Consider the following 142,053-nt stretch of genomic DNA (forward strand, 5'->3'; position numbering starts at 1 on the left):
CTTTCAGCATCAGAGAAGCCCCAGATACCAGGGCAGCATGAAACCGAGCAGGACCAGGGAGGGACACGGGGATTGCTGCGTTGCTTAAGGTGACGAGGTGGCTGGGGCAGAGGTCTCCCTGTCCTTCTTTCCCTGGGCTGGGGCCCTGCATGGCATGCTGAGAGGGGCCCGCTTCTTCATGCCACCAGGTGCACAGTCCCCTGTGGCTCCTATTTGGTCCTCTCCACCTCTGGAACCCCAGGAAGGTCATGTGACATCACACCTGTCCCCATGTGATCCCTAGTCACACGTAGACTCCACACCTGAGGATGTCACTAATGGACCCCAAATGTTAACACTAACTCATTAATAGAGCCAGGCCTGATGTGTCTTAGCAACCACGCCTTAAGTGATATGGAAGCATGAAGGCAAATGGGACCCCACCACCTCAGGTGCTCACGTGGCCTCTCTAAAGCTGGCCCTACAGGCACCAGAGGAGCTGGACACTCAGGATCAAAGCAGTAAGGAGCTGTGAAATACACAACCCTGGAAACAACAGGAGACAGAGGCCAGGGGAAGCCTGGGGTTTGAAGGCACTTTCTGACCTCTGAGATGAAGAGATAAGTGAGGCATGGGCTAGCAAGGTCCTCACAGGTCTTGGGAGAAACACCGTTTTTTATCATCATGCAGCAGGGTGGAGTGGAAATAGGGTGTTATCTGAGGCCATTGATTCAGATAGGACTGCTAGGCCGCTGTCCCTGCTTAATCTATGTTCTTGTTAACATAGGCTGGATGCTCCCTGGGGGCCATGGGAGGGCCCAGGCTTACAATGACTCCCAAGAATGTCTGGCTGACGTGATGGTGACGTCCTGTTCCTGAGAAATCTGCATTTCCAAGAAGCTCCTGTGTTCCCAGATCCTGAGATGCATAGGCCACGGTGAATGCTAGCTTGGCCCTCTGGCTAGTGTTCCTAGAACCTGGGCCTCTCAAGGTCTGACTTTGCCTAGAGACCCAGGGAAAGGGAACTTGGAGAACCCAGCTTCAGGATCAAACTAGGTGGGGGCAGTATTAAAGATGGCCAGAGGTCCTTTGTGAGGCCTTTGTTGCTCTGAGGGCAAAAGGAGAGATTTGGTCAGGATGAGGGCTGGCTGCAAAGATAGGATGGTCTTTTGGAAGAAGAAGGAACAGGCAGACCTGAACCCAGGGAACAACCAATCAGTCCAGGCCTTTGGGGCATACACACACACACACACACACACACACACACACACACACACACACACACACACACACCCCATAGGGGTGGTAGAGTGGACTATTTCCATGGTGACCTCAGAGAGGATGCATATATATTTGGGGATCTTTGGGAAGAGAGTTTTTTACTCATGAAGTCTAGTGGAGAAGAATTTTGAGGAGTCCCAAACTCATCTGGGAGGAAGAGTATATGCTGAGGGCTCCTGATCCGTCTGTACCCCATGGTGGCTGAGGGGTCTGAATAAGAGGTGTGGGCACTAGGGTGGGCTATGACACTTCAGCCAGCCCTGGCCCAGCAAGGCAGAAGATGTATGCATTAGTCGGCTTTCTATTGCTGTGATAAATACCATGACCAAAAACCATTTGGGGAGGAAAGGGTTTATTCAGCTTATACATCCAGGTCACAGTCCATCGGTGAGGACAGTCAGAGCAGGAACTCAAGCAGGAGCAGAGGCAGGAATCATGGAGCTTAATGAACTGACTTGCCCCTAGCCTCATGCTTAGCTAGCTTTTTATTTAGCCCAGGCCCACTTGTCTACGGGTGGTACTGCTCACAGTGGGCTGAGCCCTCCCACATCTACTAGCAATCAAGAAAATGCCCACAGGCCAACCTGATCAAAACATTTCCCTGAGACTCCCTCAGATAACTCTGGACTGCATCAAGCTGAAAGCTGAAGCTAGCTTAGAGAGTAGTGGAGGGTCTGGCCCATGTTCAGGGTTGTCTCAAGCAGACACAGACCACTGTGAGCCTCAGGGTCTTACTGTACTGTGGAAGGGCCTTCCAGCATCACTGACAGGGCTCTGAGCTAATACACAGTTGGACGGACACCTGCAAGGCTGGCTTGGACATCCCCCTGGGGAGAAGTGGGTGTCCAGAGTCCGAAAGTTGGACTTGTGGACAGGCTACTTCCCTTCATGCTCTCGATTCCTCAGCAGGAAGTTGAGCATCCTGTCCTGGAGGCGGACAGACAGCCACACTAGCTCCTAAGCACCAGTGTGGAGGAGGGAAGGCCCTCATGGAGGATGGAAGGGACTCCCCTGGAAGAGGAGGACCAGCTTTCCCCAACCCCCAAGCTCCTAGACTTGCCAGAGAATCGGAAGTTGAGGCATCCTGCCACAGGATGCATCCCAATGCAAACTGAGTGGGGTGGGGTGGGAGAGTTGTCAATTCCAGGATGCTAGGCAGGGATCTGCTGTCCTTGTCCAGACTCAGGTAGAAGTTTAATCATGACAGAGACCAAATATCCCTCAATCTGTAGGCCTGATCCAAATCAGAATTACACCCACATAGATCTCAAAGAAGGCCAGCACATCTTGGGTGTGGACCTGGAGTGCTGATGATAAAATAAAGCCCTTTGGGACTTGCTGGACACAACTCCACTGTGTATGTGTAGGTCAACTGACTGTATTCCATGAGGGAGTAGAAATGTAAGGGTAGAATTAGTGCAGTGACACACGGGTGGTGGCAAGCCCTGGTTCTCAACCACCTGTGCCTGGATAGGTGGGCTCCAGGCAGGAGCTCAGCCATCTGCTATGGGGTGCAGCCAGATGACTTCTTCAGAGGAACCCTGCTAGATAGATCCTGTCCAGGACAGAGGGGGAGGCAGGAGCTGTGTGGATGCTGAAGCTCTGGGCTCCATCCTGCTAGGCAGAGGTGCTTTGGGTATGGGCGGAGCTGAGAGAGGCCTTGCTGCGCATGCGGAGATTGAGACGCAGGTGTTGGGTGAGGTTTGCAACATCCAGTGCTCTCTCTTCTACACACCTCCCTCTGCTTTGTTTTCTGCGATGGGTCCCCTATAGCTTAAGGTGACCTTGAACTCTGTATTTATTATATGCATTCCTGTGTGTGTGTGTGTGTGTGTGTGTGTGTGTGTGTGTGTGTGTGTGTGTGGTGTGTACCACATGCATGCTTTGACTGCAAAAGCCAAGAGAGGGAGACAGATACCCTGACACTAGAGTTACAGATGTAGCTCAGGCAGGACTTGGTTTACAACCCCCCTGCCATAGCCTGCCAGGCAACTGTGCCAGCTCTGCTCTTGGTCCCTGACAGAAGCCAGGCAGGCTTTGCTCTCTGGCTGTGTTATGGGGTCAGAGGGCACCTTCTGCTATAGTGCAGCCACTGAGGACTCCCAAGTCACTTATTCTCCCATACCTAACCCAGTGTCCGATTTCAGTGTCGTTTATTCCACACTAAAGGGGGGAGTGTGGAACACAGAGAAAATCACCTCACTCTATAGCTAGGAGGATGCTGATAGTGGGGGACAGTTGCCTGCCCCCTCTCCTTGCTGTAGCTGTTGGGGAAGGGTAGCTGTAGAAACAGCTGTCATGAGTGGTTCTGGAGCCCTTGCCTAATAGGCACAATCCTAGACCCTCTGCAGAAACATCACTCTGTTTGCCCCTTCCCAGCATCCTCCCAGGGGACACACGACTGGGTCATCAGCAAAGATGTTCCTCCAGGGTCTTACTGATAGAGCTCTGATCCTGGCTCTTAGCTATATCAGGCAGTTCCCCTGGCCCCCCATGGGCTGGAGCTACAGTTGTGACCCACTGGGCTTTAGACAGTCATGTCCACAAGTCCCCCTTGGGAGGCCTCCCTCCCAGCTCCCAGCTCTGCCTCATCCCCAAGCGCCCGCTGGAGCACCAGCCGGAGGGGTTCCTGCAGCCTCTGGCCAGGTGTGCTGCCCAAGAAAAAGTAGATAGCGGGCTTGGCCGCACTGTGCACGCTGGCCATGAAAAAGCTGAAGTGGTAGAAGTAGAGGGGTGTGTGCCAGGACAGGTTCTTGGATAGCCAGAAAATGCCAAAGGGCAGCCCACAGAAGAGGAAAAGGAGGATGGCCAGCAAGACCAGGGTGGGGAAGCCCCGGGGCTGGTGCCTCTCTGGACCACGCTCCACCCGCAGCAACAGGAGTAGGCTGGTCACACACATGGCGCAACACAAGGCAGCTAGGAGAACTGCTGCCACCAGCCACAGCACCCCACACAGGTGGTAGCTGGGTGATCCAAAGAACTGGGTGCAGGCCCCGCTCAGCAGCAAGTCCAACAGCAGGCAGAGCACCCAGATGAGCGCGCACACACAGGTGGTCAGGTACCGTGGGCGGCGGCACAGGTACCAGGCGGGGAAGAGAGAGGCCAGGCACTGCTCCGTGCTGATGGCCGCCAGGAGGCTCAGCCCCACAATGTAGCAGAAGAATCGCAGCATGACCAGGCTGATATGTACGAAGCCTGGGAAGCTCAGCTGGTCCGGCAGCAGCTCAGGGATGATGGCTACCATGTGGCAGCAAAGGAAGATGAGGTCAGCACAGGCCACATCCAAGAGATAGATGGAGAAGGGGTTCCGGTAGACGTTCTGGTTGAGCAGCCAGAGGGCCACCCCATTGCCCAGCAGCCCACCCAGGCTTAGGAGCTCGGTGAGGGACAGGATGGTCAGGTTGAATGCCATGTCTTCCTGGGTTCTGGGAGACTGCGGGTACACTCTCAGTGACATTGTGGGCTGAAGGTGAAGGCAGCAGAAGCTGCAGAAGTCTGCCTTGGTTTTCTCTCTCCGGACACCCCTGCAACCATAACGACACCAGCTCAGGGGCCTGAGCCTGCCCCTGCCCACTCCGGAGGACTCGGGTAGCAGTAGGTGACAGAAATGGTGACTGCCATTGGGGGAGGTGCCCACCTTCCATTTCCATCTCATCACGGGACCTAACTCTCCCTCTCTGTCTGAAGCACGAGGTGAGAATGTTTCTGTCAGTCTTTCAAAGAGCCTCATCCCAGAAGCCTAATACTGCTCGCTCTGTACTTCCCTTGGAGAGGCTGGATGGTCTGGAACACAGGGAGAGGAAGAGAGGCCCAGACCTGATGGCTCCCTTTGTACAGAGAGAAGGGGACCTGGAGGCCCCCTTGTGTTTGTCATTAGCATAAAAAGCTCTCAAGTCTTCTAGACCTTTCTGGAGCATTCTGTGAGGGTGTGTCGCCAAAAGGCTCTGGACCCTCTAGCTGCCATCCATACCTTGTAGGCAAAGAAGACCCAGCAACTGTCCCTCTCTGCTTAGCCATGTGCCCACAGCCTGTGACAGTAACCCAGCCCTTTAGGGACTAGGGAGGACCCTCCTTTTCACATGCCACTCACTCATCCCTCTCCTTCCCTGTTTGAAGGTGATGCTAGGCAGGGTCCTTACCTGCCTTCCTCTGAGACTGGCTCACTGAATGCCAGAGGGCGGGGCTGGAGAGGCAGCACAACCCTGACCCAACATAGCTGGGGCTGTGACACGGAGGCAACTAAATTCCAGACCTCAGCAACCCTCCACATCCTATCAGCATGGTTCCTATCACTGCAGTTTCCTGTCCCATCCCTCTACCTGTGGCCCTCTGTCCCATCCCTCTACCTGTAGCCCTCTGTCCCATCCCTCTACCTGTGGTCCTCTGTCCCATCCCTCTACCTGTGGTCCTCTGTCCCATCCCTCTACCTGTGGTCCTCTGTCCCATCCCTCTACCTGTGGCCCTCTGTCCCATCCCTCTACCTGTGGCCCTCTGTCCCATCCCTCTACCTGTGGTCCTCTGTCCCATCCCTCTACCTGTGGTCCTCTGTCCCATCCCTCTACCTGTGGTCTTCTGTCCCATCCCTCTACCTGTGGCCCTCTGTCCCATCCCTCTACCTGTGGCCCTCTGTCCCATCCCTCTACCTGTGGCCCTCTGTCCCATCCCTCTACCTGTGGCCCTCAGTCCCATCCCTTTACTTGTGGTCCTCTGTCCCATCACTATCTTCCTTTGCTTTGGAGAGCTAGGGCAGGGCCTTGCCTCTCCCCAGAGACTGCCTGGAGTCTTCTTCCTGCCTTGGTGTGGCTGGCCCTCTACTCTCCTTTGGGGAGGGGGTGTCAACCCTGGGTGGAGATTTACATCTCCATTTCTGGCTATGTGTTCCACCTTAGTTCCCAAGACATTGGGGTGCCTGAGGAGCAATAGGAAAGGAATATGGGGGGATCCTGTGGGGTGGGTAGAGTCTAGATGGTGAAGCTGGGTTCTCTGAAGTACTATCATCCCATGGCAACCAGCTGGGTGGCCCCTGAGCCCACACTCCACAAGGAAAACACTGTGCAAGACCCTGGGCATCCCTGCTCTTACTGATGGGGTGAACTAGTATTGCCACACCTAGGAAGCCTGGACAGGTTGCCATGGTCAAGGGGAAACATTCAGAGGTGAGATCCCTGACACAAGACCCCTCTCAACTACTTAGTTCTACATAGACATGCACTGAGGGAGCCCCCAGGACCCCAGGGAGGCTCTGGCTTTGAAGGAGTGGGTGGTCTTCTTCAGCCTTGAGCTTCTCACACATGGCTTCGCAAACCCCCTCCTCTCCTTTTCTGGGCTGCCTTCCTCACTTACTTCTGGGCCTGAAGGGGCCTGTCTGTACCAAGGGCCTCAGCACCAGCTACAGACAGGGGCTAGGGAGGACACAGCCCTACAGACCCCAGGGAAAGCCTGGAAAGGAGGGAAGAGGAGAGAGCACACGGTAAGTGAGGTGGTGGGGAGGGGAGGGGAGGGGGGGAGAGGTAAACTGAGAATGAAAGCTATCACACCAGGAGAGTGATAACAACAGAAATGATTTCGGGGCGACAGACAGGGCAAGGCTTAGCCAGCTGGCCAGTGCCCCTCCCCCACTAGAACTCTGTGTGGGGGCTTTGTGTGGGGTCATCTGCGGGCCTCAGGGTTGGGTAGCAGGAAGAACTAGATTGCATGCTCTAGGTGGAAAGGAGATGGAGAGGGAGGGAGGACAATGGAGGAGAAATGGGGAGGTTCCCCTGGAAACACAGAAGGCTGGGATAGGACATAGGCGTGGCTCTGCCTTCTATAGCTTGGCATCGGGCACTCCCTGCCCTGGCTCTGCTCTTGCTGGGGAAGTCAGGATTGAGGAACAGTACCCACGTGACTGTCCCCTAAATCTCCTGTACTCTCCATGGAGTAAGACCCATCTTCGTCTCCCTCAAGGGACACAATAGCACACACGAGGGACCTGATGGGACAGGAGCCTCACCACAGGTTGGGGAAGTGCTGCCCTTCTGGAGTGGCCCAGGGCTGCCTTGCAAGACAGATGGCCCAGCCCAAGTCCGAGGATGGAGGACAGGCCAGCCAGCCTCATGTAGCCGCCCCTCCCCCACCCTCCCAGCCGCCGCCCCCCACCGCCCAGAAGACACCGGGCTACTGGACTGCCCCAGAGCTCCTCCTTGACCAGTGTCCCCTGGCTGCTCACCGTTCTGGTTCTCCCTGCTCCACCCCGGGCCTTGGAGGGAACTGTCGTGACCAGACCAAGCCTCTAGCGGCTGCAGGAGCTACCAAGCTGCAGGCAGACTGGCGCTCAGACTTAGCGTCAGCCGGCTGGCTCTTCAGTGTCACATGGTAATGGAGGGGATAGGGCCAGTCAGGAAAGAGCCTCTCTGGGGACCTTGTTCCTAAGCTGGACTCAGTTATTGCCCAGGTAGAGACAGCAAGAGAAAGCCTCCCTGCCGCCTTCCTGGCAAGCTTGGCACTCACGAGGAAATCGGGATAGCTCAGGGAAGCCTGCTGAGCATCAATATGCCCAGCAATGACCTCACAGGCTCTCCAGTCTAGACTCAGACACCCAGGGGTCTTTTAGAGACCACTTCTCCCCTACTGATGACTCAGAGGGGCTGCCATGTGTCAGGCAAGGTCTAATAAACTGTCTCTAGCAAACAGAGCATGGAGGCTACTAGCCCTGGCAACTCCAGGCATCAGGGCTGTGGGAGCCCAGGTTGTGGCAGAGGCAGAGGTGTTGAGCTAGTAGTGTACAGTCTCCAGCAGAGAGGAAACCAGAGACAGCCTCATAAGGGCGGGACCTTACTAATTCAGGGTTCTTGATTATCTTAAAACCACAGGTCACGGATACAGCTGGTGTTCAATGCAGAAGGGCAAGTGCATGTTTTAGTTCCAGGACCTCTGAGCGACTCTCTTCCCCACCTTAGTATTGGGGGAAAGCCTTGGACTTACGGGGGAGAGGCTCAAGAGGAACCCCAAATTCACCAAGTGTAAACAGTTCCTGTGGCATTGGCACCTGTGGCCCTATCCTTCATGGAGCCAAGCTGGACCAAGTTTCTGTCTGTGACAGTGTCCCTTCAGAAACCTGGCCTGCACACCTGAAGCCTTAGCATCACCCTTCATGACCACAGGGTGACAGACACATTTAGGAAATCATGGTGTCTGATGACTGCTGGAGTCTGAGTCCCAAGGGCACCACCTGTCGGGATGTCTCCAGGCTCCATTCCCACCTGCTTGTCTGGTGCTGGGATGTTTTACCACATCTCTGCCAGCTGCCCTCTGGCTTTGCTGGACAGTCGCTGGGAGGCCATGCCAGCAGGGGGTGCTAGAGAGGTCCAGGGCAGGTCCTACTCAGTGATCTTTTGCTTGTTTCGAAGTCTCAGACCTGGAATCTCTGGTCCTTGTGACTCCATCTCCTAAGTGCTGAAATTACAAACCAAGGTTAGAGGTATATGCCATCACACCCCGCTTATGTGGGTCTGGGGGTGGAACCAGGGCTTTGGTCATGCCAGGCTAATCCGCTGCCACCTGAGCTCCATCCCAGCCCACCTCACATTTTGACCCTCTCTTGCTTTTGCTTCTGGATACAGTCCACACTGCTCACCAATTTTCCCAGCCTGGTGGTAGCAGTTGATTTCAGTTTGTGGTCTTTGTAAAACTTGAAAAACCCACTCCTTGAGAGACACCAGCCACTAGCTGGCTGCTGGCCCTCCTCAAAAGTCTGAGGAGGCTTTGAATAAATGTTAGCAATGGCACCTCCTTTGGGTTCCCAGGCCTGGGTGTATATGTGTGGAAGGTTCTAGCAGCTGCTGCCTCCCACGGTAACTTCCTGCAGTTCCTACTTCTTAGGGCTCCTTCTCCAGGGTTGTGTTCTTTAGTGGCATGCAGCTCTTGCCTCCCGACTGTTTCTGCTTGTGTTGGAATTGTTCCAGGAGTCCCTTTCAAACATGCCATTTGGCTGGGTCTGGCAGTGTTGTTGGCAGTGGTTAAGAGGAACATTAGCAGCCGAGGGTATGTATGGCCTCAGGGTTAATCAGAGGAGTACTTGTGATGGGCGGTGGATGATGCAATGGGCACTAGGTGTGGGAGTGCCCTAGGGCAGCCATGAGTATTGCAAAGACCACAGCATGGGGTGACGTCTTCTGAGGGCCTGGAACCAGTGGTGGCTTCCACTCCCAGTTATAAAGGAAGAATACCAGCTGGAATCGCTACCCCATCATAAAAACCAGAAACTCAATAGTGCTTTGAAGGACTTGGGCACCAGGCAGCACAGGGCAGAGCTCCCCAAGAGAATGCATCGGGATGAGGCATGCCCTTTGCTCACTGTGACTGTCTGGAAGAGGTCTCGAGCTGTGGCCTTTGAGGAGGCACCACAGGGGCTCCCCAGGGGAACCCCAGTAAGGAAACTTCAGGAAATTGTGAAGACAGAAAGGCAACTTAAAATCCCAGAAAATGGACCAGAAATTTTAAAAAATCAGTAAAATAAAAAACATTATAAAAGATTGATAAACTTCTAGCTTGGCATGGTGGTGCATGCCTTTAATTCCAGCGCTCAGGAAGCAAAGGCAGGTGGATCTCTGTGAGTTCAAGGTCAGCCCGGTCTACAAAGCAAGTTCCAGACAGCCAGGGCAGTTACACAGAGAAATCCTGTCTTCAAAAACAAAACAAGACAAAGATGGATAGAATTGAAGAACTTTATGTAGACTAACTTAGAAAACAAACAATACAAATTATTAAGATGGGGTGCCTCTCAGGTTTCTCTTTGAAACAGACTTGGAATCCAGTCGTGGCACTTGCTATGTAGTTAATGCTGGCATTGAAGACAAAGTGATCCTCCTGCCTCAGCCTCCCAGTCAGTCCTGGTATTTTGGAAGGGCTTCACCATGTCCAGCTCTAACAGTGTTGGGGCTGGACCCTGGGCCTTGTACTTCTCTACCACTCAACCATATGCCCCACCCTTCCCCATCACCTGTGATGGCCAAGAGGCAGCACCCACAGAGCCCAGATACTCAGAGGGTGTGGGGGACACCCAACACAAGTTGTGTGCAGACACATGTGACAGGGTTGAGGACATGGTATAACTCCTTAAAGGAAGCAAATAAAAACATGAAGAGCTCTTGAACCCAGAGATGTGCCTGACTCTGATTCCCAAGTGCTGGAATTAAAGGTGTGTGCTATCACCATCCAGCTAGAAATTAAGATTCTAATTGACCACTTCTTCCTCAAATAATTCTCCATTCCAATGGTACAGCTGGTAAGTCTATGGGTCCTTAAGGCTGTTAAGAAATGAGTCATTCTGGGTTGGGGAGATATCTCTGTCTGTAAGTGCTGCTGTGCAGGTCTGAGGCCCTGAGTTTGTTGTCTGTAACCCCATTTGCGGGGGGAGGAGGAGCACACAGAGGCAGGTCCTGGGGCTGGCTGGCTGGCCAGTCCAGACAATTGTTGAGCTCTGTCTCAAAAAATAAGATGGAAAGCAACCATGGAAGACACTTAACGTTAGACTTTTGTTCTCCACACTTGCACCTACATGGATACGTGTACACATTTGTACACACACACACATATGTGCACAGACACACAGAAAGATAAGGAGGGAACCATTTAAACCTTACAAAACTCTTTAGAAAATAGTGGAAGGAAACATTTCCATCCATTTTTAGAGGCAGTAGTGTTCTGATATCTAAGCTGGTAACATACATTATGAACACAGAAAACTTTGGACCCACATCCTCTTTGTATGCACCCTGACTACTGCTGCCTATCAGCTTCTCTGGGGCTGGCCCTGTGGCACTGGCGGTTTGGACACTGAGACCATGGTCAGATTGGCAGGGAGTTAGGCTATAAAAGATACAACCCTGGAAACAAGGGCTGGGGTTTGGCTGTACTTTTCCAACCAGTGAGGTAAGGGAGCATTTGAGGAGTAAGCAAGGCCTCCCCAGGAGAGGTCTCAGGAGAGGCACAGTTTTCACACAGGCATGGAGCCAGGTGGAACAGGCAGTGGAGGTGTCAGTCCAGCCAACACAGGATGGGCTCTACAGTGCTGTCTGTAGGCCCTGGGCGGCACCAGGATTACAGCATCCCTGGAATGCTGGTTGTTCCAGCTGTGATGTTCTGGTGTGATGTTCCTGTTCCTGAGAAGTCCGTGTTGCCAGAATAGCCCATGATCTCAGGTCCTAAGTGGACAGACCAGGGTGGATACATCCTCCTGGGATCTGAGTTTTCACAGGTCTGGCTTTGCCTGAAGGACTGAGAAGTTGGCCTCACGGACACATAGGGAAGGGTTGCCACCAAGGCTGGCTGGAGGGTTGGGGGGGGTTTGGAGATTTGGAGTGTGGCAGGGAGAGGTGTGGGCATGGGAGTCGGGGCCGGACATGGAGAGCACTATAGACATACAATATGGTCACGGTGTACAAGCCTAGCCCAGTGCAGGCCTGTCTTAGATGGGACCAGAGACTGGAGTGGAGGTCCTTGCAGACTTTTCAGGGGCCCCAGGAAACAGGATGAGCTTGTTCAAGGAAGATGGAGGGAGAGCGTAGCCCATCACACTCAGGAGGGGACATGGCGGAGAGGACAAGTGTAGAAGGTTGGAGGTCTGTGTACAGTAGGGGGCGCTCTGCTGGGGAGGTGCCTCTGCTCTCAAGCCTGGATACTGAAGAGACTTTGTGGGAGTGAGTGAGCATCCCAAGGCACTGTGGAGGGTCAGCGCACCTTTGGGCCTTAAAGAATGGGTGACTGGAGCCCATGAATAAAGATTTCTAATTATCCTCTGGTGGACGGTTCAGAGGCTCCTCAGAAGGTTCAATTTCCCACTGCAGAGACTGACTGAGCAACTCTTTCTTGTATGGTCAACTTAGTTTGATCCTCCTGGTCCTTCAGTTCTGCATCCTGGGATGGCCTTCCAGGCAACCACTACCTCTCAAATCCTTGTTTCAATCTGCTTCCAGGAGGTGGTGCCTGGACTGCATTCCACCACATGGTTGGTTTGGGGGTGGGTAGTGGAGACCCCTAAGAGGCTCGACATGGCAGGTTTCCTGGGGGCCCTTGTGCCCCCACCCCCGCCCCATGGATGCAGCGTCTATGGAATTCTGGGTATGGCTTGCTTTGGTTTCCTCTCATCTCTCAGCCCTATTTTGTTTCAGCATGCCAAAGACAATGGGAGGTACATCTTGGCTCGTGGCTGTGACCTAAGATGGCATGTGCCTCTGGTCTGCCAAAAACAAGGGGTTAGAACTTGCTGCAGATAGTTCATGAGGGATGTTTCGCAATGCCAGGGTGGCCTTGTCTGTACACTCCTGGATGATAGTGTACTACATATGTTGGGACAGATCCACCTCTAAGATACCAGAAAATTCTTGGTACAAACATCACATGTCTTTTGACTTGGCGATGTTCCCTGCAACATGGGAGAAATCCCAAGAAATCCATGGCCCCAGGGGTGGTTGCTCCAAGAGCTCTGGATGTGAGCACAGAACCTCATCGTGAAGCTGGGACTGTGGCTGGCTTCCCAAAGTGCAGAGCCTTTGTGTGTTGGTGCAGGAAGTGGCACTGAGATGCCTCTTCCCCAGGGTGCTCAATCACACAGAAGACTGGGTTTTAAATTTTTTTTAAAAAGTATGTATAGGTATACCACCTGCCTTCATGCAATGCCCTTGGAGACTAGAAGAGGACATTGGCTCTCCTGGGACTAAAGTTACAGATGGTTATGACCTATCATGTGGGTGCTGGGAATTGAACCCTGATCCTCTGGGAGAGCAGTCAGTACATTTAAGCACTGAACCATCTTTCAAGCCCCTGATTTTGCTGGTGGCCTTGTCAGAGGGGCAGCAGGTGGCAATTGAAGTTCAAGATGTCAGCCTACCTTGGAGGCTCCCTGATGGGTGAATCTCAGATAGGGAAGGTCCCGAGACCACAGACCCCAGACCCCAGACTGTCATTTGCTTCTGCTGTGTCTTCACATGTTTGCTGCTGCCATCTTTCTCTGGTGTCTGGCATGGTGTGAATGGTGTGGGGAGATCCCCACTGCCTGTAATGTAGTGTGTTTATCTCATGGAAACATCCCGTTCTACTGGGCATTTTTACCTGGGGATTATTATGAAGATGATTTCTTCCTAAGCTGTACTATCTAATTGATAATAATAATGTTAGCTTATATAGAGTTTTGATGACTAAAAATAAATACAAGGAAATGTTACACAGCTAGAACAAGTGAGTTTCTACTGAGGAGCCATATAGACTGTGGCTCAGGTTAATGATTAAGAAAAACGATTGATTCCCAGTAGCCCAGCTAGCTTAAATTCTTTTAAGCTTGATGTTGGGAGATATGTTGGGAGGTTTTGGAGTGCATGATAGCTGAAACAAAGCTTTGAAAATAAAGTTGGACTAAGATATTTTCATCAAATAGCTTTGAGGTTAAAAAACCCAAGACGACAATCTAAAGTTTTAGAAAGGCACATAGTTGAGTGAAGAACTCTTTAAGGTCAGGGAACAAGAACAAAGCAGCCCAATTATCACTAGCTGACGTGCTTTTCTTGCTAGGATTAGTTAGCTGATGACCAAAGGTGATGATTAATTCCTTATACCCATTTTTGCCCTCAATGTCTCTGTCTGTCTGTCTGTCTTTCTCTTTTGGTTTTTTCGAGACAGGGTTTCTCTGTGTAACAGTCCTGGCTGTCCTAGAACTTGCTTTGTAGACCAGGCTGGCCTCGAACTCACAGAGAGCTGCCTGCCTCTGCCTCCCAAGTGCTGGAATAAAAAAAGGCATGCATCACCATCACCCGGCTAAGATATTTTCATCAAATAGCTTTGAGGTTAAAAAACCCAAGACGACAATCTTACATATATAAACTATTGATGAGTGGGTACGTACCCTAAAGATTTAAAGTAGAGCTGACTGATTCTTTTCCATATATAAAAGTTTAGGTTTGTGATTCCTTTAAAATTCCTTATAAAGATAACCTTTCAAGATAAGTAATAAAGAAATTGGCCCTTTCTTTGTAACTGCAAAGTGCAGCCTGCCAGTAAAAGAGCTGACTGAGAAGGATATCTTGCTTGCCTACATGGTTAATCTGTAACAAGCTGCTTGGGTATGAATGCACATGGGTTCTTGGGATAATTTGTTTTTCACCTGTAAAACATAGAATGTTTAATTGTGTAAGGGATATGGAAAACAAGTTTTTTACTTGTATTCATTATAACCATTCACTTGAAAACCAGAATGTAACCACATTGTAATTTTTATATTGCCTGAAAGATTTTTCTGAGGTACATAAACTGTAAGGGAAAGAACGGAGTTAAAATGAGTTAGAAGGAAAACATGAAGAATGAGAGAATTAGGAGAACATCAAGAGCGTTTGAAGAAGGAGAACATCAAGAGAGAGACAAGGAACATTTCTGGAGAGAGATAAGAAAAGAGAATATAGAATACAGAAGAGTAAAGAAGGAAACCATCAAGAGACAGTGTGTCTTTTCCCCTATTCCCAAGATAAAAAATCCTAATACATGCCAACTCCAGGGGTTGGGGATTTAGCTCAGTGGTAGAGTGCTTGCCTAGCAAGCAAAAGGCCCAGGGTTTGATCCTCAGCTCCACAAGAAAACAAACAAAAAACCATGCTGACTCCATGGATTCACTTTGAGCCCTGTGCTGCTGGGGATGAACCTGCAGGCAGCAAAATGATCACTTTTTTTTTTTTTTTTTTACATTTATTTATTTGTGTGTGGGGGCAGGCTTGTGCCATGGTGTGCACCTGGAGATCAGGGGACAATTCTTGGCAGTTAGTTCTCTTTTTCTACCATACAGAATCCAAATATGGAATTCAGGTGGCTATGCTTGATGGCAGAACTTTTACCAGATTTTTTAAAATATAGAAATACAAAAATATTTTTTAAAAAATCACATGTAAGCCAAGTGGTGGTGTGCACACCTTTAATCCTAGCACTTGGGAGGTAAGGGCAAGCAGATCTCTGAGTTTGAGGCCAGCCTGGTCTACAGAGTGAGTTCCAGGAAAGCCTGGGCTACACAGACAAACCCTGTTTTGAAAACCAAAACAAATAAATAAATTACATGTATGCCTGTGTATTTGTGTTAAGTGTGTGCACATGAGTGCAGCTGCCCACAGAGGCCTGAAGAGGGCGCTAGATCACATAGAGTTGGACTTGGCAGGTGACCGTGAGCTGCTTGACATAAGTAATAAGGAACTGAATGTAGATCCTCTGCAAGAATAGTATATGCTCTTAATCACTGAACCAATCCTTGAGCCCCAAAATATTTTTGTTTTATTTATTTATTCATTCATTTATTTATTTTTGTTTTGTTTTTCGAGACAGGGTTTCTCTGTGTAGCTTTGTGCCTTTCCTGGAACTTGCTTTGGAGACCAGGCTGGCCTCGAACTCAAAGATCTGCCTGCCTCTGCCTCCTGAGTGCTGGGATTAAAGGCGTGCGCCACCACTGCCTGGCTCTGGATGACCTGGAACTAACTCAGTATGTAGATCAGGCTAGCCTCAAACTCACAAAGATCACCTGCTTCTGCCTCTCAAGTTCTGGGATTAAAGGTGTATCACCATGCCAAGCAATTTAAAAATAAAATATTTCAGTCAGGCAGTGGTGGCGCACGCCTTTAATCCCAGCACTCAGGAGGCAGAGGCAGGCAGAAAAACAAACAAACAAACAAAAAATGAACTGCTGAGCCTTCTCTCCAGCCCCCAGGGCTTGGTTTTTCACTCTCACATGTGTCAGGACAGCCCTAGCTGAGCCTTGGGGCAACTCTATCTGTAGTGTTGGTCTTCCCCCTCCACCCCTGGCCAGAGAAAACACTTGACAGTGTTCAATATGGAGAGCCACACTGGCGCCACTCCAGGTATCCAGCTTTTAAATTTGTCTTTATGACAAGTGACCCTCTCCCTGCAGGACCCCACTGCACTCAGGCTGCTTCCCTGGGTATCATGAAGAGCACAGTTGGGTTTATCACACACATGGCCCCATGTTTTACCTTGCCTGGCCCAGTGTGCATCACTGCCTAGACATCTAGATGCTGCTGGGAATAACCCTTGCCTCTAACCCTGTACTCTGACCTTCCATCTCCTCCCCTACTGTCCTTTCAGAAGCATGTGAGACTTGAAGTGATGGGTAGGATTCAGGCCACTGGCTGGTGCACACATCAAACATCTGAAAAAGTGTAAACAAATCAAGAAATTAGAGGAAAACTTAGCCTGCCATACAAGTCTATGTAAAAGTCCACTATGAATGGAAACCACCTGGCGGGAGTGGGGGGCGGGGCGCGGTGAAGGTGAGAAATGATTCACGGGCCTCAGAAGAGGTCGCAGGACCCCAAGCAGAGTGGACACAGCTGGACTGACTCAACCTTCTTCATGCGATCCCATGTGCGTGTCCCCCGCCAAGACCTGCCACAAGAGGGCGCTGCTTCCGCAGAGCAGCTCAGGACAGCTCAGGGACTAGTGGCTGACAATGAACATCTGTCTGATAAAGGATCTAGAAGTGGGGCTGGGCCCCAAGCCCACGAGGAGCAGAGCACATGCCACACATACGGAGTCAAGGTGTCAGAGCAAGACTCCCTTAGCCTCTGCACTGGAAGTCGGACTCCAAGTGGACATAGCTGGGTTCAGTCTCACCCTCAGCTTCCCATCTCACTCCATATCCGTCCCCTAAAGACCTCCAAGCCTCACTTGCCCTCTCCTGCTTCCCCCAGAGGGATAGATGTATCTAACTGCCCAGGCTGAGGATTTAAGCCTCCATCCTAGCAGGAAATCTATGCCATATTCCTGCCTGGCTCCTCCATCCTGGTTAGTGAGGTCTGCCTGAGAAATAAAGGCAAGGTCCCGAGTCTAGTTAAGGGCTCAGTTCCTCTCCAGCCTTCTCTTCTGCCCTCCATGTTCCCACAGCTGAGGACCGTAGTAACATGTCCCCTCTGAAGGAAACTTCTCCCTGTCTGCAAAGGGAGTCTGTGACTCCCCAGGGTTCTTCCATCGGAGTAATCAGAGCACAGCTGCCGGCCGCCATGCAGGACTCAGAACACTGGCCGCTGGTGAATAAAAAGTCACACTAGGGAGGTGCAGAAATGAATCAGCAATTAAGCATTTACTGCTCTTACAGAGGACCTGAGTTCAATTCCCAACACCCACATCAGTCTGCTCACAACTGCATGCAACCCTGGCTTCAGGAGTTCCTTCACCCTCTTCTGATCTCCACAGCCACATGTGCGTGCACAGGCGCACGCGCGCGCGTGTGCACACACACACACACACACACACACACACACACGTGCACACACACACACCAAACAAAAACAACCCCCCACACCCAACCCCTCCCCAAAACAGACCAAAAATACCCCCCCAACTTAAATTAAAAAAAAAAGCCCCACTAAGGCCCTCTGGACGGCTCTCAAGCTAGTCCTCCAGTCCTGCCGCCCCCCCCCCCCCCCCCCCCCCCCCCCCCCCCGCTCTGTGGCGCTTTCCTCTCTGTGGAACCTGGAGAGAAGCCCATTAAAGTTGTCTCCACCATCCTCCAAAAATCCAGCTGCTGTAATGGTGACTGACCTGTCACCTGATCACCCAGTGTGTGCCCATCAGGGACAGACAGGCAGGTAACTCCCGACTCCCCCAGGGGCCTCAGCTTGGCTTGTTCCCCACCCCCACCGCATGCAGCCTGCTTGAATTGCCGCCCATCTGTCCCTCACTCTGTGGGGACCTGCTGCCCACCTGCTGGTTCTTTTGCCTAGACCCTAGCCTGCCCTTTCACCTGGAGTGGCTGCCACAGCGTCCCCAGCTTCTGGTTTGTCATCTTATCGATAGAGGCTCCTGCGTCTTCTACTCTTTTTCCAGTTTTGACTTCTCACGCCTCTTTGGAACTCCTGTCAACCCTTTGTGGTTGCTCACTACGTGATGTGGTGCGTGTATTCTGATAGTATCAGTTATTAAGATTAGCTTGAAAGAAATTGTGTTTGCTTGGCCAGGTTATCAAGGAAAGTGGGATTATTTGGCACATTGTTGCCACTAAAAAAGCTGTATCTTATGACTTTTTTATTTAATGAATTCTGACATTGTGGAAAGGCAAATGTGTTCTGACATATCGAGCGGCCACTACCCTACACTTGGACAGCCAGCCAGAGCACTGCCTGGCAAGAAGGAGGCAAGCCCATGAGCCAGGCAGAAGACGCTGCTGCCCTTGGGCAGAGGCACATGCAGGGGAGAGGGGTGCCCTGAAGGGCCCTCTAGTCAGAGAAAGGGGCCAGATGACACCCCACACCAGCCCTGTTCTCAGACCATGCAGGTCCCCACAGGACAAGGTACAGAGGGCTGGCTCTCAGACTCCATATGAGCAAATGTGACAGAACCACCCATGATCCCACTAGAAGCCAGGACGGGGGGTGGGGGGGTGGGGGTGGTGGTGGTGGTGGTGGTGGTGGTGGTGGTGGTGGTGGCTTCTTCAGGTGTGGGTGGGAGGGGGAGGGCTTCTCATGTGTTTCCTGCTCTAGATGCCCCTCCTTGGTCAGAAGCCACATCAGGGTTCTGCCTAGACAGGCCCATCCCCACATGAGGGCATCCTCTAATCCATAATGGCCATATCCACAGTGGAAAGCACTATGACTGAGCATGTCCGAGCACACTTGATGCTCAGTGGGTACAATGCTTGTTACCTTCAGAGGACTGGAATTCAGTTCCCAAGTACTCACACCAGGTGGCTCACAATGGCCTGTTTTGCAGCTCCAGATTATCTGATGCCCTCTTTTGGCCTCTGTGAGCACTCATGCACACACACATAGACACATGTTTGTACACATAAATAAATTTTTTTGTCTTTAGAATTTTATGTGTATGACTTTTTTTTTTTAAATTGGCATGCATGTCTGTGAACCACATAGGCTGCTCTCAGAGAGGACCTAGGTCAAATTCCCAGCCAGCACCCCATGGTGGCTCACAATCATTTGTAACTCAAATCCCAATGGACCTGATGCTCTTTCTGGCCTCTATGAGCATTAGGCATGCCTGTGATATACAGACATACATGTAGGTCAGAGGCCATAAATATAAAATAAAATACATTTTTAAAAGAGCATTTTTGTTTATTTCTTATGGCATTAAAATGAACATCTCTCTCTTCCTTGAAAGGTAAACAAAACCTGGAGGGTGGTAGTGGGCAGGGCCTCTAGTCCTGACCACCGGTGCTTTGAGATCATGCTAGGGATCCCCAGGGAGGAGATGCTTCCATACAGGTGATGGCTCTTCCAACATCCAGTCTTCTAGGCTCTGCTGTTCCCTCCTCTCGAGCTGTAGAACCTGGAGAGAAGCCCAAGAGCTGTCTCCATCACCCTTCAAAGAACCAGCTGCCAAAACCACCGGCCGTGGAAGTTATGGGTCACCCAGGGACAGAGTGCAGAGGGTTACGGGAAAGGCTTAGTGCGGGAGTCCCTGGTGGCCACTGTGGATGGTGAGATTCTGGGTGCTTCTATTTCTGCCCACTGTGAGGCCACACAGCTTCAAAATCCCTTGCTGATCTGTCGGAACTGCTGTCAAGCGGGTCTTGGTGGGAGGTAGGGTGGCCGAACCCTTATTCCCACTGAAGAAGCCAGAGCTTGGTGCTGGAGAGATAACTTAGTGGGGGAGAGCACTTGCTGCTCTTCCAGGGGACCCGAGTTCAGTTCCCAGGGATGATGTCAAGCGGATCACAACTTTTCCTAACTCCAGCTCCAGGGGGTTCAATGTCTCGAGCCTCCACGGGCACTTCACTCACATGCACATATCCATACACGCAGATTCATACATAGTTACGAAGAACAACAATAAATTAAACATCAGAGCTGATGCAGCTCCTACCCTCTGCCCTTGGTGGCTAGACTGTTCCATTCCTGTGACTCAGGGACAGCAGGATTCGGGGATAAAGCATGTGGGTATCAGCTACACAGGGTGCAGGCTCTGCGTAGACAGTGAGAACACAGGACAATGGTATCCTGACCCACGTCTCAGCTTCCGAGTGGCCACCACCTGCTTCCCAGTGGCAACTCTACCTCCCACTGTCCCACTGACTTCCACTGAGTCTTCTGAGTTACTGGGGGTGGGGTGGGGGTGGTTCCCAAAGTCAGTTGGATACAGAGGCACTTCTTTGCAAGGGGAAGCTCATAGGGTTTTCCAGCCCCACGCCAGCTTTCTTTGGCCCTGGCACCACTACTGATCAAAGGGACCAGATGACTCTCAAGGGCAGGGGACCACCTGGCAGCATCCCTGCCTTCCTTCTGCATGTCAGAAGCCCTGACTCCAGCATCAGGATGACCCTGTTGGGCACCTAACAGCATGGAGGTGGCAAGTATATCTTGCACCCTCAAAGTGCACGCTAGCTGCTCAGGGTCCTTGCCATAGCCGAGGTTCCTGACAGTTCTTCTGGTCCCTTGGGTTCTGCAGCTCAGCAGAGCACTGTCCACGGTTTTCCAGCTTTAATTGTTGTCCCTGTGCTGAGCAGCTGGCCCTCTCTTCAGTGGAGCAGAGCCTCGCTGAGAAGGAGCTGTGTCTAACTTGCCATCTGTGGGTGTTCTCTACTGTGGTCTTCAGAAAGGACAGAGGTGGGGGTAGGGGAGCTAAGTTTGCTTTAGTCAAAGATGTGGTACCTTCAACCCCAGCACTCCAGAGGCAGAGGCGGGAGGGTCTCTGTGAGTTTGAGGCCAGCCTGGTCTACACTGCAAGTTCTACAAGGCTACAGAGAGAACCTGTCTCAATATATATATATATATAAATTAAGCCTGTGGTGATGCACACCTTTAATCCCAGCACTCAGGAGGCAGATACAGGTAGATGTTTGTGAGTTCAAGGCCCTCCCGGTCTAGATAGTGAGTTCCAGGACAGCCAGGGCTGTTACACAGAGAAACCTTTGGTCTTGAAAAACCAAACTGAATGTGTGTGTAAACAATCCCATTGCTGAAGCAAGGACAGTAGCATGCCATGTCATTTTCCACATGAAAAAGTTTCTTCTCAAGGGAAGCCCCTCGTATATCCTCCCAGGCATGATGCACCAAGCTCTCTCGGGTAGGGCTCACCTGGTTATCGATGCAGTGGAACTGCCAGGGCCACATCGTGTTGTACAGAAAGGGCCTCAGGTCAAACCTGTTGTCGTCAGGACTGTAGCTTTCAGCATGATACGCTGGCGTGAGGGTTGTCATCTTGTGCCTGTTCATGGAGTACTTTGAGAAAAACCGCTTCACCTTCTCAGCCACCTGGTGGGCGAGAGACCAGTGGGCTTCAAGTCAGAAAGGCAGGAAAGACTCAAGGCTAAGAGGTCTGCTTTTGGGAGATGTAAACGGCCAGCAGGTGCCAGCCCTGGCCCTGCCTTTTCCTGACAGCAACATGGAGACCTATCAGCTTGGCTGACACTGGCTGAGCTGCAAAACTGTAGAGTCCTGGTTCTGACAGCCCAGTGCTGTGCTCCTGGAGGCCTCCAGGTGGGTCTATGGGCCCAGTGATGTTGTAGAATAGTAGTTTAAGGTGTGTTACATTCGCTTATGCTGTGGAACATTTGTTTAATGATGCAAAGATGAGCTGCATTATTTTATGTTGCATTTGTTTAACTCTGTGAAGCTGTGCTACTCTGCCTGTCTAAAACACCTGATTGGTCTAATAAAGAGCTAAATGGCCAATAGCAAGACAGAAAAGAGAAATAGGCGGGGCTGGCAGGCAGAGAGAATAAATAGGAGAAGAACATTAAAAAAGAGGATCAAGGAACAAGAGAACAGGAGAAGAGGATAACAGGGGCCAGCCACACAGCCACACAGCCACACAGCCACACAGCCACAGAGCCACAGAGCTGGCCATGGAGTAAGAGTGAAAGTAGGATACACTGAAGTAAGAAAAGGAAAAAGTCCAGAGGCAAAAGGTAGATGGGATAATTTAAGTTAAAGAAAGCTGGCTAGGTTGGGGATTTAGCTCAGTGGTAGAACGCTCGCCTAGCAAGCGCAAGGCCCGGGGTTCGATCCTCAAAAGAAAGAAAGCTGGCTAGAAATAAGCCAAGCTAAGGTCGGACATTTGTAAGTGATAATAAGCCTCCGGGTGTGATTAATTTGGGAGCTGGGTGGCGGGCCCCCAAAAGAGCAAAAACAACCAGGTACACAGTACGTCCTCTGGCAAGTGGAGTCTTGAGGCATTCTGAAGCCTCTGTACCACACCAGCACACCCGCATGGCTGGCCCAAACTTTGGGCAGCCAGGAATCCCAAGCTGGTGAAGATGACAGTGCACAATGTTACTGTGTATGAAATGAGTTTATCAGTTTGGGGGTCACCCATAGGTGGTTCAACCTGATGTCATACATGGCTTTACCTGTCTTGGTGTCCAGCTGTCTTTCCACATGTTGAGCAGTTTGCAGAACATGCTGTAGGGCCCTGCCTTGGCAACCTTCCGAAGCCTGCCGAAGACGGAGAGTTCCGAGTATGTCATCCCCATGTCTTCCTGTGGGGGCAGAAGTGTGTTTAAAGCACAGTGGGGTGCTGCTGGGAGGGACCTCAGAGCCTCTTGCAGTTGAGGACTAAATGTCCAGGTGAGGCTCAACAAGGGTTCTCAGAACTCACTGGGTGCCAGGGGATGTAGGTTTGGAAAAATAACCAAGACCCTGCCTGCATGGGAGGTGAATGACTCTACTCCAAGGCTGCTCTGAGGGAGGGAACCTGCTGTGAGCAACCTGGTTTCCTAGCTCGTCATCCTCACTCTGCCTCTGACCCACCCTGTCATCCCCTTCTTCAGCCCTAACCACAACGAGAAAGCTAAGGCAGAGTGTCTGGGGTCAGTGATTCCATTGGCCAGAGTGAGCCGGAGTCCCATGGCAGAAAGGTTTCCTTTGGGCAGAAGGAGGCTGTGGAGGGAGGGACCCAGTGAGAAGGGGAGACACATCCGCTATGACAAAGCCACCGTCATTACCTCATCTGTCTGAGACACCTGCCCGTTGGCTAAGGGCTCCAGCTCTGCAGTGGCCGGCGCTGACAGGATGCTGTAGTTAAGACACACTGAGTCAGTCACCAGGGCTGCTGACATGCTCGTGAGCTCTGGCAGGACATCTCTAGACAGACTGCAGTCGGGCTGGCCATGCCTGGCAGGGTCATGCCTGGGCTCATGATCCTGAGGCTTCAGGACCCAAAGGACAGTGGATCAAAGTTGGTAAGGAGGTGCAGAGCACAGGGCAAGGGCCCTCCACTGCAGGAATGTTAGTAGCTGTGGTCAGGAGACTGGACCGAGAGGGTATGGTGGGGTAGCTGGACATACCGCAGGACACTGGGGAGGACCCCCAGCCTATGCCTATGAGCTGCCAGGAACGAACTCTTTGTGACAACCAAAGGGACCTCCACATATTGTTAGAGGTCCCTTGTAGACATGACTGAATGCAAGGACAGCAAGGATAACACTCACATCTGCAGAGCAGGAAGCTGGAAACGCTCGGCGCAGAACTGGACAAAAGCTCTCAGGTCTGTTTTGCTGATGCCGCCTATGGGGTTGATGTCCGCACTGGAGCAGTCATACTTGGTCAAGTAGCCGAGGAGACTGCCAGGGAGAAAGGATAGTGTCCCCATGGTTTCTGGCATATTGCTGGCTATGAGGTCCACCAGCGCTGGCCAAGGGCTCCCTTCTTCCAGGGTCCCAGAAGTCAGAAGCCCAGCATAACCCAGGCCCTGGAGGAGGCCAGCAGGTTGACATTAGACACACTGTGTAGACACCTATCTTGGCTCAGAATGCTTGGGTACCACCATCTGCTCACTGGGAACCACTTGTCTAGAAGGCCAGAGACCGCTAGGTGGAGCTGAGGGACAGAGGCCTCAGAAGGGGAGATGGGACCTTGCACAAGTGCACACTTAGCCTGACAGAACACTCTGATCTGGAGCTTTGGCTCAGTGACCTCACATAGTAAAAAGGGCCCTGAAGATGTATTGAGGACTCCAGGCAGAGATGGACCAGGATTACAGGCTGGGTTTGAGAAACAGTTCCAGGTCTCCTCACAGGGAATAAGAATTAGAGTCATGGCCAAAGGGGCCATCAAGATGCCGAAGGTGTGAGGATAAAGGGAGGGTTGGGTTGGCGGTGGGTGTAGGGCAAGCCTCCAGAGGCCTGGGGGAGGACCAACGGCCTCAGCACTTTGCCAGCTTGGAGCAGTTGCCCTGCAGTGACCGTGAGAACAAACAACTCAGAGCTCACACACCTCCTAACCCCGCCCACCTGCCATAGCTCTGCCACAGGCCACTGTGTTCCCTGGTGAGACCACCCACTCCTGGCCACAGGAGGGTTTCTGCTGACCCAATGGCTCCAAGCTAAACTGGCAAATAGTGACGCATCTACTAGCCTCGGTTAAGTGTCTTCAGGTAGAACAGAGGGATGATGAAATGGCGGTGGAGCTCAGATGGCCACCAGAGACATCAGAGGTGCTCACAGAACATCCTGCTCTCCTTCTTCTTTCATGGGACAGACCACTCTCCATGGCCTCATGGACCCTGGCAGGACTCTGGCCTTCCTTCCTCTACCTCCTGCTAGCTGACATCAACCATCAGCCATGGTTGCCTATAGTGTGCTCCTGTCCATTGTTCTGGATTTACTTTGATCTTCTGTTGGCAAGAACGCTCCCCACCCCAATGCACCCTCACTCATCTGTGTGTCACCCACAGGCCTGGGACAACAGCCCTCCTTCAGAAGGCATCCACCAAGTAGCTTGCCTAATGTTGGGAACCCAAGCTTCTAGCTCCCCTGTCCCTCCCTGACAGAGGTCCCTGGGCCTAAGCTGTGTGTACAAATGACATGGTTGGCACTGAAATCCTGCATTCCTCCCGGGAGGTGGGGTTTCCGGCAGGTGTCAACAGAAGGTGCCTGCCAGCCTGGGCTCACCTGTACCCCAAATACTGAATGACCAGCTGCCCAGGAGGTGGCCCTTTATACCAGCTGTCAGCAGGATGTGGAACTGGATGTATCCCTTGTACCATCATTGGGAGCAGGCCTGGCAAACTGTGCCAGGCTGCTCTTCCTTACCCACCCTCACTGCCAATCTGTTTACAGCGGAGGCCACAGCTCCAGTACAACTCTACACCAAGTTCCAAGTCCTCCTAGCAAGTCATCAAACACTCTCGTGTAACTCACTGGGCCCAAAATGTCACAGGCCCCCATCCATCGTCCTTACGGCTCATCATCTCTCCTCAAGCTCTTCACTCACTGCCTCTCTTGGCACCAGCTGCTTTAGCCGGTACTGCATGAGCGGCAGCAGCTAGGTGCTGCGGCAGAGGGATGGCAACCCCACTGTGCTCCTGTCTCATCCTCTCGACCCCACCCCCCACTGGTGATTCCTCTCCCTCAGGCACAGGGGGATGGCCCTGAGGTTAAAGAATTTCCTCCACAAGGATGAGTGCTGTGGGATATTTGTACACTGTGTGAAGATGCATTGCTGTGATTGGTTTAATAAAGAGCTGAATAGCCAATAGCTAGGCAGGAGTCTAGGCAGGACTTCAGGGCAGAGAGAGGAAGTAGGAGGAGATAATCGAGGCACCAGGGAGATACCAAGGAGACACGGCGGGAGTTGGACATACTGAATGAAAGGAAGGAAAAAGGCCACATGGTAAAATGAAGACGAGTAGAGGCAGGTTAATTGAAGTTATCAGAGCTAGTGGGGCAAGCCTGAGCTAAGGCCGAGCTTTCATAATTAATAAGGATTAATCTTTAATAATTAAATCATGTCATTATTTGGGAGCTGGCTGGCAGGACAGAAAAGCTCGTTCAGATCCCAGTACCCACATAAATCTGGACACAGCAGACCATCTGTGATCCTGGCACTCCTATGGAGAGATGGAGAGAGAATCCCAGAACCTCGCAGGACAGCTAGCCTGGAGTCTACAGCCGTGAACAATAACAGCCTGCTTCAAACGGGTAGAAGGTGAGCACCGACACTACATTGTCCTCTGACCTCCGCACAGGCCATGGCACATGCTGGCTGCACGCATGCACGCGCACGATGCTGGCTGCACGCATGCACGCGCACGATGCTGGATGGATGGGTGGGTGGGTGGGTGGATGGATGGATGGGTGGGTGGGTGGTAGTGTATGTATATATGTTGGGTGGATGAATGGATGGGTGGAGTGAATGTATGTATGTGTGGGTGGATGGATGGATAGATGGTTGGGGGGTGTGTACATATGTATAGGTGGGTAGGTGGATGGATGGATGGATGGATGGATGAATACACTGGTGGATATACAGATGTGTGGGAGGGGTACAGATGTGTGAGTAGATGGATAGGTGGGTGGATGTATGTATGGGTGGGTGAATGGATGGATGGATTGGCAGGTGGATGGGTAGATGGGTGGTCAGAGTAACGGATGGACAGATGGGTAGACAGACTGGTGAAATGACAATTGATGAATACACGATGTTTTAAAATCCCTCAGCTAATGAGGAGCACGTGAGAACAGTTAGGAGGTGAAGTGGCTCACCTAAGGGGAGCAGGGAAACCAAGCCTGGGAAGGGGACCTACCAGTCTCCACTGCTGGGTCTGAGGTCGGGTGGATTTTATCTGGAAACAAGAGGGCCACTGGATGTTTGGGGTTTTTTGTTTGTTTGTTTTGTTTTTAAGATTTATTTATTATTATGTATACAGTGTTCTACACACCAGAAGAGGGCACCAGATCTCATTATAGATGGTCTTGAGCCACCATGTGGCTGCTGGGAATTGAACTCCGAACCTCTGGAGAGCAGCCAGTGCTCTTAACCTCTGAGCCATCTCTGCAGCCCCTACTGGATGTTTTTTAAGCAAGAGAAAGAGGCATTTGTCTTCAATTCACACAGAAAAGCACCTGTCTTGTTTGGAGTGGAAAACTGTTTGCAATGAAATGACCTATGATGCATGGGACAGGAAAGGAGGAGGCGGTGGGAGCCCCAGTGTGGCTGACAGGAGCGGAGGCAGGTCAGAAATGGAAGCAGCCTGCGCTGGATGAGAGTGGGCTGGGCTCGGAGCAGATAGCGGTTTCTTGGTCTGCAGTCTCTGGATATCCAGATATTACAGGGAGACTGTGTCTTGAAAGGACCAAACTTCCACCAGCCACACCCACCTCTCATCCACATTGGCAGATCCGAGCACAAGAAGGCCCCCTCGAGCGCCCCGGGACCAGAGGCTCAGCTGAGCAAACAGGTAGGCGAGGACCATCCTTATCCGAGCCTGGATGAGGGAAGAAGGCAGTTACCCTGTGCCAGGACCCAGGAAGCAGCTGTACTATGATGCAATCCTAGTGCAGGAGCAACCAAGTCAGAACACAACACAAGATGAATCAATCTGTCCTGTGCCGGGGTGATGGGGGTGGTGGTAGGGAGCCTCCCATGCTCCTCCTGCACCAGTCCACAGCAGGGTCATAGTACAGCAGGGTCACAGCAGGAGGCAGGCACTGAGTAGTGGTAGCCAGGAAGATGCCCTCCATACTATTTACCATTTGAGAGGTGGCCATGCACACATGGGACAAACAGAGCTGGCATTACCCAACAGACAAGGCCTGGGACCTTTCCTCTCCCTTTTGACACAGGGCATGTAGGCTAACCAAGGTAGCCCAGGGGTGGGGTAGGGCCAGCCAGACCAGGACTGGATGAAATGCACAGGTAGGTCCCCACATACACCTGTGTGTGGTCATGTTCCAGCGCACAGCCTCACCAAGGCTCAGATGGGCACACACTCGGCACACACTTTCCCATGTGCTCACACTCACAGACCTGCAACCCAAAGCATGGCTGTGTGGCCATCGTCTCTAGTGAGGCTTACAGGCGGTTACCCCAGCATTGCCCATCACATCACCAGGCTCCCTGTCTTCTGACTTCCCTTCCACACCTTTGTGAGGATCAGGGCCAGGCTCCAACACTTACCTGCACATTCTGCAAAGCCAGGTTCTCCCTGCTGCTCCCTCCGTGTGCTGAAAACCGAGGGAACTTCCGGGTCACCAGGCTGAAGATGCCCAAGACAGCCTTCACGGCAGTGTCAATGCTCAGACTGATGTGGTAGCTGGAAGGGCAGGGGTCAGAGGGGTCAGCACAGGTGTGCTAAGACATGCTCTTAACTACCTTTGAAAATTATTTCTTTGGCCTGGGTAGAGTGGTGCACGCCTTTAATCCCAGCACTTGGGAGATAGAGGCAGGTGGATTTCTATGAGCTCCAGGTCAGCCAGAGCTACAGAGTGAGACCTATCTCAAAAAGAAAAAAAAATTCACTTGGATCTGGAAAGATGGCTCAGCAACCTCATGGTGGCTCACAACCACGAGTAACTCCAGTTCTAGGGGATTCAATGCACTCTTCTGGCACTCATATGCACATGCCCACACTACATAGATAATTAAAAATAAACATTGTCTTATCACATGTATGGGGGCGGGGCACGTATTCCACGGCAGGTGTGTGGATATCAGTGAATGACTTCTGGGAGTCAGTCTCTCCTTCCAGCATGTGGGTGCAAGGGACTGAATTCAGGTCAACAGACTTGGTGGCAAGCACCTTTACCTACTGAGCCTTCTTGCTGGCCCTCAATTATCATCCTAGAGCATGTGACTCAACCATAGTCAGCCCAGTCATGACACTATAAAACCATGACTACCCTTCATCAAGTTCCAGAATTCACCATGCCAGAAAGAAATCCTGCCTAGCAACCATCATTCCCTGCTCCCATCCGCCCCAGCTTGACTATCGCCAGTCCACTGTCTGGACTGATAAATCCACTATGGATATGCCAGGCTGGGCAATTCACAGCAATAGAACTGTGCACGTTATGGCCTTTGATACCTGGCATTTTTCACTCAGCATGACAATTCCAAGGGTCACATATGCTTTAGAGGCATGCCACACCTTTTGCCATCAGAGTAGTACAAAGCTAACAACCAGGGGCGTCCTGTAGATGTAACTTGTAACTCCTTTGGGCATAAGCCCAGGTACAGAACTGCTGGTAGGGAGGCCTTTGGCTGTACCCATCAATGTGACAGGCAGTTTCTTGGTTTTCTGAAGAGCCAGAATAAAAGAATATTCTAGATGAGGTAAAATCACACCTCCTGGAAAAGTCTCCCTGATCCTCCCCACACGGCCTGTGAGCTGCGTCCAAAGACTGCTGGACCAGCTCGATGGTATCCCGTGCACAGGAATAGGTGACCTGCAACTGCACCTAGAGGCAGGGCTGGGTGACGGATGTTTATGTGTGTACATGTGAACTGTACAGTCTAGGCTCAAACCCACGGCAGCCTTTCACTCAGCTGCCAGGTGCACACAAAGACACTGCAGCCACAGGCTTGTCACAAGCTCTGACCTTTGCCATGGTGCCAGCCTGAGCTCGGCACAGGATGGAGTCCTACCTTCCAATCTGCTGAGCCAGTTCTGTGGCCCTGCTGTGGGTCTCCTCGGAGGAGTTCTCACTGGCCATGTAGCAAGTGGTGAGCAGGCGTCCACAGAGCTCCTGGGGATCTTGTGGGGTGTAGCCGTTCTCGTCCACCAGGCTTTGGATATCTGTCAGCACTTGCTGATCTGGAGCCACCGTGGCAGGATGAGAACTACTGTGCACGAAGTCCTGACCTCCTTCCCAAGTGCCCAGGCAGCCAGCCCACATCTTCCAAGTGTCAGCCTCCACCCACCCCCCTGGGGCCCACGTAGGTACCAGGTCCCCCTGGTCTGATCTTGAGCTCCCATTCATTGGCCCCAGTCCATCCCTGAAGTCCACTTAGTTATCCCCCAGTCTGTTCAGTTTCCACAATCCATCTCCCATGTTCCCTTGCATCTAACTCCTATTGATCACCCCAGAGACCACCAATCTAGCCTGGCAGCAAGTCCCTCTCTCAGGTGCTTGCACACTGGTCCCTGTGCTCACAGGGCTAGTTGTGCTAACACACTGATCTGTGTGTTAACACACACTAGATAGACCAACCTATGGCCTGTGCTGGGCTAACTCTCTGCCACTGCACTGCACTAACCCACTGCTCTGCACTAACTGAGGTCTGTGTAGGGCTAGCCTGTGTTCTGTCCTGGGTTAACCCACTACTCTGCACTGTACTAACCCACTGCTCTGTGCTATACTAACCTAATCCATGGACCTGCACTGCACTAACCCACTGCTCTGCACTAACTGAGGTCTGTGTAGGGCTAGCCTGTGTTCTGTCCTGGGTTAACCCACTACTCTGCACTGTACTAACCCACTGCTCTGTGCTATACTAACCTAATCCATGGATCTGCACTGCACTAACCCATTGCTCTACACTAACTGAGGTCTGGGTGGGGCTAGCCTGTGTTCTGTCCTGGGCTAACCCACTGCTCTGTGCTGTACTAACCCATTCCACAGCTCTGCACTGCACTAACCCACTGCTCTGCACTAACTGAGGTCTGTGTAGGGCTAGCCTGTGTTCTGTTCTGGGCTAGCCCTCTGCTCCTGCACTGCTCAGGCTATTCTTAGTGCCACTGCACCCGTGGTGAGATACGGACTTGACCTAGGTTGCCAGACCCCAAAGCCTATGTGTGTGCCCCCCCCCCCCAACCAGGGCTGTACTGCTGACAGACAGTGGCAGGCAGACAAGGCCACATCTGCTAACTTCCCAGGAAAGGCTGTTACTCGCCTGAGTTCTGGGACTTGAATAGGACAGACAACATCTATGGCCAGCCATGAAGCCTCCCTCACCCACAGTACTCATGACCTGGGTTTGTCCTTCACTCCGACTGGTTCCCAACCTGAACTCTCTCCTCAGAGCAGTGGACATCATGTCACCTACTTCCGCTTTGCACAGCCTCGCAGACCAGGCAGCACATGGAGTAGACGATGCAGGCGCTGGCTGCACTATCCACACCGCCACTCAGGGGCAGGAAAAACCCAGCCTGGAAGGGGCCGACCATGTACAGTGTGAACGGAGCTGCGGATAGGCTGTGCCCCACCCAATCTCCAGCCTAGCACTACCCGGTGAGCCCCAGACTTCTACAGAACACAGGGCTCAGCATCATCCCTGGGCAAACGACCCACTTGTATGACAGGTTCCCTAAAGGGCAGGAGATGCCACTCAGGATCCCAGGCTGTCTTTCTGGCCCTAGAGGTGCACATGTTGGGAGACGTGGAAGTTCCTCTGCCTTTCAACAGCTCCACAGACCACCACATGGCTTCAAAGTGGGCTTCAGCCATCTGGCCTCTGGCCAGTTCAGATACACTCCCCAAAGAAAAACATCACTAACCCGCCCTAGACTCACACACCAACCAGGAGAGCCCATGGGGGTGGGTAGGAACTAAGCACCCTACCTGTTTGCTCCGTCGAAGGAAGTCCCAGAGCCAGCAGGCAGGTCCGAGGCTGCAGGAGATAAGCGTTGAGTCTGGAGGCACAAGCCTGGCTCACTGCACCTGTACAGTGGTCCTGCATGGGGCCCCCAAAGGCAGCGCAGAGACACAACCCTGAGCCTGGGCTCTTGCTAGGCCATCTGCTATCATAAGCACTTCATGTCAATCTGGGCAGTCTAACAAGTCTAGGGGAAACCCTAGAGATATCCCACATGAAATGGGCACACTGAGGCCTGGCTTAAGGACACAGTACAGGCAGACTACCCTAGGCAGAACCAGGAAGCCTGGCCTCATCAGCCACAGTGACTCTTTTTTGGACAGGGTCTCACTATGCAACTCTAGCTGTCTTACAGCTCATTATGTAGCAACCACTACATCTTAACTCCAGTGAAGCAGAGGGTCCACCCCGGGCAGATTTTGGGAATCCCTGCAGCCCTCACACCTGGCAAACGTTGGCGGCCACTGGGATGGTGGTGGCCATAAAGCAACAGGATCCAGACCCAAGGGGCACCTACCTTATCTCCTCCTCAGGGCTGTGGTATGTCCACTCCACAGGTTCTGACACCAGTTCCAACAAGTCTTCACTGTCCGAGAGGGCAAAATCCACATTCACCCGGGGGTATGGGCTCACCCTGCTTGCCTGTTGCGGGAGGACGTGAGGACACAGTGGCAGCTGCAGTTTGGAGCCTTCATGGGTGAGGAACAGGGCTCTAGCAGCCATGGGAGACACAGACAGGCCCACAGGGAAACAGGACGGACTCATCAAAGTTGACAGGTACTGACAAGGGCTTGCAAGGGCAGAGAAGTTACAGACTTTTCCCAGTACTGTGGGAATGGGAGGGGGAACAGCCACTTGGGTAAGCAGTCTGATAGCTCTTCAGCAGCCTGGACATGAGGGCCCCATGTGAGCTGGAGGACTTATTCCTGGACAGATACACCCAGGAGAAAGGAACCCATGCTCACTCAAAACTCTGGAGGAGGGGTGAGCACCCAGTGGTATGGCTACTGGGTGGAGTATTACTGTACCCCAAAAAAGAGCAGAATCCCATTATGCTTCCCCACGGTGGACCCCAAAGATGCTATACTTAGTGAGAGGAGCCGGGCACACAACAGCAGCCACAGTTCAGCACCATCTCTGGCCCCATAGCTTTGGTCAAGCCCACAGCATACTAGGCTACTAGCAAGGCCTGGCTGAACACTCAGGTTGGTGTTTCCCAGGGCACTTACCTCCAGGTTCCGAGATGAGATCTCTGCCCTGTAGCTCCGGACGTCCTCCAGGTCCAGGGTGGCAGTGAGGACCTCCTGGATGTGGAAACGAAGAGAAAGCACAGGACTGCTGCCCCACATGAATGGGTCAGACGTTTATGGCAGGAGCTGGGCATCTGCTGCCCCTAGCAGGGTGAATGGCACCACTACCCTCTCGAACATTTTCTCCTCTTAAAAAAAGTATTCTAAATTATGAGTATGTGTGTGTCCTGAGTGCTATGTGCATGTGAGTGCAGTTTCTGTAGAGGCCAGAAGAGGGCACTGTTGTTCTAGTGCTGGAATGAAAGGCGGTTGGAAGCTGCCTGACATCAATGCTTTAACCTGAACTATCTCTCCAGCTGCATCTCTGTCTGGTTGACACCAGAACCTCAACTACATTTAGACATTTCCCAGGGACACACTAGTTACAGCAGGGGACACAATTCTGTCAGTAACAGGGACAGGGAGAAGTTTCAGGAAATACTCTTTTTTACCTAAAAGACACACAGAAACAATGACTCCTTTTCCAGTTCTGAACACAGTGACTTATAGATGGGATGGCTGAAGCCACTGGAGCCATTATGTGACCAGAAAATTAAGCCAACACAGAGGAAGGCTGAGGAGGAGAACAACATGGGGAGTAACATGGCAGTCCACACCCACATCTTCTAGTGTGCAGCTCCCCAGGCCCTCTGAGGACTGTATGGCTCCTAAGGTGGATCAGTACATTTGTGCAGGGCTGTCCTCTGCCTTCCTGTCTCTTCTCTGTATCCTCACACCCCTCTGCCAAAGGATTGTGATGACACTTCCACCCTGTCCCTCGCCTGGCTGGCCTCATAAAGCCCCTCCCCATGAGAAGTAAGGGGTTTCCTCTGTGCTTCCCATCACTCAGGGCCCAAGTGGGATGTGATGGTTAACACTGATTGTCAGCTCGATGCAATCTAGAATTACCAAGGAAACAAATCTCTGGGTATGTTTGTGAGGGAGTGTCTGATTGGGCTTACTGACGTAGACACACTCTGAATGTGGGTGGCACCAGCCTGTGGACTGGGGTCCCAGATTGAATACAAAGTAGAAAGTGCTGAGCTCTTCATCTCTATGCTTCTGACTGTGGATGTGATGTGACTGGCTGGCTCACATTCCTGCTGCCGCACCTTCCCACCATGATGGCCTGTGAGCCTCAAACTGTGAGTCAAAGTAAACCCTTCCTCCCTAAAGAACTCCTGTCAGGTACTGACATTAGAGAGAAAAGTTATTAATGCAGGTATCCCCTCCCAACACGTGCAGTCCAAGCCATGGGGGAGCTGACAGGTCTTGGACAGGCCAGATGCCCCTGAGGATAACATCCCCAGTTAAGTCTGATGGTCACCATCTCTTATGACAGGACCGGGCCTAGTGTCTGCTCATCCCTGATTGGGGGGTTTCATCCTGTCAGCCTCCAAAATGAGTCCAACATGCTCAAGAGCCCTGTGTCCCGACACTATGGTATCTGCCCCAATGTGCTCACTTCAGCCCCGGGTTCTCCTCCATAGCTCATGCCCAGCAGGGACATTTTCCTCTGCTCTCTTCAGCCAAAACCTGCCCTAAGGGGATCCCTCCTCACGGCTAGGGAGGGGGAACTATACAGATGAGCAGTCAACTGACTGGGCAGTGTAAAGGCCGCTCCCCATCCCCATGCTTGGCTTGTTACCACATCATCCAATGAGAACTGAGTGCCCTGGGCAAAGATGCTCCCATTCATGGCAATCATGGCGCAGCCATCATAGTAGAGACGGTCACCGTCACAGCCCTTCTGGTTGGCTAGCAGGTAGATGCCACCATTCTAGAAGAAGCAGAGCTATCAGTGCTTTATATAACCTGTGACTGCCACTAGAGCTGAACAGGACACCTAGATGCCCCAGTCTGCCATTCTCCACCCAGTCCCAAGTTGCCATCGCCATCCGGACTCTGACAGATACAGTAGGTACAGGTGGGGACACAAAGCCCCACGCCTCCAGTTCATGTGGCCTTGCCAGGTGTTGTGCTACAATTGCCTTGAAATTGAAACATCAGGAAGTCAATAATGTACAAGTCTCAGGAAGTTCCTGAAACTTAGCAGATGCACAAGGCCCCTCCTCTCCAAGGTCCCATAAGCAGTAAGGACTGCTGAGAGGCCCTCAGACCAGCCAAGCTGCCTGGAGGAGACTCTCTGGTCTGTCAAACTGCCTATAAATTGTGAAGAGTGCTCCAAGGTTCCAACTTTTTTGAGTTGTCCATGGGACTTTGGTGATGCAGCTGCCTCTAATTCATCCCTACTCCTGTCTGTAACCCCTCACCTATTGCTGAGTAATTCCAATAAACTCATTGGTTTGCCATGTTGAACTTTGATTACTTTGGTCTATCACTGGTTCCCTATCTGGGGTGAGTAGACCTGTTGAGTCTTCTTGAAATAATGTCACATGACACCAGGTGTCGGGCATCCCACAGAACTTTTACTTTCCCTCAGCTCACAGTGCAGTACTGCTGTCCCTATATGACGGGGCCACTGCAGCTAGGGCAGTGTGATGGGGCAGCATTGAGCTTCAGGGCCACCAGAAGCACTGATGACTGTGGGTGACCTCTGTGAGGGATAGATGTTATCCCCTATCTCTGCCCATCTTCAACTGGGGGCCAATCTATCTGCACCAAGGACTAACAGTACTGCGCCACTGTGTCCAAGGTCAGTGGCAGGTACATGCAAGTTCGTATGTGTCTCCATGACAATTATGGACAGGAACACATCCTGGTTCTCTGTCATAGCAGTGTCAATCTGCTTTGAATGATGGCAGTTAGGGCCTGGTGATACCAGGAAGAGAAACCTGGGAGGAACCAAGCATGGCTATGGAATGCAGCCTCAAACCACACCGGAAGTGTGGTATGCACTGGAGGTGGTTGAGCCCTGCCCCAGGTGCCGTTGCTCTTGGGGATTCCTCTGATGAAGCCTTAACTTGTGACACTGCTCTATCCACCCTGCCCAATGCCCACCTTGGAAGTGGCCATGGTCACCAGATCCACCCTGGCGTGGGCTTTGCGTAGCACGTGGTGGCTGCCTGAGGCATTGGTGATGATCTCCACACCATCCAGGCCCATGTCGATGTGGGGGCTGTTGAAAGAGGCAGGTGGAATGACTGCTGGGCTCCGGTGACCCCTCAGCTCTCTAGGGGGACCTCCATGGTTAAGGCCATGACCTCAAGAGGCTGCAAAGCCTGAGTCTTCCCACTGGTCAGCCCAGGATGGGGAGTGGGTGGCGTAGAGAGCTGGCTGACCTGCGCGGTGTCCAGAGCTCCTCACAGACCTCGCTCCCAACACAGGTGTCCCGGGTGGCCAGTACCACATCTCCGAAGGGCACAGTCTCCTGCAGTGGAAAGAAAAGACCAGTTTTGATCCTAGGGCTGCTTACTGGGCTACACACTGGCCTCCAACATCTTGAAGGCTACTATACTGTTCCAGGCCCTTGCTAAGGCTTTCCTCACCTTGGGTGTGCCAGCCCCAGCATATTCGACTTCTGCTGACCCCGGGCTCTCCCACTTCCCTACTCAATGACCATGAGACACACAGTTCTACTATGGCTGCAGCAGGTCCTTTCCTCCACTCCATCTCCTGTCACCAACAATGTCACCATTTACCAAGGAGGCAAGCAGAGTGAGGACCCCAGGTCCACAGCACAATGAGAGGGATGAAGCTCAGAGATGTGCCCACCACCGGCTGACTGTGATCTCCTAGAACGGGCCCAGATCACAGAATACCTCTGCCGAGGGCTGGCTGGCTCCTGTGGCCTGGCTTGCAATCAGCCGTCCTGGTGTCACCACGGAAGGTCAGCCCTGGGCTTCCCATCTACCCAGCTACGCTTTGACTCCACCCAGGAGCTCCTCCTGTGCCCGCCCGCAGCCTGCACTGGTAGGAAACCCTGGGAAGGATGCACCTGCTTTGTCAGGTCCTGTAACATCCGAGGGAGGACATATTCCTCAGTTTGCCTGAAAGGAAAGAATCAAAGCATGGCAAAGCTGAGGGGCAGTCCTGGGAAACAGGAAGCATGGCTCAGGCGTGGGCTCAGTCTAACCATGTCATGCTCCCGAGTGTTGTGTCCTCAGAGACCTATGCCAGACACTGCAGAACTCATGCATACTGGGGTGTCTCTGCCTCTCAGTGTTTTCTGTGGGACTGGGGGAGGGGTGACTAGAATCAGGTCGCTGTTCCAAGGGAGAAATCAGGGTTTCTCCTCACCCTGGAAAAGTCCTGTGACGTTCACCCACAGACACAACCACACCTACCTTACGAATGAGACAATAGGATTACAGTCTACAGCCTTTGACGGGCAAAGTATTTACCACACACAGCTTTGGTCTAGGGAGTCTCAAAGATCTACTCCAGTGGACTTAATTATATTTAAAAAAAAAAAAAACACCTATAAAATAAAAAGCTAACATTTGGGGGCTGGAGAGATGGCTCAGAGGTTAAGAGCACTGACTGCTCTTCCAGAGGTCCTGAGTTCAATTCCCAGCAACCACATGGTGGCTCAGAACCATCTGTAATGAGACCTGGCACCCTATTCTGTATATATAATAAATAAATCTTTTTTTTTTAAAAAGCTAACATTTCTGACTTCAAACAAGCCAATGCAAGGCACGCTGCTCAGACACCAAACGCAGACTGTTCTATTCACTTTAGAATTTGTGGTGTATGGGCATAATGCCAGTGGTTCTTCTACTGAAGCACAGTGCCAGAGTCATAGAGCTGTGTGGACAGGCCTCTCCCACCTCCTCCCCCATCAACAGAGGGAACAGAATCAAGATTCCCACAGACCCTCTCATGGCCACACCATCCTAGCGAAGTCCTCTGACCCCATCTGTAGGTCAGGAAGCAGCAATGTCCCTAAACCAAAATGTTGGTGAGCCACCAGTACATTGGTCCTCACCCTTATCAACTCATGCAAAGATCACTGAGTACTGACCTGCTACCCTAGCACTGTACTATAGTATAAGATCCTACGTCAATAAACCACAAAACAAAACAATAACAAAATACCCTTATTATTATATAAAATAAAAAGTTACTGGGTGAATGGCCTCTCTGCCCCATATATGGGTCATCTAAGGATGGACCAAACAGGAAGGGCAGGAAGATGCTAGGAAGCCATTTCTTTTTATTTTATTCTTATATTAATTTATTCATTGTATGTATAAGCATATGGATGTGCACATGCCATGGTGCTTGTGTAGAGGTTAGAAGGCAACTTTCAGGAGCCAGCTTCTTCTGGAAAGGCCATTACTTAAGATATTTTTAAAATTTGTATTTATGTGTACACATGTGTCTGTGTGTAGGAATGTGTATATGAGGACAGGTGCTCACAGAGGCCAGAAGAGGGCATCAGATCCCCTGGAACTGAAGTTACAGACAGTTGTGAGCTGCTTGTGGATGATGGAAACTGAACCCAGGTCCTCTGGAAGAACAACCAGTGAGTGCTCTTAACCCCTAAGCCATCTCTCCAGCTCCTCATTCTTAACTTGATTATTATTTTTTAAGATAGAGTCTCACTGTGTAGCCTTGGCTGGTCCGGAACTATGCAGACAAGCTTGGCCTTGAATACACAGAGCTCAGCCTGTCCCTGCCTCCTGTATGTTGGGATTGAAGGTGTGTGTCACCTATTCTTGTGTGGAGGGAAATTTTAACCATATTGTAATTGGATAATATAGCACTCTCGGAACACATCCAGAACACAGAAAAAAAAAAAAAAAAAAAAAAAAACAACTTCATAATATCATAATATTAAGACCAAAACATAACACAAGAGATACACCACTCCCCAACAAAACAAAACAAAACAAAACAAAAAACCTCTAACACTGCACTGGCATACAATTCTAGAAAGTAAGCCAATTTCTGAATAAACCTTAACAAACTCAATCTAACTCTTTTGCTTGTTTATTGGGTTTTTTTTTGTTTTTTTTTTGTTTGTTTGTTTTTGAAACAAGGTTTCACGGTGTAGCCCTGGGTGTCCTAGAACTCTCTCTGTAGATCACGCTGACCTCAAACTCAGAGATCCACTTGCCTTTGCCTCCTGAATGCTGGGATTAAAGACACCACCTGGCTGAATCCAAGTTTAATGTCCCACATTCACTTGGAATTTAAGCAAGGGCACAAAGGTTTACTCTCTCTATTCACCTGACATATTTGAACTTCAAACTGGACTTCAACATTTATTCTCTGTTGAAGAGAATGACTCAGCAGTCAAGAACTGAGTTCCTGGGTTGGGGATTTAGCTCAGTGGTAGAGTGCTTGCCTGGCAAGCACAAGGCCCTGGGTCTGGTCCTCAGCTCCTCCCCCCCCCCCCCAAAAAAAGGACTGAGTTCCGTCCCAGCAGCTGTGAATGGCAGTTAACAACTGGCTGTAACTCCAGCTCCAGAGGAGCCATGGCCTTCTTCTGGCATCTGTAGGCTCTGCATTTATGTGCACATACCCCCACACAGACACAAACACATAAATAAAAATAAAATGTTTTTTTAAAATTCACAGTAAAAACAAAGGGTGGTGGAGAAATAAGTCTGAAGCCAAATGAAGAAACTCAAGGAGATTTCTAGTTAGTTAGAAGGAAGGCAAAAATCCAAGCCTTCTGTTGTAGGGATAATCTAAAATGTTGTAGAAATGCTGCCTGGCAAAAGTGAAGAAGATGGACTGAGAAATGTAAATACGGAAAGAAATCACATCAGGTGCACATTATGCAAGAGTTCTACTTGACGGAAAGGAAGGAAACACAATTACAAGACAGCGCCAGAATTCACAAGCCCCTCAAATACACAGCAACCCTCAGAATCCAATCCTTTTCCTAGGTCAGCTGTCAACCACATGATAATGATAAAGACCCCATTCACAGGGGCAACAGCCAATTATAAATGGGGTAACTGTGGTGGTTTGAATAAGAACAGCTCCCATAGGTTCATATATTTGGATGCTTAGGGAGTGGCACTATTTGAAAGGATCAGGAGGTGTGGCCTTGTGGAGGAAGTGCATCACTGAGGGTGGGCTTTGGGATTACAAAAGCCCAAGCCAAGCCCAGTGGCTCTCCTCTCTTCTTGATGCCTGTGGATCCGGATGTAGAACTCTCAACTACTTCCCCAGCACCATGTCTGCCTGCATGGCACCATGTTCCCTGCCATGATGATAATGGACTAAATCTCTGAAACTATAGGCAAGCCCCAATGGACTGTTTTCTTTCATATGAATTACCATGGTCATGGTGTCTCCTCATAGCAACAGAACACTGACTAAGACAGTGACCTAAAACACAGAGCAGGACTTCCCAACTCGGGGCATTTTGCCCCCTAGAAAACATTTTTCAAAGTCTGGGACAATAAGTTTTTGCTCTGTGGCAGGATCTTGAGTTCCCCAGGCTGACCTGGAGCTCACTATGTAGCCAAAGGTGTCTTTGAAGTCCTGATTTTTCAGCCTTCACCTCCAAGTGCCAGGATGATGGGGGTATACCACCATGCCTACCTAGCTTAGGGGTAATTTTGGTTAATAAACTCTACTCAGAGGTTGGGATGACTCTGACCAACATATACTACACAGGACAGGCCCTCTACCCTCAAAGAACGAACTGTCCCCAAAGGTCAAGTGGGCTACGCTGGGAGTCCTTGCTATACAGGACAATTTGAGACACAGTGTCCCTCCACTTAAGAGCAACCAGGGCCCACTGACTGACGGCTGAGGTCTCATGATGTCTTGAACTCAGACTTGAACTGACGGCGTGGAACTGGCCATGTCTGAATGGCAGGGAAAGTCCTCCTAACCTCCACAGTGTTCTGTGCCTCACCTCCCAACTGAGGCTGCATGTGCTGAGGACATTTAGTGAACACTTGGTGTGTGATCCCAACACACTGCAACCAAAGCACCTGCCACTCACCGGCTCCTGGACCAGGGGGTGAACCAGCGCAGTTCCCGGTAGTTGCCTTCGTTGGCCAAGGCCATCTTGGGCCTGATGAGCAGGATCTTCCTACAGGAGGTGAAAGGACTACTCACACCAACCTCTTGGGACAAGCAGGCCTCTGCCATGAAACTTGCCCCATAGGATAAGGTGAGGCCGCCGAACTGGTTCAAGACCAGGGCCCTGAGCAAATCTGTTTTGTTTTGTTTCTCTCTAGGCTTGAGCTTTCCACTTGGGTGCACTTTGCTGGAAGCTTGTGTGTGTGTGTGTGTGTGTGTGTGTGTTGGGGGAGGGGTGGCCAGAAGACTTTCCTCACCTTTATTGTCCAGGTGACAAGGATAAAAACCCCCCAAACCCAACCTTGGCTTTCCTCCTCTTGTCTGAGTGAGACGGCTGAGGCCCAGAGAAGGAGATTCACAGGAGTTGCTGGGATGCTGCACTCGCTAAGGGCACCCCTCAGGCTAGCCCCCACCAGAGCCCGGCACAGGCATGCCAGCCCACCTCGTCCCACCTCACTTACCGGTTGAGAAAGATGACTCTACAGTTGTAGCGAACATTCCGGTGCATCACAGGCCTGCAAGCAGGAGGGAGGACGTGTCACTTGAGCACAGTGAGCCCAGGTGGTGGCTCTAACTACAGAGTCATATGGTCCTTCGTTGTGTATAGACAGGAGTGTTCCCACACATGCACAGCTGGACACCAGAGGTCAACATCAGAAGTCCTCCTGAGCCAGCTCCACCTTATATTTTTTAGGATTAACCTTTACTTTTGATTTTGTGCATGGACGTTCATGCACACATGTGTCTAGGTGCACATGTATTTATACACATATCTACATACACGCATCTGTGTGCATATGTGTATGTATGCACGCATGCGCTTGTGCATGTGGGTACACACGAGTGAGGTAAGAGGTGTCAGATCTCCTGGAGCTGAAGTTACAGGTGGTTGGGACATAAGTACTCGGAACTGAACTTGGAGTGTATGCAGCATGTGCTCTTAACCATTAAGCCATCTCTTAAGCCTCTCCACTTTATTTCTTGACACAGCGTTTCTCATTTAACTTGGGGCTCACAGATCCAGCCCCAGGGACCCTTCCATCCTACCTCCCAGCACTGGGGTTTCAAAGGCATCATGATGTATATGGCTTTTACATGGATACTGGAGATCCAACTCGGGTGAGCAGTCCCCCTAGCCTCTGGATGCTTTGTGTTGGTGTGAGGTTTCCTCAGATTTTTAGAGACTCTCAACACCCTTCTGTAGCTTTCAGATAAAACTCAAAAGTGTTCTGAAACAAGTCTCCCTCTTCTAAAACGTCCCAGAGCTCAGGGTGACTGCTCCCATCACTGATTGCCTCTGCTGCCTCCTCCCAAACAGGTAGGATACTTGCAGGGGCACCGTGCCCTTCATCTGTCAACACCCCCTAGCCCTAACCATGGTCATGCACAGCCACTGTGAGCAAAACTCAGGACATCATGGCTTCTAGCCCTCTCTTATGCCAAGTAAAGCACGTTAAGGATGGTGTCATTCGTGCAAAGGGTGTGCAGAGTACTGGATATACAGATGAATTGTGGAAAGCAGGGGCCTCAGACTGCATGCTCATCCCAGTACTCTGGAAGTGGAGGTAGGAGGATCAGAGTTTGATGTCATACTCAGCTACACAGGGTTCAAGGCTAACCTGGGTTATATAAGACCCTGTCTCAAAGAAACCAAACTGGTGTTGGCGAGATGGCTCCGAGGGGTGAGGAACTTGCCACCAAGGCAGACTACCTGAGTTCCATCCCTGGGACCCACACGGTGAAAGAGGAGACTGGCTCCATCAGGTTATTTTCTGACTCCCATATGCATGTGGTATGCATACAAGCACACACAAAATAAGTAAATGCAATGAAAAGAATTAGAAAAAAAAAATAAAACAATCCAAAAATCCTGGCCCAAACCACCCAACAAAAAACAATCAAAACAAACAAACAAAAAACAAAACAAAAACAAAAACCCAGGGTCTTCTAGCAGAGGAAGCATTGAAACAAAAACAGATACCACAAGATAATGATCAGAACCGTCATCTCACAGACGTTTTCAAGTTTAACCAGGAACCAAATGAAACTGGGCAGCACACAAGGAAACATTTTCTTCATGTGGGGGCATATTGTGACTTTTCATATACAAAGAACTCTCCAAACAAATAAGATATAGTTGTATATAGAGCTCCCAAACTGGACAACTCCCCAACAGTACACAATGACCACCAAACAGGAGAATACTGAACTCCTTGGGTAATAGAGCCAGTCAGGTGTGAGGAAAAGGCTCCATGGTGCACAGGATTTGCTGCTCTTGCAGCAGCCCATCGACAGGGGACCACTATGCCAAGCATGGTCAGACACACACTAGAAGGTTCCAGTATGCTGGGTGGAGCCATACTTGAGGAATCCATGTCATTCAAGGTTCATGGATGGCATGTCCCCAGGAGAGGCTCCCCCAAATTCACCATAAAGAAAACTGTGTCAGGATGAACATTTAGCTTGCATTTGTACAGAGTGTGCTCATGGGTGCCCAGAAACTCCTTGAAGAACTCAAAAACTGCTTCAAAGAGTTGTCACCTTGGGAAGGACAAGAGGCTACAGGGTTGAACAAAATCTACATTCAGCCTAACTAAGGGTTTTAGTGTCCCAGTTGGACTCCATGGCCCTGAATGAAGGGGTGCTGGGTACAGAACTCCCGTGAACTTGCCTTTCCTCCAACTTTCCCCTTCCTCACCCTCATGTTGGCACTTACATGCCCACGTCACAGATGATGTCCTGAGTGATGGGAGAGTCCAGAAGGGCAGCCAGGACTTGGAGCGAATGCAGGAGGGTGTCTGACTCGTGGTAATGATCCCAACATCCATAGCCACTGAGGAGACAGGGAGGGGCCAGTGAGGGGCCAGGAGCGACCAGGAGGGACCCAGGGCATCCATGACAGGTTGGGTCAGGGGCCAGGCTTTCCAGGGTCTTCCAGGTGAGTCAGTTGTTAAGAACAAATTCAATGAGAGGCACAGACACTCTTGGATGGCATGGGGGACAGAGTCAGGGTTCTATGGAGAGACATTAGACTAGTGAAGCAGGTTAATCCAGGAGGATGAAGAGAAGGATGCCTTGGGACTAATATAAAACTTCGGGAGAGAAGTACATGTCTGCTTCCCTTATGCCCAGACATCAGAACAGTGGTTCTCAACCTTCCTAATACTTCGACCCTTTAATACAGTTCCTCATGTTGTGGTGACCCCCAACCATAAAATTATTTCCTTGCTACTTCCTAATGTAATTTTGTTGTGTTATGATTTGAATTGTATGTTATGTTATGAATTGGAATGTAAATATCTGTATGTGACCCCCTCCCCCAAGGGGGTCTCGACCCACATGCTGAGAACTGCTGCACCAGAGCAAAGTAGGGAGGGGAACAAGGAGGAGGTCAGGAACCTCAAAGACAGACAGGTACCCCAAACCAGAAAGGAGCTGTAGCTGGAAAGGGTCACATAAGGTGTTGGCCTAGCAAGAGAACAGAAGAAATCAAGTCATTGGTTTCTCTATTCTCACAAAAGGGCACCAGGAAGGGACCATTAAAAGATGCTGAGATGATGGGATGAAATCTCTTTATGGCCAAATAGGAAAATGAAAACATGGGGTCAGCAAGATGGCTCAGTGGGTTAAGGCACTTCCCACCAAGACTGATGGCCTGGGTTTGATGCCCCAGACCCCCACATCCCTACACATACACAAAATGTTCATGTTCCTAAATAAATAGTCATTTTTTTTTTAAAAAGAGATTGGAGAGATAGCCTACTTGCTCATGCCGAGGACCTGGGTTCAATTCCTGTACCCACATGGTGGCTCATACCCATCTGGCTCACAACTACCAATTTTAGGGGATCCAACCATGTTCTTGCAGCCTCTGTGGGCACCAGTCATGAAAGTGCTGTACAGAGAGATGTGCAAGCAAAACACCCATATGCATAAAATAAATAAATCTAAAAAAATTTTTTAATTAAAAAAAAAAGAAAGAAAGAAAATGAAAATCTAGGGAGATGTCTCAGTGCACTGACCTGCCATGTAAGATACCATGGGAGCCCACTGCACCCAGCTCTGGGGCTGCAGCTGCAAAGTCAAGGTGTCTGTAGAATTAGTGTCTGCTATAGACTGCTCCCTGCTTCAAATATGGCACCTTCATCGCCCCTCAGCATTTTGGCCCTGAGCAGTTACAAAGAGGGCACCTTGAAGGTGGCCTCATATGGGGGAGGTAAACAGGCTTTCGGGGGCCTTTATATAAGTTGCCACTCATGGTGATTTAATCCCCTCTCCCAAGTCCCACCACTCAGCACCATCACCCTGGGACCAGCTATCTGCAGAAGAATGTTGGAAGGACACTGAAACCACAGACTCAGGGAAGGTGAGGCAGCCTGGCTTTGAATTCAGCCCCAGCCTGGCCTAACCTTGCCCCTCTATTTGCCCACCAGAAGCCTGGAGTTATCCAGCCTCCCTGCCCTGCCCTGCCCCAGGCACTTTCAAGTTGCTGACATCCTAAATGGTTTACATTTCTTCTGCTCTCAGTACTGCCAGGGTGGGATGCCAGTGTGCTTAGCCATACCATATTTCCAGTTCTGGTCCAAGTCTATATCTTGCACCTTTGTTTTTGGCAATTTGAATACCTATATGGAGAGAGAGGGAGGGAGAAAGATTTCAGCAGCTAAGACACATTCAGAGGCAGGAAAAGCAGGGTGCTACAGTAGATACGGCCAAAGCCGAGCTCTGTCATGTCCACAGACCACTGCAGCCAGTTCTGTTAACAGCAGAGGACAGCAGACACCTGTACACACCTGTATACACTTGCAGGAAATCAGAAACAGGGAGGGGAGTGTACTAATACTTTCTCGTTGGACTTTCTTGGACTGCCAGCCCACAAATAATGACACAGACACTTATTATTAATTATGAAAGCTTGGCCTTTTAGCTTAGGCTTTTCCCCAACTAGCTCTTATAATCCAAATTAACCTGCTTCTATTAATCTACCTTCTGCCAAGTAGCTCGGGTACCTCTCCTCCATACAGTATATGTGACTTGTTCTGCATCTAGCTGGCATCTGCCCACCTCTCTTCATGTCAGAGTTCTCTCTCTCCCTGGAAATCCCGCCTATCCTCTCCTGCCTAGCTATTGGCCATTCAGCTCTTTATTGAACCTATCACAGTGACACATCTTCATACGGCATAAACAAGTATTCTGCATCAGGGTAGGGTGACCTTAGCTCTGGGGATGGGTAAGTCATACTGTTGTAGGTAATCAATAAGCAGACACCCAGATCAGCTATAGGAAAAAGCTGTAGACAGGATGTGAAGGTTTCCAACTCTAGGAGGGTGCCATCATACAGCACCCACACCATGTTGACAGCTATTGCCAACATGCAGGCAAGGCAGACCACCTTCACCCCAAAGACATACACTCTGACAACAAACACAGGTCAATATATACTTTAAAAAATAAAACCACCTGGGCTGGCCAGATGGCTCAGTAGGTAAGGGAGTTTGCTGCAAAGCCTGACAACCTGAGTTTACTGCTATGCTTTAATACAGTTCCTCATGTGCTGACCCCCACCCATAAAATTATTTTCATTGCTACTTCATAAGTGTAATTTTGCTACTGTTATGAATCATAAAGTAAATATCTGTTATGCAGGATATCTGGTATGTGACCCCTGTGAAAGGGTCATTCTGCCCCAAAGAGCTTGCAACTGACAGATTGAGAACTGCTGACTTCAACCCACATGTTAGGAGACAGTGATTCCTACAAGCTGTCCTCTGACCTCCACACGCACACCATGACAAGCAAGCATGTGTACATGCAATAATTTTGTAGGTTTTTAAAGCTGACCCACTACCTCTTGCATCTGTTTCGTTTCCTTATAGAGGTAGCTCAGCATGGACAACCTGAAGTGGGAAATCTGCAGCTCTGCCCAGAGCAGCCCCAGTTTGGGCATGGCAGGAACAGTTCTATCTTTTTGGTGAGCTGACATGAATGTCAACAATACAGAGATACTCAATGGCAACGACACTCCTCTGAGCTGAGAGCTCACCCTTTACCTGCTTTCTCGGTTCGGTATGCATTTTCCCTATGCCCATCTACCAGGAATGTCAGGGACCCTAGACCACAGATCCCACAAGGACGGGCAGCTCTTTTCCAAGGGACACTAGAGACCCATCAGATCCTAGAAGATGGCTGAGGGCTGTGTCTGCCCAGCCAGGTAGGACATGCTCATTTCCATTCCGGCCTTGCTATTCCACGTGTCCCCCAATGGGAAGTCCCCCTGAAAGCTCAACAGGGCCAAGTCATTACCCTTTTATCTGTTCCCATAACCAGCTCTATGAATCTCTCCTGGGCTGGTCTTGAGTGCCATACCCTGATCAGTGGGGTCTTTGGCTTCTTCCTGTCCCCTGCCATCCCGGACTCACTCTTTAAAATCCTCTGGAAATTGCCCTCAAAATCCAAGGCCCACTGGTTGAGTGCACAAGTGGCCACGGTCACCTTCCGGCCCATCCTGGTTAGCTGGTTCCTGAATGCAACACTGAACAGACAGTGTACAGCAGCCTATAACGCGGCTGCTCGGCCTACGCCTGCGCAGCTTGTCCTTCCTAGAGGCCCCGCCCCTCCGCCCGCCATAGCTCCTCCCCTCTGCTCGTGTAGCCCAGCTTCTGCCCCCTCCTCGAGAGGCGCTCCGGCGCAGAGCATTTTACAGGGAAGCCTCGCCCATGAGCCCTTCACAGCTACACCCACACACACACACCCGACCTCTTTCTTCCGCAGCGCGCCTGAGCAAAGCATCTTCTGGGAGGCTCCGCCCCTCTGACTCCAAGTAGAGCCCGAGAAGCGCGCCTGCGCAGCGAGGCTGTCTCGGAGCCCCGCCTATGCCAGAAGTCAGAGCGCAGAGCCACGCCCCCAAAGGTTTGTCCTGAACCATCTCCATGGCTGCCTTAGCCACGTTTGTTATTGGTATGTCGTGAAAGACTCGTTCCTGTCACCACAGGTGGTGTCTGGTTTACTTTCTGTCGCTGTGTTAAACACGTGACCAAAAACAGCTGGGGAAGAAAGAATTCACTTCACCTTACAGCCTTATAGTCTCTTATGTAGGGAAGTTGAGGCAGAAACTGAAGCAGAGCCCAAAGATGACCACTGCTTACCGACTTGCTTCAAGGCTTGCTCAGCCTGCTTTTTTTTTTTTACACTATTTAGGACCACCAGTCCAGAGGTAGCACCGCCCACCGTAGGCCAGGCCCTCCCACATCAATAATCAGTTAGGAAAATGCCTCACAAACTTCTGCACAGGCCCGTCTGATGCAGGCAATTCCTAAACTGAAGTTCCCTCTTCTCAGGGTTTTTTTAGTTTGTGTCAAGCGGACAAAAAATAGGCAGCACAGTTGGGTGAACACTCTCATATCCACATGTGCTTCACCCTGAGCCCCTCCTCATTTTTACCCCTCTGGCCAGCATCTACTTACTCCAAGAAAGGTAGATGCAATGGCACTTCTCCAGGTCAGATCCCTCCTCCTCAGCCCTTTTCCCTCGGACAAAAGCCAATCCAAACCCCTCAGACTGTGCTAAGAAAGGTCTTAGATCAGAGCCTTGATGGATGGGCTACAGACTCTGCTGGATCCCTGTCAAAGGGAGGTCGTGTGTGCTAAGAGGTACAGCTCTGAGGGGAAAGGTATCCCCAGTACAAGTGTTGCTCCTCTGAAGGAAAAAGTATCCTGGCAGTTGGGAGCTAAGGAATACCACAAAGTCACACTGTACAACAAACCTCATGTAAGAGATTTCTTGGGAAGACATAAGAGGGTGGATGCCTTTGCTTGGACAAGAAGCAGTAGAGAACTAACTAGGGAGGCAGGCTTTATATAGTGTTTCTTGGGGGCAGAGTTTTCCAGACTGGAGATTTCCAGGGTGGGAATTGGTGGGATTTCAAGTCCTGAGCCTGGGGTAAGCCCAGGGATTGGTGGATTTTCACACTTAGCGATTGGTGGGTTTTCAAAATCCGGAAGTGAACTTGGACTTTTTACCCTACACAGTGACTGCTGCATACGTCATCTTTCACAGTTCAGAAGCAACTCTAAGGAGCTGGGGAACCATTCTCAGGGAAGATCTGTCTTTACGGAAGGACAGCCCTCTACTTTGGAAACCACCAGACAACAAACTCCACTGGTCTGGACTGAGCCAAACTGAACCTGCAGGTTCAAGACCACTTCCAGGTTTGAAAAGCTACCAAACCCCATCAATCCCTGAGCATCAAATCCCACCAATTCCTGGCTTGGCTTGAAATCTCACCAATCTCCACCTTGGAAATCCCTACCCTGGAAAACTCCCCTAAGAAACCTTATGTAGCTTGTCTCCTGCTCAGTTCCCTGCTGCTTCTCACTCCAGGAGAGACAGCCACCCTCTTGTGTCTCTTCCAATAAATCTCTTGCATTAGGTTATTGTGCAGTGTGACTTTGCGATATTCTGTGGCTCCCGACTGCCAGGATACCTTTCCCTGCAGGGCTGTAACATGTACATTAGGGAAACTTTCCCCCTCAGAGCAGAACTGTAACACTTCCATTGGGGAAAGTTTCCCCCGTAGAGAAGCAACACCTCTGTGGTGGTTTGAAAGAAAATGCTCTCCCACAAAGGGAGTGACATTGTTAGGAGGTGTGGCCTTGGTGGAGTAGGTATGGTCTTGTTGGAGGAAGTGTGTCACTTGTCATGGTGGGAGTAGGCTTGGGGTCTCTTTTCTCAAGCTTCACCCAGTGTGACAGTCAGTTGACTTCCTGTTGCCTGCAAGATGGAGGATTGTCGGCTATTTCTCCAGCACCGTGTCTACCTGCATGCCACCATGCTCCCTGCCATGATGGTAATGGACTGAAACTCTGAAACCATAAGAGAGCCCTCCCCCTCCACTTAAATGTTTTGTTTATAAGAGTTGCTGTGCAAACACATGGTGGCTCACAACCATCTGTAATGAGATCTAGTGCCCTCTTCTGCATACAAAAATGAATTTAAAAATGGAAACTTTTAATAAGAAAAAAAGAAGAAAAGAGTTGCTGTGGTCATGCTGTCTTTTCACAGCAATAAAACTCTAAGACTATTTCCACTGGGGAAGCCTTTCCCTTCATCTGTAATATTTCCATTAGGGAAGTGTTCTGAGAACCTTTGTTCTTTCTGCTTCTCTAACCTGAGACACCCCTTCCCTATGATCCTTCTATTTTTTTTTTTAAAGATTTGTTTATTTATTATGTATACAGAAGAGGGCGCCAGATCTCATTACAGATGGTTGTGAGCCACCATGTGGGTGCTGGGAATTGAACCCAGGACCTCTGGAAGAGCAGTCAGTGCTCTTAACCTCTGAGCCATCTCTCCAGCCCGATTCTCCTATTTTATCTTCTGGAATGGGACTTTAAATGTGGCTGATTCTGGAGGTCACACAGCTGAGCTGTATTCACTAGCTTTGCCACAGAAGGCCCATCTGACATGTGAAGTATGAGGACAGTGCCTGCTACATTACTTTTCAGAGACTTCAAGGCAGTTGGTCAGGTGCTTGCCTTGTAAGCAGAAAGACTTAAGTTTGATCCCTAGAACACAAGTTTCAAAAAAAAAAAAAAAAGCTGGCATGGTGGCAACTGCTGATAATCCTAGCTGGGACGGGGGAGTCAGAGAGCACAGATCTCTGGTGTCTTCCAGCCTGCCAGCCTAGTCTACTTGGCATAAGGTCCATGCTGGTAAGATCTCATCACAAAAAAACCAAAAACTCACAGATGCTGGGGAATGACACCTGTAAGTAAATTTGTTACAACTCTGTGGGTTTGTTCCCAGGTTTTGGCACCAAAATGTGAGTTTTGCAATTCTAGGGAAAGGTGCCCTGACTATTTGGGGAGTCAGGCAACACCTTAAACTGCTTAGGACAATTCTGGCGGCTGGAGCTGCAGAGACAGCCCAACCCTGGAGGGGAAGTTTTTCTGACTTCTTGGGAAAGTCAGGCCTGGAACTGCTCCAGCAGGTAAGGGAATCCTGACTGTTCAGGAAAGTCAGGCTATATCTGGTGTGGTGGGGATGGTATCCCCACAGGATATAGCAATCCTGCTCCTCTCCTGGAGAGCTGCTACAGCTGGGCTTTGCTCAGCCTCCACTTAAGAGGGGCTTCCTAGCAGAGCTCTGCTTCTCTGGCCTAAGATGTTGCTTCTTTTGCTTCACGCTGCAAAAGGGGAAACCCCTGCAGAAATGTAGCAATCTCTGGCTCCGGAAAAAAGTTCCTCCTTGCTCTGTCCCCTAAGAAACGCCTCAGCAAGGGTCTTCTCTACACGGTGAATGAAGATCTTCACATCCAAAACTCTTTTGAGAAAGAGATTTATTTGAGAAGGAGGAGTCCAGGAGAGTAGCTACCTCTACCAGGGTGGAGAGAACAGCTCACAACTGGCTGCGCAGGGGGCAGAATCAACCAGTGATTAGTCCGGTTTTTTTTTTCCCCCAGGGATTGGCTAGTTTTGTGAGCTAGGGACAGAGATGGCCCCGATTTCAGGACCAAGCTGTGTTTCTTTCACTGGCCTTTCTTAACTTTTTGACACTACTTCTAAGACCAGGGCACATTTCTTTCACTGACTCTGATTCTAGGTACCAAGAGTGTTATTTTGGCACTAGTTTCAGAGTCAGGGAATATTTCCTGGGTTCTGGGTTTGGGGATGAAGTGTTCATTTCTCTGGCTCAGGTCCAAACCCAGGCTGATTCTACTGTCCTGCTCTGTGATTGGTTGGTTTCACAAGGCAGTTGGCCAGGGCAGAGATGGCTCTGATTTGAGCCAAACTGTGTTTCTTTCACTGGCCTTATCTGAGCCATCTTTTGCCAGTTCTAGGCTCCAGGGTCAGGGTGGGTTTCTTTAGCCTGCCCCATTTCCCTACAACACCCAAGTTGCCTTCCAGACTACATGCCTTCCAGACACACACATACCCCCACACCCCTGCAAGATCCAATTTGAAAGGGCTGCACTGGTCAAATAGGAGATCATACAACACAGGGTCAGTAAAGAAAAAGAAAGAAACCCATTGGTCCATCCGGATAAAAGTCAGTTAAATGGCTTGGGTTGGCAAGATGAGACAGCAGGAAAACTCCTTGCAGTGCGAGCCTGGCTCCCTGGGTTCAAGCACCGAAACTCACACAAAGGTCGAGAGAACTGACTCCACAGAGTTGTTCTCTGACCTCCACATGTAGGTCACAGCATGTGCCCTACCCCACAAATGAAGACACACATGGTGGTTCTCAACTAGATATCCTGCATATCAGATATTTAAATTATGATTCATAACAGTAGCAAAATTATAGTTATGAAGTAGCAATGTGGTGGTATTGTGTTCCCCGAAATATTGTGCACGATAATAAACTTATCTGGGATCAGAGAACAGGAGGGCCACAATATTAAACATAGAAGATAGGCAGTGGTGGCACACGCCTTTAATCCCAACACTCGGGAGGCAGAGCCAGGTGGATCTCTGTGAGTTCAAGGTCACATTGGAAGTAGCCAGACATGGAGACTCACACCTTTAATCCCAGGGAGTGATGGCAGAAGGAGAAAGATATATAAGGTGTGAAGACCAGAAACTAGAAGTATTTGGCTGGTTAAGCATTCAGGCTTTGAGCAGCACAGTTCAGCTGAGATTCATTTGGATGAGGACTCAGAAGCTTGCAGTCTGAGGAAACAAGACCAGCTGAGGAACTGGTGAGGTGAGGAAGCTGTGGCTTGTTCTGTCTCTGATCTTCCAGAATTCACCCCAATAACTGGCCTCAGGTTTGTTTTTATTGATAAGAACATTTAAGATTCCTGCTACATAGCAACAAAATAATTTTTTGGTTGGAGGGGTCACCACAACATGAGGAACTGTATGAAAGGGTTGAAGCATTAGGAAGTTGAGAACTATGGCACTATAGTAATAAGAAATATATTTTTCTGTTTTTTTTTCGAGACAGGGTTTCTCTGTGTTACCTTGGCTCTCCTAGAACTCGCTCCTAGACCAGGCTGGCCTCAAACTCACAGAGATCCACTTGCCTCTGCCTCTGGAGTGCTGGGATTAAAGGCATGTGCCACCACTGACAGGCAGAAATTCTTTAAAAAAAAATTTCAAAGTTAAAGAGCTGAGCTTTTGATAACTATCAAATAATAAATAATAGTTTAATATGAAGGTTGAAGGAATGATGAAATCAAGTCAGCTCTTTGTACCAAGAAGTAACTGATGCCCCAAGTGTCCTCAATGAATGCTCTGTTACCAGGGGCAAAGGTTGCTAGGGAACACTGTATTTACCAGTCTCAAAATATCACTCCACTCATTTACTTATTACTCAAGAAAAGATGAGGGCTGGAGAGATGGCTCAGAGGTTAAGAGCACTGACTGTTCTTGCAGAAGATCCAGGTTCAGTTCCCAGCATCCACGGGTTGGCTCACAACTCCAGTTCCTGGAGTGACTATGTATGTATGTATGTATGTATGTATGTATGTATGTATGTATGTATGTATGTATGTATGTATGTATCTACCTATCTATCTATCTATCTATCTATCTATCTATCTATCTATCTATCTATCTATCTATGTAGTATGTATGTCAAGGGTGCCAGATGCCCTGGAACTGGAATTACTGAAGGTTGAGCTACCGTGTGGGGGCTGGGGATTGCAACCCTGGCCCTCTGGAAGAGCAGGTAAGTACTCTAACTGCTGAGCCATCTCAACAGCCTCGACCCCATATTCTGCATAACCTATTATTCTATTGAAATGTGTACCCTGACTGGAACCCGGGGTTTGAAAAAAGAGCAATGAAGGACATTGTTGAGCAGCTGGGGCACCAGCACGCAGAGTGGCTAATAGTCCGCTTGTTTTGTTGTGGCAGCAGAGGAGACTGACCCTGGGAGAGGTGCCCGGTGTGGGGAGGGGCCGACTACAGCTAACTAATGTCAGGTGGCGTGGAGGAAAGAGAGGAAAAGAGAGAATCAAATCTGTGCAGATAGTTTCACAGCTGCTGGGTTAAGGCTCAGGCAGCTTGAATGCAGTCTGGGCTTTACCCAAACACCTTCCTAGGAACCGAGGTGTGACTGAGTCCTGCCCACCAGGGGGCCTGTTGGTCTGTCAGGCTAGGGCCTCAGCCGCCTGCACCCCTTGGCTAGCTGCCCTCTTCTTGAGGGGCTCGTCTGATCTCCTGATCCCACCGCCATGGCAGCACCTGTTATTCTGTGCACCAGATGCACCTTTAGGTGGGGGCTTTGCAGCAAGGTAAACTGAGGCATTGGAGGAGCGGGCTAGGAGCCTGCGCGGTGGAGTTCACATTGGCATCCTTTCTTCCACCTTCCACTAAGCGGGATAGAACTAGACACTAGGGGGGGGGGGGCGGGGCGTGGGCGGGGCGGGGCCAGCCCTGCTGTCAATCTCAAGCCCGCCGCGGCCGACTGGCGGTCCCGGTGGGCTCCCAGTCAGCTCACCGCCTTCACCAATCGCAGGGCGCGGCTCGCGAAATTCACTCCCAATTGGTTGCCCATGATATCACGTCACCTAGGGCGGGGCTTCAGGCAGACACTTGGGGCTCGGCTGGAGAGCGCGGGTCCACTGCCTGAACCCGGCAAGCAGGTGAGGTTTTGTGTGCACTGACCAGGACAGAGTGTGAGAATGGGACCGTGCGCACAGACAGAGGGTGGGGGGTTTCGAGAGTGCAGGAGAGGGGGCCGTATGTACAGATTGCGGGGGGGGAGGGGGGGCGAGTATTCAGAAAAGGAGGCGGTGTGTGAGATGGGAGGATGTGCGTGTGGTCCGAATGTGTATGTCGACTGGGGCATGCGCGTTTGAACAGGTTTTGGGGAGATTGGGGAACAGATGTGCAGATTTGGGGGCGTATGCTCACGCGAGGGACCAGTGTGCAGATCAGGGACATGTGCACAGGACAGGGGGCTGTGTGCTCGAGTTTGGAGAGATGCGTGCTAGCGGAAGGGGACTGCGGGCCCAGTGGCTGGGGCCCAGGGGCGGGGGGGGGGGGGGGGGGGGAAGTTTGCTCAGATGGACAGGTGAACCTGCGAGTAAGTATGGCGGGGGACCTTGCTTTGCTTAGCCGGGGCCTGCGGCTAGGAGAGGCAGCCATCTCCTGTGGGATGAGGCCCCAGTTCCCTGGGGGACCTTCGAATGCTCAGATGTAGAGGGGCAAGTGTATGTAGCACAGCCTTTGGCCCATGTTCCTACCCCAGAGTACATACAGCTTGGTGAATCTTTTCAGGAGGATTTGAATGATTCTAATTATTCTCCCAGGAGACTGATGGATTACCTGCTGGCATGAGGGTTCCTGGGAAGTTCTAGGCATACCTGGCCTCTCCAGGTTGTGGAGAGTCCCCCACCCCACTAAAGATGAAGTTGGTTTTCAGAGGATGAATTCAAACAACAGAACATCTTTAATTTTTGAGCTACTTTTGATAGAATCTTCCTGAAACTGCTCCTTAAAACAAAACAAAGAGCCAAAGTAGCCGATGGGCATAGTGGGTCTGCATGCCAGGAAGAGGTACACTGAGCAGGGCAGAGAGTAAGGCCGTGCTGCCAAAGAATTGGTCAAACAAACAAACAAACAAAAAAAAAAGAGCTTTGGACAGAAAGGTGGAACAGTAGATATGTGTAAATAATAAATCTGTGAACAACCTGGGAGGGTAATGAGGCCTGGGATGGACTTGAGGGAGGAGAAAACACTTGGTTTCATATCTGATGGATATTTTTGGAACTTCTGAAAAGCAGAGAACCTATAGCTTTGGGTAGAACCAGAAATTATTCCAAAGAATCAGGGATCAGGGTGTCAGGTCATTTCCTTCCTCGTTGGGCTCATGCTTATTTCTAGGGACTCCAGGAGCTGCAGTTCCTCCACAGGGACCCCAAACTTTCAAGACAAGTCAGACCAGAGTTCTGCAGTCTTGGGTGACTCCAGAAGCCAGCCTCACTTGACCTGGGGAAAGTGGTAGGACACAGTAGACTAACAGATGCCATTTAGCTACAGAAGCTTGTCTGTTAGAAAAGGGAGGAAAACCCAACGTGCCCTGACTTGTAATGCTCTCAGAGGACTCAAATGGAACTTCTCATCTTCTGGGTCCTTCCGTAATATGGGAGGTGCTGGCCCCACTGCCACCTGCAGAGCCAGCTCTTTGTAGCACTGGGTGCCAGAACATCTGATTTCTCTGGTGATTGTCAGTGGGCGTGACATAACTTTTCATGTCTGTACGAGGCATTACAAAAAGTAATTGCATCTGCCCACTGCCACCACCCCGAGTATTTCCCAGGATAAATTCCCGTCGGTCCATGTATGTTTCTCACCACTCACCCATTTCCAGGATTTCCTACCTTTTCATCTTAAAATCCAACACCATACCTGGGGCTAACAAATCTCCAGATTGGATGCCCTATTGCTTCTGGAAAATTCCAGCAACATAGATGCCTCCCTACATGGAAGGTCCCTGGAATCTGGTATGCAGAGTTCACCACGGCATTACTTCACAGACTCCCAGTGTGCCAAAGTGAAGCAACAGACCCATCCTTGTCTCCTAGGCTGTGTCAGCAGCCAACATATTGGCCTGCCTTCCTCTTCCCCGGTGTCTCATCTGTGTAGGTGGGTGTAACATTGCTCATTCTTCAGGTAGGCTGGGCACCTGGCTCTTGGTGGATGCTGCATGGCTGGTAGTTGCTAGTCACAGGCTGTGTCATCCCATGGCAGCCCCAGCAGCAGCTCTAGCCATACCTTCCTGTTGCCCCTTCAGGATGTGAAATGACTGAGCTGTGGCTACTAGGGTCTCCAAGGCGAGATCTGAAAGGCTCCCCTTCGCCCAGCAACTGCCCTTGTGAATGCTCTCACTGGCTTGAGGCCACCTATGAGCTAGGCCAAGTCAGCCCACGTGGGCCAGTAGGAGGAGAATCTGGGCATCTAAAGCTCTAATGTACAGCTGGCTGCTCCTGTAACACTCCCCTGCAGCCCATCCCTCCCCTAATTTCTGACCTACAGAAACCATGAGAGATGCTGAAAGATTTGTTTTGGTTTGCCATATCCCAGTAACAGGAAGGTTAGTCTAAATGGCTCAACGTCATAGGTTTGTGCTTTCTGCTGATTTAGTAGCTGTCTGCTGACCTCTACACATGTTCCCTTCTACAGGATAAATAATAGTAATTAAAAACTGTGGTGACATACACTTATAACTCTAGTACTTAGGAGATAAGGCTGAAGAGTCAGGAATTCAAGGTCATTCTTGGCTGCACATCAAGTTCAAGGCTACATGGCCAAACAAAAAGACAGGCCTGCCACCTTCCTCTGTGCTGGGTGTCACCTCTCAAGGCCACAGGTGTTCTGCTTTCACAACCAACCATCCTGGTGGTAGTAGTTTCCTTTTACAGGTTGGCACCCCTCACGGCCCTTCCCTCAGCTCTACAGCATGGAGGTTCATCATGAGCACTTTTTGCTTTTCTCTTCCTGAAGTGTCATTGAAATCATCCCATCACCTTAGTTTGGTGGATATTTTTCCAGTTGCTGTGTGGCCAGGCTACCTTGACCCAAATCATATCCACTTTTTCTTCCTTCATTCGTTCGTTCGTTCCTTGCTTCCTTCCTCCCTCCCTTCCTTTTGTCATTGTTGTCATTGTCGTTGTTGTTGTTGTTGCTCTGCTGGTCTGGAACTCACTGTATAGACCAGGCTGGCCTCAGACTCACAGAGTTTTGTCTGCTTCTGCCTCCTAAGTGCTGGGATTAAAGACAAGCATCACCGTGCCTGGTCCATTGGTTTCATTTAACGTGGGACACCAGTGAACCTTCTTCATCTATCTTTTATAACAATGACCAACACAAATCCTTGGGGACATAGACTTATGTGCCATGGGACATTCAATAGGTCCCCAATTCTCTTGCATTCCCATAGAGACTGGTTCCCACTACAGGTTGTTTTCTGAGCTCCTCTGTGTTTTTGGCATCAGTGGCTCTCTAGTGTGTTCCATGGGACTGTGCCAGCTCCAGGGTAAGGGATGGTACCAGGGAGTGTCAGGATGGTTTTACATGTACAGGTACAGCTGTCAGCATCCTAGGAGAATCTCTTAGTGTCTGTGGCTTGCCAGTGCTGGGTCCAGCACTTCTGAGCCTCTGTGAAACTTTCCATCCACCCACTGCAGCGCAGCCCTCCATGCTCTCTGCTGACGTGGCTCAGTCACCCTAGATAGACTCTGTTGAGCGTTGAGGGACAAGCCCTGAGCTTGTCCCCTGCTTGATATCAGCAGTGGCCTTGATAGATTCGGTGTGGATCCTTATCTGCCTTTGACCTTGACATTTCAGCTCTTTGGGTAACTTTGTGGCCTCTCAGGCAGAGTGTTGCTCAGTATATGGACAAGGATTGAGCAGACCTGGGGGGATTTCTGAGCCTGGACATTTTGAAAGCCACTTTTAAGAAAGACAACTCCATTCTGTTGTGAAACCTCTGGCCCAGAGGTCAAAGGTGAGTATGTTGCTCACAATGCTTGTGAGTGTAGGCAGCGGCAGTGAGGCACTGTTTTAAAAGCTGAAGAATGGGCTGGAGAGGTGGCTCTGTGGCTGCTCTCCAAGAGGACCTGGATTTGATGCCCAGCACCTATATGGTGGCTCACAACCATCTCTAATTCCCTATAGTTCCAGGAGACCTGGCATTCTCTTCTGCCTTCTGGGAGTACTGCATACAAATGGTGCACAGACATATATGCAGGCAAAATCCCCATACACCTGAGATAAAAATAAAATCTCAAAAAGTCACTCCAAATGAAGAAATCAGTGCACCAGTCACATGTCAGTTGTTCTGTGAGGCTCGAGAGTAGAAAAGGTCCCCTCTACCCAGCTGCCCTGCACAGGCTGTACTTTCTACAGAATTTGGTGCCTGTGACAGAAGTATGGCCAGATACATGACCTCCAGATAAATTTAAAATATTTACTATTGTATTTTTTCAGAGTCTCATGTAGACCAAGTTGGCCTTGAACTTTTTGTATAGTTTAGGATGGCCTTGAACTCCTTAATCCTCTTGCCTCCATCTCCTGAGTGCTGGGATTACAGGTGTGCAGTACCTCACCCAGTTTATGTGGTGTTGGGGATTGAACTCAGGGCTTTGTGCATGCTAGGCTCAACCAGCTGAGCCACAGCACTAGCCCCACTAGTTATTTTAATCACATTTTATTTATCTTCTTTGGAGGGAGGGCATGTCATAGTGCATAGAGGTCAGAGGACAACCTTTAGTGGCTTTCTTCCTCTTCCACCTGGGTCCCAGGGATTGAACCCAGGCTGTCCACCTCAGCAACAGCACCTTTAACCACCGAATCATCTCGTCAGCCTTGCGTTTTGTTTGTTTTTGTTTTTTTTTCATCCTAGAAGATGCATGTTATTGCTAGGTGTGGTGGATCACAGCAACTTTGAGGCTGAGACAGAGGGATTGCTGTGAGTTCCTGGCTAGTCTAGGCTACAGACAGTAAGACCCTGTCTCCAAAAACACCAGAAAGATGTGCACTCTGTGGGCAGCATACTTTAGTGTCTTCGGTGTTTAGGTCTGAAGTTCTTTCCTCATTGGCTTTTTCAATTTTCTAGTCTGTTAAATTATCAGAAAGTAATGTTGGTGCCAAGCTTTATATCTTTGGGACTTATCTGTGAGTCAGGGCTAGAAGAATGCCAGTCCCCTCTGTTGAGCCTCCTGGAAGGCATGTGGGCACGTGGCCCTGGGTTTACTGTCATAAGTGTAGGCACCAGAGATGGAGGAGATAGGGGCCCCATTGTCTGCTGCATGGGACTGCAAATATGCCACGTGCATTGTGTGCTGCTGCGCAAGAAGCAATGTGATGACAGCTTCTGGGGGTGGGTTGTCAAAGGCAGGCTGACATACCAGGCAGCCCGGGTTCTGAGGCCAGAATCGCCGGGGGAGCAGACTTCTTAGATTCTTAGAGGTAGGTCTCTCCTTTGTCCCCTTTTCTTTTTCTGTGTGTACTTTGTGTACTTTGTGTACTTTGTGTACTTTGTGTGTGTGTGTGTGTGTGTGTGTGTGTGTGTGTGTGTGTGTGTGTGTGTGTGTGTGTACACGCATCCTTGTGGAGTTTCTCAGTGGCTCTCTGTTTTCCTTGAGGCAGGAGGCAATCTTTCCTAAAGACTAAACCTAAACCTGGAGCTCTCTGATATGGCGAGTGTTGCTAGCCAGCTTGCTCTGGGGACCCTGTCTCTGCTTCCTGAGGCTAGAATTACAGATGAGCTGCCATACTTACCTGGCATTTGTGTGGGTCACAGAGATCCAAACTCTGGTCCTTAGGCTTGTAGCAGGCAAGTGCTTTCCCCAGCCAGAGGCAATTCTCTTTCTCTACATCGATTCTACAGATGTAATCAGGGAGCACCCAGAGAGCCCAGAGGCAGACTTTGGGTGCCACAGAAGGGCCCGGCTCTTTCTGCTCCACTCTTCCTGCAGAAGCTTTCCTGTTGGATTGACTTGCTGCCGCACCTCTCACCATGGAAAAATTTGACAGGAGTGTGCCTGAAGCACCTTCTCCTCTCCCTAGCTCCCCACCCCAGAATCTGGTGTGGGTGACCAGGTGCTGAGAAGCTGTAAAAATCATTGTCTGTTCTGGTCACCTCTCAAGTCCTGGTGGGGTTTGGCTTTCTGGAAGAATCTGAAGCCCTTTTCTTCCCTCAGGACCTGATGGCTTCAAAATCCCAGCACAACGCCCCCAAAAACAAGAGTCGGAATGGCAAGGCTGAATCTCAAGGACAATGGGGCCGGGCCTGGTAAGGAGCTCATGTGTTTTACTAGCTGGAGGGTGAACTGGGATCTCAAGGGTTTCAGCCTCAGGGATGTTATGGACCTAGAAAAAATTCATTATTTTATTTAAAGACAAATGAAAGCTAAGCTGTTTCCTGTTCTATAAAATAAAGAATTGGAAAGAAGATCTTGAAACCATTTTGATAGACTATCCCTTGTCTGAAGTGCTTGGGGCTGGAAACAGTCTCATGTCTGGCTCCCCCCCCCCCCTTGTATATTGAGATATCTGTGTGTATATACTGAGATATCTTAGGGAAAGGATTCATAAGTATGTATATCCTGAGATATCTTAGGGAAGGGATTCACAAGTGTGTATATCCTGAGATATCTTAGGGAAGGGATTCACAAGTGTGTATACCCTGAGATATCTTAGGGAAGGGATTCACAAATGTGTATACCCTGAGATATCTTAGGGAAGGGATTCACAAGCGTGTATACCCTGAGATATCTTAGGGAAGGGATTCACAAGTGTGTATACCCTGAGATATCTTAGGGAAGGGATTCACAAGTGTGTATATCCTGAGATATCTTAGGGAAGGGATTCACAAGTGTGTATATCCTGAGATATCTTAGGGAAGGGATTCACAAGCGTGTATACCCTGAGATATTTTAGGGAAGGGATTCACAAGTGCCCCATGCTCATGGCCTAAAGGTAATTTGCTGTGCTGTTTTCACCTTGACTATGTTTAGAATGCAACGTATCACCTATCACATGAGGGCAGGTGTGTGACTTTCCTCTGCCCTACCCTGCCAGGATTCCAGGAATTTCAGATGGCATAAGGGTCATCTGGAGCCCTGCCATCAACCTAGAGGCCCTGTGTCGGTGTCATGGTGCTCTCTCTGCCATTGAGCACTTGAGTACCTTATGTGTTAAGTATCCTCCCTGCCTAAGGACTGGGGAAGGTCCTGGCCTTCAGGGTCCTGAAGAGTTCCCTGTGCTCATGCCTGGGCTTTTTGTTGGTGGCCACAGAAAGGCCACCTTCTGGTGATGACACAGGAGCAGCCTGAGTGACTTGTCTTGGCTGGAGGGTTTGCTGAACGGATACTCTTTTCCACCAGGTTCTGAGTGGTGTGAAGGAGAGTCCCACACATATGAGGACACTTTGGAGACCCCCATGTCCCCCAAGGGGATTGGAGGGCTCAAGGGACAGAAGAGAGTTTCAGAGGGATGGAAGGGTGTCTTAGGTACCCTATCATGGGGTCTGAGGGACAAAAGGGAATCTCAGAGTCCCCCCCATAGGGCCCCAGGGATAGGAGGGACATTTCAGAGACCCCTGTGAGGTTCAGGGGCTGGGAGGGTGGCTCCAAAGGACAGAAGGAAGTCTGTAAGGCTCCTCGGGCTTGAGAACAGGAGGCCTCTTGCTGACCGTCCTTTGTCCTTCTCTCAGGGAAGTGGACTGGTTCTCCCTGGCCAGCGTCATTTTCTTGCTACTCTTTGCTCCATTCATTGTGTACTACTTCATCATGGCATGTGACCAGTACAGCTGCTCGTTGACCACCCCCATCGTGGACGTAGCCACCGGCCGCGCCCATCTGGCAGACATCTGGGCCAAGACACCACCTGTGACAGCTAAAGCTGTCCAACTGTACACCTTGTGGGTCAGCTTTCAGGTCAGTCCTCTGTCCTGGGGCTGGGATGCAGTGGACGGGGACCAAGTTCTGCTGCCAGGGCCTTGTCTGAGATGCAGACTTCTGACTCAGAGTGATGCTCATATTCTTGGGATGTAGCAGTTACCTCCAAAGCAGATACACAGAGCAGGAAGCATACGTGCATCATACTGTATCCTTCATGGTTTCTAGCACTTGGCTGTAGCTCAGCAGCATGCTCTCCCAGGCAGTGAACAAAACTGCCTGGGAGGGCATAGGCTTGCCTAGGGAGACCCTCCACACAGCTGGAATCTTTTTCACAATAGCTCCCGGCAGGGGGTGTTCCTTCAAACCAGGTATAGCCTGACTTTCCCTAATAGTCAGGATCCCCTTCCCTGCTGAAGCAATTCCAGGCCTGACTCTGGTATGATGGGGGATGGTCTCCCCGCAGGGTATAGCAATCTTGCTCCTCTCTGGAGAGCCGCTATGTCCTCCGCTATGTCCTCCGGCTCAGTGTTACCAGCTCTCTCTTGCTCTGTCCACTGAGTGACATCTCAGCAAGGATCTTCTGTTCAGCTCCCCCTTGCTCAATCCACTATGGGATGTCCCAGCAAGGTTCTTCTGTGCACCAGTGAGTGAAGGTCTTCACACCTAAAACTCTTTTGAGAAAGAGATTTATTTGGGAAGGAGGAGTCCAGGAGAGTAGCTGCCTCTATCAGGGTGGAGAGAACAGCTTTTTTTTTCTAACTGACGAGGCAGGGCAGTTTACACAGGATGTCTTAGGGGTGGCGACAACCCTGGGCCCAGGGTTCTACTATCCTGTTCTGTGATTGGTTGGCTTCACAAGTCAGGGCAGAGATGGCTCTGATCTGACTGAGCTAAACTGTGTTTCTTTCTGCCCTGATCTGAGCCTTCTTTCCCTAGTTCTGGTCTCCAGGGTCAGGGTGGGTTTCTTTAGCCAGCCTCTTTTCCCCACAAACAGCCCCGTTGTCCAGTTGAGAACAGGATAAATGACATGTGGTCTATCCATGAGTGAAATACTCTTAGACCGCAGGAAGGAGTGAGCTCTGGTACAGGCTGCTCTTTGGACCAGTGTTGGAAACAGCTGCCAGGTGGAAGATGCCAAGACCCATTAGAGTGATCACATTTATGTGAAATGTCCAGACCATATCCACAGGCTGGAAAGATTGGTGGTTACCAGGGACCGCGGAAGAAGGATAAGAAGCAGTTGACAATGGAAACAGGGCATCCTCTTTTTTTAAATTAAAAAAAAATTTTTTTTTAAAGATTTATTTATTTTCCTGGGTGGTCGTGGCAAATGCCTTTAATCCCAGCACTCGGGAGACAGAGGCAGGCAGATCTCTGAGTTTGAGGCCAGCCTGGTCTACAGAGCTAGTTCCAGGAGAGCCAGGGCCACACAGAGAAAACCTGTCTCAAAAAACAAGCAAACAAAAGATGTATTTATTTTATGTGTGGGTGTTTTTCCTACAGGTGTGTATGTCACTGGGTGTTTACAGCCCGGTGAAGGACAGAAGAGTACAGCATCGGGTCGATCCCCTGGAACTGGGATTGCAGACAGTTGTGAGCCGTCATGTGGGTGCTGGTGTTGGGAATTGAATCCATGTCCTCTGGACGAGCAGCCAGTGCTCTCAACAGTCGAGTTGTTTCTTCCCACTCCTAGTGTTCTCTTTGGTAGTGTTTTAAAATAAGACTGTGGTGATGGTTGTCTGGTCTTGTGAACCTATTACATGACTTCGAAGGGTGGGCTTCATAGGGTGTGGATGGAACCTCAGTGTTTATAAATGGCCTTGAAAAGGGGTTGGGAGGACCCATGTGTTTGACTTGGGAGGTTACAAGGCCAGGAGTAGGTTTTTACACATTTGTTGGGAAGCCTGACCAGCCCCTGGAGCCCTAAACTCAGTGTCTTGTGTTCATATCTGTCCAATAAAATCAGGCCAGGTCAAATCATACAACTATCTCCTGCAGGCTGCCAATCTTTCCAACTAAAATTCCATTTCAGGTGCTTCTTTATTCCTGGCTTCCTGACTTCTGCCACAGATTTCTGCCAGGTTATGTGGGAGGTGTCCAAGAAGGTGCCATAACTCCAGCAGGTAACCTTTCCCCTCAGTTGGTAGGTGTCTTTCCCCGGCCACCTCATGTCCCTGGCTCCCAGAACTGCTCTCCCATACCGAGTCCCAGATAAGAACTAATTTAGTTTGGATGTTGTCCACTAGGCTTCAGGGTTCCGGAAACATCTGCGCCATCATAGACACGGCTTCTTCCTCACTCAGGAATGCAGTCCTTGATTCTGCTGGCCTCTAGTCCTACTTCTTCACAGTGGTGTGGCAAGCCCAGCCCTGCCACTAACCCATGGGTCATCTCTAATCCGCTAATGGCATGGGTTGGAATCCTACCTGTTTCTCTAGCAGAGAGCTCTCAGAGAGACACTGCAGCAAACCAAGTGGAGCCTGGGGGAACATAGGGTTGGCCTTGCCTTACCTGCCACTGGATTGACCTTGCTAACACCTAAAGAGCATGAGAAGCAACTTATAGAGGTCCCCTGCTCTGGCTTTGGTAGGAGTAGCCATTTTTTCACTGTGTGAGGGGTGCCACTGGCTTGAAAGCCTGGGTATGCAACAGAAGATGCTCCCCTTCTGGAATGGTACCCGGGGGCTCCAGCCAGGGGTCTGTAGCAACTGAGGCCAAGGAGCAGGTAGAGAGTGAGGCAGGTAGACAGCCAAGCCATGTGATCCAACGAGAGTGTTCTGTTTGATCCTGCAGGAGTTGTAAACAAGTATGAAGTGAACGGGCTGCAAGCCTGGCTCATAACTCACTTCCTCTGGTTTTTGAACGCTTACCTCCTATCCTGGTTCTCCCCCACCATCATCTTTGATAACTGGATTCCACTGCTATGGTGTGCCAACATTCTGGGCTATGCTGTGTCCACATTCGCAATGATCAAGGGCTACCTGTTCCCCACCAGTGTGGAAGACCGGTAAGTTGCTTAGTGACTGGTCAAGCCTAGGATGGATGGTGGATACCTCTACCCAGGGTTGTGTGCTCCCATGCAGACAAGTCGAGAAGCCTTGAGAAGTGAGATCTGGGATCAGACTTTTGGAAGTCTGGGTTTTCTTGCTTGAGGCAACCAAGGCTGCCATGGGAGCAGCTAAACCAGAAGGACAGCTTCTTTCTGCTGAGGCAGAAGCAGATTGCCTCTGTCTTTGGATTATCTCTTGTGAAACAGCCTTAGCCTTGGAAAAGAATCTTGTTATTTTTATCATCACTGCTTCCCAGGAGATTCCTGTTTGCTTGAAGCATTCTCATGGAAACTTTGCGTTAGAGGCCAACCATCCATTCCATCCCATCTGCTTACCCATGCATTTATTCATCTCTCCCTCCACCCACTTACCATCTATTTACTCTCCATTTACCCACACAACTACTTATCTAACCTTCTATACACCTACCCACCCATACACCCATCTATCTATCCATCCATCTATCCATTCATCAACCTACCCACCAACCCTCCCATTCATCTATCCATCCACCCACCATACACTCACTCATATATCTATTTATCCATCTACCTACCCTTTTATATACCCATGCACCCTTCCATCTACCTAGCCACTCATTCATCCATCCACTTACCCATCCACCCATCCATTTACTCAATCATCTATATATTTACCCATCCATCCACCCACCCATCCACCCACCCATCCACCCATCCATCCACCCATCCATCCATCCATCCATCCATCCATTCACTCATCTACCAATCATCAGATATTTGGTGAGGTCTTCTGGAATTCTTAATTTTGTCTGGGGATCCAGATGAAAACAGAACGTCTCATACTTAGCAGTTGGTTTTGGCTTGGGGAACCACACTCAGATGAGGATGCTGTGTGGCTTGTGTTACCCTACCCTGCAGGTTACTGCTGTGGTGCCCTTTGTGGCTTCCAGGGCTGTGGCTGCTTTTGCAGATGTGATTGATGTTTTAGTTTTTTCTGCTTAGCCTGACGGTGGGAAGTAGACATCAGAACCTACTGTCGTAGCTAGCAATAATCCCTGTGCATTCACAGTAGGCTATATCTAGGAAGGGTCTCCACCCAGGTTATCTCAGCTAATTCTCTGCCCCAGTCTGGAATAAGGAGTCTGCTTTGGGCCCAGGTGACCAAGACCATGAGTAGTCACTGAAGTTGTGGATCAGGGAGAAACATGGGCCCTGGAGCTTAGCCTGCAAGCACGGGACACTTGCCACTTGATCCTTATTCTGTGTCTTTGCTGTGCACTGTGCACTCTAAGTGAGAACAAATGTGGATGTGGGGCTGAGGGAAGGACTGCCATGTTCTCCCCTCCGTGGACATTTTGTGGTTATGGCTGCACCCTTGCTGCCTCCTTTACTTGCCAGCACCTGAACACTGGTGTCCACAAAGCTGGATGAGCCTCATGTAGCTAGATGTGATAGTTGATTAAATGTGTTTTTGGAGGGTGGGGAGTATGGCTCAGTGGTTAAGAGCACTGGCTGCTCTTGTAGAGGACCTGGTTTTGACTCCCAGCATCCACATGGTGGCTCACAACTGTCTGTAACTCCAGTTCCAGGGGATCGAATGCCCTCTTGTAGCCTCTGAGGACACTGTACACATATGATGCACAGACAAGCATTAGGGTAAAACACTCATATACATAAAATAAATCTAAAACAAATTTTTAATGTATCTTTTGTTGATGTTTTTAAGCAAATTCACAGGCAATTTCTTCTACAACTATATGATGGGCATTGAGTTCAACCCTCGCATTGGAAAGTGGTTTGACTTCAAGCTGTTCTTCAATGGACGCCCAGGGATCGTGGCCTGGACCCTTATCAACCTGTCCTTTGCTGCCAAACAGCAGGAGCTTTATGGCCATGTGACCAACTCTATGATTTTGGTCAATGTCCTGCAGGTAACTTAATGTGCTTACAGCTAGGGAGGGTGGGGCATCATACCTGCTGGGCTCTGGGAGATTTCTTAGCATGCCATCCATTCAGAGCTGGCCCTTCAATGCCACAGTGAGCACAGGTTGAGAATCTACCCTTATTATGGCTGCCACTGCCACTGTGCTAGCCCCAGGAGGGACAAGGTAGACACCATGCAATCTGGCCTGGTCCAGTCAGGCTCCCTTAGGAACTGCACTCAGATGGGATCTGAGAGTACATGGGCTTTTGTTAACCAGCTAGAGAAGGGAGACCACAGGCATACTCCAGCCACAAGCAGTGGCCTGTGTAGTCCATGTGGTGGGAGAGGCTGAGACACTGAGGAAGGGCCTCTGTCTGGAGCATTGAAAACTAGGGAGCTTATGACCAGGTGGGACCAACATGGGTCCTTTTGGGGATTTCCATCCACTCCTGAGCAGTTATCACTCAGGAGGCTGCAGCAGGAGGATTCTTGTGAATTCAAGGCTGGCTTGGGGCTACGTATTGAGTTTGAGAGCTGCCTGGACCAGGGGTGAGACCCTATTTCAAGAACAACAAGACTAGGGAGATGGCTCTCTGGTTAAAATACTGAAGGCTGGGGTTAGGATCCCCAGAACCCATGTAAATGCTGGGTGGATGTGGTAGCCCACCCATAATTCCAGCCTTAGAAGACAGAGGTAGGCTGACTAGCTAGATTAGCCATCAGTGAGCTTTGGGTTTGACTGAGAGACCTTGACGCAATGAATAAAGTGGAAGACTTCAACCTCTGGCCTATACACACACACACACACACACACACACACACACACACACACACACACCACATGCACCCACAAATATATGTGTCCCCACACATGTACTGCATACACATATGTGCAAAAGAAAAGGAAAAATAAAACCAGTAGTGAAAACAAATGCCCAGTGGTGTTGGGATGTGGCCTGGAGCTGGTGTGTCCAGCAGGGCTGCGGGTTGCCAGGTGTGAATGATTGCAGAGGAGGAGGAGGCCAGCAGGAGGCCTTGGGCACAGCTCAGGCAGGTTAACTGTGCTGGGGGAAGGACCAGACTGGTTGGGCTAAGTCCCTGCCTTCCACTGGCTCTGGTCGTTTGCATCTGTGGACCTGAGGAGTAAGTGATATGGCCAGGATCATGGCCTCTGGAGGAGTCTTCTCTGTGGTCTTCTGTGAAGCTTCTTCTGTGCAGGGGCCTAGAGATGGATGCAGAAGAGACCCACTTTTCCAGAGAGCACTGGGTCTGGGCTCCTCGGGCCAGCTTTCCAAAACAGCCAAGGGACTGTGTGTGGGTGTTGTAGGCAAATCCCAGCATGCTTGTGTGAGGTGCCACTCCCCACTTTTAAGGGACATGCTAGGGCAGGGTGCTCTGATGCTGTTACTTATGCAACTGTGGCTAACACACCTTAGTGTTTGAGTCTGGAGTCTCTGGAAGGCTCTCTATGTGTCCCAGCCATAGTCACAGCTTATGGCCTCATGTTCCCTTGAGATGAGAAGTGACAAGCAGGGTCTTTGTTTCTTGCCCATCTCTGTGAATGGACCGCAGTCTTCTTGGACACCTTATGTGTGTCATGGTTCTGAGAGGTAGCTGACAGGGGCCAAAGCTGGGACACCACCCTGTGGATGTCTTTGTTGGTGTTTATTGCTCAGGGCCAGCATCCCAGGGACAGTCCCTGAGCCCTTCCATCCTCAGTCACTTCTGCTCTGAGCTCCACATCTCATGTCACTGGTGGGAGCCATAGTTAGGAGCTCTTCCTGTTGATGGACAGTGACCCCCTCCACCCTGATGATTGTTCCCGTCCCCACAGTAACTTAGTCAAGTTACTTCACAGCATCCCAGTTGCCCATCCCCCATCCCTCCCTTGCATGGGGCTGTGGTGGGTAACAGTGGTGGCTCTGTCTTGCAGGCCATCTATGTGTTAGACTTCTTCTGGAATGAAACCTGGTACCTGAAGACCATTGACATCTGCCATGACCACTTTGGGTGGTACCTGGGCTGGGGTGACTGCGTGTGGCTGCCCTACCTCTACACACTGCAGGTGAGGAGCCAGGGTGCTGGGACAGGATGACCAGCCTCGTGGGCATTGACTGTGTGGTCTTCAGCTGCTCCTGAGCAGACATGTATGCTGAGCTTGCCAAGGTGTTAGCCCCTGGGGCTCACTGGACCAGTGTCTTCTCCCATGAGGGGAAAGTTCCTTGTATCACAGATATCCTTGACCCATCATGGGATTTGGTTCCCACTTCACCCACTGCACTGAAAGTACAGAAAGTGCATATAACTCACCCGGCCTGCCAACTGTAGCTCAGCCTTGCCCTCATGGCCATGGCTGGGCAAATTTATCCCACACAAGGCCTGTAGAGCTGTTGAGGCCTGTCCAGAAACTGAGCAGCACATGGTGTGAACCATCTGAGGCTGATCCACTGTAACCACCTGGAGTTGGTGTGGGAAGCCCTGGGATTGCACCCATATGAGCATGTCCCTAGTCATCCTGCCCTAATCAGAGCAGAACTCCTAGCTCAACCAGGCAGGGTAGAGCCATCAGGGTGGCCAGCAGTGACTCAAGCTGGGCTGTATGTCCGAATCCCCACCTCTCGGCTATGTCCGCACCATGGAAGTAGTGTGCCTGCTCATCAGAGGCTGGAAGGAGTTCAGAGCTGCACAGAAGGCTGTTGTTGGCCTCTCGAGGTGGGCCTCTGGCAGCTGCTTGCGTAGCTGATGGTGACACGGTCTGTAGAAGTGGTCTGGCTGTCTATGCAAGGGTGCTGGGAAAGCGGTAGTTCCCAGCAAGGAGGAGGGTGGAGAGGAAGGACTTGGACAGGTGTCAGCCCCTGACTTTCACTAACTGTAGGTCCTCACCAGCCATGAGCAGCTCACATGGTCGGGTTTTTGCATTGATTGGGCACCTTCTCCTGGGCCGCCTCATTGTATCTGCAGTGCCAGTGTGTGAACTCGTGACAGAGACCGAACTTACACAAGTCTTTCTAACTAGCAGGCCTTGTTTCAGCCTCAGGATACAGTGGCTTCTGTGTTGAAAGGTCCACAGATTAAGCCAGACATGCGTTGGAAGTTTTTTTTTTTTTTTTTTTTTTTTTTTAATTTGCTGGTCTTCTGGAACACCCCCAGGGAGGTTGGTCTTAATGTATTAAATGAGGTCCATCCACGTTGTGGGTGTTTGTCTGCTTTACTCAATGCTTATTTAAATGTTAATCTCAGCTGGAGAGAACCTCAAGGGTTAAGAGTGTGTGCTGCATCATCAGGAGGACCAGAGTTCGGATCCCAGCACCCAGAAAACAAACTGAGAGTCCCATGCATGCCTGTAACCCTAGAGCAGAAGCAGAAGGATGACTGAGCCTTCTCAACTCCTAGTCTAGCCAAGAAAACTGGAGCCCCAGGTTCAGGGAGAGACCCAGCCTCAAAGGAGAAGGTGGACCGTGACAGAGGAGGGCAGCAGACATTTCTTCTGATTGCTTAATGTGTGCTCAGGTGCATACACATGCACACACACACACAAATAAATGTTAGTCTCATCCCCACAACTTGTGGTTGACCAAATATGAGTACAGTGGTCTACCCAAGTTGATAAATAAAATCAGCTGTCATCACAATGTATTCACATTATCTTATGTATTGTATAGTTTACTTTTGTACAGTAGAATGATTTACCAGTTCCAACCAATGGTGACCCAATGACAGTTTTGAGACCTTGTGATGATGTAAACACAGTTGTCTTCATTGGCACACAGAATGCAGCAGCTGCAGAACCCAGTCAGTCGAGTGATCAGAAAGCAGTACACCCTGTAACCAGGGAGGGTGTTGAGGGGCCGAGTGTATTCAACCTGTTTTCTTCCTCCCCTCTCTTCCCCTCCCTTTCTCTCCCTCCGTTTGCCAGTCCTTCCTTGGAGTGGAGCCTGGACCCTGGGCATGCTAAGCAACTGCTCTATCACTGCCCCACATCTTTTGCCCTCTCTTCTTACTTGTTTTGAAACGAGGTCTGATTAGATTTTAATAAACTGTCCAAGCAGGTCTTGAACTTGCAGCCCTCCTGCCTCATCCCTCTGAGTCCTGGGAGTTCAGATGTGTGCCATTATGCCCGGCCCTATGTATCTTACTTAACGGAAAAGGAAACTGGTGTGACGTGTCTGGGGCAGGGGCAGAGTCTGCCCTCCTCAGCCCACACTGCTGCTGCCCACTGCGCTCCATGATGGGCCACCTTTCACCTCTCTCCTCCTGCCCTCTCTCCCTACAGGGCCTGTACTTGGTGTACCACCCTGTGCAGCTCTCTACTCCCAATGCTGTGGGCATCCTGCTGCTCGGCCTGGTGGGTTACTATATCTTCCGAATGACCAACCATCAGAAGGACCTGTTCCGCAGAACAAATGGATGCTGCCTCATCTGGGGCAAGAAGCCCAAGGCCATCGAGTGCTCCTACACCTCAGCCGATGGGCAGAAACACCACAGCAAGCTGTTGGTGTCGGGCTTCTGGGGTGTGGCCCGCCACTTCAATTATACTGGTGATCTGATGGGCAGCCTAGCCTACTGCCTGGCTTGTGGTGGTGGCCACCTCCTCCCCTACTTCTACATCATCTACATGACTATCCTGCTCACCCACCGCTGCCTCCGTGACGAACACCGCTGTGCCAACAAGTATGGCCGTGACTGGGAGCGCTACACGGCCACAGTGCCCTACCGTCTGCTGCCTGGAATCTTCTGAGGACCATTCTGGGAAGCATAGGGAGGTTTTATCGAATGCGTGGAGTTGGATGCATGGGGACTGGCATCCTCCTACAGGGGTGTCAGTTTGCTCATGTGGAAAATGGAGAGCCTGGTGCCCAACAGTGTCTGTCTGGTGGCAGCTGGACTAACCCTCCAGCAGACTGACTGTTTTCTTGATTGAACATTCTGAGGGCAGAGGTCCTTGGCCCTTTCATGTCTGTCTTTATGTTGGGAGCCCTTGATCTGTGTTGCCCGGATGGCTTAGGCTCACCATGTATCTCCCAGGACTGGGCCGACCTGTTAAGCTGGAGACAATGTGGGATCTAAGGATTTTGACACTGCCCCCCTCCTCTCCTGTTCTGCCATGGTGGACTGGACCCCTGGGCCATTTTTGTGTGAAGGGGTGTGCAGTATTGATCAGCAGAGGGCTCAGAGGCCATTGCAGGAGGAAGGCTTTCTCTTTAGGTTCTTGTTTCTTGTTCTTAGCCCAGGAGTGCCAGGCAGTGGACTGGGAAGTTACAGTGGTAGGGACTTCACAGTTCCTGGCTAATCTACTAAAGTCTTTGTGACATGAGACAGTTTCCAGGACAGGACTCCCTGAGCACCCACCCACCTAGCAGCTCAGCCACCTGCCCTCTTCTGGAAGATGCTTCTTGTTCACCCCAAGACACTTGGTTCCAGGGTAAACAGATTTGGCTTAGACAACCCAGAACGTATCACCAGCCAGTGGCCTCAGCCACACCTTCCTCAACAGGAGTTCCAGTGTTGGAGAGGGGACCCATTCTCATTAGGGCCACTGGCCCCTAAAACTCAGGGTATTCTGTAAAACTAGATAGGATCCTCTTAGCCTTGCTGATGATTCTTTGTATTAAATCTGCTTTTTAAAATGTGCCACACTGTGCTGTCTCTTGAATAGGCCTGACCAGTTCCAGAGGTGGGGATGGGTTGTGTTATACAGTATAGGACGGAACCCCAGGAAGTATCAGAAGCAGTGCACAGGGCGCTATCAAAGCTTCATATCCTATTGGGTATTGGGGTGAACTGTGCCCTATCCCTCTGTAATCTCCCATCAGTCCAGACTTTGCTGGGTCATTTACTTGCTGGAGGCAAGGAGTTCATTCCATTTGCTGGTAACAAGAAGCCAGCATGGTTAGCTGTCTCAAACATGCAGGAGCCACTACACAGCTGAGCCTGGACTTTAGTTTCTGCAGAAGTGGAGGTGAATGAGAGGTGAGGGGTGGCCACAGCCCGGGCACAGCTGATCTGCTTCCGGTTAGAGCTGGTTGAACATTGACAGCTGCTCTTGGGGAGAGTCATGGATCCCACCAGCCTAACTTGGTGTTCTCCTGGCCTGTCTGAGAATGTGGACACAGGGGTTTCAGGCATCTTTATTGGCCACACATTGGCACTTTCATTTCTCCCTTGAACAAGGGCCTAAGGAGGCTGGGGTGTGGTGGCTATAAACTTAGATACCAGGTCCCACTGTACACTTGTGAACTCTGGCTCTGCCTTCTGAAGGCCATAAAACCTTGAGTAGATGACCCACCCTCTCGTGGTCTCAGCATCCTCCTTTGTGTGTGCTGAAGGTCAGAGTTCCGTCTTCCTGTATTGCTGGAGAAAGACATTTAAGCTCCTGTGGTAGGAGGCCTGGATTCACATGTCTGTAGTGCTTGTCAATTGCTTATGTGGTTCTAGTTTGTTTTAGCCTGGGAGCCCAGCTATGGTTTAGGGCTTTGGTGTGTGGTGACTAAAGCAGAACTAACAAAGCAACTCCACGTAGTTAACTGGTAGTTAAAAAGAGGTTTATTTTGGGATAACTTACAACCAGTAAAGGGGTTGGTTACAAGATCTGAGAGAGGTGAGATGCAGTCCAGCATGGTTCTCTGGAGAACTCTGACTTCGTCTTCCATCCAGTGTCCAGGATCACGAGGAGCCAAGAGAGCCGGCATATACTCATCTCAGGTCTTAAGGGTTCCTGTCTTTGCCATGCCCCAGGGGCAGGTCATAGGCTTATGTGGCAGTTACCTGCTGCCTTACTAGGGGCCATGCTTCAAGGTCAAAGCCGGAACAGCTACCCGCTACAGGTGCCCTCACCTCTGGTGCTCAGTGACTGCTGGGCTGTGGGCTGCTCTCCCAGAGTTCTGCCTGCTGTGGGCCTGTCTGTCCTGCCTACCCTGCCACCAGGAGATGAAGCTCACTCCCTCTCTGGAGGGAAGACGAGTAAGCCACAGAGCCCAGGACCATAGACTGTGTCAGCCTCTGCCACTCGCCAGCTACAGTCCTCAGTACAGCCTCAAACCAGGCTTTTCGTGGTACTTCCAAGGTGGGGCTAGCTGAACTGTGCTCTGGCTGGAAGCACCCTGACAGTCGCCTCACTCCCCATCAGGCATTAGACAGACCCAGAGAGATTGAGTGTTGGAAATCGTGGGCACAATCAGAGTGACTGGAGGGATCATGTATCCTTTGTCCCTTGCGATAAAGATTGGATCTCCAGCAACAGGGCCAAGACACCTGCAGACTTGTTTTCCATCCAACCAACCCTCACAACACTGTTCACAGCAGTGTAACACATCTGCATTCCTGGAGAGCCCTTGGGTACGTGGACCTTCTGTGACAGCACTGGGTGACTCAAATGGGATGAGGGGATTGAAGCAATTTGCCCTGAAAAATGTGCCTGGCAAGTAGCTGAGACAGGATTTAAAAGTAGGTGTCTTCATTCCAGCCCTACTACAAGGGACAGGCCAGGAGACCTGGGGCAGAGTGCATGGAGTGCTCCCACACAGGACCATTATTTTGAGATCTGTCCCACAGCACAGGAGCCATTGTTAATAAAACACTGTTTTTATCTTTTTAGTTTTTTCCCCCTAAAATGGTAAAGTCTCCCATGTAGCCCAGGTTGGACCAGAAACTGTGGCAAACCTTTTGTCTCAGCCCCCAAGTCCTGGGGTTACAATTGTGTATTCCCATGCTTGCCTGGCTTTTGGATTGAAAATGTTTTAAAATTTTTTTTAGATGTATATATTTTCTGTGTATGAGTGTTCTGCCAGTATGGATGTGTCTTGGGGTTTTTATTACTGTAAAGAGATACTATGACCACAGCAACTCTTATAAAGAAAACATTTAATTGTGGTGAGGCCGAGAGTGCTACGTCTTGTAGAAAACAGGAAGTCAACTGAGACACTGGGTGGTATCCTGAGCATAGGAAACTTCAAAGCCTGCCCCTACAGTGACACACTTCCTCCAACAAGGCCATACCTACTCCACCAAAGCCACACCTCCTAGTAGTACCACTCCCTATGAGATTATGGGGGCCAATTACATTCAAACTCCCACAGTCTGAAGAGCACCGAATGAATGTCTGGTGCCCAGAGACCAGAGGAAGGAACTGGATCCCCTGAAACTGGAGTCACAGATAGTTGTAAGCTGCCATGTGGGTGCTCGGAACTGAACTCCGGCCCTTGGTTTAAAATATTTTAAAAAGAATTGCATTTGAGGGCTGGGGAGATGGCTCAGTTGGTAAAGTGTTTGCTATGAAACCTTGAGGACTGAATTTGATTTTCAGAACCCACATGAGAAAGCTGAGTGTGGTGGTGTGAGCTGGTAATCCACTGAGGAGACGAGAGACCAGTGGATTGCTGGGGCTCACTGACTGGCCAGGCTAGTGAATTGGTGAACTCCAGATTCAATGGGTACAGTGCTTGCTCTGTAAGCTTGAGGACCTGAGTCCTCATCCACAGAAAGCCAAATATGAGCATCTATAATCCCAGGGTCATGTCAAAATGGGAACCAGAAGCATGTGGACAGAGAGCAGGGAACCCTTTCTCAAACAAGGTGAAGGTGAGGACCAGTACCTGAGGTTGTCCCTCCCTACCCCAACCCCCCCCCCTCTCTCACACACACACAGACACACACACACACTCACTCACACAAAAAGGTGATTTAAGCCGTACACAGGGGCCCATTGTTCCTGCCCTTAGAGGCTCAGAGGTGGCAGCTTCCATCTGGTTCTCCCTCAGCCTCCTCCACAAGCCACTTATGTTAGTTATCAGAAAGCTGTCTTGCTCCTGGCTTTTGTTTGAGTAATTTTGTTTTCTCAGAGGCCCAGGCCTCTGCCTTTCCAGGTAGGCAGGCAGGTGTGAGCCAGAAGTCACAGATGTCATACCTAGGGCACTGAGACCACGTGTCTTTGATGCCTTCCCACTCCCCTGTCCTCATCTGTTGTTGCCACAGTTCTGTTTTGCAGTCATGCTTCTTGGCTCCAGCACCTGGCTGGGAACTCTCCCTGGGCTGGAGCCAAGAGTTCTCCTGGAACTCTTCCTGGCCAGGAGCCAGGAAGGAACTTCGGAAACTGGGAGGACCTGCTCTCAACCCTCCTCCCTCAGCCAGTGGAGGGTCATCAGACTGCAGTTCCTAGAGCTCTGGTCCTGGTGGCAAGCTTCTCCTTTCAGTGGCCTTCCTGAGTCTCCTTGCTCTGGAGCCTTCTGTAGCAGCCTCCAAGATGGTACCTCAAGACCTATCTGCAGGCAATCCTGTTATCTGAAGAGCTCTCCACCCAGACTAGCACTGACCTGTGTAATCAATAGACTGTAGTAACACAAAATGGAAGTCCATCTTCCAGATCTGCATGGAGGTCATATTCAGCCTGTGGTCTCTGGGAGCCACCACCATGTCCCAAGGACACTTAGCAGACTGGGCAGAGGCCTCCCTCCCACAGCCCACACCAATGTGCCAAACACGAGCTGCCTTGGAAGCAGGTTCCCTGGCCCTGTTGAGTTTTCAGATGAGATGGCAACCTCCAGGTCACCTCCTATAGCCTCACAGGGCAGCTCAATCTGGGTCTACCCTGCTCAGTGCTTTGGAACTCCCACACCTCAGAGATGGTGTGACACATGACAGGGTTATCATTGATGGGTTTGGACTGCTACATTGGAGGGTGGTTCAAAGGCAGGGGGTGTGATAACCCATCCTTCTAGCAATGACTTTGTGACTTGTGAATCAGAGTCTGGAAAGTTCTATTGGAAAGCCTTCCACTTGTCCCTACCCATTCCCATGCCTTGGCTTCTGGTTATTTAGCAAGTGTGTCTACTGAGCCAAGAGGTCCTGGCTGTGTGTCTGTGGCCTCTCTCAACTGGAACCTTGGACAGGGTCCACTGCAGCCATTGTCACATGGGACTGTAAGAAATAGATTTCCAAAGTGCCTTGAGCCCCCTCAGGTCCAGTTAAATATGAATAAAATCTCTGGACCCCAAAGTTAGTCTGTGGTGATACTGTGTTCCCCAATATATTGTGCACCCTAATAAACTTATCTAGGGTTAGAGAACAGAACAGCCACTAGACAAACATAGAGGCCAGAAAATGGTGACACACACACCTTTAATCCTAGCATTCTGGAAGCATTTTGGATCTCTGTGAGTTCAAAGACACACTGGAAACAGCCAGGCATGGTGACACATGCCTTTAGTCCCAGGAAATGATGGCAGGAAGCAGGAAGGTATATAAGGTATGAGGACCAGGAACTAGAGCCTGGGTAAGCTTTTAGGCTTTTAGCAGCAGTTCAGCTGCGATTCATTCCAGATGAGGACTTCCAGTTTGAAGAAACAGGATCAACTGAGAAGTTGTTGAGGTGAGGTTAGCTGTGGCCTCTTCTCTCTGATCTTTCAGCCTTCACCCCAATACCTGGCTTCAGGTTTGTTTTTTAATAAGACCTTTTAAGATTCATGCTACACTAGTTCATTGTGGCCCCTCATGTCCATGTCCTGACTCACCAAGGCAACACCAAGGGGCCTCTGAGGAAGCTCAGTTTCAAGTCCCATTTCTCATCCCTTTTGTTTTATTTTGTGAGACAGCGTCTCACCTAGCCCAGGCCAGTCTCCAACTTGCTATGTAGCTCCTGCCTCCACCTTCCAAGTGCTGGAATGAAGGTACAGGTACTCACCACCATGTTGGTTTATGTGGTGCTAGTGATGGAACCCAGGGCCTAGCATGCTAGGCAAGGACTCTAAGCTACACTGCCTGGCCACACCCTTCTGGAATGCTCTGTGTGGAGCATTGACTCCATACTGTGGTTCCAGACAAGGTACTGGGATACACTCCCACCTGACATTGCCTTGGACCTGCCCAAAGCCCTGGGTTCCTCCTTCACCCCTGGAAGTGGAATACCCTTTTGATCTCCCAGCATGCCTGGATCATCAACTCCAGGCCCAGGGCTGAGGGCACCCAGAGCTGAGGGTAGGGGCTTTATAGGAGTTCAGATCTCTCTCTCTCTCTCTCTCTCTCTGACTTTTGGACCCCTTTGCAATCCCCAGATGATGGCTTTGATTTATTTACCCTTAGGTCCTAGCAGAACAGACATCTAGAGGGCCACACAACCCCAAATAAGAATGACCTCAGGGACAGTGAGGAATGGGTGTAAAAGCCAGAAGCTTCTCTCACAAGGTCATTTCAAGCAGGGGCTGATGTCCCTGCCTGGGTGAGGCCCTGAGGTCACAGCTGCATCACAATGTTCAAATGTCCCAGCAACAGGGAAAGGCCTACAACACCCAGGGACCCTGTCATTGCAGAGGGGGTGGGGGGTGGGGGAAGGTCTGTGGTCTCCCTCAGAGACACCGGTGAGTTTCATTTTCCACTAACTTCATGCTTTGGTTCAAGGGAGGGAGGGCTTCTCCATGATGGAGGGCAGGTTGCGCCTCATGGCTGCCATCACTTTGTGTCGGGTTCTCAGGTTCGGTTTGGAGGTCTCTGCTCGTTAAGTGTCTGGGCATCTCTCTTATTTTTATTAGGAAAGGGACATGTTCCCAAGCAAGATCAGCTGGTCCTGAATGAACACACGTGGGACCGGCCACAGATGCCCAGGCTGTCCCCCGGGAGCACGCAGATCTTGAGGAGACCCTAGCCTCCCGCCTGGCTGTTTCCAGAACCCTGCACCAGGTCTGATGAGTTTCTGCTTTCTTTTGAGCAAAAGTTAATGGTTTTGTGCTGTCTGCTTGCCTCACCCTGCTCTGCAGAAAGAAAGATTGCTTTCTGGGTGGAAATAGGACCAGATCATCCCTGGGACTTTGTTTATTCTCAGAAAGCAGGAAGCCCTGTGACTCCATGGGCCTGAGCAGAAGGTGACATGTGCAAAACTCCTCCTGGCCAGTTTTGGATGGGGCTTTTGTTTGTTTATTTTTTGGGGGGTTGTTTTGTTTTGTTTGTTTGTTTTAGAATAGAATGTCTCTATGTAGTCCTGGGTGGCCTGGAACTCACTATGTAGCCCAGGATGGGCTTGAACTCAGATCTGCTTGCCTCTATCTCCTCAGTGCTGGTGTTAAAGGCATGAGTTGCCATGCCTCGCCACAAACATTTGTTTTAAATGAGCGAATGACTACAAACCAAGTCAAGCTTCCTCCATGGCTGATAGTAACTCCCAACTCCTGTCATGGGGTCTCACTGGCTCATTCTGTCAGAGTGGACAACATTTGGAAAGGGCCAGATTTTACAGCTGTGCTGGTAACTTCTGGAAAGGCCAGCTTCCACAACCTATCAGCTCTGCCATAGAGCATGGGTTGGTGGAGGCTAGTAGTCTGCTAAGTTAGTATGTTTCAAAAGGTTTCCTTCACCCCATTGTCACAAGGCTAGCCCGGACATTAGTGACTGTTTATGGGACTCACAATAGCCCAGGATAATTTGGCTCTGAATCTGCAGCATTCCAAGTGGTTCTCACCCTGTGGGTCATGACCCCATAGGGTACAATATCAAATATCCTACATATCAGATATTTACATTATAATTCATAACAGTAGCAAAATTACAGTTATCAAGTAGCAATGAAAATAATTTTATGGTTGGGGAGGTCACCACAGCTCGAGGAACTATATTAAAGGATTGCAACATTAGGAAGGTTGAGAACCACAGTCAGCCAGCCTTGTGCCGTCTTAAACACAGGTGTGTGTGTGTGTGTGTGTGTGTGTGTGTGTGTGTGTGTGTGTGTGTTTCTTCTGGGAACTTCAGTTTATCATGGAGAGGAGAGGCCATGTCTAGCTTTGAAGCCCAGGTTGCCTCTCCAGTCAGAGCAGATGCAGCTGGTGGCATCATGTGGGCACAGATACTGTAGTCTTTCTTTCAGAAAACTCCAATTCCTGGAAGATGATGCTAACTTCTGTGCTCCTAAGAGGAGAATAGGGTCTGGGGAGCAGTTTCCCTGTGAATGCCACGTTGAGTCTTTTCAGCACATTGTTGAGACCAGTGGCTTCACAGGTGTACATGTGAATTTTGAAATTCTAGCCAGGTACAGTGGCTCACAGTTCTGCAATTCTGGCACTCGGGAGGAGGCTGAGTCAGGTCAGGACTGCTATTAATTTGAGTCTAGCCTGGGCTACAGAGTGAGCCCCTCATCTGCTGTTGGTAAGATGCAATCACACGGCACCATACACTAGGGAGAGACTGTTCATGGAAGGAAGAACTGGACAACATGGTGTCTGTCATTATTTTTAAGGAATTGCCACTAGCACTCCAGCCTCCAGCAGCCTCTGCCTGCTTAATTATCACTGTAAGTCCAGAGGCAGGATCCCCACCGGCAAAAAGATGGTTCACCAAAGCCCTGGAAAATTCCAAAAGGGCTGATTACTCTCTTTACTCTGGTTCACTGTTGTATCTTTGAGAGGAACCAAGTGTCTTTGAGATATTCTTGTATCTACAAGTGAAGCACAAGTACTATGCAAAGATGAACAGTGAACCACAGCTACTCTCAGCAGCATGGCAGGGCCTCCAGAAGAGGAATAAGCAAATGACTAAAAGTTCTCAGATATGGGCTCACAGGGGACCCTGAGGTGGACTGATAGGGTAAGGAATTTATTAGAAGAGTTGCTAAGGACGTGGGCAGACAGAACAGCATGCTCTAAAGAGAGAAATCAGGGCCCACAGGTAGCTCTCAGAGGAAGAGGAAGTTTTCACAACTGGAGTCTGAAGGTTCTCTGATTTCCAAATAGGAGGCAGGAGAAGGGTAGCCACGATCCCCTCCATATCCCTGTTGATATAACTTACTCCCCTATGTGAGAATCTGAGCTAGAGATCCACAATGTGTCAGTGAGTGGCCTGGTATCTGAGAGAAGAGCTGTGCAGGTATTGTGGAGACAGAGATACTGGCCCAGTGTGCAATGCCTCAAGCAGAGTTGGCTTCATTCTGTGGGGGGCCCAGAGTGCTGACCAAGATGCTCTTGTGGGCCCTTTAGCTCCTAGGGTTTTGGGTGAGGTGGGGACTAACACACATGGGAATGCAACCTCATTCCTTGCCCAGTTGTAACCTTCATGATAGAAGTATCGAGTCCTGCTTGACCTGTTGAACAGGTTCTGAATGGGGGTGTGTGGAATTGGGAAATGATAACTATGAAATATAGACAAAGATGAAGAAAAAGAGACACAGGATAGCTTTGGGAGGGTTCTGGGTCAATACTACAGACACCTGAGTTTTATTACGCACAGCCTTTATATACTCAAAGCAAGGGGAGCAAAAAGACTCCCCCTTTGAAGGACATCACGGTTCAAAGTGCAAAATATAGTTAAGTGTAAACACTTCCTTAGTATGCAAGACATATGGTGGCCACACCTTACAGCAAAGTATCCTGTAATTAGGCCTTGAAGTATAAGATACTTGGTAACCATAGCTTTGGACAAAACATCCTATTATGCAGCCTTGCAGGGAGGAAACAAGCTCACACTCTCTGACCTTGAGTCAAGATGAAAACAAGCCAAAGCCATAAGGCACAAGCTATGGGCTCCTACAGAGAACTTATTTTAAAGATTATTTTTATTTTTGTGTATATGCATCTGTATCAATTTGTGTGTACTGCATGCACGTAAGCACCTGTGGAGGCCAGAAGAGGGCACCAGACCCCCTGGAGTTACAGTTGGTTACAAGCTGTCAGTGTAGGTGCTTGGAGCCCTTAGTTGCTGAGAAATCACTTCAGCCAGTGGAGGGGATATTTTAGAATCAGTTGTGCTATGAGACTACTGAAACAATGGACCCCAAGGCACTGGAATTGCCCCAGGGGTCCCACACTGGCAAAAGGAAAGGCTGAAGTCGGTGCCAGCTAGGGGGAGAGCTTGTCTCTCACAGAGATTTCACTGAGATCTGAGAACTTGTCAGGAGAGAGTGGAGCTGACAGTGATGAGTCAGTGACGGGCAGAACCATACCTTGACTAGGACTGCTTAGGAATGCACACGCCCTGCCTTCTGTTTAAACCTGAACCTATGTCTTAAGGGCAACGGGGCCACTTTGTTTCTCTTTCCAACATGGCCACGTTGAATAAATCTTTCTCTGCTTTTCACAATTGCTTTTCAAAATGACGTACTGGAGACGAGTGGCTGAGCTTGGCTTATTGGGGCTGCCAGGGATCAGGTTTTTGCCGTATAAAATATCTGTTCACATCCATGGTGTACAGCTTCCTGAGCTCTGAGCCTGCCTAGCTCTGCATCCCCAGCAATTCCTGTGGTGTTCTTCCATGCCCCATCCCTGCCCACATACACAGTGCTCTGCTTAGGGAGGCCTGGCCTTGTCCAGACCACAGGATCTGTCCCAGTTTGTACACAAGAGAGGTTTCAGAGACAATGTTTCTTTAGTGTTGAAACTAGGACAAACCAGGCAGACCCACCCAGAGGTTCACACTCAGACAGGACTGGTTTCCTTATGACTGATTTGTGTACTAAGCACTCCAAAGAGCTTTCTGTAAGTGCTTCATTTGTTTCAGAGGGAGCATCTGAAGCAGGCACCCAGGTTGCTGGTCTGTGGGATGACTGTATGCACATAGCTCTTTAAAGCTCTCCATTCCTAAACTGCCACAGCACCTGCAGAGTGGCTCCATGCTCAGGCTGACCTTGCTCTAGGTACACGGAGCCCATGTCTGGCTGCTGGAACAGTGCCTGCTGGGACAAGGGATGATGTGGTCTCTCCCTGCAGGTGTGCCCAGGCCACCACAGCACCATGGACCAAACACCCATCATCTGTGACTACGGTTCTGGCTTCAGCAAGGTGGGCTTTGCAGGAACCGAGGCCCCTCTGTCTGTCTTCCCCACCATCATCGGGAAACTGAAACATAACGTGAGTGACGCCCTGGCTTCATCCTCCAGTCTCCTATGCTGTTTTGGTTACTGCAACTGTCATAGCTCCCAGTGTCCTGACTTCCATACTGCTTTCTGTTAGACATCTCAGGAAGGTGGCCTTAGGGACGGACTAGAGGACGTGAGCAAGCAGCTCCCATTCAGGTTGCAGGCTCTTCTGCACACTTCATAACAGGCAGCTGCCTCTAGGTGCAGCTTCACTTTGTCCCTGGTACCTCCAGGCCCAACTGGAGCCACTGGTGGCCTTCTCCTCCTGCTTCAGGAACCTCTCCTCTAAGCTTGATTGGCAGCATCCCTCCCCACAGGTTGTGGCTCCCTCCTCCTGTGGCATTCTCTGCCACCAGCTTCCTCTGAAGTGCAGCATCTCTTTCTCTGTAGGGTAGGGTCTTAATGTGTGTTGTACCTGAAGTCATCCCACAGCACCGGGGGAGGGGAAGCACATTAACAGTGCCGTTGAGCCTCTCATTTGTGGGTGTGTCCTGAGAACACCAGTGGATGGATGCCCAGGACTCTTGAGAGTCCTGAAGCTTCATACTTGTTCTTACTCAGACCTGTGTAGCATGTGAGTTATAAACCATGTACCCATCTACATTAAGCGAGAGATGCTGCAGTGTTGGTTGTGTGCGTGTGGCAGAGGCAGTCATGCAGATGATGTTTGCAGAATATGGGTTCACAGAACCCCTGAATGAAGAACCATGGCCAAGGAGGAGTACTATGCAAAGAACATGTGGGGAGCAGCAGTGCTTATGGATCAGTTTTGTGGGATGAAGTGGAGGGTTGTAGCATGGGACAAATCCATTTCTCCATGAAGACGATAAGCAAATCTTGTACTCAGCCTGTCTCCTCCATCTTCTTTCCTTCCATTAACCACATTCCCCAGCCATGGGCAGCACGAGTGGCTCCTATGTTCAGGAGAGTTCTTTCTTTCCTTTCCCAAGCATGAGACTCAGCTGTCTCATCTGTGACCCTGATCTCTACCCAGGGCTGGTGACCAGCAGTGTGAGGGCAGTGGGGTCAGTCTCTGGAAGGAGGCCTGGAGGGGACAGAGAGGCTGAGCAAGGACAAATTCATTCTTTCCATTGCAGTCCTGGCCTACAGGCCACCCAGGGACAGGAACCAGGCCCAGCCCTGTCCACTTCCTTGCAGTAAACGATGGCTTCAAAGCTGGGTAATCAGACCTGACCCCCACACTCAGAAAACCACACACACTCAGAAAAGCATCGGAAGAGGCACAGCATTGGCAATGCCATGTCCCCTTGGCCTTTTAGTCTTTGAGGTCTCACTTCACATGCTTCCAGCAGTGCAGAGGGTCCAAAGGGAATTGCTTCCACTTGACAGAGAAGGGGGATGGGGGTTTCGGGAGGTGAGCAGCTCACCTGAGGTCTTGCTCAGACCAAGGCCAAAGCTGTGGAAAGGACTAGATAGCTGAGGGCACCAAGCTCTGTGCAGCTGGGCTGTGGCTCAGAAACCTACTGTTCTACTGCAGCATGCCTGTAGCCCTACTACTGTAGCACTACTGTAGCTCTGCAGCATTACTGTGATGCTCCACTGCAGCAAGGTACCATTGTGCCATGCTCCATGTGTCATGGACCACCATATAGCACTGCAACACTGCAGCATGATATCGCCACACAGCTGCATGGCTGCACTGTGGCACCATGCACCCATGCAGCCCATAGCATCACTGTGCTGCTCCATTGTACCATGCACTACTGTAGCACTGTCACACAGTCCTACCACATAGCTGCATGATAACAGATGGCGCCATGCACCGATGCAGCATTGCATCATCTCAGCATTGCAACATTGCCCAGCTCTATGACTGCCCTGTCACACTTGTACCATATCCTCCAACCCCCTTGTCCCTCTTCCCTGTTGCATGCTGCCTCATGCACATTGCTGCTCCCATCTAGCTTAAGCATGAGCTTATCCTGGAGACCCTGGAGTCCTCTGATGAGTGAGTATGGCTCAGGGTTCTTGCATGAGCTCACTGAGTCCTCCTGCTACACTGAAACACCCACCTTCCTTGTTTTCTTCTTTCCTCTGCTCAGACTCAGATGTGGGCACAGCCTGATGGCTCTTCAGTCTGTGCCCTTGCCCATTCTTCTCCTTTTCATCTAACCAGGAAAGTTCCTGCTAAATCTTCACAGCTCCTAATGTCTGGTTTTTGGTGGGCTGAGGTAGATTCCCAGGCCCCTCTGACACCATGGGAAGTTCAATCCACCTTGAAAGTAGGCCATCTTCCTGAAACCTATGAGCTAGCTCATGCTGCAGGTCCTTTTCCAGCAAGCCTTCCAGACCAAGTGTGCAGGATATGTCCCCATGCCTTCTCTTCAATAGTTTTTCTCTGCTGGCCTCAGTTTCCACACCTGCAGTGTGAGTGTCCTTACAGTAACCCTCAGCAGCTCTGGACCTTGCAGGCAATGGCCCCCTTTGCTAGCAACCACTGCTGAAAGTGTGCATGATTGGAGAACCTCCTCAATGTCTGGGCTAGTGATTGGTGCCAGCTTCCAGCATCCTCAGGGCACTGGCTCATGTCTATAGATGAGAGCCAGGTATGATGGGTCCAGCCCCAGCCTGCTGCTCTCAAGGGCTGTCCTGTCCTGCCCATGTTTTTCAGAACCTGCTGGTGGGGACAGAAGAAGAAGACTGTTTCATTGGAGCTGAGGCCGAAAATAATCTGTTACAGCTGAACCTGAACCGCCCCATCATCCGGGGAGCCATCACCAACTGGGACAATGTGGAGAAGGTGAGCTACAGCCTCTGGGGAAGGGGCCCATCACACCTAAGCACTTAGCACTGAGGGAAGGATCTGCTGTTAGGACCTAGCTCTGTTGCGGCTCTCAGTCCCTCCATAGTCACAGTCTCAGGGGTCCTAGTTAGGAGACCTCTGTTACGGTTCTGCCTACTCTGCTTACTGCCCATGCCACCAGGACATGTAGCATGGCATCTGGGACCCTCAGGTCCCTTGTCTTATAAGATGATATAATTGTTCCTATGCCATCATGGCTGGTAGGGAAGGACGGAAAAGAAGTCCTTAGCCTCAGAGGGAAGTAACACACAGTGAACGGTCTAACCAGCTGTCCACCACACCTGCACTTGAGGACCTGTTGCTTGCTTATGATCTAAGTGCTTGAGGCAGCTGTAGTGAAATCCTACAACGTGGCAGTAAACTTCTCAGACATTGGTTCTCTCACAACCCTCAAGGCCAAGGTGTTGTTGGGACAGGGCTGCTGCTGAGGGCTGTGAGGGAAAGCCTGCCTCAGGCTGCTCCCTGGGTTCTGGAAGGCTTGCTGACAGTGTTTGGGGGTTCCTTCACTTGTAGAGCGTTACCATAGTCTCTGTTCTCATCTCCTCAGGGCATCCTCCTGTGTGTGTTTGGTTCAGAATTCCCCATTTTGTTAGTGTAGTACCTGGATTGGATCAGGGACACACGATTCCAGTATAAGCTCCTCTCAGTGTCTCCAATAGCACCCACTGCAGTGGAGTCCAGAGATGGTGACACTGAGATCTTAGGGCTTCCACATAGGAGTTTGGGGCATCATAGCTCAGATATAGCAATGGACTAACGCAGCTTAACCAGTCAGTTCCAAGCCCAGATTTATGCCTCCACCCTCACAGAATCTGGGCACAGCTTGGGTCCTGAAGGAGAGGGTGACACTCTATGTGATGGGGTGCAGTAAAGAAACCACCAAAACGGCTGCTCCCTGGTATGGTTCAGGGGAAGTTTTTTGTTTTTTGTTTTTGTTTTTGTTTGTTTGTTTTGTGAACAAGTCAAAGAAAATATGCAGAGGCATCTGGAAGAATCCAGAACAGAGAGAAAGAGAAATAGAGTTGGACATGGCCAGGGCTGTCTGTAAGAGAGAGGAGAATGGATAGTGGAGATAGTGAGGTAGAGATAGCAGAGGGAGTGGAGGCAGGGGAAAACCCATATAGAGAGCAAACAGGTATCTGGGGGGAGGGAAGCCTTGGGAGGTGAGAAGGGCCAGCATGGAGGCTTTGCAATGTATAACAAGGGTTTGTGAGTAGGGACTGAGGAAGCCTGGAGGCCAATGGGTTTTGCTATGCCACCATAAGTACATGTTAATGGAGAGTCATGTCCCTTCTGCCAGAGGCAAGAGAAATGAAATGACTCAGGACGAGTTTCACAAGCTCCCGAGGAAGGAACGCTGCTTTTTAATCTAACTGCCAGAAACCCTGCTATATAGTCCATCTTGAACTCATTTCTAGACGTACGGAGGGCCTGAGAACTAACAAGCACGAGAAAGGGCCATGCCATCAGCAACGGGACACGTCCAAGATGGCACCCTCATGCAACATCTTTTGGGCTGTCTGAAGGTGCATGAAGCTATAGCATGGTGGCTGACTCTATCAGGCCAGGGGGAGCACACAGCATGGTAAACAGGCTGATACCAGGCCTTTGTCACCATTCACTATGTGTTTTTTTGGGGGGGTGCCCAAACCATTGTGGCATTACTCCTGGCTCTTCTAAGCTTCTATATATTGGTTTCAAACATGTACCCACATGCCAACATCTCTGAGGGACCATCCTCTAAATACCATCTTGTCCCTCATTCATCCCACAACAACACCTTATGCTGACACAGAGGCCACGGAAGGGTGCTGCTTTCTGGCTTTCTTCCCATGACTTGCTCAGCCTGCTTTCTTACAGAACCCAGTACCACCAGCCCAGGGATGGCCCCACCCACAATGGACCAGGCTCTCTCACATTGATCACTAATTAAGGAAATGTCCTATAGCTGGATCTTGTTCGTTTGTTTATTTTTGTTGTTGTTGGGTTTTTTTTTTTGTTTGTTTGTTTTTGAGACAAGAGTTTCTCTGTAAAATAGTCCTGGTCCACTGCTTTGTGGACCAGGTTGGCCTTGAACTCACAGAGAGCTACCTGCCTTTGCCTAATACTGGGATTAAAGGCATGCACCACCAATGCCTGGCTATAGCTGGATCTCATGCAGACATTTTCTCAATTGATTATCAGTTGAGGTTCTCTCCTCTAATGACTCTAGCTTGTGTCAAGTTGACAAAAACTAGCAATATGTATTTGTTTTATGTATATGACTGTTTTGTCTATCCTGTCTATGTGCACCACCTGCATGCCTGGTGGCTGTGGAGACTAGAAGAAGTTCTCAAATTCTCTGGAAATGGAGTTACAGATTGTTGTGAGCCACCACATGGCTATTGGAAACTAAAACCAGGTCCTCTGCAAGAGCTGACAGTGCTCTTTACCACTGAGTTATCCAGCCCAAGACAAGGGCCCTTACAAGTGACTAGTAAAGCTGGGCTGAGTAGAGGTACTCATTTGCCATTCCAGCTCCAGGGTAGCAGAAGCAGGAGAGTCAGGAGTTCAAAGCCAGCCTAGGCTACTAGGCCCTTTCTTAATATAAAATGGTAATCAAATTATAATAAGGGCTCTACAGTGGATCCTAATTCATGAGACTATGGCCTAAGTAAAGGAGATCAGGACACAGACCTACAGAGCATGACCATGTGAGAAGATGGGGAAGACAACATCAGTAAGCCAAAGAGACAAGCCTCCAGAGGGGCCAGCAGGGATACAGCATCTCAGATCTCTAGTCTAGGTGTGAATGTCAACCCCCTTTCAAGGTTCTAAGGACAAACAAAAGTTCACACTGGGGAACCAATGAGTTTACTGGCCTAACTTATATAACACAGGGGAAGAGTACTCAAACGAGCATGGGGGACCCAAAAATAGCCACAATGAATGTCTTCAGTCAGCATAGATGATGGCTTCCCCACTATATTAGTCAGGGTTCTCTAGAGTAACAGAAATTATAGAATTAGTCTCTCTATACATAGAAAGGGGATTTATTAGAATGACTTACAGGCTATGGTCCAGCCAATCCAACATGACTGCCTATGAACAGAAGGTCAAAGGATCCAGTAATTGTTCAGTCCCTGAAGTTGGATGTCTTCAGCTGAAATCCTGAAGTAGGCTCTAATGCCAGGGAAGGAATGGATGACCAGTGAGAAGCAGGCAAAAGCAATTCTGTTGCAGGATATTTGATCACACTAGGAAGATCACTGTTTTACCTCATCTGCCTAGGCACCTTCTGATTGGTTTAATAAAGAGTTGAATGGCCAATAGTTAGACAGGAAGATGATAGGCCAGTCTTCTGGGCAGAGATAGGTACTTTGGGTTAGAATCTGGAGTGGGGAATTCACCAGCAAGACCCCTGAGGAAGTTGGTCATACAATACCGAGGAGAGGTAATAAGCCATGTGGCAGACTGTAGATTAATATAAACAGGTTAATTTAAGTTATAAGAGCTAATTGGGCCTAAGCTAAAGCCAAGCTTTCATAATTAATAAAAAGTCTCTGTGTCATTATTTGGGAGCTGGCAGTTCAAAGAAAGTCCCACTGTAAGCTTCCTTCTTCCATGTCCTTTATATAGGGTTCCAGCAGAAGGTGTGCCCAGATTAGAGGTGCATCTTCCCATCTCAGAAGTGGATCTTCCCACTTTAGATGGTATAATTAAGCAAAACTCCCTTAGAGTTGTTCTCAGCAATGTAATTGGTCTATTTTACTCTTTACTCTTGGGGGGGGGGGTCGCCACCCAGCTCCCAAATAAATCACAGAGACTTACTCTTTCTTATGAATACTCAGCCTTAGCTCGGCTTGTTTCTACCCAGGTTTTCTTAACTTAACTTATCAGGTCTACCTTTTGCCTCTGGGCTTTTATCTTTCTCTTTTCTCTCTAACTTTCTTTACTTCTTACTCCATGTCTAGTTGTATGGCTAGGTGGCTGGATGGTTGTGTGGCTTGCCCCTGATGTCCCCCCCTCCTTTTCTTGCTTCTCAATTTTCTCTTCCCAGATTTCTCCTATTTATTCTCTCTGCCTGACATCCCTGCCTATCCTTTCTTCTGCCTTGCTATTGGCTGTTTAGCTCTTTATTAGACCAATCAGGTGTTTTAGACAGGAAAGTATCCCAGCTTCACAGAGTTAAACAAATACAACATAAAAGAATGCAACACATCTTTGCATCATTAAACAAACATTCCACAGCTGTAGAGTCCTACAGAGGTTTTCTAGTGAGAACTTACTCAGGGTCCAAGAATCTGAGTTTGCTTTACCCAGCAGGGCTGCACAAAGGGATGATTTGACCACAGGCATGGTTACCAGGTATTTGGAAGGGTCTACACTTGGCTGTGTGGTGTGCTTTGATCTAGTAAGGGGGAGATCTTTTGCCCTGCCCCTTGGCATTGTTATAAAAAGTCCTTTTGAAGAGGCAGAAGGGGCCTTTGGGTATTGACTCAGGTACTCCCAAAGCTATCCTGTGTTTCTGTCTTTTTTCTTTTTGGCTGGGTCTCTCTTTCTAACTAATATTTTCTTATCCCTCTCTGTCCTTCATAGGAACCCTGGGAAAAGTGGGAGCAGACCTCCCACACACAGCATGAACAAATGTAACACATTTTCAACTAATATTCTACAACACAGCCATTTGTGGGTTTTAGTTAATTCCAGATACAGTCAGGTTGACAACCAAGAATAACCATTACACCTATGGCTGAGTGGATGGAGCTGTCCCCTAGCCATCCTAGCCTGTATACTCTAGCCTCTCCAGAAACCCTAAGAACACATGCATTTAGGGCAGAATGTTATATAAATGGCTGGAAGGAGTAGCTGGATACTCAGGTGAGAATCCAATGATCTTTCCCCATCCTCTTCAGAGGGAATGTCAACAGTGCACAGGCTGGTCCTGACACACTTTTACAAACAGAGAGAGCTCATCTAGTAAAGATGATGGCAGTTTGGCTCAGAGGACAGAACCTTACAACAGGAATGAACAGTATGCCTCTTTGGCAATGCTGTCATCAGAGGCCCATACTCCCTGAGGGGGTGGATGGTTTCTTCCATTGTAAAAATGAGAATGGAGGCTAAGTAAGGTCACCTTCATGGTCCTGGGCAGGCACATATTATGTGGCAAACTTTCATCATTGCTAGGTTTTCTCTGTGACACCCAAACACCTGTGTTTCTACCTCATCTACCTCATTTTGGTGCATGTATCTGTCACCATCAGACCCAAGAGACCTTTAGATAGATTCTGCCAATCCCTGCCAACCCCATTCCCTAACTTCAGGCCTGGTGTATCATCAGAGGCTGAATCATGCTTTGATGGTGATCCAGAGGTGCTGTCTACAATTCAGCCATCCTTTGGAATTATTGGGGTCTGGTCCTGGGGCATTTTGGATACCCAGACCACTGGATTTCTGTGTGCAATGTGTACTTGCAGGGTGCCAACCAAGTCATTTCATATGCTCCACATCATCTCTAGATGGACTACAAAATCTCAGTGTCATCACTACACAAATTATGAGACAGTGAATTGCTTAAAGAACAGTGACAAGGGGATGAGTCTGAATATGTTCACTGCAGCCACAGCTTTTGTTTTGTCTTGTTTTGTTTTGTTTTGAGATAGAGTCTCATGTAGCTCAGGCTGGCCTCCAACTTGCTTTGTGGTTTAAGATAGCCTTGAACTTTTGACTCTCTTGCCTCCACCTCTTGAGTAATGGGATTTCAGGTGTGTACTACCACACTTGGTTTATATAGTACTGGGGATGGACTGTGGGGCTTTGTGCATGCTAGGGAAATGTTCTAGCAACTGAGTTATAGTCAATGCCCCCAATTTTTCTCCAAACATTTTTGATTCTTGGTTGGCTAAATCTTTAGATGTAGAATCTACAGATCTGGAGCTCAACTGTACTGATTTGTCAGAAGGATGGAGGAATATATAACAGAGATGATAGATAGCTAGGTAATAAATGATAGGCATAGAGAGATGGATGTTAGACAAGTGGTTCTCAACCTGCGGGTCACAACCCCTTTGGATAGCATATCAGATATATACATTATGATTCATAACAGTAGCAGAATTACAGTTATAAACTATCAACAAAATAATTTTATGGTAGGATGCTCACTTCAATATGAAGAATTATATTAAAGGGTCACAGCATTAGGAAGGTTGAGAACCACTGAGTTAGATAGGTAGATGATTGATAATTGATAGGTAGATAAATGATGGACAGAAGGTAGATTGACAGATTGATGGTGGACACAGATGCAGACAGATGCAGAACAGACAGAGAAAACAGACAAATAATAGGCGTTAAATAGGTAGTGAGATGAACAGATAGGTATAGATGGGTAGTAGTAGATTATATCTAGAGAGAGACTAGTTGGTAAACAGAAGACAGAAAGATGATTTAGGAAGCTAATAGATGTATCTGATACATCGATTACTAGATGAGTGGTAACAATCAGCATGTCTCTGGACAGCGAACAACTCGCCTACTGTCCTCTCTCTACAGATTTGGCATCACTCCTTCTACCAGGCTCTCCACATCTCCCCCGAGCAGCACCCTGTAATGATAACAGAGCCACCGCTAAACAGCAAGGATGTTAAATCAAGAATGACACAGGTAATGGGGTATGGGGCCAGCTGAGGCAGGAAGGGTCCCGAATTAAAAGTTCCCTGGCTCTGGCCTCATCCTGGTCCTTCCTGCCATGATGGACTTGGTGGTGGATTGATGGAGTTTAAGGGTGGATCCCCATCTGTGAGTACTCCAGGCAGAGCACAGATGGCAGAGTCCTCCTTAGGCTGCAGTGGGGCTAGGTGCTGTGGCTGCAGGAAGCTGCCCCTTCCCCAGCTGCCAGAGTTCTCATCCTGATGCCCAGCTTCTCCTACAGAGGACACAGGAAAGCTAATAAAGCAGGTGGCCAAGTTGGCTCATCTGGCTAGCATCCCTGGAGCTCAGTGGGATCTCCTGCAGTGATTTGCATATCTCAGAGGCCACTTAGACCTGGAAACCGCAGTTCTACCCATCACGGCACAGGTGTGAGCTCACATCAAACAAGCCCCAAACTGGTCCCTGATCCCCCACCCCAGTGTGGACAGTCAGATCATGGAAATGGCTGCAGCTGGCTCCCCTGAGGACTGGGCATGGCTGGCTTCACCCAAAAAGCATCCAACGTCCATGAGGTTTTCAGCAAACTAGAATGGGATGAGACTGTCCTGACACAACTGTCTGTCTACTCCTCGACTGTAGTAGACAACGGAGCAGGAGGGTGTGTGCACGCCAGGAAGGAGGCCTGTGAGGAACTGTGAAGGCAGGGACTGAGCAGCTCAACCGGCTGGTGTGCTCCCTGCAGAGCCCAGCAGAACAAAGACACATGGAGATGAAGGTTCAAGACTAGTCCGATCAGAAAAGTAGATGATTGGCTCCCATGGCTGGGGCTATCCCCTCCTTTTTCTCCTTCTCCTTGGACAAACTCAATATCACTTGTCTAGATAGATACTTGCAGGTATATAGGACAGCAAAGTGACTCCCATAAACAGTTTCAAGCAGTCCTTTCTGGGGCCACCCCTTCCGGCAGGAAGGTCATCAGCGGTGATATTTTGTACAGTTGTTAGAAGGTGTCTGTGGAGTGTAAAGATGCTGGTACAAGGGAAAGGCTTAGTCAGACTAGCAGTTTGACCGACATTCAAGCACAAGCAGGAAGAGAGTGTCCAAGAGCTGCTAGTTGGAGAGTCAGACTACAGGGCCTAGTAACAAGAAGATACACCCCAAAGCATGCTGACAAGCTGAACTCACAGACCTTATCTTAACACTAACACTCTCACAATGCCGACCTGTCCAGTGGCCAGGGAGAGGTGGGGCCCCTGGTGGGTCTCACCATTATGTCCTGATCCAACTAGCCTTCTTATCATCCATTATAGAAGTATCTAGAAAGAGCCAGGGCACCAATGTCCTAATTAGCATTAGCACAGCCTAGAGCCACCTGAAAAAAAGTCTCAACTAATTGCCATTATCATATTAGTCTATGTGCATGTATGTGGGAGATTATCTTGGTTGTTAATTGATGTAGCAGGGCCCAGCCCATTGTAGGCAGCATCATTCCTGCAGGTGGTCCTGGGTTGTATAAGAAAGGTAGCCTGAGCAGAAGCCTTTGAGTGAGCCAGCAAGCATTGTTTCTCCATGATTCCTGCCCTGTGTTCCTGCCCTGGTGCATCACTGACTTCCCTCAGTGATGATCCATGACCAGCAAGTATTCACCAAATAAGCCCTCTGCTCCCCTAAGTTGCTCTAGGTCAGAGTGTTTTAATCACAGAATGAAACTAGAGCAACCACTTCACAGCAGAGCTAGCTGGAGATAAGTGCTGGCCACCCCGGACTTAGTCTCCCTGAATCCACAGCCCGCTACAAGAGGCACTCATGAGCACCCGGGCAGTGTGTGCCACCTGGCCAGCCAGCATGCCAATCTTCCTCCCCAGATCCTCTTTGAAACCTTCAACGTCCCTGCCCTGTACATGGCTAACCAAGGGGTCCTCTCCATGTACGCTGCTGGCAGAACCTCTGGTGAGTGGCCCTGTGGGATCCCCATCCTTCCCAGACACACTGTCCAGTTCTTGGGGCTGGGGATACTCACCACAGCATGCAGCCTCTCCCTGACAAATAAAAGCACAGGAGGGGGTAGCAAGATGGGTCAGTAGGTAAAGGTGCCGAGTCTAAATACCCCATTTAATTCCCCCGACCCATATGGTGGAAGGAGAGAACTGACTCCTGAGGATTGTCCTCTGACCCCCACATATGGGCAGGCACTTGAGGAACCCCCCCACACACACACACACGCACGCACGCACGCACACAGGCAAGTGTTCATTAAAAAAAAAGCAAAGGACATTCTTCAAGATGCACAATGATCCTCACTTCATAATAAGAGCACTGGGAACTCAGAGTAATAATCAGTCAGGCAGTTTATTTTCTGACCTGTATAGTTGGGTGGAGAAAATGCATTTTATTTTTTAAGAATTGTTTTTTAAGTGTGTGTGTGTGTGTGTGTGTGTGTGTGTGTGTGTGTGTGTGTGTATACAGTGCCCTCAGAAACTGGCAGCATAGACCCTGGAGCTGGCGTTCCAGGCAGTGGTGGATCACCCGATGGGTCCCCTGAAGAAGTAGTAGAGACTGTTAACTGCTGACTCCCCACATAGTGGTTTTTATGATCCCTGATTACAAAAGCCCTCTGCCCTTTGTTTCCCATAAGCTGGTTCTCCAGAAAGTTAAAATCACCCTCTCCTTAGCCTTGCCCCTCCCCCAACGCCCTGTCCTGCAGGGCTCCAGATCCCTTCCTCCTCCAGATACTCAGCTCAGTCACCTGGCAGACTGTAACTTTTCAACCGAAGATAAACTAAAAGATGGCTGTTGCCATCTGCTAGCTGGGGAGGACAGGGGCCTAATGCATCGTGACCTGTGGTCCTCTGGTGAGCTCTGGATACACCATATTCTGAAAATGGACCGTAATGAATTATTTCTTACACACGCCTGGTTCTTCTTACTCCTTCTCTTCTTTCTTCTGGTGACACAGCATGTTCCCAGAATGCAGACTCATTTTTCTTTCTTAACCAATTTGTGAAGAAGGTGTTACTGAATGAAATGAACATTTTTAAGGAGCGCTGACACATGGGTGGGCTCACAAACCATCACAATCCCGCCCACGGTTCCCATTGTGCCATTCTGCCCCTCCCACCATTGAGATAACGCCTGCATTTTCTAGATTTTGTGAATGGAACAGTGCCACCAGCATTCGGCCATCAGTTGCTTTTTCACTCTGTTCACTATGTGGCGGTTCTTTTGTGCTGTCACAGCATCCATAGTTCACTTGCTCTTCTTGCTGAGCCACGGTAGTGTGGTTCCATGTCAGAAATGTGCCAAGCTTTTGTCTACTTATCTGGGGATGGAGTTGGACATGTTTCCGGTTTGGGGGATTGTGATGGAGCTCCTATGGACATCCACACATCTTTGAGTGGGTCTTCCTGCAGCATGTGGAACAGCAGTAGCTCTCCATGGTTCTTCTACAGCTCTGAAGTATTGCCCTTCTCACTGCTGAGACAAAAACACCCGACAGGAGCAACTTAAGGAGGGAAGGGATGGTCTGGCTCAGAGTTTGAGGGCGCAGTCTGTCACGGCAGGCAAGGCACGGCCATGGGTGCTAACGGCAGCTGGCCACCTTGCAGCCACAGTCGAGGAGCAGACAGAGGTAACATTGATGCTCAGCTCACTTTGTGTTCATCCCAGGATCCCAGCCCATGGGATGGTGCCACCAGCATTCAGGGTGGGTCCTCCCTCTTGAATGGATGCAACCTGGAAACTCTACCACAGACATGCCCAGAGGCTTGTGTTCCTGGTGATTCCTGATCCTGTCAAGTTGGCAACACTAAGCATCCCACCTGCTAGCTCTTGGGTGACCAGTGTTCTTATTGTGGCATTCTCATAGAAGTGGCACGGTGTTCTCTCCTGCTTTTAAAATATGCTCTCCTCAGAGCCAAGGACTCTGATCTCACCCTCTTGTGTCTGTGTCAGTGACAGTGGTTCTCGGGTGTTTGAGCAGGTTCTGTGTATTCCCACCACTCTCTTCCCAGTCCTCCTCCAAGGTCTTTCATCAGAAGCGTGTTTCATCAGGTGTGCTCCCACCCAGCTTCTGCTTCCCTAACCACAGTCTTTTCAAGAGAGTCCCATTTATCAATGTTTTCATGTTTGGTGCCATGCCCAAAAATAATTTCCTGGACCCCAACAGTTTTCTGCTTTCTTCTAGACATTTATAGAGTTTAGCTTAATGTTCTGTTCTGTGTTCCATTTGAATGGATTTCTAAGGTATCCTGTAAGACAGGAATGAAACGTGTGTGTTGTTATTCCTGTGGTGTTTATTAAACAGACCTCTCTTAGCTGTGGACAATGGATGAGTGCTGAGGTGTAGATGTAACTGTCTTGTTAAATAAGAAACACAGAGCCAATTGCAGAGTTAAAAGCCAAGAGGTCAGAGCAACAGCTGAGAGCTGAAAACCTTACCCTTCACTGCTGCTCTGTCTTTCCTCTCCACCAGAGAGCTACTTCCTGGGTCCTGTCTTTTATATAGACTTTCTGTTCTGCCTTCTCATTGGTTGTAAACCCAGTCACATGACCTCCTCATCACTGCCTGTCTGTATAGACCTCCAGGTCTTCTGTGGTTGGTATTGAGATTAAAGGTGTGTGTCGCCATGCTGGCTGTGTCCTTGAACACACAGAGATCCGCCTAGCTCTGCCTCCCAAGTGCTGGGATTAAAGGCATGCACCACCACCACTCAGCTTCTGCTATGGCTTGCTCTGACCCCAAGGTAACTTTATTAATATACAAATAAAGTCACATTTCAGTACAAATAAAATATCACTATACTGAGGGAGGGAGGATCAGTCTCCTTTGGGGTGTCAACACATATATACATACATACATACACACACACACACACACACACACACACACACACACAGGCAAAAACACATAAAAATAGATTTTTTTTTTTTAAAGAAAGAAAGTAGAATGGGCCTGTTTGGGTCCAGGGTGGTGACAGGAGGAAGCAGAGGATGGACAATGTGACCGAACTAGAAAGTATGGAGCTGTCCCAGGGAAGCCTATGGTTCTGTGCTGTTATTACACACACACACACACACACACACACACACACACACACACACACACGATGAAAATCACATTTTATAAACTAAGAAAGAGACACGATTCCTTTTCCTTCCTTGAAATGCCTTTGCATCTGTTTGAGGGTGATTTTCCCACGTTTGCCCTGGCTGACCTCTGAGCTCATGGCCCTGTCCAATCAATCTTTTTTTTTTTTTTTTTTAATTCTAGGTCAATACCACCTGGTCTTGATGACCATGGCTCATACTGAGTCTTGAAATGAGGTAGTTTGTCCTACCCTCTGGATTTCTTGAGTTTGAGATGTGGGCTCTGCTAGGTCTCCCGTGGTCCTGCCTGGGTTTTAGAACCAGATTGTCAGTTCTGAAAACAAGTGAAGCCCAAAACCAACCAAACAAAACCCCCAACACCACACGTCTTTGGGTTTTGTTTGTGGCTGTGTTGAAAGCAAGAATCAGTTTTGAAAGAGCCAGAGTCTTAAAGGCATCTAGTCTAGAAACCACTGACTGTGGTGTGTCTGGGAGGTCTCTGGGGAGGTCTCTGGGTCCCTCTCGGCACGGTGTCAGGCCGGGCCTGTCTTTCATCTCACAGGTGCTGGGGCTGTTGAAAGCAGATTTATTTGTTATGGTTTGAGTGTGAAATGTCCCCTGCAGGCCTGAGTTATTGTGGGGTTATCGCTCATGGGGTCCATGTGGTGACTGATCCTGAGGACTCTCATTTTGATGGAATCACAATTCCACAGTGGTTGGGAGGCAATGGGAACCAAAAGCAGGGTCTGGTTGGAGAGGGTTGTGGCAGCATGCCCTGACAGGATCTGTCTGTCTGTCCTGTCTTTGTTTCCTCTGGTTCCTGTCTGCCATTTGTGAGTGCATCTTCTCTAGCCCATGCCCTTGCCATGAGGCTCAGCCTCTCAACACAGGTGCCGACTGCACAGACCATCGGTAAAAAAGCCTTCCTCCTTTCAAATTATTGTTCTCCAGTCATTGTCACAAGACTGACACAGTGAACGTGTGTGCACTTGTCCGTGCACTTGTATATGGAGGATAGAGGTTGATAGCAACAGCCTTCCTTACAACTGTCTGCTTTATTTATTTTTTTGATTTTTTTAAAATTAAAAAAAAATTTTGCTTTATATTTTTGAAGACAGTGTCTTGGCTCAATGAACCTAGACTAGAGCTAACCAATCGACTAGACTGGCTGGCCAGTGCACTCCAGGGACCAACCTGTCTCTATCCTCCAACCCCAACTACCCAGAGCTAGGGTTATAGACATGTGCCCCCATCTCCAGCATTTATATGGATGCTGGGGATTGGAACTCAGGTCCTCATGCATGTGCTGCAGGCATTGACCCACTGGGTCATTTCCTCATTTTTGATTGCTCATTGCTATTGCACAGAAAACAGTTGAGTTTTGAACATGGACACTGTATTTTAATACTCTAAACTCGTGTGTGTGTGTGTGTGTGTGTGTGTGTGTGTGTGTGCCTTTTTTTTCTAGATAGGGTCTTACTGTGTAGCCCTGGCAGTCCTGGAACTTGCTCTGTAGACCAGGTTATCCTCAAACTCAGGCTAGCCTCTGCCTCTCTAGTGCTGAGATTAAAGGTGTGTGCCACCATCACCTGGCAAATATATATCCTTAAAATTTTTTAATTACATTAAGTAATTTATAGTGTATGCCGTGGTGTATGTGTGTGGGTTCGAGGACAACTTTTGGGAATTGTTTCTCTCTGTCATGTAGGTCCCAGGAATTGCATTGAGGCCATTGGGCTTGGTGACAAGTGCCTTAACCTGCCTAAGCCATCTGGCCAGCCCCGTGGTAAACGTATTTTGACACACAGTGTTTACTTTATTATTTCCAAGCTAGGTGGGGTTTTTTGTTTGTTGTTTATTTTTTAAATTGTTTCATTCTTTTCTACTGACTTCCTAGGCCTCACTGTTCTGAGTGGGGGCAGTGATGATACAAATCTTTGTCTTTCCCCCAGTTTTAGAGGGAAATCATTTAGCCTTACAGTGTTAAGCACTGCATCAGCTGTGGGTTTCATATTTTCTTCACTAATTTAAATGAGTTCTCATGTGTTCTTATTTACTGAGAATTTCTTCTTTTAATCAGGACTAGATATTGGATTTTGTCAAAATGCAATTTATGCAAAGTGATGTTAGATGTGACAACTTGCTGCAACCTAGAATCACCTGGGAAGAGAGTCTCAAAGAGGGGTTTACGTTGGGTATGCCTATGGGCATGGCTGTGGGGGATTAGCTTAACTAAATTAATTGATATGGGAAGACACAGCCCACTCCAGGTGGTACCATTCCCTAGGCAGAGTGTCCTGAACTGTATGAATGGGGAAATGGACTGGGCACATCAAGCAAGAAGAGCATGCAAGCATTTGCTTCCCTGTTTTTGACTGTGGATGTGATAAGATTAGCTGTCTGAAGTTCCTGCCTAACTTCCTCATATGGTGGAGACTATTATCTGGAATTACAAGCTGAAATAAACCTGTTTTTCTCCTAAGTGGCTTCTGTCAGGGTGTTTCATCACAGCAACAGAAATGAAGCTAGAACATGAATCTATTGGTGAAATCATATTAATATTGATTTTGAGTTGTGGAACAAAGGCCATTTAATTATTTAAAAATCCATGTTGAAATCAACATGGCCAAAATTTCCCTTTGGAGTTTGTGTCCTGTGGTCATGAGTGAGAATGGCCTACTGTATTCTTCTCTCATCTGCCAGGGACCATGGTGTACAGTACATGATGGCTGATGTCCTGGGAATAGATTTTGTCATGTTCAGCTGTTGTGGATGAGAGGGGACCAATTCTGTCCCCTGTCATGACTGGAAGGGGAGGTCCCTGGGACTCAACTTCACTTAGTTAAAATGTGCAGTTCTTGATCCCTAGGCTCAACAAGGAAAAGGAGAGACCAGAGAACCTCCTAGACCCCAGTCTGCCCCAGAAACCACTGTGTCACATGCAGTAGGCCCCTTATTGTGCATCCCTTAACATGTCACACCCTCTCTGAACTAGCACACATGGGGACCTTGCTAACTAAAGCACACACCTCTGGCATGGTGTTCAGGCTTTCTCAACACAGGGCACCTCTCAGAGAGTCACACCGCCCACCCAGGCACAGGCAACACTTCCTCCCTGGTCTCTTTGGAAGGTATTAGTAAAATTGCTTGTCTGATTTAGCAAGAAAACCTACAGGCTTATATCCAAACCTGGTGGTCAGCCTTCACTCTAGTTCATGTCCTTTAGAAGAAGCCGCCTCCTTGGCCCCTTTCTGCTCCCTTCTGCATTCTTCCTCCACCCCTTCCTACAGACAATTGCCAAGGGGTGCTGTGTAACCCACATCATGATGACAGAATGTCCTCTTATGCAGGGACAACTATTGAATCTGGAGAAGGGATGACATACATCGTGCCTATTATGAATGGCTATCCTTTGCAACTGTCGATCACCAAGCTGGATGTAGCTGGCCAAGACCTGACTTCATACCTCCTGAAACTGCTTTCAGACAGTGGGAACTTGTTAGTGGGTACAGGTAGGAAACAACTACTCTCAGATACACAAACCAGTGCTGTGTATAACATCCTCCATTTTCAGTGCATGTGTGTATAGACGTGTGTGTGTGTGTGTGTGTGTGTGTGTGTGTGTGTGTGTGTGTGTACATTCAGAGGCTGAAGGAAAACCTCAGGTTTCAGCTACCCACCTCTTTTAAAACAGGTCTCCTATTGGTTTGGAGCTCTCCCATGATGGTATTTGAGATTATTCTATTACAGAGGAGAGTTGACAAGTACCCCATAAGCAGCAAGGGCCTTGGGTCTTTCAATAGGCAGGATAATGCTTGACCCCCTTTTTGCCCTCATCCTGGGCTATGTTTTTAGTTTATACCATTCCCAATAGGCCAATGGCCTATTAGATAAGGAGTGGAAGACGGAGCCCTAGAGCCCTAAATAATAGCATCAATTAGAAGGATGGCGAAAACTGGTCAGGCCAGAGTCCTTGCATGTTCCTGGCTGCCCACTCTTAGCAAGATGCATGTGTTCATCATCCATCTGTCTTCACCCTTGCAGATGAAGGAAGTGGAAGTTTAAAAAGGATAATAGCAAAATAGAAAAGAAACCACATAAAGGAAAATAAAAAAGAATAATTAATTTGCCTAAGTATTAATTAACCAGTTAGCCAAATAAATGACAGAAGTAAGATGTAAACCAGAATTGTCTCACCAAAACCCAATCCAGGAAGGTGAAGGAGGGATGCAGCAGAGTTCCAGAAGCCAAGGACAAAGAAAGGAGCAGCAGACTGTAGCAGGAATCTTAACAGGCCTTATTAATAAAACCAAACCTGAGCCAGGTCTTGTGGTGACCACTGGAAGATCAGAGAAACAGAACAAGCCACGGCTTCCTCACCTCGCCAGTTCCTCAGCTGATCCTGTTTCTTCAGACTGGAAGCTTCTGAGTCCTTATCCAGAATGAATCTCAGCTGACTGCTTCTTGAAAGCCTGAATGCTTAACCAGCCAAAAGCTTCTAGTTTCTGGTCTTCAAGCCTTACATATCTTCCTAGTTTTGCCATCTCTCCCTGGGGTTAAAGGCTCATTTTCTGGGATTAAAGGTGTGAGTCACCATGCCTGGCTGTTTCCAATGTGGCCTTGAACTCACAGAGATCCGGAGGGATTTCTGTCTCTGGAATGCTAGGATTAAAGGCATGTGCTACCACTGCCTATCCTCCATGTTTAATATTGTGGCCGTCCTGTTCTCTGACCCCAGATAAGTTTATTAGCATGCACAATATTTCAGGGAACACAATACCACCATATTTCCCCTTTTATTGTCTAAAATTTAAAAAAGCTTATAACTAATACAAGAAAAACTATCCAATAAGTATATACAATATATACAGTCAAGAATTACATTAATGATGTCTAGTCCATTAACATTTGACAGATTCAGATAAAAACTCCATTAATATATAACAATGTCCAGTCCAGTAACATTTGATAAACTCAGTCAAAAAATTTTCATTACTCATCCTATTTAAAACAAATAGTTCCTTTTTAAAAGTATTTTTTCTTTTCATAATAGATTCAGTAATCTACCTTTTGTCATTTTTATATCTTCCCCTTTTTCTTTTTAGAGTAGATTAAATTATCTTCCCATTTATCTTATTATTTCTTTATCTTTTTTCTCAGGGTAGATTCAGTGATCTACCTCATATCTATATTATCTTTTTTCTTTTTTAAACAAAAACTCTGAATTTAATCTTCTTGTTCATCTTTTTTCCTGACCGTTAACAATTAACACTTGTAACCAACTATCATAAACAATGACAATATCCATAACTCATTAAACTACCAAAAACCTCCCACCCCACCTCTTGGGAATGTGGGCGTCATTTTCTTAAAATTACTTCCTGCTTTCTGGGGGTGAAGATATCTTTAGGGAATCCTGAAAGGAAAATTTTTGGATTACTTGTCAAGTCCTGTATCATTTGTCCAGTCGCTGCCTAATGAAAAAGTGCAGGGCTTGTTTCAAGTCCTTGTTCAAATAGTCTGCCAGGCTGGATCATCTCAGCTAGCCATCTCAAATTGTCCTGAGTAGTTTGTAGTCCAAAGTCTATCTTTTGGTGGTGTTAATCAGCTTAATGGCTTTACCGTAGTCCATGTGGAATTATCTTTGTGGGATCCATTTTGAAGATTCCAAAGTCGCTGTTAGGCGTGGCCATGGTACCCTTTAGATTTTTTTTTCCTCCTCTGTGGTTTGGAGCAATAAAATATGGAATGTTTCACGAATTTGCATGTCATTCTTGCACAGGGGCCATGCTAATCTTCTCTGTATCATTCCAATTTTAGTATATGTGCTGCCGAAGTGAGATGTAGCATGAATCTTAAAGGTACTTGTTAATAAAATCAAACCTGAGGCCAGTCATTGGGGTGAATACTGGAAGATCAGAGAGACAGAACAAGCCATGGCTTCTTCACCTCACCAGTTCCTCAGCTGGTCTTGTTTCCTTAGACTGCAAGCTTCTGAGTCCTCATCCAAATGAATCTCAGCTGAACTGTGCTGCTCGAAGCCTAAAAGTTTAACCAGCCAAATACTTCTAGTTTCTGGTTTTCATGCTGTTTATACCTTTCTACTTTCTGCCATTACTCCCTGGGATTAAAGGCTCACTTTCTGGGATTAAAGGCGTGTGTCACAATGCCTGGCTGTTTCCTATGTGGCCTTGAACTCACGGAGATCCAGAGGGATTTCTATCTCTGGAATGCTAGGATTAAAGGTATGAGTGCCACTATTTTCTAGCATCTGTATCTAGTGGCTGTCTGTTCTCTGACCCCAGATAAGTTTATTAGCGTGCACAATATTTTGGGGAACACAATACCACATTTCCCCCCTTTTGTCTAAAATTTAAAAAAGCTTATAACTAATACAAGAAAAACTATCCAGTAAGTATATACAATATATACAGTCAAGAATTACATTAACAATGTCTAGTCCATTAACATTTGATAAATTCAGATACAAATTCTATTATATATTTTTGACAATGTCCAGTCCAATAATATTTGATAAACTCAGACAAAAAAATTTTCATTACTTATGTTATTTAAAACAAGCAGTTCCTTTTGAAATGTAGATTCAATAATTGACCTCTTTATCTTATTATATCTATATTCTATCTTTTTTTTTCATAATAGATTCAGTAATCTACCTTTTGTCATTTTTATATCTTCCCCTTTTTCTTTTTACTGTAGATTCAGTGATCTACCCATTTATCCTATTATTCTTTATCTTTTTTCTCAGAGTAGATTCATATCTACCTCATATCTATATTATCTTTTTTCTTTTTTTTAAACAAAAACTCTGAATCTAATCTCCTTGTTCAGCTTTTGTCCTGACCATAACAATTAACAACTTGTAACCAACCATCATAAACAATAACAATATCCATAACTCATTAAGCGACCAAAAACCTCCCACCCACCTCTTGGGAATGTGGGTGTCATTTTCTTAAAATTACTTCCTGCTTTCTGGGGGTGAAGATATCTTTAGGGAATCCTGAAAGGAAAATTTTTGGATTACTTGTCAAGTCCTGTATCATTTGTCCAGTCGCTGCCTAATGAAAAAGTGCAGGGCTTGTTTCAAGTCCTTGTTCAAATAGTCTGCCAGGCTGGATCATCTCAGCTAGCCATCTCAAATTGTCCTGAGTAGTTTGTAGTCCAAAGTCTATCTTTTGGTGGTATTAATCAGCTTAATGGCTTTATCATAGTCCATGTGGAATCATCATTGTGGAGTCCCATCATCCTTTTGAAGATTTCAAAGTCACTGTTAGGCATGGTCATGGTTCCCTTAAAAGGATTTTTTTTTTTTTTGAGCTGAGGATCAAACTCAGGGCCTTGTGCTTGCTAGGCAAGTGCTCTACCACTGAGCTAAATCCCCAACCTCTTTGTGTGTGTGTGTGTGTGTGTGTGTGTGTGCGCGCGCGTGCGCGCGCGCGCGCGCTGCGGCTCCTCTGTGGTTTGGAGCAATCACAGTCTGATAAATGTCTGTCTCTCAGAACCATGAATGTTCTTCCCTAGAAGAGAAAATCTTCACAGCAATCTCTCCCCACCATTTGTCTTGCCAAACATTTCCAAACTGACCTTTGCCAATGCTTTCTTGTAATACAATTGGTCCTGCCAATTCTTCTCCGAACAAGCAGCAGGAAACACATATACTAAAATTGGTACCATCTGCTGGAGGGAAGGAACAGAGGGGCCTCCAGGCTCTGAAAAGAGGATGAAGGAGACATGGTCAAGGAGGTTGGGTTAGGTCAGGAGTGGCAGCACACACATGTCATCATGGTGCTTGAAAGTGGAGGCAGGGGGATTAGGAGTTCACGGTCATCTTCAGCTACAAGTATGTTAGAGGCTATCCTGGGCTACATGAGACCCTGTTTCAGAAGAAGAACGAGGAGGGGAGGAGGAGGAGGAGGAGGAGGAGGAGGAGGAGGAGGAGGAGGAGGGGGGAACTGGAATAAAAGGAAGAGGGAGGAAGGGGAGGGGAAGAAGAGCAAGAAGACAAGGAGGGAGGAGAAAAAGTGGAGGGAAGAAGGAATAAGAGGAGGAATGAAATCAGGGGAGGAGGAAGAGTTGGAGGAGGAGTTGGAGGAGGAGGAAATGGAGGAGTTGGAAAAACTGGAGGAGATGGAGGAGGGGTTGGAAGAGGAAGGACAGCTGAAGGAGGAGGAAGTAGAGGAGGAAGAATTGAAGAAGGGATAGAGGAAATGAGTGAGTTGAAAGAGGAGATCTATTAAAGCATGTTATGCAAGCATGAGTGCCTGAGTTCAGGTCCTTAGCACAACCCGTGTCAAAGCCAAGTGCAGTGGAGGGAGTGGTGGGAACAGGTGGGTCCCTAGCAAATCATTGTCAGCCATCCTAGCCAATCAGCTGGAGAACAAGGAGATGGAGGCTGATTCAAGTGAAAGTGGCGAGCTGAAGAGAGCAGAGGAGGCCTGCAGCCAGAAGGTTTCTCAGGTCTGGCCTGGCCACCCTGTGGGCCTGCAGCCTGCTTATAAAATAATCACTCAAAAGCTGATATTAATTATAACTGCTCAGCCATTAGCTCAGGCCTATTACTGTCTAGCTCTTACACTTACATTAATCTATAATTCTTATTTATGTTTAGCCACATGGCTTGGTACCTTATCTCAGTTCTGCCTTGTCATCTTGCTTCCTGTGTTTGGCTGTTGACTCCTGACTCCGCCCTTCCTCTTCCCAGCATTCTCTTAGTCTGCTCGCCCTGCCTATACTTCCTGCCTGCCTACTGGCCAATCAGTGTTCTAGTAAATCACTATACAAGAACACTATCCTACAGCATTTCCCATGTCTAATCAAAAAGGAAGGTTTTAACTTTAACATAGTAAAATTACATATAATAGAATCGTTATCAAGCAGGAATTACAGTTACAATATCTAGTCTATTTATATTTTGCAAAATTAAAAAAAATATTCTATCCTATATTTGTGAGTATAAGTTTTCATACCTACTTATCTTTTACCATAACAAAGGAAAATTATAGCTATAACTATTTACTCTTCAACTACTTCAGAGACCCCAGAAGGATATAATATTTCCTAAGCAAACAGGAAGTACATTGTAAGCAACTTCCAAAATTCTGGAAATGACAGGTGTAGGAGACCAGCCCCTACTATTATTTATCCCAGGAACTCTTGAGGATTGAGAAATAACAGACTTAGTTAAAAATAAGGAGAAAGAGAAACAGAGAACACAGGATAGACTCAGATGGGCCTGGATCCTTATCCACTGGCCCAGAGCTTTAGTCAAAAGGGCTATTTATAACAATGTCAAGGGGTGGAGCAAAAGACCTCTCCTTTGCTAGTTAGACCCTTACAAACACCTGGTACCCAGGCTCATGGTCCAATCAACCTCTTATGCAGTCCTGCTGGGTACAGCCACTAGGAAACCCAGCGGGCTCCAACAGTCAGGACAGTCTGCTAAATGACTGGACAGTCATTCAAAGTTCCTCTGTAATGTTGGGACATCCTTCTTCAGCCTACAGGCTCTCAGTAGCTTCTCTCTGTGTCCTGTAGAATATCTGGCAGTTTCGTCTGCAAAGCAGGATCCTGAAGGACCCTCTCACCTTGCAAAGTTCAGTGGTCACCTTTGTAGGGGTCCTGCATGTCCAGTTTATACAACATATTATCATCAGCCCAAGCAAGAGCAGCCTCTTGCCCAAATGGCTATTTTTTTCTAAGAAGAAGAAAAACTCTACATGGAATGTCTTCAATGCCTATCTTCCTCTTTGAAGCAATTGATGCTGCCAGGAGCAGACGTATCTCATTGTCCAGAAAAGTCCAAGTTTTTAAAACATTTTAAATGTCAAATATGTAGGTCTTTGAAGTATTTGAAGATTACCTACCTAATTGAAATATATCTATATATGCCTAAAAAATTTAACTAACATGACTATAAATTTGATTATCATAGATGACTAATAATCTGCATTTCTCAATTATACATTACAATTTTAAATGAGCTGCACAAATATAATATCTTAAACAAGAGTAGAAATATATATACAGTATAACAAAATTAACTTTAAATTTGTAATAAACTGAAATCTATGGCAATATAAAACATTTTAAACAAGTTGTTGCTCTTTAAAAGTAGATTCAATAATCTTTCATTCTATCATATCTATAATATCTCCTTTACTTCTTTAGAAAGAGATTACATTTATAACCAACTCCCTTTAAATAAAAATAAACATTTATAAACAATATTTTGGGAATTTGGGCATAGCTTCTCATACTATTTCCTGCTGGATGGGGGCACTGGCAATCTAATGGGGGTCCTTAGAAAATTAAGAATTATGATCAAGTTCTGACTGGAGTAGACTGTGAAGCTGCATTCTGAGCTAGTTGCCTTGAGGCTGATTTTGGATGTTGATCATCTGGGCCATGGTGTCACTGGAGACCTTTCAGAGTGTCCTGGTTGATCAGGACCATATTAGCTTAGAAGCAATCCACAAATTTTCATCTTCTGTGGAAACAAAAGTAGAACCTCTTTTCCAAAGCAACATATTCTTAGACACAAATTTTGAAGTCAAGATACCTTAAAAATATATATATATATATTTAACTTAGCAGCCTTTACAATCAAGTGTCTTTCTGCAGTTAGAAATCCCAAAGATAACACAATCCAGATTCTCTGTGTAATATCTGTCTTTTTTTTTTTTTTTACATGAAGTTTATGTTATTTATTTATTTATTTTGGTTTTTTGAGACAGGGTTTCTCTGTATAGCTTTGCGCCTTTCCTGGAACTCACTTGGTAGCCCAGGCTGGCCTCGAACTCACAGAGATCCGCCTGCCTCTGCCTCCTGAGTGCTGGGATTAAAGGCGTGCACCACCAATGCCCGGCAATATCTGTCTTTACATGGATTATTTTTATATTACTTTTACTGTCTCTTTAAAGACTTTATTTTTTTCTAAACTATATATTACTTTATAAAATGTTTAGAGGTTCATTCCATCTAAATCTGTCTTATTATGACTCTATTGCTTTAAACTGCAGTGTGGCTAGGACAGAAGTGGCAGCCTGGGCTTCTGACTCTGCCCAGTTCAGCTTTTCAACATGAGGGTACCCAGGAGAGTCCCATTTACTCTGCCAACTCTGGGATCCATGCTGCCATCAGGTAGTGTGCAGCTAGCCCATAAACCCTTTTTGTCTGTATGAGTAAAGGCTAAATCCACCATGTAGCATGCTGTGCAGCTAGGAGACAGCTCTGTGTACCCAGGTGGGAATCCACCATGCTGTGCTCAAGTCCACACCATGAACCCACCATGGCCAGGGGACATGTCACTGTACTGTGGCCCACCATGAGCGACATGAGCTAGGAAGCTGTTTTTTTTTTTTTTTTTGGGGGGGGGTTTCCTCTGTGTTGTTTTGGTGTCTGTCCTGGATCTCACTCTGTAGAACAGGCTGGCCTCAAACTCACAGAGATCCACCTGGCTCTGTCTCCTGAGTGCTGGGATTAAAGGCATGCGCCACCACTGCCTGGCTAGGTAGGTGTTCTTAACTACATTTATAATTTCTTCTTAAGCTCTCAGGTTTTAGGTGGAAACTCTTGCCACCACATCTGGGCGCCATTTGTAGTCGGAAGGTTTCTCAGGTCCTGCCCAGCCCTGCATCCCATAGCCACTTATAAAGCAATCACTCAGAAGGGCAGAGTCAGGAGTTACCAGCCCGACACAGGAAGCAAGATGACAAGGCAGAACTGAGATAAGGTACCAAGCCATGTGGCTAAACATAGATAAGAATTATGGGTTAATTTAAGTGTAAGAGCTACTCAGTAATAAGTCCAAGCTAATGGCTGAGCAATTATAATTAATATAAACTTCTGAGTGATTATTTTATAAGCAGGCTGTGGGGCTGCAGGGCTGGGCATGACCTGAGAAAACTTCTCACCACAGAGGCCTCCAGGTAAGCAACACAGGGAAGTCCCCTTTAGTCAAAGCTCAAAGACAACAGTAGATAAAACATAAAAGCCTAATCAAAAGGCATATCTGGGCTTCAAACCTGTTTGTAGTTAGAGTTTTCCTGCCTGGCCCAGTCAGGACAAATCTCTCTCACCCACCAGTCCCACAGTCTCTCAGACCCAACCAAGAAAGCACACAGAAACTTACATTGTTTAGAAACTGTATGGCCGTGGCAGGCTTCTCGCTATCTGCTTCTTCTATCTTAAATTAACCCATTTCTGTTAGTCTATACTTTGCCACATGGCTTGTGGCTTACCAGTGTCTTTACATGTTCCTTTTCATGGCGGCGGCTGGCAGTGTCTCCCCCCCAGCCTTCTGCTTCCCAGAATTCTCTTCTCTCTTGCCCCGCCTATACTTCCTGCCTGGCCACTGGCCAATCAGAATTTTATTTACACAGAGCGATATCCACAGCACCTGTTGTCAGAAACCTAGGAAGGAAAAGGGCATCACTTGCCAGGTTTTCCAGGCAAGTGGCCTCACTGGTCATAACTAGTCCTCCAGAGGACCAGCAGGCATGGGGGGTGTAGGCAGACATTTTGTCCTGCCATCCACTTCCCAAATAACCATACAGACACTTATTATTAATTATAACTGCTTAGATAATAGCTCAGGCTTGTTACTAACTAGCTCTTATATTTTAAATTAGTCCATATTTCTTATCTATGCTCTGCCATATGGTGGTACCTTTTTTTTTTCAACATGACAAGTTCAGCTTGCTTCTCTCCACATCTCCTCATGACTCCTGAGATTCTGTCCTTCTTCCTCTTTGTGCTCTCTTTTTGTCTGCAAGTCCCGCCTAACCTCTATCTGTCCAGCTATTGGCCAGTCAGCTCTTTTATTAACCAGTGAGAGTACTACATATTTACAGTATATAAAGGCTATTGGCCCTCTCTGGGAGCAGCTCTCCCGCCTTGGCCCCTGAAAATGTATGCCTGCTTCAGGTTTGCCTCCACTCACTCCTTGATCAGGAGCACCTCTCAGCTGCTGAGCCATCCACTGTCTGCAGTTCAGTTGAACCGACCACAGATATGGACAGATGAGGGCCCCAGCAGTTTTCCAGTCCCTCATCCTCTGACCTCAGTCATCCCTAGCTGCAGCTTCCAAACCAGCATCCAAGTTCACTGGGGCTGGGGCTGCTATAGTTGGGGTGGCTGGCTCTGGGGCCGGAATTGGGACTGTTTGGGGAGCCTCATCATTGGTTATGCCAGGAACCCTTCTCTGAAGCAACAGCTCTTCTCCTACATGATTCTGGGCTTTGCCCTCTCAGAGGCCATGGGGCTCCTCTGCCTAATGGTGGTCTTTCTCCTCCTCTTCGCCATGTGAAGCAGCCATCTCCACTTCCACCTCCCATAGCTCTGTCATGTCCTGTCTGCCCTGTGTGTTCCTTTTCCTGTACCTCCCCAGGAAGTCTGGGGAAAGTGCTTGGCTCAGGGTTTGACAGAGAGAAGACAAATAAATACTGTATTAATAAGATGTTTTAAAAAAAGATTATCATTCCACAGCAGTGGCGGGGGTCCAGAACACCCAGGTAATAAATGTGAATTGGATTTTGTAGGCCCCACAAACATCACACATGGCAGGGTTGCGTCTTAGGCAATGCTGAAGAGACCCAGCTCTGTGCCTCCTATAAAGGGGGGGTTATTTCCTCATGCTCTGCCCTTACACAGCCTGGCCTACAGCCTGGCCAAGACCCCACTGAAGGGATTGCATGGACATAGTGGCTGTCTAGGAGTGGGACTGCCTTCCTGTGCCCACACTCATGAATGGCACCCTATATGTCCCTGCTTCTTGGTCTCCCTTACCTTCCAGCTGACCGTGAGTACATCCGGGACCTGAAAGAAAAACACTGCTATGTGGCACTCGACTATGACATGGAAATATCAAAAACCGCAACACCCTCCTGCCAGAAAAAATTCCAGTTGCCTGATGGCAAGGAGGTCAACATGGGGCAGGAGGCTTTCATGTGCTCAGAGGCACTCTTCAACACCAGCCTCATTGGTGAGTCCAGGATCGGGGGGGGGGGGCAGCGGGCCAATGGACGTTCACATAGAATGCCATGGGAAGAAAGGTCTGGGAGGGTGGTACCAGGGCATTCTGCTTCAGGAGCAATGCCTCCTGCTCTAACGTTTCCCTGGTACTGGCTGCCGCTCGCTCAGCTGCCTCCTACACTCCGGTCACTTTGCTAACTCTTTGACTCCACCCCAGAGGTCTTAGCCCAGTCGCAGATGGGATGGAGGAGAACAGAGCACCGCTCTCTTCAGTAGTGTGCTATTTAGAACTCTTACTGTCCAGGACACTTTGAAATGGAACAGTGAAGACAGTGGAGGCAGAAGCACACACAACCGAAGTTTGGGGGAGCTTTAAGCATCTAAATGGCCAGAAGGCTTTTGTTGTATTATATTTGTTCTTATAATATCTTTATTATAAGAATAAATATAATAGGGTTTCACTGTGTAGCTCTGGATGTCCTGGAACTTGCTCTGTAGACCAGGCAGGCCTGGAACTCACAGAGATCACCTGCCTCTGTCTCGCGAGTGCTGGAATTACAGGTATGAGTTCTACTGCTCAGCTCTAGAGGGTTTTTAGTGAGTGCTGGGTTGACTACTGTGTTCGTTGGTTTTCTTACTGCTGTGAAAAAAAACAAGGCCTGAAGAAAGCAGCTTAAGAAAAGAAATTTGATCATAGTTCTCAAGGAAACTGACTCAAACATTGGCTCAAAGAGAACTTTTGACTCATAGTTCAAGGTTACTGTCTATCAGGCGCACAAGGCACCTGGTCACACCCACAGGCAGGAAGTAGAAAGGAAGGCTGGTGCTCCGCTCGCTTTCTCCTTTCTGACCCAGGACCCCAGCTCCTGGAATGGTGCCACTCACATTCAGGGTGGGTCTTCCCTCCTCAAGTAACTCAATCTAGACACTTGTCAGATATGTCCAGAGGCTGGTTGTCTCCGCGTGGTTCTAGATTCTTCAGGCTGACAGTATTAACACCCAGAACCACCTTCTCTCTAGTGGTGCACACCTGTCACCTAGCACTGGAATGCAGAAGCAGGAGGATGACCATGAGCTCATAGTCAGTCCGGGCTACATAGTGAGTTATTGTTTCAACAAACGAGAAAATGATGGACTATGAAATCGCTATAGCAAGGGAAAATGAGATCTCAGGGGAGACATGGAAAGCCACCATTTCCTAAGATAAAAGTCTTAAAGTCATCTTCCCCCTTCAACACAAGACCCACTGTGGCCGGCAGGGCTTAGCTCTCTTCCCTGCTGTATAGTGCAAAGCATGCAGTCTTTCTCTGCTTTTGTTTTTTGAGACAGGTATTTGCTCTGTAGCCCAGGCTAATCTAGAACTCATCATGTAGCCTAGGCAATCCTCCTGCCTCAAGATGTGGGATTGTAGGCGTAGTAAAGCGCACAGTCTGAAAGGCCTAATACATGCCAGTAAGTGGAAGTCATTAAAGTACTTTTCAGAGGCCAGGAGGACTCCAGGGAGGAACACAGCCTCAGGCTCCCAATGTCAGCAGAGCCCTCTTCCAGGCACACCTGGAGCCACTCTGTCATATTAGTTCTTCAAGCCTTAGCCCAGGGTCACCCTGTGTAAGGAGAGAGAGATGCTGACTGGCATGCACTCCGCACATCCCAGACACTCACAACATGAGCTGTAGCTTCATGCCATACCCATCATTCAAGGCTTGCTTATACAACAAAAGGCAAGTGAAAGCAGTCACTCAGTGGCCCTTTCCAAGGCTGACCGTGAGCCGGGACACTGCCCTACAGATGCTAACAAAACAGTTGATGCCAACCTCATCTGAGGCATGGGAGGTCAACTCTTGTCAATGATGGTGCTGGCAGGCCAGGCTTGTGACCTGCTTGAAGTCCATAGGCCTTAAGGTTCTTGGTGGCACTTTGGGCCATCCAGAACCCGGGGGAGGGGAGGTAATCCATCCTTACAATACTAAAACTGGGAACCTTTGATCCCAAAGCCCTCTTGTGCATTGTCCCCCAGGGAAAAGCAACCTGGGGATCCACATTCAGGCCCAGCAGAGCATCACATCCTGCGACCGCTCCTACTGGAGGACTCTTTTTAGTCACATCATGGTGTCTGGCGGCACCGGCGCTTCCTCAGGTCTACGACTCCGGCTGCAAAGAGAGATAACAAATCTGGCCCCTCCAGACCTCTGTGTGAAGGTATTGGCCTGAGCCTTACCAGGGGCCTCAGGGGTCGACCCATGTGTAGTTCTAGAGTGGCTTTAGGCTCCAGTCATTGTTCTTCCCATTTGAGGATGCACCAATAGCAAAAGTGCATTTACATCCTTTGTGTGGGGGTGGGGACAGTGACAACAGGCTCAGCTAGTATAGCAGGAGTGGTAGACAGGAAGGCTCTGTAGTCTGCATGGTGGACAGTGGCAGGCTGGGGTGCTCAACAAAGAGAACATGTGCTTGAAAGGCATCCAAGTGAATACTCCAGAGGGGATGGGGGAGCTATGGGGGGCCAGGAAGAGCATGTAGGCTTCTTTGGTCTTTTATATGAATTCATGTGTGTATGCATGTGGACACAGAGGCCTTGTCCAGCTTTATTCATGGGTTCTGAAGATCTGAATTCAGGTCCTCACACCTGAGCCCATCTCCCCCATCTTCTGGAACAGATCTCACTATGTAGTCCTGGCTGGCCTGGAACTTGCTGTGTAGACGAGCCTGTTCTAGGTCCTCCTGCCTCTGCCATCTGAGTGCTGGGATCACAAATATGTGCCACCAAGGCTTCAACGCCTCCCTATTTAAAAAGTTATCTTTTCCACTGGGGAGAGATGACTGCCCACAAGTTCTTCCAGGTATGGACATTATGGGTCCCATTCAGAACTGTTCATTTTTTTTCAATGAATATCTTTTGAAAAGGTTTGTTTTTATTTTATGTGTACAAATGTTTACTTCCATGTATGTATGTGCACTGTGTATGTGCAATGCCCATGGAGGCTAGAAAAGGGTGTAGGATCTCTGAAACGAGTTCCAGACAGATGTAAGTTGCCATGTGGGTGCTGGGAACTGAATCAGGTCCTTTGTAAGCACAGCAGATGCTTTTAACCACTCAGCCATTGTTCCAACTTCCAAAGGAATACTTTCTAAACAAAATTTTAATTGCACTTGTTTTTCTATGTATGTCTGTATGTATGTATGCATCACAGCATGTGTGCTGAGGTCAGAGGACACCTGGTGGAAGTCAATTTTTTGTTCATTGAACCATCTCCCCAGACGCAAGAACAGTTTTTTTAATCCTTATTTATTTTGTGTGTGTGCGAGCGTGTGTGTGTGTGTGTGTGTGTGTGTGTGTGTGTGTGTGTGTATGTGTATGTGTATGTGTGTGTGCATGTGCACACATGCTACTGCACATGTGTGGAGGTCAAAGGACCACTTGAAGGAGTCAGTTTTCTCTTTCTACCATGTGGGTCTTAGGGACTGAACAAAAATTGTCAGCCTTAGGGCAGCTGTGTTTACTGAATAGCCTTCTTATCAGTCTAGAGTGGTATTTTGATGTGGATTTTCTTCCCCTCCCTCTAGGTGGCCATCTCTCCATATGCCAAGTATGGTGCCTGGGTAGGTGCCTCCATCTTGTGCTCTCTCCCTATGTTCAAGGACATGTGGGTCACAAGTCAGGAATATAGGGAAATTGGCCCTTCTGTCATGTGTAGAAGAAACTTCTGACTGGTGGCTTTCAGGTTCCATCACCTGGGTCAACATCACCATGCCCAGGCTGAGCCTCAGCCTGACTGAGCAGGCCACAGTTAGAACAAGCTTACAGCAAGGCCCCTTTTCTCCTGGAAGACAGTAAAAGTGTGCAACAGGACTGATTCTGCCTGGTGTCTGGGTGGCCCCTATAGCATCCCAGTATAACAGGTGCTGATTCTTCCTGTGTGTTGGTCAGGATAACTCAGTGATGCTGCGTAACAAGCATCCCCAGCTCCCAGTGCCACAAAGTGATTTGCCTATCACCCTGCTGCCTGCATCCTGAAATAGGGGTCATTACCCTCACTTGAGACCTTCTGGCAAAGCAGATACCATCTGTAGCATTCACTCATTGTGAGTTTCTTTGTTTGTTTTCTGTTGCTATAACAAAATATCCTAACCCTGATAATTTATAAAGATCAGAGGTTTATTTAGGGCACAGGTTTAGGAATATGACATCAGCCTCTATGAGGGTCTTGTGCCTCATTAAAATACAGTGTGGAACACTGTGGACTGAGACAGCATCATGCAAGTTTAAGTCTCTTCCTCTTCTTATCAAGCCATTAATGCCATCAAGAGGCCCCATACTTATGACTTCATTTAATCCCATTCACCTTCCAAAGCCTCCAAATACCATTAACATATAGATTTGGGACATCTAAACACCAGTGGCCAAGCTTAGGAGTCCTCTGCTGGGTCTCACTGGTAATCAGGGGACATGGTGGGTATATATCACAATAGACACAAGTCATACAAAGCCCCACCCAAACCCCAGGAGGACTAGAAGGAGCAGAGTTAGATGGCACAGGAGCTGGAAGGGTGTTAACAGCACACACTGTGCAAGGGGTCTCAACCCTTCAGGGGATGTAGTCCTCATGAGATTGTGGTGAGGCCCATTTTATTGGATCTGACTGTAGATGCAGGAACTACAGCCAAGGTAGACTGGATCAAGACTATAAAGGTCAACATAAAGGTCAACATATGGACTTGAAATGAGTGAGTGGGAGCATTGGGGACTGAAAACAGAAAATATAAGCTGATACATCTAAGGAAGGCAACCCAAGGCTGTAAGACATGAATCATTCTGGTCCAGTTTCAGTGTGATATATGTTCAGAGCTAACTAGACCCACAGATAAGCAGAGGACACTAGGCCCTGTCCTCCCTAGCTGGCAGCTGTGACCTGCTTGTCTAGGCTCTCAGTTCATCCTAGGGTTGAAAAGTCACAGGTTGTCTGCTATATGACTAAGTCCACTGATCAAAAAGGAGGAATCTTGAGCCCTAGGACTTACATTAGACAAGGCTTTGTGTCCTGACCCAACAGGGTGGGGACACTAGGAAGATTGTGCCTCCCTGAAGAACTCAGCCAGTGAGGAATTTAGGGTGCAGAGAAGGGCAATTAGGAATTTTGAAACGTGTATTTTGGGCTAACAGTGCACCAGCTGTTTCTACCTTTTCTCTAAGCTGATGCCCAACTCTACAAGGTTAAAAAAATAAACTGCTGGGCTGGAGAGATGGCTCAGAGGTTAAGAGCATTGGCTATTTTTCCATAGGACCTGAGTTCAATTCCCAGCAACTACATGGTGGCTCACAACCATCTATAGTGAAGTCTGATGCCCTCTTCTGGCCCACAGGGACAAATACAGTATACATAATAAATACATCTTTAAAAAATAAACTGCTCTGGCTCTGAACCTCTCCAGGGCAGCACAATAGAGCCAACCCTGTTGGTGGAGGTGTGAATGAGCCAACCTCAAAGCTGTGAGCATGGGAGTGCTGTTCCCGTTACTCATCTGTCATGTGGCAGCATGGGTCGGGGAGAGATGCCCTCCCCAACCCCAGCTCATCAATGCCTGAGACAGGTAGGAGAGCTGGCCCTGAGGTCATAAGAGCAGGATACCTGCCCCTGCCCCCTTCAGCTGCAGCAGCTTCTGCTCAGCAGCTGCCCTTGCACCTTGCCTGAGCAACACAGTAGAGCTGGCCCTGAAGGTGTAGGTGTGGGAGAACTAACCCTGAGAGTTATGAAAGCCAGAGGACTGGCCCCACCTCTTGCTCATTACTGTAAGGGGTGAACTAGCCAGGGCAATGTAGGAGAACTCACCCTGGTGATGAGGACAGGGAGAGCTGGTGGGCTGATCAATCTTGCAACTACCTAGACCCAGAACCAGGTTTATGAGTTGGCTCACCCCAACATCCACCACATCTGTGATCTGCTGGAGCACATAAAGGGACCAGTCTTGCAGACCCAAAGCTGCAGGATCTCCATGACACAGGGCAACAACAGGATATCCAAGAAGAGCTCCAGTGAGGGCCCAGTATCAACAGTGTAACAGAAACCAGAGGGCTCAAACCAGACCAAGACTGTTTGCAATGAACACTTGAAAATAAAGATATATGGATAAAAGGGTTTACTGTGTGACTCACTGTGTCACACTGCAGCTTCCATGCTGAATTTAATTTTTTCCTTTTAATTTTTTTTGGGGGGGGGCATGGGGAGGTTACAAGGGCAGAGGGTAGATATGAAGGGATAAGAAAATGAATGGGATGTAGATGCATGATGTGAGATACCTGCTTCCAGGCTGTGCTCCCACCCCTGCCACCCACTGGACACTGTCCTGCCAAGACCCACTCTACCGCCCAACCCCAAGCACCTGAGTATCCTCCCTGTGGTCAGCCCTCACCTGCAATCCCAGCAGACTACACAGGTACAGATGCAAACCACACCAGTTGGAAAAACAGGTGAGTGACTCTCTGTTGGACTGCCGCAAAGTCCAAACCCTAACTAAATTAAACCGTAGGACACATTCTGTGCCCCTCCCCCTCACATCCCAGCACCAGCAAGAGAGCTGGACCCTGCCCCCACCTCTGGTGGAACTCCACTGCTCTGCTGCAGTCCCCACTAGCCTGTCTCTAGGCTGTACCCCTCCCTGCCACCCACTGGACCCTGTCCCACCAAGACCCACTCTGCCACCCAACCCCAAGCACCTGAACATCCTCTCCATGGCCAGCCCTCCCTCGCAACCCCAGCAGACTTCATAGGCACAAGTGCAAACCACAACAGTTAGAAGAACAGCCACAGGCACAAGCCACACCTGTTGGAAGAAAAGATGATGAGTAAACACCAATGGTGTAAGATATATTCAACAGGCCAGGCAGTGGTGGCATACTCCTTTAATTCCAGCACTCGGGAGGCAGAGGCAGGCAGATCTCTGTGAGTTTGGGCCAGCCTGGGCTACAGAGTGAGTTTCAGGAAAGGTGCAAAGCTACACAGAGAAACCCTGTCTCGACAGACCAAAAAAAAAAAAAAAAAAGAGCACTATGAATGGTGCCACCAGAACCCAATGATCCTACAACAGCAAAACCTGAACATTCCAATTCAGCTGAAACACAAGACAACTAACTTAAAAATGATCTTAAGAAGATGATAGAGGCTCTTAAAGAGGAAATGAAAAATTCCCTTAGAGAAGTTGAGCAAAAGACAAACAAAAAATTGAAAGAAATCAATAAATCCCTTAAAGCAAAGGAAAGCCAAGAAAAAGCAATCAAACAGGTGAAGGAAACAGTTCAAGACTGGAAAACTGAAATCGAAACAATAAAGAAAACACAAACTGAGCGAATTCTGGAAATGAAAAATCTGAGGAATTGAACGGGAACTACAGATGCAAGTGTCACCAACAGAATACAAGAGATGGAAGACAGAATCTCAGGCATTGAAGATACAATAGAGGAAATAGATTCTCAGTCAAAGAAAATGTTAGATCCAATAAATTCCTAAGATAAAACTGTAGCTGGAGAGCTTCTCTCCAGGTGCCACCAAGCCCCCGGCAGTCCCACAACCCACGTATAAAATAATCATACAGACACTTATATTATTTAAACTGCTTGGCCATTAGCTCAGGCCTACCATTATCTAGCTTTTACTCTTATATTTAGCCCATTTCTATTAATCTATGTGGCTTACCAGTGTCTTTACACATTGCTTCTCATGGCGGCAGCTGGCAGTGTCTCCTCCCAGCCTTCCTGTTCCCCGCCTTCTCCCCTTCCTTGTCCCGCGTACCCTATCCTTCCTGCCTGGCTACTAGCCAATCAGCACTTCATTTATACAGAGTGATATCCACAGCATAAAACATCCAGGAAGTCTGGGACACTATGAAAAGACCAAATCTAAGAATAATAGAGATAGAAGAAGAAGAATCCCAGCTCAAAGGCACAGAAAACATATTCAACAAGATCATAGAAGAAAACTTTTCCAACCTAAAGAAGGGCATGCCTATGAAGATACAAGAAGCTTACAGAACCCCAAATAGGCTGGACCCCAAAAAAAGTCTCTTTGCCACATGATAATTGTAACACTAAACATACAGAATAAAGAAAGAATGCAAAGGAAAAAGGCCAAGTACTGTATAAAGGCAGCCCTATCAGAATTACACCCAACTAATCAATGGAGACTCTAAAAGCCACAAGGTCCTGGATAGATGTTTTATAAACACTAAGGGACCGTGGATATCAGCCCAGACTACTATACCCACCAAAACTTTTAATCAACACAGATGGAGAAAACAAGATATTTCATGACAATACCAGATTTAAACAATATCTACCCACAAATCCAGCACTACAGAAAGTACTAGAAGGAAAACTCCAACTCAAGGAACTCAATTACATCCACAAAAACACAGGCAATAGGTAATCTCATAACAGCAAAAACCAAAGAAGGGAAACACACACACTACTATTACCACCACCAACTCCACCCCCCAAAATAGCAGGAATTAACAGTTACTGGTCATTAATAACAATGTCAATGGACTCAATTCACCTATAAAAAGACACAGGCTAACAAAATGGCTATGAAAACAGGATCCATCTTTCTGCTGCATACAAAAACCACATCTCAACTTCAAAGACAGACACTTACTACCTCAGAGTAAAGGGTTGGGAAAAAAAAATTTCCAATCAAATGGGTGTAAGAAGCAAGCCAGTGTAGCTATCCTTATATCTAACAAAATAGACTTCAAAGTAAGATCAGTCAAAAGAGATAGTGAGGACATTTCACATTCATCAATGGAAAAATTCATCAAGATGAAGTCTCAATTCTGAACATTTATGCCCCAAATACAAAGGTACCCACATTTGTAAAATAAACATTACTAAAGCTTAAATCACACATCAAACCCCCACATTAATAGTGGGAGAGTTCAACACCCCACTCTCACCAATGGACAGGTCTGCCAGACAGAAACTTAACAGAGAAACAAGGGAACTAACGGATTTTATGACTCAAATGGACTTAACAGACATCTACAGAACGTTTCACCCAAGCACAAAGGACTATACCTTCTTCTCAACACTTCATAAAACCTTCTCTAAAATTGGCCACATACTCAGTCATAAAGCAAATATCAATAGATACACAAAATTAGAATAACCCCTTGTATCTTATTGGAACACCATGGGCTAAAGCTAGAGTTCAACAACAACAACAACAACTACAGAAAGCCTACCATCTCATGGAAACTGAACAATGCCCAACTCAACCACCTCTGCGTCAAGGAAGAAATAAAGAAATGAGAGACTTGCTAGAATTCAATGAAAATGAATGCACAACACACTCAAACTTATGGAATATAATGAAAGCAGTGCTAAGAGGAAAATTCATAGCACTAAGTGCCACATAAAGAAATTGGAGAAATCTCACACAAGTGACTTAACAGCACACCTGAAAACCTTAGAACAAAAAGAAGCAAACTCACCCAGGAGGGGCAGACAACAGGAAATAATCAAACTCAGGGCTGAAATCAGTAAAATTGAAACAAAGAGTTGGTTCTTTGAGAAAATGAACAAGATAGACAAACCCTTATTCAAACTAACCAAAAGGCAAATTGAGAATATTCACATTAACAACATCAGAAATGAAAAGGGGGACATAACAACAGATACTGAGGAAATCCAGAGAATCGTTAAGTCATACTTCAAAAACCTGTACTCCACAAAAATTGGAAAATCTAAAAGAAAAGGACAACTTTCTTGATAGGTACCACATACCAAAATTAAATCAAGACCAGATAAACAAGTTAAACAGACTTATAACCACTAAGGAAATAGAAACAGTCATTAAAAGTCTCCCAACCAAAAAAGCCGAGGGCCAGATGGTTTCAGTGCAGAATTCTATCAGAATTTCAAAGGAGAGCTAATACCAATACTTCTCAAATTGTTCTGCACAATAGAAACAGAAGGAATATTGCCAAACTCTTTTTATAAGGCCACAGCTACCCTGATACCCAAACCAAACAGAGGTGCAACAAAGAAATAGAATTACAGACCAGTTTCCCTCAAGAACGTTAATGCAAAAATACTCAAAAAATACTGGCAAACTGAATCCAAGAACACATTAAAAAAAAAAAAATCATCCATGCCAGGTGGCGCATGCCTTTAATCCCAGCACTCAGGAGGCAGAGCTGTTTGGATCTCTGTGAGTTTGAGGCCAGCCTGGTCTACACAGCAAGATCCAAAACAGGCACCAAAACTACACAGAGAAACCTTGTCTCAAAAAACCAAAAAAAAAATAAAAAAAAAAAAATTCATCCACCATGATCAAGTAGGCTTCATCCAAGAAATGCAAGAAAGGTTCAACATATGAAAATCTTTAAATGTAATCCACCATATAAACGAACTGAAAGAAAAAAATTACACAATCATCTTATTAGATGCTGAAAAAGCCTTTGACAAAATCCAATACCCCTTCATGATAAAGGTCTTGGAGAGATCAGGGATACAAGGGACATGCCTAAACATAAAAAAGGCAATATACAGCAAGCCATTAGGCAACATGAAACTAAATGGAGGGAAACTCAAAGTTATTCCACTAAAATCAGAAACAAGACAAGGCTGTCCACTCTATATCTATTCAATATAATACTTGAGGTTCTAGCTAGAGCAATAAGCAAAAGAAGATCAAGGGGATACAAATTAGAAAGGAAGAAGTCAAACTTTCACTATTTGCAGATAATATGATAGTATACATAAGTGAACCCAAAACTCCACCAGGGAACTCCTACAGCTGATAAACACCTTCAGTAATGTGGCAAGATACAACATTAACTAAAAAAAAAAAAATCAGTAGCCCTCCTATATACAAATGATAAATGGGCTGAGAAAGAAATCAAAGAAACAACACCTTTCACAATAGCCACAAATAATATAAAATATCTTGGGGTAACTCTAACCAAGCAAGTAAAAGACCTGTATGTCAAGAACTTTAAGTCTTTGAAGAAAGAAATTGGGGAAGAGATCAGAAAATGTCAAGATCTCCCATGCTCATGGATCAGTAGGATTAACATAGTAAAAATAGCAATCTTATCAACAGCAATCTACAGATTCAATACAATCCCCACCAAAATTCAAACACATTTCTTCACAGACGTCAAAAGAACAATACTCAACTTCAAAAAACCCAGGATGGCTAAAACAATCCTGTACAGTAAAGGAATCTCTTTAGGTGTCTCCATCCCTGACTTCAAGCTCTCCAATAGAGCTATGCCAATAAAAACGGTTTGGTACTGATGTAAAAACAGACATGTGGATCAACAGAATAGAGTTGAAGACCCACATATAAGTCCACACAGCTATGAACACCTGATTTTTGACAAAGAAGTCAAAAATAGGAGCTGGAGAGATGGTTCAGAGATTAAGAGCACCAACTGCTCTTCCAGAGGACCCGGGTTCAATTCTCAGCACCCACATGGCAGCTCACAACTGTCTGTAACTCCGAGATCTGACACCCTCACACAGAAATACATACAGGCAAAACACTAATGTATATACAATAAAAATAAAAATAAAAACTTATTTAAAAAGAAGAAGCCAAAAATATACAATGGAAAAAAGGCAGCATCTTCAACAAATGGCGCTGGCATAACTGGATGGTGGCATGTAGACAAATGCAAATAGATCCATATCTCTCACCCTGCACAAAACTCAAATCCAAGTGTATCAAAGACTTCAACATAAACCCAGTTACACTAAACCTGATAGAAGAGAAAGTGGAAAGTAGCCTTGAATGCATTGGGGCAGGAGACTGCTTCCTGAATATAGCATCAGTAGCACAGACACTGAGATTGACAATTAATAAATGGACCTCCTCAAACTGAGAAGCTTCTGTAAGGCAAAGGACACTGTCAGTAAGATAAAACTGCAGCCTACAGAATGGGAAAAGATCTTCACCAACCACACATCTGACAGAAGACTGATATCTAAAATATATAAAGAACTTAAGAAACTAGATATCAAAATACCAAATAATCCCATTAAAAATGGGGTACAGATTTAAACAGAAAGTTTTCAACAGAAGAATCTCAAATGGCTGAGATACATTTAAAGAAGTGTTCAACATTCTTAGCTATCAGGAAAATGCAAATCAAAATGATTCTGAGATACCATCTTTCACCTGTCAGAATGGCCAAGATCAAAAGCACTAATGACAGCCTATGTTGGAGAGGATGTGGAATAAGAGGAACTCTCCTCCACTGCTGGTGGGAATGCAAACTTGTACAACCACTTTGGAAATCAGTATAGTGGTTTTTCAGAAAATTGGGAATCAATCTACCTCAAGATCAAGTGATACCACTCTTGGGCATATACCCAAAGGACACTCAATCATACCAGAAGGGCGTTTGCTCAACTATATTCATAGCAGCATTATTCATAATAGCCAGAACTTGGAAACAACCCAGATGCTCCTCAACCAAAGAATGGATAAAGAAAATGTGGTATATCTACACAATGGAGTATTACTCAGCAGAAGGGGGAAAAATGACATGAAATTTGCAGGCAAATGGATGGAACTAGAAAAAAATCATCCTGAATGAGGTAACCCAGACCCAGAAAGACAAACATGGTGTATACTCACTCATAAGTGGATATTCAATGTAAAACATAGGATAACCAGACTACAATCCTCAGCCCCAGAAAAGCCAGGTAACAAAGAGGACCCTAAGAGGGATGCATGGATCTCCTAGGAAGAGGAAATAGATGAGATGTCCTAGGTGAACTGGGACGGGGGAAGTAGACAGGAGGGAATGGGGGGATGGGAACATGAGGGATCAGGATGGTTGAGTTGGGGTCAGGACAGAGAGGGAGAGTAATAAAAGAGTTATCTTGATAGAGGGGGCCCTTAAGGGGTTAGGGAGAAACCTGGTGCCAGTGAAACTCCCAGGAAACCACAGGATGACCCCAGCTAAGACTCCTAGCAATAATGGAGAGAGTGCCTGAACTGGCCTTCCCCTGTAATCAGATTGGTGACTACCCTAATTGTCATCATAGAGTCTTCATCCAGTACCTGATAGAAGCAGAAGCAGAGATCCACAGCCAAGCTTCAGGATAACAGTTAAGAGAGGGAGGAGGGATTATATGAGCAAGGAGGGGGGTCAAGATCATGATGGGGGGAAACCCAGAGACAGCTGACTTGAGTTTGTAGGAGCTCATGGACTCTGGATGGACAGCTAGGGAGCCAGCAAGCGACTGACCTAGTCCCTCTGCATCTGGATGACAGTTGTGTGGCTTGGTCTTTTGTGGGGCCTCTAGCAGTGAGACCAGAACCTGTCCCTAAACCGGCTCTTTGGAACCTATTCCCTATGGTGGGATGCCTTGTTCAGCCTTGATGCAGGGTGGGGAGGAGTTCTGTCCTGCTGCAACTTGATATGCCATGCTTTGCTGATTCTCAAGGGAGACCTTATCTATTTGAATCGAGAGGGAGGAGGAGGGAAAGAGAGGTGGAGGAGGAGATGGGAGGAGAGGAGGGAGGGGAAGCTGTGGATATATAAAATAAAGAAAACAAAAATTAGCTATGTGAGGGGTAAAAACAGAAAGACACAAAGAATAAATAAGAAGAAAGTAAAAAACAAAAACTGCTCCACTTTACTGAGCCCCTGCCTGAGTCTCATATTGAGAAGTGATCCACCATGGGATCTGAGAGCAGGGAGCACAACATGGTGACCAGGACATAGGAGCATCTCTAAAACAGAGGCCAACAGAGTGGCTGTCCAGAGCGTGGCTGAGTCTGCCTGAGGCTCCTGTTCTATGTCACAAGGCCCTGGCCAAGGGAGGCTTGGCACTATTGCAACTCCTGCACAGTGGGTAATGCCAACTGAGACTGCTAAGGCAGACTCGTGGGCAGAAGACAGCTAGTCTAATGGCTTGGAGAATCGGACTTGAAGAGATAATGGCCACTGGTCTGTCTATGCCGTGTGATTGAAGGAACTCCTGCCTTCCTGGGGTCTTCAATAAACAAACAAACAAAGCAGCTACCTACTAATAATGTCTGCTCATCAGATGCCCCATAACCTTGACAACAGTCAGACATCCCGTAACCCTGACAACCACACACCCTTTCGACCACCAGAGGTCTCGTTAACCTTGACTGTATGTGTTAGGGAGCCACTTGCGGCTTGCTCCTTCACAAGCCATTTCTGAAAGCCACAAAGAGACTACAACACCACCTTGAGAGTTCACACACTGCAGTGGTTCTGCCTGGCTCTGGGTGGCTGGGTATGGTCCACAGAGTACAAATGTCCATGGGCTCCAAACTTCTTTTTGTGGAGCTCAGGACCAATACTCCCAAACCTCATGTAGCAACTGTCTGACAGAGCTGTGATGTCACCTGACTGGCATCACACACCAGCATACCTTCCCACTGAACCCCATTTCTCAGAGGCGCATCCCAGCAGCAGGACCCTGTCTATGTGCTCCCCAGCCACACTCTGTGTGTTCTGACCGGTGCCTGGTGCTGTTCTCCCCACAAATATTTGCATCTCTGCAGAGATTGGGCTCTGTGCCATTGGGGCTCTCAGACCTGCAGCACTGGCTCTCACACATATTTGTTAGAAATGCCCTGCCCCAGGCCACCATTTTGGACTTCTGAGGAGGAACCAAGAGTTTAGTCCCCAGAAGCTGTGTTTTCCAGTTTGGGCTGTAATCCCTGAATTTTAGAGCCGACCAGTAGATGTCACCCTAACACTGGTTGCCAGATCCCACTTGGCCCTGAAGACAAGGTTGGTGAAGGTTTCAGAGGCATCTTGGTGGGGATGGCAGGTATCACCTCTCAGCTTGCCTATCCATGCCCCTGGGTGGACAGCCTGCCTTGAGGAGGGGAACGCAGAGAGATAAGGTTCATGTCTGGCATTTAAAGAGGAATCAGGGTCAGAAGAGCCATTGACAAATGTCCAAGGTTAGAGGCTCCAGGAAGGGGGCTGCGCTGGAAGCTGAGCACTGGACCATCTCAGGCCCAACTTTGCACACTAACACTGCTGTGGGGACCTGGGTGGTGTAGGCGGAGCTTTCCCATCCCAGGAGCCACTTCCACAGAGATTTATATTAATTGTAAATGCTCAGCCAATAGCTCAGGGTTATTATAACTAGTTCTTACATTTTAAGTTAACCCATAATCCTTATTTTCACTCTGCCACATGGCGATACGTTTATTAGCGTGGCATGTTCATCTCCTGCGCCCTCTGCATCTGGCTGGTGACTCCTAACTCCGCCCTTCTCCTTCCCAGTGACCAGCCAGCTTCTTTATTAAAACAGTCACAGCAACACATCTTCACAGTATACAAAAGAATTATTCTACAGCAGGGTGGTCTATGCTTTTGTGATAAAATACCCCGACAAAACGCAACTTAGAGAAGGGAGGGTTTATTTGGCTTACAGTTCTGGGTTATAGTCCAACATTGCTGGGAAGTCAAGTGGCTGGCACTCAAAGCAGCTAGTCACATGATACCCACCAAGAGCAGCGACAGGTCTGCATGAGTGCTCAGTCACCATTCTCACTCTTGCACAGTTCAGGACCCAAACCCAGGGAATGGTGCCCCCCACTTCCGGGCTGGGGCTTCCCACGTCAATTAACATAACCAAGACAGTCCCCCACAGACAGGTCCACAGTCCAGCCTGATCTTGACAAGCCCTCATGGAGACTGTCTTTCCCAGGAAAATTGTCAAGTTGGCAATCAGAACCAACCATGACACTAGGTGTCCTCAGGCAGAGGCAGCTCCATCACACTGAGGTGTGCTAGGTAGGCTGGAGGCTCTGTGGAACCTATGACGTCGCCCTACAGTCAGTGGCATCTGCTGTGGGTGGTGGTACTGGGATGGTGTGTACCCCTTATCAACCTTACTGCATACCTGCTACGTATGAATCACTCTGATCATGCTGGAGCTGGAGACCCCATCCCTCTCCTCGATTTAGGTCTTACCAGGAAGCTGTTTGGGACATTAGTGACCCTGTGAGGGGGTGGCTGTGGGAAGACTCAAGGTGAACCCAGCTCTCCAGCCACTGCTAGCATGGTCATGGCACAGGCTCTGGCTTCTTCCTTAGGCAGTGTCCTTTCATGGCATCTGTACAGAGCCATTTCAGGGCAGATTCTGTTTCCTGTAAGGACTGAGATGGGTCCAATCTTCTGGGGTGTGACTCTTTGCTGGGGAGATGTGAATATAAGCATGTCAGTTCACCCCACATAACTAACACGGCACAGACAAAACAAAGAAACCATTTTTTACATTCATGGGTGTTTTCCGTTACACATGTTGTACACCGTGCCTGCACGCAGTGTCTAAGGAGGCCAGAAGATGGTGTTGGATTCTCTGGAACTGGAATAACAGTTGTGAGCCGCCATTTGACTACCGAGAATCAAACCAGGGTACTCTGGAAGAACAGCTGTTATTCTTAACTGCTGAGCAATCTCTTTGGCCCCAATTTTCTCCTTTCTATTCACCAGTCCAAGGGATGGTACTACTCACATTTTGTATGAGTCTTCCCGCCTACTAACCTAATCTAGAAAATTCCTCACAGACATGCCCAACAGTTTGTCTTCATGGTATTCTGGATCTTCTCAGGTTGACAGTATTAACTACTACATTCTATTTCAACAGCCTTCACACTACCGACATCTTGGTGATTGGGGCAAGCCAGAGGGTGGGAGACAAGGGCAAAGCTGAAAGACAGGCAAGACCCATGAGCATAGTGCCAGCAGGGAGATGCCCAGGCCATCTAGTGCCTTCACCACACTCTTTGGGTCAGGTGAACATTCTAAAAGCACACTTAAGTTCAACAACTTCACGACCCTGGCATCCCATGCCTTGGCTTCCCTCTGAAGTCAGAAGAAGACAGTAGAAGTAGTCTCATCAGGGGTCCATGAACTTAGTGAAAAGTCACAGGACAGCTAGGACTCTATGGACCCTCACCAAGGAGACTTCCCATCTGACCTTGCCTTTAACCCTGCAGTGGGTCCTGTCACCTGCCATGCAGGTGTGTGGGTGGCTAGCTGCTTTCCTGGAGCTGACGCAGGATAGAGGTGGAGAAGACATGGGAAGAGAGGAGGCCCCTCGCCCCAGGACCAACCTGACTTTTCTGCTGACTGAGAGTCACGACACAAGAACTCAGCAAATCAAGCCAAAACTGCCTATAGAACAATGTGTGTTTTCCTAAAGCCAACCCAGACAAGGATGCTCAAAACAACAGATGAGCTGTGCTCGCCTCCAGCCAAGGATGCTTCTGACCTTGAGCTTGATGCTTACAATCCTATTTATGGATCCTTAGGAAAAATAAGAAGGCCAGTGCACATATTTTTACTTAATATTAAAATTTTACAAATATCAAGCTTGTCTTAATCTTTAAACCTTGTAAACTGCATCCTTAGAGGGATATGACACAGAAAGAAGCAGGAATACATAAAATAGCCTTTGTAAACACACCTAAGCAGGGTTCTTCCAAGAAGCTTGTACCCATGTGGGTATGTGTGCTATCCTTTCCCTGTGTATCTGTCTAGACAAAAAATTCATTAACTTGACTTCACTATGACTCATCCAGAAATTCCTTTTCAAATGTTTATTATTTTTATTTTCTGTATATGAGTGTTTGCCTGAGTGTATATCTATACACCAGGTACATGCAGTGTACATTGAGACCAGAAAAGGGTATGATGGGGCCCCTGGAACTGGAGTGTAAGCCACCATGCTGGGAATCGAACCTGGGTCCTCTGAAAGAGCCGCTGGTACTCTTAACCACTGAGCCATCTTCTCAGCCCCTTGTCTCGAAACGCTTTTTGTGTATGCATGCATGTGTGCACATGCCCATATAGGTGAGTGTACGTGTCTGTGGGCTAGAGGTTGGCATCAGGTGCCTTCCTCAGCCACTCTCTTATTTTCTAAGTCAGGGTCTCTCACTGACCCAGTGGTCATAGTTAGGTAGCTCAACTGCCTTAAGAGTTCTAGGGGTCTTCTTGTCTCTGTTTCCTGTGGTGGTTTGAATAGGAATGACCCCCATTGACTCATGTGTTTGAATGCTTGGCCCATAGGGAGTGGCACTATTAGGAGGTGTGGCCTTGTTGGAGTGGGTGTGTCACTGTGGAGGTGGGCTTTGAGGTCTCACATATGCTCAAGCTACACCCAGTGCGGCACACAGTCTCCTTCTGCTGCCCGCGGATCAAGATGTAGAGCTCTCAGCTACCTCTCCAGAACCGTGTCTGCCTGCATGTCGCCATGTTTCCTGCTATCACAACAATGGGCTAAACCTCTGAACCTGAAGCCAGTCCCAGTTAAATGTTTTCCTTTATGAGAGTTGCCATGGTTGTGGTGTCTCTTCACGGTAATAGAAACCTAAACTAAGACACCTTAGGAACAGATTATAGACACACACACACACACACACACACACACACACACACACACACACAGACTAAAAAGTATAGGTGACACAAACAAGAGGCAGTGCAAAGAGGCCAGGGTGAGGACTGTGGTAGCTAACCGTGGTTTTCAGCTTGACACACTGCAAAGAGGGAACTTCAGTGGAGGAATTACCTCCAGATTGACTTGTGGGAATGTCTGTGGGGCTTTTTTTTTTTTTTTCATTGCTGATTAACGTGGAAGGGCCCAGCCCACTGTGAGTGGTGTCATTTGTGGTCAGGTGGGTCTGGATGGTACGAGAAAGCCAGCTCAATGTAAGCTTTGAGTCAAGCCAGTAAGCAGCTTTCTTCCATGGCCTCTGCTTCAGTTCCTGCCTCCAGGTTCCTGCCTTGGCGTCCCTCGATGATGGACTGTAACCCGTAAGCCAAACAAACCCTTTCCTCCCAAAGCTGCTTTGATCATGGTGTTTTATAACAACAACAGAATCCAAACTAGGGCAACAACCCACTGGGGACCCAGCATTGCTGGTCACAGTCCCAAGACAAGCAGACACAGACATCTGAGGTTCCATGTAACAGCTTTTTCTACACCCCCACCCTGAGTATCCTCTCTCCGCAGAAGACTTGCCGGTAAGAGTCCAGGAACGGGTTCCCAGGGTAGATTGCTCTATTGGAGCCAGGCCATGATGGCTCATGCATGGCCCTGAGCCAAGCTTCTCCATCCTTTGGCCTCACTAGTGAGTGGGGGATGGTGAGACTACCCCACTGAGAGTGAGGGCCACACCAGAATTATGCTCATGGTAGCTCTTACTGCTGTTAGAGTAGTCTGGGTCACAGGCATAGAGATTTGTTGACATGGCTGCTTGCTCCCACCCAACTGTGGCCCAACACATCCTGAAGCACATGGGTCAGAAACTATTCTCTCAACACCCTGCTCACTCTTACTTGGGTCAGAATTCAATGGGACTCCACCCAAGCGTCTGCAGTGCTGGAGCTAGGGACTAAGCCACAGATATCCAAGCCACACCCCTCCATGAGTCTGGGCTCAGGGCCTTCAGGACTATGCAGCCACTCAGGCTGTGGAGGAGGCAGGCAGAGTGCCTCCTGCCATGGCCATCTGCAGCCACGCATCTCTGCATAGCTAAGTGCCTTTGGGAGCTGGGAGAGGGATGAGCGGAGGGTCACCATCTGTCCCTCTCTGTCCATGGGGAAGCTTCAGGGCTGCCAGCTAGATCAGAACGTCCAGCTGTTCCCTCCTCAAGGAACAGTCCAGCATCAGTCTGTAAAGCTGGCTTCCACAGCTGTGATGGGGCCTCCAGGGGACCTGCAGGTCTCTGGCTGATCTTTGCTTTAGAAGACAAATGTGCTGATTATGGAGAAAGGGAAATATGCACCCTTCTCCCTCTAGCCTGCCTTGGCAGAACCAGGCTTCTGAGTAGCTTCAGACCGAACGGCAGCGAAGGAGGGTCTGGGGCAGACTACCATCCCCCTGCCCCTGTGGTCCTAGAAAAATACACAGCTCACTAACTGGAAGGGGCTTAGTTTAGGCTTAGGAGGCTCCTCCCTTAGGCAGCCAGGCAGGCCAATTGTTGGCATTGACAGAATGTACCAAGGGGGAGGGGTGGCTGCCAATTCCAACGCCCTCCAGAATCCTGGCTGATACCCAGAGGCAGGGCTAGGGTCTTGGAGACCCCTGGTTACATCTGGATGACAGACATTCAGGAGAAAGAAGACATGCCCAGGAGTCCTGGGGCTGTGCCAGGCTGGGCAGGATCCTCTCTACTCCCTTTCCCATCTGTCAACCCATGCCCCACTCCACCCCAGCCACCCAGGCAGTCCCTGTAGCCATGGTTCCCCATGGTGGCCCCTTCCTGGGCTGTAGAGAGGCCTTTCTTCCCTGTCCCAGGCCTCTCTGCCATCTCACCACCTCTTGGCCCTGGTGCTCTTCTGGCATCCTTCCAACTACTGGTCTTGGTAAGTAGTTTCTGGGGAGCCACTTGGCTGGAAGCTTTTTTTCTTGTCTTCTGTGGACAGAGGCAGCCCCATGTCAGGAAGGAAGTCTCAGGTTTGTATAAGTGCAGGGTGCAGGCTGAGCCGGCTTCCTTGCCGCTGCTCCCTTAGTGGTGACCTGGCCCCTGTCCAGGGGATAGTGGGCAGTGTCTGAAGACAGTCTTGGTTGTCATGAATGGGGGGAGGGGGAGAGTGGGCCTGGCATCTCGTGGGGTAAGATGACTAGGGACACAATCAACTATGTACACTTCAGCCCTCCACTCTAGGAAGGTCTGTCCCCACAGGATGGGCTGCTGGGCCCACTAGCTCCTGAGGGTGGGAAGGTGTGGCTTCTGCCAGACTCATCCCCTGGCCAGGAGCCAGGGAGCAGACTGAGAAGCCCGAGTGAAGGGAAACCAAAGATTTCCTAGGGCAGGGTGTGGCAGGGACTTGAATGCACCCCAAATCTGCATGGGGTGGGATCTGCCTTCCTCACATTCACTCATCATCTTCAGTGAGGGAACCTGGCTAATGCCTGCTGGGGCAATGGGCTCAGCTGAGAAAACAATATCCTAGACATCCTTGCTGCAAGATGCAAACACTTGATCAGCTGCTGTCCAGGAAGCTGCCAGCAGAAGAGTGGGGTGAGACTCTAGGTCACTGGGGAGCAGGGCGACCAGGGCAGTAAGAGAGGGGGCCAGTGACAAGGACATCTGATGACCTGAGAACACCAGCATGGAGTATGGAGTTAGATATCAGACGAGAGCTTGCCGAGTGTGGGGGTGGGGTGAGGGAGGTGGGGGAAGAGAACAGACTGTGGTGACAGCCACTTGGATCTGTGTCTTGTTTGATGACAGTTCCACCCCAGCAACCTGCCTTCCAAAAGCTGAGGGCCTCATCTGAATGACAGAACCTTCTCATCCATTCCCCCTTCTTTCCCCCCTGACCTGGAATATAGATGCAATGGCTGGTGCTTCAGGAACTTCAAGTAACAAGGTGGAAGCTGATGCCAGGACCAAGGAGAAGGAGACAGAGCTGGGTCCAGGTGACAGGGTGACACCAGTCTCATCCGGAACGCCTATATGCTAAGTTACTTTTCATGAGCAAGAGGTAAAATCTTGCATGGCATAAGCCAGTTATTTAATTATTATTTATGAAGTCAAAATGTATCCTATGGGAAGCAGCAGCCAGCATTCATTGATGGCCAGTTTTGTGCCAGTCCCTGTTCTGAGGTCTTTAAAATCGTCTTTTAAAATCTATGTCAATATTTTTGTAATACATAGTGCAACTACCTTGTCTCTACTAAGGTCCAGAGATATCAAGCAACTCATCTAAGATCACACAGATGTAGGGCCCAGTTTTCCACTATGACACCAACCCAGGCCACTCAAAGCTGGGCATCCTCCTGCTTTTGTCTTGTGAACCCCATTCTCTTTTGGTTTTGCTGTTGTTTTTAGTTTGGTTGTTTTGTTTTGTGTTGTTGTTTTGTTTTTGTTGTTTTGGTTTGGTTTTGTTGTTGTTGTTGTTTTGAGTCGGGGTCTCATGTAGCCCAAACTGGTTTGACTTTGCTATATAGCTGAGGCTAGCCCTGAACTCATGGAGTTTTTCTTGTCTTTGCCATATAAGTGGTGGAATTCAAACTGTGTGCTCCAAGCTCAGCCCACAACAGGACTTTTTAGGAGAACATAGATGAAAATAGCTGTCTCTGAAGGCACTGTTTCCTTTTGTCCTTTACTCTCCAATGTCCTTACCTCAGTGTTCGCAATGCACAACGCTCCAAGGGCCCCCAAGAAGGGGCCCCCAAACCTTGAGTATATCCACCCTTTGTGCTTGATGCCCACCAGCTAAACCCCCAGGGCTGAGTGCCTGGTAGCATTGCCTCAGCAACTCAGGTCAACCTCATCTCAACACATCGGGTCCCATCAGCCTGCCTCCAACAAGGAAAGCCGACTGCAGCCATCCCATGGGAAGGGAGATTGAAAATGTGCAGGCAGCCATGTTGAGTATGAGCTACAGTTAGCAGAATGGCAGAATGCCTCTTGTTGATTGCCATTACTCCCAAAACCTGCTAACAAAGGGCGGATTTTTCTCAGCCACCACAGAAACCTTTCCGGGGAAATACCAGATGCACTCCAGTCACAGATTTGAATCTATGGTCCTCTGAGGCTGGAAAAAGTTGGTCTATTTTCCACAGAAAACCTAAAAGCAGGACTATTGTCTAAGCCAGAATGTAGAAAAGGCCCTTGAAGTCAGCCAGACAGGGAGTAGTGAGGATCTGGTTCCAGGGCTTATGACTTGAGTTATACAATAGAGTGTGTGCAGCAGTATGTTTTCATGGGTCAGCATCTTTGCCCAGGAGGAAGGGCAGGGACTGCTGTTGAGACTGTGGTAGAGACCAGGCTGTCTATAGGAGGTCTGTAATGGGGCACAGTTCTTCAAGAGCCTCTTAGAACATGGAGGAGATGAGGGCAGGCATAAGGGGTGGATGATTGACAGGCATAGTGTTCAATAGAGTTAGAATTGAGAACTAACAGATTGAATGGATGGGTAGATAGATGATAGATAGACAGACAGATATGTGGTAGGTGGATGAATGGATGGGCGGGTGGACAGATAGATGGATGGATGGATAGGTGGATAGACAAACGAGTGGATGGATGGGTGGATGAGTAGACTTAATTTATGGGTGAATGGATAGATGGAGGGATGGAAGAATGAATGCGTAGGTGGATAGATGGATAGATGCTGTCCTTGTTTGCTTTCTATTGCTGTGGTAAATGCCATGACCAAAAGCAACTTGGGGAGGAAATGGTTTATTTAGCTTACACAGCCCCATCACAGTCTGTCACTGAGGAAAGTCAGGGCAGGAACTCAAGACAGGAACCTGGAGGTAGGAACTAAAGCAGAGGCCATGGAGGAATGCTGCTTACTGGCTTGCTCGTCATAGCTTGCTCAGCCTGCTTTCGTATATACCCCAGGATAACCTGCCCAGGGATGGTACTACCCACCGTGAGTTGGTCCCTCCCATATTAACCATTAATCAAGAAAATTGCTCCCAATCTTGTCTATAGGCCTATCTGATGGAGGCAATTTCTCAACTGAGATTTCTTCTTACCATATCATGTCAAGTTGTATTGCACAGATATATTGTTGAATAGAGAGATGGGTACATGAATAAGTAGATGATAGGTGATTGGTAGACAGACAATAGATAAATAAATTATTGATAGGTGGTAGCTGTTAGAAGATACATAGGTAGGTAGATAGATGATAAATAGATAGATAGATAGATAGATAGATAGATAGATAGAGCCAGGAGACATGCACTCAGCATCTATGGAGATGTCTAGCCCTGTCTACCCCCTTTTCCCCCTGCAGACTCAGGGTATTCTTCTGTCTCCTCCAGTGCATGGCTCCTCTGGTGGATATAATGATGAGGCACCTCAGTGGCCTCATAATGCTAATAACAAGGTAGCAGCTCTGGGGACCCGCTCTTTCACTCCCACATCAGGAACTGAGTACATAGGTCTTATGGCTGAGGAGTTCTCTGCCTGCTGCTCTGTAGGGTCCAGGCTGACCAGGGCTGGAGCCATAACCAGTCACATGGGTACAGCTGCTGCAGCTTGCTCTAGTTCTGGCTCTGCTTCAGATTGGCTCCGTGACCTGGGGCCAAGGGTCTGACCTCTCTGAACTCCAGCTATCTATGCAAATGCTAGGCTACCTCACTACACTCCCGGGGGCGGGGAGGGTAGGTCAGGAGCAAAAGGAACCACATGCTCTGGACATTTTATAGGGTTTGGCAAAATGAAAGATTTTATCACTGTCCCCACATCAGTGATAGCCTCTTCTTTTGGGATGAGTTCTGAGAACTGTAAAGATGGTGATACTGATGGAGATGACATCAGTGGTGTCAATTCTTGCCTGCCGGTTGTGTCATGATACTGGGACAGCAGGCAAAGCATGCTGTGCACACTGGTTCATCCTGTCCCACCACATCCCAAAGGGTGATAGTCATTACCAAAGATGAAGATGGAAGAACAGGCTCCCTGAGGGGAATTTGTGCCTGCAGGTCCTAGTCTTCCCTCTTGTCCCCTGATCTCAAGTTCCCAAGGCATCCCGAGGTTGGTATAGGATTTTCAGCTCCAGGGAAGGTCCCCTGGAAAGCTGTGCTGTCTATCCACCATTGGGCTGGCTGCTTCTCTCCAATGAGCAAGGTAAGGAAAGGTGACCCCTGGGTTTGGCATGGGGATTTTCCTTCCAACAGCTCAAGACTGTGAGTTGAGGTTCCAGCTCTACCTTTGTGTTCCTATCCAGGACTCTTTGAGAGAGGGCTCCCCTCTACTCTATGGGTAAGGGCTGGGTACCAACCTGGAGATAAATGGTCCCACCCAAGTGTGCTGTGGTACCTCAGAGCAGACAGACCTGTGGGCTGGAAGCAGAACAGTGGTGAGTCCCAGGTGAAGGCATAGAGAGAATACAGGGCAACTGGGCTCTGAAGAAGGGTGGGGCAGGAAGGACCCCAGCACTGATTATGTGTTCCCAGTCCCCCTAGGGAACATGGTTCTGACACACAATAGTAGAGTGTATTTCTATGCCTGGCTACTGACATTTTGGGTAGCTGAAGGAAGCCTTCTTGGTGAGCCCAGCTGCCAGCCACTTCTGGAGCCTCACACAGAAAGTTGCCTACAGCCTCTGCCTTCTCCTGATAGCCAGCTCTCACTACTGGCCTGGAGAAGCCACACAGGCCCCTGGAGAAGCCTGGCTCTGAGCTATTGCTATACACCTCACTGGAGACCAGACCCAAAGGGATTCTCTGACCCAGAAAAGCAGGGGCCTGGAGGATGTGCAGGGAACAGGTGGTGGTCATAATGACCCTGGGATCCTCCAGTTATCTCCTCCTAGACCATGCCTCCTTAGGTGGGCATCTCAGGATAACCCAACCCCAATCCTGGGGACATTTGCTAGCCCCCTCCTGCCTCACCTCATCATCCAGATTCAAAGGAAATGGCTCCTGGATGGGTCCAGCAGTTCCTCAGAGTATTCTTTTGATTCTGTGGATCCTTGGGAGAACCAGTTTAGGGGGATGCCTCTGAGAGGGAAGCAGTTGTCTGGCCTCAAGTACCCCAGGCCCAGTTTCTGCCATGGTACCTCAGCCTAAAGGCTGCTCCTACCCCCACCACCCTGCAAGAGCTGCAGATTATAAGACTGGAAGATTCCCAGCTGGGCATACTGCCCTCCTCTATGGGGCCAGGGAAGGGTGAGGCACCAGCAATCACCAAGATTAATTGGTGAATACGGCTTGTTCCAGAATTGGAGAGGAAGTGGGTCACTCTTGGAGGCTCTGGTCCAGAGCAGGCACATAACACTTCTGAGTCTGCGTGTGTCACCAGCCAATGGAGAGAAGCTTCCAGAAGGTGCTGGGAGTAAGTCTGAGAGACAGTCAGTGTCAGAAGACAAAGGGTCAGGCACCATGAGAGATGGCACCCAGGGCAAAGTTAAGACATTCTTGCTTGTTTGATATGTTCCCGGGGACTCTTGCCTTGAGCTAACTGATGTCAATCTAAAGATGCACAGCAAGACAGACACATAGATGATGTGTGGTAGCTGGATAGACACACGGATGATGGGTGGATAGAAAATGACAGACAGATGAAAGAGAAATGATAGGTCAAGGTGCAGAGAGACAGACTTGTTCCCTCAGTAGGGAGTTCTGTGAAGCTACAATGCAAAGAAGCATACAATACACAAAATGCTCTTCCTCTGGTTGGACACGGCTACAGCGTGTCTCAGTGGTTGTGCTTCTCACACTAGACCATCATGAGATTGGGGATGTTTACATTGCCCTCAAGGATGTGGGTGCAGGGTGCTCACAAATATCCGGAGCCTCGTGAAAGCCTCACAAGGTCCCTTCCACCTTGAGAGTATCTGAGTTAAGTCCTTGACGGGTGCAGGTAGGGTTTCTTGGTGATACAGCTGCCATAAGTCACTCATTGGGATTCAGCCATCGGTGTACCTGCTTTGATTTGCCATTGCTCCTGAACATAGCCCCAGTAAACGCCTTGGCTCACCTAGCTAGACTTGGATGGGACCCTTTCCTTGATCTGTCGGTGCCCTCTCTACCTGGAGTGGCTCCAAAAACTGGCACACGGCACATGAACAAAGAGAAGGCAAGAATGTGTGGCCCCCTTTCTGCAACCTAGCATCAGGCTTCAGGCTAGGTGGAGTTTAGGGACTTAGCAACACCTTAGGGACTTGTCTCACTGTCCTCTTGACTCTGCTTCTGTCTTTGTCCCATCCATTCTCAGCTGGCTCACTCTGAGGGCACAGCAAGCTTCTCACCTATGACTCAGGGACACTGGCCACTCAGATCATGTCAAGTGGGGTGAAAGTTGATCTCTCGCTCCTGTTCTTAAGGAAGCCCCTTCCTTGTCCCTGTCTGACTCTGATTAGGTCTTCTCCCATTGTTCTGTCTGTGTGCATAATGGTCTCACTGTGGGAGAAAGGCAGACCTCTTGACGGCCCTCAGGGTACAAAAAAGAGGACCTCATGTACTCTGTGGACAGAGGATGGATGGGAACAAAGTTGTTAACTAAGCAAGACAGGTGCCAATCAGAAGCCAGAGGATGCTCAGGGGTAGTGACAAGAGTCAACCTGCTGTCCACGGTTATTTGCCAGTATTTCTTTGTGGCCCTGTTATCATTTCTTGGGTCCTATATCAAAAGTCTCCAGAGGAATGGAACAGGGAGAATGAATATATGCTGTAAAATGTGACTCCCTAAACTGGCTCATGCAACAGTATGGAGGGGCTACCCACCATCCCCACATTTCCCCTGAGCGCTCTTGAGTAAGAGCAGCAGGAAATATTAGAAGGATTTAGAGTGTGGAGATAAACAGATAGAACATACAGGATAGCCTCGAGAGGGCCTGGAACCTATTCCAACAGGCCCCAACTGTCTCTGCCCCAGGGTATTTATAGAAATACCAAGGGGTGGAACAAAAGCCCTCCCCCCAGCACAGCCCAGTGCAGACCATCTCAGACACCTGCACTCAGGCCCGTGGTCTCATCATCCTCTCTATGCAGACCTGCTGGGTAAAGCCACTAGGAAACCTAAAAATGGGCTCCCACACAACAGGGGCCAGGTAGTCCAACAATGGCCACCTGCATGCTAAAGAAGCTGAGAACCTGGTACCCACTCAGTCATGAGACTGGACACCTCTGTAGTCCTAGTCTAGTGCTAAAGGCCTGGAGGATTCCTGGAGAGCTGGTGGTCTTTAATCCATGAAGGAACTTGGAGATAAAGGGGACAGTAGGAGCAACAGCCTGACAAACACTCACTGCAGAGGTGCAAGGCCAGCAAGTGAGACCTAATTTCTCTGAGATCTCTAAGCTATCTAGGATGCAGCAGGAGGCTGCTGCCAATGCTGGAGCAGAAATTTCTCTCCTCAGTTACTCCTTCCTGGACGTGCCCTCCCTGACCCTCCCAGAGATGTGTCTTTTAGTTCATCCCAGATCCTTAAATTGACAGTTAAGATTAACCACAGCTTGGTTCTTCTTTTTAGTACAGAGTCATGAAGATCTTCACAGGGACTGACAGAGGTCTCTTGTTGGGTGCATATTTCATGATTATTTTCTTGCAGTTTGTGGCTTGCCTTATTTTCTTTAATAATGAAAACAATGTTTTATTTTATGTGCATGAGTGTTTGTCTGCATGCATGTTTATGTACCTCATGTGTGCAGTGCCCACAGAGGCCAGAAAAGGGCGTTAGACCTCCTGGAACTGGAATTACAGGTGGTTTTGAGCTATCATGTGAATTCTGGGAACTGAACTCAGGTCCTCTAGAAGAGTAGCTAATGCTCTCTTGCTGAACCATCTCTTCTACCCCTTTGCTTATTTTCAGTAGGTAATGTTTTTAATTTTAATAAACTCAAATTCAACTTTGTTTTTTGTATGTCCCATCCAAAAAACATTCTGTCTCTCTTGACCTTGAGGAGACGGACAGGTCAAGCTTGCACATTTATGTCTGTACTCTGTGCTGAGTTAATTTGGGGGTACAGCATCATATGTGGTGAAGTGGAGTCTAGTTCTTCCAAGTGGACATCTGACAGAGGTCAGCACACCCTGAGATCTTCAGCTGCAGTCCATTAACTGGAACTAGGTAACTCCGAGCCTCTGGTCTCCATCGACCATCCACACTGCAGTGGACTAAGATAGCTTGGCCCTTCTGAAACTCAGGGAGAAGTTTAAATTTCCACTGTGAGGCATTGAGAGGTAGAGCTAGGAGGCTGTTTTAGGAGGTGACCAGGGCTGCATCCTCATAGAGGGTGGTCCTGATTAGTTTTTATTATCAACTTGGTACAACCTAGAGTAACCTGAGGAAAAGGAGCCTCAATTTAAAAAATGTCTTGATCCCTTCAGTCTTCACTTCTTGGCCCTGTCTGGTGTGCAGAAGGCTTCCTCATACATCAGCACCCCAGAACTTCAGGCTGCGTGGTTTTGTTTGAAACCTCTACAGAGGTGTCCCAGCTGCCTTGCAAGCCTAGCTAGTTTGGATCTCCCTGGAAACATTCTGTTCATTCTACTTCTTCTGGGTAGCCATTCAGCAATACCCTGACCACAGTGAGCAGAACTGCTGGTCCCCAGGCCCTGGTCACATGGAGTAGTGGAATGTCAGGGCAGAATACCCTCCTTTAATGCTCTGTTGCTGGGATCCAGGTTTCCAGGCATGTGGTGGGCAGTGGCTGGATTGATCACTCCTTTGCTCAAGTTTCCTTCAGTCCTCAGCATAGCCAGGGCCTCCAGAGCTAGAAGCAACCTTGTTGGACTGAATCTTGACTGTCAACATGGAGGTAGGTATCTGGAATTACCTAGGAGATACACCTCTGGGTAGACACAGGAGAATGTTTTTAGACAGGATTAATGGAGGGAGAAGACTTACTCTCAGAGTGAACACCTTCCAATGGGCAGTCAGGATATTAAGCTCCCATCACTCCTGAGGGAGAGTATCCTTCCTCCCGCAGCCATCTTCTGTAGCATAGCCTCCAACTTCCTTAGCCTCCAAGCATGGACTCAGTGCTGCAGATCTCTGGAGGATTTGGGCCTTCAGCACCAGACTGGGACTCTTGAGGTGTCCTGTCTCATGGGCTAGGTTTTTAGTCACTCCAACATGCAGATGGCCATGGCTGGACTCCCCAGAACACATCATGTAAGCCTATCTAATCAATCCCTTTATTACATACATGCATTTTATGCATTCTACTGCTATGGAATAATCCTTTGTACACTGTGAAGACTTGTCTCTATGATTGGTTTAATAAACAAGCTGACTTGCCAATAGCTGAACAGAATAAGGTTAGGGGAAAGTCAAACTGAGAATGATGGGATGAGGAAGGGTAGAGTCAGAGAAGTTGCCAGCCAGACACAGAAGGAGTCAGACACACAAAATGGGATAGAGGTAAAAGCCACGAGCCTTGGGGTTAGTAGAAATGGGTTAAGTTGTAAGAGCTAGTAAGTAACAAGCCTGAGCTATTGGCAGAACATTTGTAATTAATATTAAGCCTCTGAGTGATTATTTGACAGTGGCTCCCAGGATGGGAAAATGCTGCCTACATTCTATTGGTTCTGCTTTTTAGAGAAATCTGCCTCACACAGGCCAACCAATCCGAGCCCTTAGCCAAGAAGGAAGTCCCTTGCCACATCTCCAATGATTATCTAAGCAGCACTTGGTTGCCTACAACAACAGGCTGCTCTTTGATTCTGAAATGACATCTTGGGATGCCCCGGCCAGCGGGGTGTCAACGGGGCCACCAATCCTGTGGGAGAGAATGGAAGGACAGGGCGACACAAAGAGACAGCAGCAAGACAGTATTCTGATCAAGCCGCCAATCTTTATTGTTCTCCACATGGTTTATATAGCATAAGAGGGGAAGGGGCAGGAAGGAGGGAAAAGGAGAAGGGGCGTGTAGAACATGGAAGGGGTGCAAGACGTGTGAGGCAGATAGTGCACCTGCAAGATATCGGCTAAGGTCACTGGTCAGGGGCAGTATATTCTGTTGCTAGACTGCCTGACCCTGGAATGCTCTTTATCTTCGGTTGTCATGGCACCTGACTGTGGGATGTTCTCTTACCTTGGGAGGCCTCTGGTTACTGCTCTGGGAAGGGGCTTATGACTTGTTCTCTGGTCTAGCTAGTATTTTCT

General features: G+C 48.6%; 4 protein-coding genes, 1 non-coding gene and 1 pseudogene across 11 annotated transcripts; 3 read left to right on the forward strand and 3 right to left on the reverse strand.

The window, feature by feature from the left end:
* Positions 1-3,094: 3,094 nt before the first annotated feature.
* On the reverse strand, positions 3,095-7,585 carry Mrgpre (MAS related GPR family member E). Its single transcript, XM_036188548.1, has 2 exons — positions 7,469-7,585; positions 3,095-4,784 (listed from the first exon to the last, which is right to left on the reverse strand). The coding sequence occupies exon 2, from the start codon at positions 4,715-4,717 to the stop codon at positions 3,788-3,790; it is 930 nt and encodes a 309-aa protein (XP_036044441.1). The 5' UTR covers positions 4,718-4,784; positions 7,469-7,585; the 3' UTR covers positions 3,095-3,787.
* An 11,760-nt stretch (positions 7,586-19,345) lies between these two features.
* Positions 19,346-47,648, reverse strand: Nadsyn1 (NAD synthetase 1). 6 transcript variants are annotated; one of them, XR_004945940.1, is made up of 22 exons: positions 47,215-47,363; positions 45,360-45,420; positions 43,512-43,628; positions 41,257-41,310; positions 40,716-40,805; positions 36,738-36,789; positions 36,082-36,170; positions 35,801-35,918; positions 34,488-34,619; positions 32,780-32,854; positions 32,068-32,192; positions 31,517-31,565; positions 31,002-31,104; positions 29,601-29,769; positions 28,134-28,269; positions 27,335-27,441; positions 23,666-23,797; positions 23,180-23,249; positions 22,586-22,714; positions 21,312-21,488; positions 20,101-20,199; positions 19,501-19,563 (listed from the first exon to the last, which is right to left on the reverse strand). XR_004945940.1 is itself a non-coding variant. In XM_036199999.1 (21 exons), coding segments are annotated over exons 3-21 (1,908 nt in total). In that variant the 5' UTR covers positions 43,514-43,628; positions 45,360-45,420; positions 47,552-47,648; the 3' UTR covers positions 19,346-19,464. The 6 variants fall into 6 exon arrangements, 5 of the variants coding, with proteins under 5 accessions (XP_036055892.1, XP_036055910.1, XP_036055879.1 ...); XM_036199999.1 differs by lacking the exons at positions 20,101-20,199; positions 47,215-47,363 and adding an exon at positions 47,552-47,648 and having other exon boundaries at positions 19,346-19,563; XM_036200017.1 differs by lacking the exons at positions 20,101-20,199; positions 47,215-47,363 and adding an exon at positions 47,547-47,648 and having other exon boundaries at positions 19,346-19,563.
* A 6,675-nt stretch (positions 47,649-54,323) lies between these two features.
* On the forward strand, positions 54,324-72,736 carry Dhcr7 (7-dehydrocholesterol reductase). 2 transcript variants are annotated; one of them, XM_036200038.1, is made up of 8 exons: positions 54,324-54,386; positions 60,450-60,541; positions 61,964-62,186; positions 64,183-64,273; positions 64,944-65,157; positions 66,908-67,112; positions 69,039-69,170; positions 71,379-72,736. In XM_036200038.1, exons 2-8 carry the CDS (start codon positions 60,456-60,458, stop codon positions 71,841-71,843), a joined length of 1,416 nt encoding a protein of 471 aa, XP_036055931.1. In that variant the 5' UTR covers positions 54,324-54,386; positions 60,450-60,455; the 3' UTR covers positions 71,844-72,736. The 2 variants fall into 2 exon arrangements, with proteins under 2 accessions (XP_036055931.1, XP_036055939.1); XM_036200046.1 differs by lacking the exon at positions 54,324-54,386 and adding an exon at positions 59,013-59,715.
* A 1,122-nt stretch (positions 72,737-73,858) lies between these two features.
* On the forward strand, positions 73,859-115,252 carry LOC118591610 (actin-85C-like). The gene is made up of 10 exons (XM_036200066.1): positions 73,859-74,440; positions 78,625-78,772; positions 82,780-82,920; positions 85,561-85,689; positions 92,290-92,400; positions 94,254-94,338; positions 100,824-100,985; positions 111,290-111,478; positions 113,486-113,667; positions 115,033-115,252. Exons 3-10 carry the CDS (start codon positions 82,804-82,806, stop codon positions 115,174-115,176), a joined length of 1,119 nt encoding a protein of 372 aa, XP_036055959.1. The 5' UTR covers positions 73,859-74,440; positions 78,625-78,772; positions 82,780-82,803; the 3' UTR covers positions 115,177-115,252.
* LOC118576812 lies at positions 103,211-103,321 on the reverse strand. Its single transcript, XR_004944022.1, has one exon. It is a non-coding gene; the product is annotated as a U6 spliceosomal RNA (small nuclear RNA).
* On the forward strand, positions 110,405-110,803 carry LOC118591602 (annotated as a pseudogene).
* Positions 115,253-142,053: the final 26,801 nt, after the last annotated feature.

The sequence above is a fragment of the Onychomys torridus genome, chromosome 1 (genome assembly GCF_903995425.1).
Source record: "Onychomys torridus chromosome 1, mOncTor1.1, whole genome shotgun sequence".
NCBI classification, from domain to species: domain Eukaryota; kingdom Metazoa; phylum Chordata; class Mammalia; order Rodentia; family Cricetidae; genus Onychomys; species Onychomys torridus.

What these genes read in the sequence shown, in the direction of transcription:
- Mrgpre (XM_036188548.1), bottom strand. Translation starts at nt 4,717, where the DNA reads ATGTCACTGAGAGTGTACCCGCAGTCTCCCAGAACCCAGGAAGACATG.
- Nadsyn1 (XM_036199986.1), bottom strand. Translation starts at nt 47,299, where the DNA reads ATGGGCCGGAAGGTGACCGTGGCCACTTGTGCACTCAACCAGTGGGCC. An exon ending in ATCATCTGTGACGTGGGCAT is followed by an intron (nt 41,311 to 43,511) that starts GTAAGTGCCAAC and finishes TCCTGCTTGCAG; the next exon opens with GCCTGTGATGCACCGGAATG. An exon ending in TACAGGACCTGACAAAGCAG is followed by an intron (nt 36,171 to 36,737) that starts GTGCATCCTTCC and finishes TTTCCACTGCAG; the next exon opens with GAGACTGTGCCCTTCGGAGA.
- Dhcr7 (XM_036200038.1), top strand. Translation starts at nt 60,456, where the DNA reads ATGGCTTCAAAATCCCAGCACAACGCCCCCAAAAACAAGAGTCGGAAT. An exon ending in CCCACCAGTGTGGAAGACCG is followed by an intron (nt 65,158 to 66,907) that starts GTAAGTTGCTTA and finishes GATGTTTTTAAG; the next exon opens with CAAATTCACAGGCAATTTCT. An exon ending in TTTTGGTCAATGTCCTGCAG is followed by an intron (nt 67,113 to 69,038) that starts GTAACTTAATGT and finishes TCTGTCTTGCAG; the next exon opens with GCCATCTATGTGTTAGACTT.
- LOC118591610 (XM_036200066.1), top strand. Translation starts at nt 82,804, where the DNA reads ATGGACCAAACACCCATCATCTGTGACTACGGTTCTGGCTTCAGCAAG. An exon ending in ACTGGGACAATGTGGAGAAG is followed by an intron (nt 85,690 to 92,289) that starts GTGAGCTACAGC and finishes CTCTCTCTACAG; the next exon opens with ATTTGGCATCACTCCTTCTA. An exon ending in TTAAATCAAGAATGACACAG is followed by an intron (nt 92,401 to 94,253) that starts GTAATGGGGTAT and finishes CTTCCTCCCCAG; the next exon opens with ATCCTCTTTGAAACCTTCAA.